The 128,473-nt window shown below is 43.2% G+C and overlaps 2 protein-coding genes and 1 pseudogene across 2 annotated transcripts; 2 read left to right on the top strand and 1 right to left on the bottom strand.

Moving 5' to 3' along the window:
* Window positions 1–8,212: 8,212 nt before the first annotated feature.
* On the bottom strand, window positions 8,213–8,334 carry LOC129693343 (U2 spliceosomal RNA; annotated as a pseudogene).
* A 28,162-nt stretch (window positions 8,335–36,496) lies between these two features.
* Window positions 36,497–81,073, top strand: LOC129710808 (sodium-dependent neutral amino acid transporter B(0)AT1-like). The gene is made up of 12 exons (XM_055658062.1): window positions 36,497–36,783; window positions 61,093–61,233; window positions 62,723–62,860; window positions 63,073–63,254; window positions 65,324–65,434; window positions 66,930–67,042; window positions 67,136–67,264; window positions 68,853–69,009; window positions 71,509–71,713; window positions 72,859–73,018; window positions 78,121–78,283; window positions 79,957–81,073. The coding sequence occupies exons 1-12, from the start codon at window positions 36,567–36,569 to the stop codon at window positions 80,164–80,166; spliced, it is 1,926 nt and encodes a 641-aa protein (XP_055514037.1). The 5' UTR covers window positions 36,497–36,566; the 3' UTR covers window positions 80,167–81,073.
* A 5,795-nt stretch (window positions 81,074–86,868) lies between these two features.
* On the top strand, window positions 86,869–125,813 carry LOC129710791 (sodium-dependent neutral amino acid transporter B(0)AT3-like). Its single transcript, XM_055658042.1, has 12 exons — window positions 86,869–89,282; window positions 92,031–92,171; window positions 93,548–93,685; window positions 98,079–98,263; window positions 99,916–100,026; window positions 104,061–104,173; window positions 107,486–107,614; window positions 108,852–109,008; window positions 112,611–112,815; window positions 115,585–115,744; window positions 121,584–121,746; window positions 124,632–125,813. The coding sequence occupies exons 1-12, from the start codon at window positions 89,111–89,113 to the stop codon at window positions 124,809–124,811; spliced, it is 1,854 nt and encodes a 617-aa protein (XP_055514017.1). The 5' UTR covers window positions 86,869–89,110; the 3' UTR covers window positions 124,812–125,813.
* The last annotated feature ends 2,660 nt before the right edge of the window (window positions 125,814–128,473 follow it).

Genomic DNA, 128,473 nt, shown 5'->3' with positions numbered 1-128,473 from the left:
TAGGGAAAGATTGAGCAGGCTAGGACTGTATTCCGAGGAGCGCAGAAGGGCGAGGGGTGATCTTATAGAGGCGTATACAATCTTGAGAGAAATAGGTCGGGTAGACCCACAGAGTCTCTTGCCCAGAGTAGGGGATTCAAGAACTATAGGTTTAAGGTGAGGGGGGGGGAAAGATTCAATAGGAATCTGAGAGATCACTTTTTCACACAAAGGGTGGTAGGTGTATGGAACAAGCTGCGGGAGGAGGTAGTTGAGGCAGGTACTATCGTATTGTTTAAGAAACATTTAGACAGGTACATGTTTAGAGGGATATGGCTGGTGTCGCTGGGTCATGTTGGCCGGTGTGGGCAAGTTAGGCCTAAAGGCTTGTTTCCATGCTGTAAGACTCTATGATTCCATAATTCCCATGTATATGCCAATTTGTCTTGTGATCCTTACATTTCATCCTTACTAAAATAATGCACAAACAAAATATCAAGAAATGAGAAGAGAATAGCTATCATTAGTTCTTCTAGTCCTGTTAATCATTTTATTGGTACGGTTAAATTGCCCTCTGGACCCTTATTACTCACTCAAACTCTTCATGTTGTTTTACTGCCTAGGTTATATTGCCTTCTAAAATATTTTCAACCATTTTTTGTACTTCCCCTACTTTGAGTAGAAGCATTAATCTCAAATGTCCTGACACAACAGATGGCTTACAATAGCACTCTCATCTGAAAATTATTTTAACACATTGTAAGCTGATTACACTGGACACCAATGCATTAGGTTAGTTGGGCTGCAGTTTGGGTTGTGCTCCATAATGCACTTGGAAAGTGTAAACCACTGAGAAAGAAGAAAGGTTAAGATATTTCTTGTTCAGGATGTTGTGTGAGGATCTTACAGTTCATGCTGTCCCCATGCTCCTACTACCCTTGTTCTTCAAGGTAGAATAAGTTGAATAAGTTAGGTCTTTATTCTCTGGAGCGCAGAAGGTTAAGGGGGGACCTGATAGAAGTCTTTAAAATGATGAGAGGGATAGACAGAGTTGATGTGGACAAGCTTTTCCCTTTGAGAATAGGGAAGATTTAAACAAGAGGACATGACTTCAGAATTAAGGGACAGACGTTTAGGGGTAATATGAGGGGGAACTTCTTTACTCAGAGAGTGGTAGCGGTGTGGAATGAGCTTCCAGTGGAAGTGGTGGAGGCAGGTTCATTGGTATCATTTAAAAATAAATTGGATAGGCATATGGATGAGAAGGGAATGGAGGGTTATGGTGTGAGTGCAGGCAGGTGGGACTAAGGGGAAAAAAAATTCGGCACGGACTTGTAGGGCCGAGATGGCCTGTTTCCGTGCTGTAATTGTTATATGGTTATATGGTTATATGGTTAGAAGAGTCCTAGATTGCAGGATTTTGTCTTAGAATTCAGTGCCTGTTGTACATGCGTTTTGTTGGTGATGCATCCTGTGGTCACAAGGTAGATTCTGGGAAACCTTTGGGAATTGTTTCCTTTACTTCAGTTCCCCATAATCCTTTGAACATAGTTCAAAGTTTGGGCAAAGCTTATCCCATTAAACACGTGACTCATGGCATCTGTAAGTATCAAATCAACCTTTATTGTCATCTTGCAAAGCAACAGTTGTACAGTGCAAAATGAGAAGACGTTTCCCAGGGAATACCGGAGCATCGCACATGAAACTTAAAACATTTCACACATAATAACAATAAAAAAACAATCCAGTCCCTGATGAAACAGTATAAACATAGAAACATAGAAATTAGGTGCAGGAGTAGGCCATTCGGCCCTTCGAGCCTGCACCATTTGCCATTCAATATGATTATGGCTGATCATCCACTCAGTATCCCGTACCTGCCTTCTCTCCATACCCCCTGATCCCCTTAGCCACAAGGGCCACATCTAACTCCCTCTTTAAATATAGCCAAATGAACTGGCCTCAACTACCCACTGCGGCAGAGAGTTCCAGAGATTCACCACTCTCTGTGTGAAAAAAGTTCTTCTCATCTCGGTTTTAAAGGATTTCCCCCTTATACTTAAGCTGTGACCCCTTGTCCTGGACTTCCCTAACATCGGGAACAATCTTCCTGCATCTAGCCTGTCCAACCCCTTAAGAATTTTGTAAGTTTCTATAAGAAATAGTTAAAAAGCAGGTAAAACAGCAACATTAAAATACAGTAAACCAATCATTAAAATGTCCAGGGCAGCTGATTTGAGTGGCCAGTGCCAGAGTTATTAAAATGTCAGTGCAAAGCCGCAGAATCAGGTGACTGTGAGTACAGAGTGACTGTTTAGCAGCCTTACAGCCTGTGGCTGTTTAGCAGTCTGGTAGACCGGGCTTTGATGCTATGGTATCTCTTGCCTGATGGCAGGAGATCCAGGTGTGTGTGGAGGGGGTGCAGTTTGTCTTTAGCTATTCTCAGAGGTTTTTTCCCGACAGCGGCTCTGGAACAGTTCTTGTACCACTAATCCTGTGCATTAGTGCAGAAAAGGAATATAATCTGTGCTACATGTCTCCCAAAGCAAGTATTGAACAGACCACAGGCACCATGAAACAAGCTGTATTGGATCATTGGAAATGTTATGCATTATTTGCAGCACGGTGGTGCAGTAGTAGAGTTGCTGCTTTACAGTGTTAGAGACTCGAGTTCAATCCTGACCATGGGTGCTGTCTGTATGGAGTTTGTACATTCTCCCCGTGACCTGCATGGGTTTTCTCTGATGTTCAGGTTTCCCCCCACACTCCAAACAACGTACAGGTTTGTAGGCTACTTGGCTTAGTAAAATTGTAAATTGTCCCCAGTGTGTGTCGGATAGTGTTAGTGTGTGGGGATCGATGGTCGGCGTGGACTTGGTGGGCCAAAGGGCCTGTTTCCACTAAACTAAACTAAACAAAATATCCCCATGTTTTTACAGATGGTCTGCAATCTGATTATAGTACCAAAAATGTCCCCTTCAATGGGGCCACTCCCTGCAACTATCTATGAATGAAGACATCGTGGGGCAGTGTGGGGGTATATGCAGGTACAACAGCTAGAAACTGAATAGAAGACATGATGCATTTTGGTCAAGTTACGATGGCACAGTAGTAGAGTTGTTGCCTTACCGAGCAAGAGTACCGGGTTCGATCCTGACTACGGGTGCTGCCTATGTGGGATTTGTACATTCCTACCACACTCCAAAAACATACAGCTTTGTAGGTCAGTTGGCTTCGGTAAAATTGTAAATTGTCCCAAGTGTGTGCGTAATCTAGTGTTAGTGTGTGGGGATCGCTGGTCGGTACAATCTCGGTGGGCAGAAGGGCCTGATTCCACGCTGCAGCTCTAATATAAACTAAAACAATAGACAATAGGCGCAGGAGTAGGCCATTCGGCCCTTCGAGCCAGCACCGCCATTCAATGTGATCATGGCTGATCATCCCCAATCAGTACCCCGTTCCTGCCTTCTCCCCATATCCCCTGACTCCGCTATTTTTAAGAGCCCTATCTAGCTCTCTCTTGAAAGCATCCAGAGAACCCACCCCCACTGCCATCTGAGGCAGAAAATTCCACAGACTCACCACTCTCTGTGAGAAAAATTGTTTCCTCGTCTCCGTTCTAAATAGCTTACTCCTTATTCTTAAACTGTGGCCCCTGGTTCTGGACTCCCCCAACATTGGGAACATGTTTCCTACCTCTAGCATGTCCAAGCCCTTAACAATCTTATATGTTTCACTGAGATTCCCTCTCATCCTTCTAAATTCCAGAGTGTACAAGCCCAGCTGCTCCATTCTCTCAGCATATGACAGTCCCGCCATCCCGGGAATTAACCTTGTAAACCTACGCTGCACTCCCTCAATAGCAAGAATGTCCTTCCTCAAATTAGGGGACCAAAACTGCACACAATACTCCAGGTGTGGTTTCACTATGGCTCTGTACAACTGCAGAAGGACCTCTTTGCAGAAGGACCTCTATATTCGATTCCTCTTGTTATAAAGACCAACATGCCATTCGCTTTCTTCACTGCCTGCTGTACCTGCATGCTTACTTTCATAGACTGATGTACAATGACCCCCAGATCCCGTTGTACTTCCCCTTTTCCCAACTTGACGGCATTTAGATAGTAATCTGCCTTCCTGTTTTTGCTACCAAAGTGGATAACCTCACATTTATCCGCATTAAACTTAATCTGCCATGCATCTGCCCACTCCCCCAACCTGTCCAAGTCACCCTGCATTCTCATAGCATCCTCTACACAGTTCACACTGCCACCCAGCTTTGTGTCATCTGCAAATTTGCTAATGTTACTTTGAATCCCATCATCCAAATCATTGATGTATATTGTAAATAGCTGCGGTCCCAGCACCGAGCCTTGCGGTACCCCACTAGTCACTGCCTGCCATTCTGAAAGGGACCCGTTAATCCCTACTCTTTGTTTCCTGTCTGCCAACCACTTCTCAATCCATGTCAGCACTCTACCCCCAATACCATGTGCCCAAATGTTGCCCACTAATCTCCTATGTGGGACCTCATCAAATGCTTTCTGAAAGTCCAGGTACACTACACCCACTGGCTCTCCCTTGTCCATTTTCCTAGTTACATCTTCAAAACATTCCAGAATATTAGTCAAGCATGATTTCCACTTCGTAAATCCATGCTGACTCGGACTGATCCTGTTACTGCTATCCAAATGTGCGGCTACCTCATCTTTTATAATTGACTCCTGCATCTTCCCCACGACCGATGTCAGGCTAACTGGTCTATAATAGTAAGATTAAACGAGAACTTACCAGTTTGAAGTTTGATCTGTATTTTATGAGGAGTTACGATGAGGGATTTCGTGAAGAACCCCGCTTCCACGCATGCGTGTCATTCTTCAAAGCAGCGGTGTGAGGTCACAGGAACCTATAATGATCTAACATAGTAAGATTATCAAAGAGATACCAGTTTTTGATATGATCATAAGAGGGTGGGAGCGGAGGGCACGAAATCCCTCATCGTAACTCCTCATAAAATACAGATCAAACTTCAAACTGGTAAGTTCTCGTTTAATCTTACTATTTTACTTCGGAGTCACGTGAGTGACTTCGTGAAGATTTCAAAGCTCTGTGACCTCATGCCGTGGAACGAGTCCATGCTTCACAACTGCCTTGGGTATTGGGAGAGAGCATCATTAGTAATTTTAAAACACAATTATACAAAGAGTTGTGTGGTATAATGAAAAAATTATATAACATTTTTTAAAATTTGAGAATCATAGCCCTGTAACCTTTCGGGCAATTATTTTGTTGGACATAAAATGTCTTCTTAATACAAATGATGGCTCCAAAATTTAACTGGTTTATTATAAAAACCTGTGGAAAAACCCTTTTTGAATGACCATCCTGCCATTCTGAGGATTTGGTCTGTGGGTACCTGTACAAATGTTTGCTGCGGATGTTGCTGCAGCCCTGGTGGAATGAGAGTTAAAACATTAGTGTCATTTTTAGGACCTATTTGAGCCACCTAATATAGTTTGAGTCGTGACCCTTTCATGCGGTTTCTTTTAAGAGATAAACAACTCCATTTTCTGACCTCGAATGTTCTTAGTATATTCCATATATTGTTAGATGTGTCTTGCTATACACCGTCGTTTGCCATATGGGTGTACCATAAATTCAAACACTTGACCTGAGGAAACCCGATCTGTTTTCTTTTATTAAATCCTGTATGACAACACCAGTTTCTCGGTGAGATGATCAGGGAGTCCAGGCTCAGTTTGCTTAATGGCTGGACTTGTTGTGCGGTAAATAACACCATGAGCATAACCATCTTCCTGGTCTGTTACTGAAGTGACAACGCTGTTATGAGCTACAAGCTCCTCAGCATGTTGAGAAACGACACCCACCTCGTCCCAGATTTCGGGTTTTAGTACCTGGTTTTCTTACCAGGGGGTGCGTTCCCACCGCGTGCCGCTCCGTTCCTTGTGATAGGTAATTGGAGAGTGCACTTGTGGCACTATTGATGGCACTGTAGCTCCATCGATTATCATAATGGAGGCTTGTAAAAATTCCAATACGGCCAGAATGTTCTTGGCCTTTTGGTCGAGGTTGTTGTCCAAGCAGTATATGCCCCATTTCTTGATGTCCAAAGGTACTGCTTCCGTGTTGACCGTCTTAATGCAGATGAGATGAGATTCATCGTCCTGTCTGACAGCCCAATGCCGTGCAGTGGGTCTTTAGCCTCTATAAATCCATAGTCTTATGGCATGGATGACAGCCTCCAGTCACTGGAAAGTTGTTGTTTTTTTTTTTTTTTTTTTTTTTTTTTTTTTTGCTATGTTCAATAGGGAACATGGTTCTAAACCATCCCCTGTATGACCGAATACCATGATTTAGAAGGTCAGTCGGAACTCTGAGAATTCCAGATGCCGAGTGTAGTTGAATTATCCCTAGTACCCCATTGATGGGGCCAAACGGGGGAAAAACATCACCCTATGGCTTTGTTACATAACAATGCCAAGCTGGTTTTAGAATTTTAGTAAATAATATTGGAGCTAATGATTGCCCCTATTGTAAGCTCTATTGCCAAAGTTCCTCTTTTGAGTCAATGCCTGCCATATAGAAAACCCGCAGCTGACACCAAGTCTTATCAAGAAAAAAGAGTATCCATCTTAAAATGAATATCTAGAACAAATGTGTTTAGGGTTAAAATCAATGATAATCCTGCAACCCTACTCTATTTATTTTTAATAAATATGTTTGATACAATTCTAATGTTCCATGAAAAGTATGCTCAATCACATCTTTTGTGTACAATTTTTTGTAGACCATGTGGGTTTTAGATTGTTTGGTTTATGTAAGGACAAAATGCCCTTCTGGTGTATGTTGTACTGTGGTTATTGGAATGAGTAAATCTTATCAGATAACCCTGAATACTGCTGAGATTATATGAATCTGTAGTGATTATATACCATACATAACTGTAGTGTTGTAACCTCCCCTACCATCATAGGTCCCTATTATAAACAGAAGAAAACCCCACCCACCTACCTCCATGGTTACCGGTGGTTGTGTTATTTCCTTGGTTTTTTGACAAAGGAGGTTCTGGTTTGATATCTCTTGTTCGGGGTTGTGTGGGAGGTTGAGGTTCCCGCATCTTCCAGGGTGGCCGCCCTGGCCATACCCTAAAAAAGGATCCTGCGGGTTATTGATTTCTAGCACTGCCACTGGTATGAGCCACATTATTTATGGCGTTGCCTGTGGCCGGTATCATGCTCCAAAAATAGGCCCTTGCGCTGGCCTTGATGAGCCCCAGTGTCTTGGCTTTGTCCACTCACGGTTCTTTGTTTGCAAATGGTAGCATTTTTTGGGGTCCCAGTGCTGGCTGAATGGCCGCCTTTAGATGTGTAGTTCAGATCATATTGCATATTACTAAACAGAGCTAGTGCGTCTAGATGGTCTTTGGTTACCTACATTTATCCAGGGTGCGAGTGTATTCTATGATGCCTTCCGTCAATCCCTTTAAGGTTCTCTGGATCTTGAGGTCCTGGTCCTGATGTTCGTCCCCATATGCCACCAAATGCATTGGTTTACACTGGGCACCCGTAATGCCTCACCGTGTGCCAGGTGGCAGATGTCTGGCCAGTGTCTGTAAACTTTTTCCCTGTTGGCGTTTGTGGCCAGACATATAGTAATACTATTGCCATCCTGGATCCACCACCTGCAACCTTCTACCCATGTTTGACTTGGTTAAAGTAATCAGCCACCATGTCCAGCAGAGTCCCTGCTGTGTTAGGATCATGGGACGCTGTATTACCAGGCTCTGGCCCATCAGGGTCCTGCCTACTCTTTTTTATAGAGTTAGAGATCTCTAGGGTCCCGCACGGGGTACCCATGTGGGGCTTAACTGCTGCCCACTTGTCTTTTGTTCTGCGGACCCCTCTTGCAAGTCAACCCAGAACTGACCCACAGTGCTCCCCTCTGATGGGGTAGAAACATTGTGCAGCCCTCAAAGAGGTACTGCTGTGGGTTATCACGTTGGAGCAAGGCTCCATACACCGCTTCTTCCCGCTCCAGCCCTCTCGGGCGCTGGTTGCCGGCGGTTTTATGCAAAGTCGGACCCGTCTCAGTCCCACTGACGGTACTGGTCCCTTGCGGTCGTTGCAGCCGGTCAACCCCACTCTAATGCCCTCAATTCTGGGCACTCCTACTTATATGGTCCTTAGCTAAGGAACATACAAGACATTAAAACTGATGATAACAGCTATTATAGATTTTATTTAATATATGGTCCCTAGATAAGGGACGTATCAGATATTAAACTGATAAGAACAGATACTACACTTGGTCTTAGCCAAAAGGCCTAGAAGCGATCATTGTAACTAAAACCCTGGTACTCACATACTGGTCCCTTGTAGTAGATTGCATCCAGACAACTGCCAAGTCCTTTGCTGCTGAAAAAATGAATTTTCTCACCGTGCTGGAGCGAAGTTGGGCACAGGTGTTTTCCTCCTCCTCCGTGAATCGATGTGCCCATGCTCGCTCCTGCCGTTGCCAGCTCCTGCCGTTGCCAGCTCCTGCCGCAACCTGCGCTCCTGCAGCTGTCAATGCTCCTGCAGCTGCCGGCTGCCACTGCTGCTGCCCGTACTCCCCAGCATCTGCCCGTACTCCCCGCATTCTAGCGAGTACAAGCCGACTCCCGCCAGCTGCTGCTGCCGCTGCCGAATCTGCCGCTGCCGCTGCTGCTGCTGCTGCTGCTGCTGCCGCTGTACGCTCCTCCGCGTGTTCTCCCAAGCCGGCCTTCTGCAGCTTACATGGACCCGGTCCATGTCTGCAAATAGAAGGTAAGTTGAAGGAAACGCAGGGCTCTCTTACTGCCTGCTGTTCCCGACTTTCCTTCTCCCGCTGGTGACCCATCGTTCCCCCGTTGCGGGTTGGAGCCGCTCGGACCAAACCCCACCATTCACGGGCCTGGTCCTTCTTTCGCAGTTTTTGCAGCCGGTAAAACCCGGCTGTTCCTATCCCGGTGCCTACCTTTTGAAGAAGGTTTTCGTCCCCAACGTCCCGTTCCGACTCCATAAGTGCCGCTGCACTCGCTGAGCCCCAGTTTCGTGTCATCCCGGTACCGCTGGTCCGTGCTGTCTGTCCCGCAGCCTCTGCGCTGGCTGCTAAATACTGGGGTCCCAAGCCAGTCTCGCTTGAGACTGGCATACGGGACCCTCTTTACTTTGCTTCCCCCCCCGCCAGCCAGAGAGGTGAATTTTGCCGGTGCGGGAGCAAAGTCGGGCACAGGTTTGTTCCCCTCCAGGGAACCTCGTGCTGTTTCTGCTGCCGGCTGCTCGCCCTCCACGGGTCTCCCCGCCAGCTTTCCGCAGCCACCTAAAAGTAAGTAGTAAAAGAGGGAAAACGCAGAGTCTCTTACCTGCTGTTCCCGACTTTCAAATTCTCCCGCTTGGGGAACGCCGTTCCCCCTGTGTGACTCGTTGCAATGCGTGTAGCGATATGACACGCATGCGTGGAAGCGGGGTTCTTCACGAAGTCACTCACGTGACTCCGAAGTAAAATTCCCTGTTGTCTCTCTCCTGCGTTTCTTAAAAAGTGGGATAATATTAGCTACCCTCCAATCCACAGGAACTGATCCTGAGTCTAAAGAACATTGGAAAATTATTACCAATGCATCCACAATTTCTAGAGCCACTTCCTTAAGTACCCTGGGATGCAGTCCATCAGGCCCTAGGGATTTATCAACCTTCAGTCCCATCAGTCTATCCAACACCGTTTCTTGCCTAATGTGGATTTCCTTCAGTTCTTATGTCACCCCAGATCCTCTGGCCACTACTATATCAGGAAGATTGTTTGTGTCCTCCTTAGTGAAGACGGATCCAAAGTACCTGTTCAACTCATCTGCCATTTCCTTGTTCCCCATAATCAATTCACCTTTTTCGGTCTTCAAGGGTCCAACTTTGGTCTTAACTATTTTTTTCCTCTTCACATACCTCAAGAAGCTTTTACTATCGTGCTTTATATTCTTGGCTAGCTTACCTTCGTACCTCATCTTTTCTCCCCGTATTGTCTTTTTGGTTATCTTCTGTTGTTCTTTAAACATTACCCAATCCTCTTGCTTCCCGCTCATCTTTGCTACGTTGTACTTCTTCGCTTTAATTTTTATACTGTCCCTGATGTCCCGTGTCAGCCATGGTCGTCCCTTTCTCCCCTTGGAATCTTTCTTCATCCTAGGAATGAACTGATCCTGCACCTTCTGTATTATTCTTAGAAATACCTGCCATTTTTGTTCCACTGTCATCCCTGCTAGTGTATCTTTCCAGTCAACTTTGGCCAGCTCCTCCCTCATGGCCCCATAGTCCCCTTTATTCAACTGTAACACTGACACCTCCGATCTACTCTTCTCCCTCTCCAATTGTAGATTAAACCTGACCATGTTATGGTCACTGCCTCCTAATGGCTCATTAACCTCGAGGTCCTTTATCAAATCCGGTTCATTACATAACACTAAATCCAGAATTGCCTTCTCCCTGGTAGGCTCCAATGCAAGCTGTTGAAAGAATCCATCATGAAGACACTGTACAAAGTCCCTTTCTTGGGGTCCAGTACCAACCTGATTTTCCCAGTCTACCTGCATGTTGAAATCTCCCATAACAACCACAGCATTACTTTTGGTACATGCCAATTTTAACTCCTGATTCAACTTGCGCCCTATGTCCAGGCTACTGTTTGGGGGCCTGTAGATTAGTCCCATTAGGGTCTTTTTACTGTTGACTATTGACTATTTACTGTTGACTATTTAACAATAGGTGCAGGAGTAGGCCATTTGGCCCTTCGAGCCAGCACCGCCATTCAATGTGATCATGGCTGATCATCCCCAATCAGTACCCCGTTCCTGCCTTCTCCCCATATCACCTGACCGCTATTTTTAAGAGCCCTTAAAACAAAATATGGCTCATGTTCTATGGGAGGTCAAACATTGGAAAATGAAATGACAAGCACTCTCTTTATCGGTTGCCAGATTGGTTCCCTATATTTACACAAAACATCTTATCTGGGAAGTCTTGGCAAAGCACAGTCATTTGCAACATTAATGACGTGGTTGCAATCTGCTGACTCATTTATTTTATACGACTCCTACATTATGTGGTAAATGATTGTCATCACTGTCTAAATTTAGCCATCGTTCTTGATCAGGATTGATTTTGCTTCATTAAAATACATTGGGAAAATACAAATACAGATTTTATTGTAGTAATTTGGTCGTATGCATTCAGAACTGGCTTAATTGAAGACCGGGTTCTGGTGGAGAAATGTTATTCCGGCTGGAGGTGTGTGACCAGTGCCAGTACTATCGCAACATTTCAGCATCATTTAGACAGATACATGGATGAGGCAGGTTTAGAGGGAAATGGGCCAAACACAAGTATATGGAACCAGTGTGGATGTGAAATGGTGGTTGGTGTGCGCAGGTTGGGCCGAAGAGCCTGTTTCCTCTCGGTGTGACTCTATAACAGTGGAGTTCCACAGGATCTGTGCTGGGACCTCTGTATGTGATGTATTGAAATGTCTTGGACTTAATTATAGGTGGGTTGGTTAATACGTTTGCAGACAACACCAAGGTTGCTGGAGTTGCGGACAGAGAGAAAGGCTGTCAAAGTACACCGTGGGATAAAGATCAACTACAGTCAAACCAATGCAGGACGTTCTCAGTAAATGCTGAGGCCCTGGGGTGTGGTGTAGATTAGAAGGATTTAGGAAGAGTGGTACACAGGTCCCTGAAAGTGGCTTTGCAGGTAGATAGGGTGGTGAAGAAGGCAAATTAGCCTTCAACAGTCAAGGTATTGAGTATAAAAACTGGGATATTATGTTTCAGTTGTATAACACATTGGTGAGGCTGCATGTGTTCAGTTTTGGGTCAGCCTGCCAAGGAAAGGATGTCATTAAGCTGAAACAAAATTTACGAGGATGTTGGCAGGACTCGACGTCCTGAGTTATAGGGAGCGGTTGGACGGGCTAGGACTTTATACTTTTATTCCTTGGAGCACAAGAGGCTGAGAGGTGATCTTTTAGAGTTGTATCACATCATATGAGGATTAGCGCTGCTTCTCTGCACTGGCTGTGGGCCTGGGGGTACAGCTCCTGTCTGACTCCCGACCTCTCTGGCCACCTGTTGGGGGGAGGGGCATTCAGGTGGGGGATCGGAGACCCGGCTGGGATTGATCCTGGCTGCGGATGAGGGTGTTCTCTGTGGTCTGTGGTCTGCAGGTCTGTGCCGAGAGTGTTTTGGCACGTCTCCCTCCTCCAATGATCGCGATGAATCATCATGTCCCACCCCCATTGCCTGCTGACCCACGTCTCTCGTACAATCGGCGCCCTCAATCATCAGTCCCACCCCCACTGTCCCGTAGAAAGTGGAGATTTCACCAGGTTTTAAAATCCGGATTACAAAAACTTGGGGGGGGAAGTCCCCCACCTCTCAAAACAGAGGGGGGACGTGGCCCCCCTGGCACCCCCGGGTTTCCGCCCCTGCACAGAGTCTTTTATCTATAGAAGAACCAGAGGACATAGTTTTAAGGTGAAAGGACCCACTTCCAAATGATCATCAACATTCTTTCAAATTATTGTTGTCAAAAGCTAGGTGGGGACAGGCCTACTCTTACTCTACTCATTCCACCCCACCATAACATTTAACAACTCTCCAATTCTCTGACATGAATCTTACTTCTAAGGAGAGTTGAGGCCAGGGACACACCTTTACCAACTCAGCATGATGTGATCCATCTCATCCACACAAGCTGCTTCACTTTGTGGATTGTCTGCCAGTTATGCGTCCCTTCTGACTTCATCCTATCCACTACTTTCTTTCCTATGGCATTGACAGTAACTCTTTTGTGAAATTGGATGCAAATAACACATTTAATAATTCAAAATCTACAACAATGTTTCATTTTATATCCAAATCAGTTCCACTTCTTTTTGGACAATTCTTTCGTTCTTTGTCTATTTATAAAAGGCATTAGTATTTATTGTTATGTCCCACATTTCTTTTCTCTCACACACTTACTCCTCTGTCTCCCTTTTCCTTTCTCCTCTGTACTTATTATATTTAATTTCCATGATGAAACATGCATCTAACAATTGTCCCAAGCTTCCTTCTTCAATTTATCCTTCCTCTTTAGACTTTTCGACATCTGGGAAGATCTGGCTTTTTATCTCTCTTCAATAATGGGACTAGTATGAAAAACCATCTCCTCCCTGACAGTCTCGTATTATTTATTTATTGTTTGCCTACTCATTTTTAATTCCAAAAGCCTTGGTAAAATTCCCTTCAATACTAACACTAGCTCCTTCTTAGCTAATACGTTTATTTCTGCTTGTTCCTGAACCTTTACAAACCTCCTCTCAGCCTACTCCTATCAAACCACCTTGTTGCATTAATACAAATGTTCTCTCAGTAGCTCAGGATGACATTGAAAGATGGGATGAAGACAAGCTGATATCAAGGAATAAACAACTTCCCTTATTATGATCTTTATCACAGTCCATTTCTGCTAAGCATGCAGTTCAAGCCATGTATTTTGGATGTTTTTTCACATTGATGCCCATTATCTACCTAGAGCTCTAAAATAGAAAAGGAGCAATTACTCTAATGGGGTTCTTTTATAGGCCACCCAATAGCCAGCAGCAACTAGAGGATAAGATATGTAGATAGATTAAGGAAGGATGCAAGAACCACAGGCTTGTCGTGGATGAATTTAATTTCCCCAATATTGACTGGGACGCAAGGTCTCAAGGTCAGTTTATTGTCAAATGGACCAATTAACATAGTGAAATTAGAATTACTCTGGGGACGAGGATTAGATGGGGCAGAATTTGTTAGGTCCGTCCAAGAGGTTTGTTAAACATAGAAACATAGAAACATAGAAACATAGAAACATAGAAATTAGGTGCAGGAGTAGGCCATTCGGCCATTTGAGCCTGCACCACCATTCAATATGATCATGGCTGATCATCCAACTCAGTATCCCGTACCTGCCTTCTCTCCATACCCCCTGATCCCCTTAGCCACAAGGGCCACTAACTCCCTCTTAAATATAGCCAATGAACTGGCCTCAACTACCCTCTGTGGCAAAGAGTTCCAGAGATTCACCACTCTCTGTGTGAAAAAAGTTCTTCTCATCTCGGTTTTAAAGGATTTCCCCCTTATCCTTAAGCTGTGACCCCTTGTCCTGGACTTCCACAACATCGGGAACAATCTTCCCGCATCTAGCCTGTCCAACCCCTTAAGAATTTTGTAAGTTTCTATAAGATCCCCTCTCAATCTCCTAAATTCCAGAGAGTATAAACCAAGTCTATCCAGTCTTTCTTCATAAGACAGTCCTGACATCCCAGGAATCAGTCTGGTGAACCTTCTCTGCACTCCCTCTATGGCAATAATGTCCTTCCTCAGATTTGGAGACCAAAACTGTACGCAATACTCCAGGTGTGGTCTCACCAAGACCCTGTACAACTGCAGTAGAACCTCCCTGCTCACTAATCTCCTGTGTGGGACTTTATCAAATGCTTTCTGAAAGTCCAGGTATACTACATCCACTGGCTCCCCCTTGTCCATTTTCCTAGTTACATCTTCAAAAAATTCCAGAAGATTAGTCAAGCATGATATCCCCTTCGTAAATCAATGCTGACTCGGACCGATCCTGTTACTGCGATCTAAATTTTTTCTTTTGTCTGTTTTAGTTAAAGTTCGTTACATTTAGTTTATTAAGTTTGTATGTGTGGAGTGGTGGGAGAAACAGGGTTTTAGTCTCTTCCTTCGGGGGGAGGCGACTTTTTCTTGTTGTGTCCCCCGTCTCCGTCTCCGTCTGCGCTGAGGCTTAATGGCGGAGCTGGCGGCCTCGGGGCTGTGACAGCGTTCTGGCGTTCCGTCGTTCCGGTGGTGGCCTGACTTGGAGCTGTGGCGGCGTTGCGGCGGTGGCGACCTGACTTCGGAGGCTGGACCGCGGGCCCAGTGGACTACTTCGTCAGGAGCTCGCAGGTCACAGGTTGGTGACCTGTTTTTCCGGAGCTCCCGCAACAACAGCTTCGTCCGCTGGACTGGAGGGCGGCAGCTTCGGCTGCTTCGACCACCCCGGGCCGCGGAGTTTGAACCGGCCCATTCGCGGAACACGGTTGAGCCACGGGACTTACTTACCATCACCCGGTGGGGTCACAACATCGGAGGCCTGGATCGCCTCAGCGCAGAGGGAGAACAAGAAGGGGAGAGACAAAGATTTTAAGACTTTTGCCTTCCATCACATTGAGGAGGTGCCTGGTGAACTCAAAGGTTCAAAGGTTATTTTATTGGTCACATACACCTAGGTGTAGTGAAATGCTTCTTCCCATGCAGCACATAATGAAAGAATACAGACATAACAATAATAAAGAAATGTAAACATAAAAACATCCCCCCACAATGGTTCCCATTATGAGGGAAGGCACAGTGTCCAGTCCCCATCCCATGTCCACCCATAGTCGGGCCTATTGAGGCGTCCACAGTTGCCTTTAAGGAGGCCCGATGTTCCAGGCCGTTCTCATTGGGTGATGGTGCTCCGGCGTCGGGAGAATCCTCTCAGCGGCATGGGAACCCTGGAACGGTCGCTTCCGCACTGGAGACCGCGGCTTCCGAAGCCAATAAGGCCGCGCTGGTTGGAGCTCCACCACTGGCAATCACATCGAGAGATCCCAGGCTCCCGATGTTTCAGCGCCGCCGCCCGCAGCTGGCCGCTCCACAGACCCGCAACTCCGCGATGTTTATCTCGGCGGTCTCAGCATTCCGGAGTTCCAGCGCGGCGACCCGGGCAAGGCATCGCCCGCTCCGCAATAGTGCTCCAGCACTGTGCCACCGCCGAAGCCGAGGTACTGGGCGGTCCCCTCAGGAAATGCCGCTCTTGGCCCGCTGGTAGGCCGCGAGGATGGGTCGAAAGTGCACCCCGGAGAAAAGCTGCCTCTCCGACCAGGTAGGGACCCTGAAAAGTAGTTTCCCCCTCCCCCCCCCACCCCCCACATAAAAAGACTAGAACTCCAAAAACAAAACACTAAAACTCACTAAAAATTAAAGAAAGAGTGAAAAACGAACAGCTGCAGGCTGGGCAGCCATACCACAGGACGGCGCCCCCTATCACTATCACTATCACCAACTCACTGTGGTGGACGGTAAATTTGTGTTTATTGGGTGTTTTTGTTATTTTTATTATATGTATGACTGCAAGGCAACAAAATTTCTTTAAGCCCGAAAGGTTTGAATTACAATAAAGGATACTTTGACTTTGACTTTGACTTAAATGTGCTGTTATTTCATCTTTTATGATTGACTCCAGCATCTTCCTCACCACCGATGTCAGGCTAACTGTTCTATAATTCCCTATTTTCTCTCCCTCGTCTTTCTTATGACATTATAACCATAAGGTGAGAGGGGGAAAGTTAAATGGAGATATGCAGGGCAAGTTTTTTGTACAGAGATGTGGGGTACTGGAGCACATTGCCAAGGGTGGTGATGTAGGCTGATATGATAGTGGCATTTAAGTGGCTTTACGATAGACACATAGAAGTGCATTGTAAAGAGAGATACAGATCATGTACCAGCAGATGAGATCAGTTTCACTTGGCATCATGTTTGGCACAAACATTGTGGGCCGAAGGGCCTGTTCTTGTGCTGGGCTGTTCTATGTTCTCTGCTCCATGTTCTATGTTTTTAATAATTCATCTGAAATTAGTCTGGCTTATTTATAGCCAATTAATTAATTAACAAACTTAACTGAATATCTTTTGAATTAATAATTAATTTTTATCCTGGCAACTAGAAAATAGGCTGAACACCTTTGTTCAGTCCACCTGGACGTACCAGATCTCCTGGTTGCTAAACCCTTAAGGGCCTGTCCCACAGGTGATTTTTCAGCAGATTGCCGGCAAGTGTCAAGCTTGCGGCACTCGCTGAAACATCGGGAAGTGGAACGGCGATTGTCAAGAGTGGAACACACACACACACACACACACACACACACACACACACACACACACACACACACACACACACACACACACACACACACACACACACACACACACACACACACACACACACACACACACACGCACACACACACACACACACACACACACACACACACACACACACACACACACACACACACACACACACACACACACACACACACACACACACACACACACACACACACACACACACACACACACACACACACACACACACACACACACACAACACATCGCAAAGGCAGGGGCCAGGGAGCGCTGTCTGAAATTCACACGGTTCAAAGCCAAGGTGATACAGACACACACCGCGATGAACAGGAAGGTTAAGACAGCTAGCACAGTGTACGGCAAGTCCTTTAAAAGAGCGGGGAGGAGGGAAGGGGGGAGGAGAGAAGGGGGGCGAAAGGGGGAGGAGAAGGTGGGAGAATGAGTGGAGACACTTTTAATAAGCCAGACAACTTTTAATAAGCCAGAGATACACAGCTGTGAAGTTTAGCGGGCATTTAACATTACCGGTCGGTTTTCCTTGGTTCTGAAAACCCTGCTTACGTGTTTTTTCCCCCAATGAGCCAATGAAAATGCCCGGTCAGCAAAGGAGATTAACTAAAACTACCTACGACTACCTCGACTATCCATAACTACATGGTGACCCCACTACACCTGCACCTACGACTACAGGATTATCGATTTTCTCCATGGCGACCAATTTTTGGTCACAGAAAATGTTTCAACATGTTGAAAAATTTGCTGCGACCATACTGAGGCCGTGACTAGTTCCCAGAATGCGGGAACTCCTTTCGACCATGAAGGAGACTCACCAGAGACCTCCAACGAACATGTGGCGACCATGTGGTGATCATGAGGCGAGCGCAGAGTCTCCTGCACTCGCCTAAAAAGTTGCCTAAGTGGGACAGGCCCTTTAATTCTCCTTTCCATTCCCACATTGACCTTTCTGTCCTGGGCCTCCTCCATTGTCAGAGTGAGGTGAAACCCAAATTGGAGGAACAGCATCTAATATTTCACTTGGGCAGCTTACAACTCAACGGTATGAATATTGATTTCTCTAACTTCAAGTAACCCTGGCATTCCCTTTCTCCATCCCTCCCCCACCCAAGTCGCACCAGCTTCTCATTCTCACCCAACAAACAGCTAACAATGAATGGCCTGTTTCCTTTCTCATCATTACTTTTTGCATGATCTTTCATTCATTTTTCTATATCTCTCAACATCAGCGTCTATATCTCTTGTTTCCCTTTCCCGTGACTTTCAGTCTGAAGAAGGGTCACGACCCGAAAAATCACCCATTCCTTCTCTCCAGAGATGCTGCCTGTCCTGCTAAATTACTCCAGGTTTTTGTGTCTATCTTCGGTTTAAACCAGCATCTGCTGTTCCTCCTACATGATTAGAAAATGATGTTGAGTTTAAGCAAAGTGAACGGTGATTGTGTGATATTTTTAAGCACTGGCATGCTATATAATGTTAAGGGTGTTAATTGAAAGGAATTCCATTATCCAATCTCTGAAAACATACGTGATTGGGAAACACAGCAGTAAATGGCAGTCGCTGAATTCTGTGGAATAAAACGGTACTGAGAAACCAGGACATCGTTAATCATATATCTGATTGAAAACCAACCACATTTTATCATGTGTATACAATGTGTTGTCCACATTTAGTGATGTAGCATATAATATACTAGAGATTTATTTATACTTATTTATTCCTATTGTTAATCCTAAAAGAATGTTTATTTGAACATTTCAGAGGTTTTTATCTAGATCATTTTCTTCTTCCGACAAAGCCAAAGGATTCAATGCAGTACAGACTCCATGCAGCATATCAGATTTAATGAGTTCAAAGTTCTAGATTTTTAGTTTTTTAGTTATCTCTATCAAGGAAGTATCACTCTTTTATGTTGAGTTTTATTATCTTGAGCGTGTTGTGAACTGTACCAATGGGATCATTAAATGTGAAAAAGAAAGTAAATTATTAATTCAAAAATATATATATCTAAATACTAGACCAAGTGGGACCCTTTGGGTCTAGTATTTAGACCAGAGAGTCCCCTCAACATGCGGTTGCCCCACACACACTAACCACCCGCCACACACACACGCGCACACACACTAAACAATACCCCACACACACACACTAACCACCCCCCACACACACATGCGCACACACACTAAACAATACCCCACCAACACACACACACTAACCCCCCCCCACAAACACACATGCGCACACACACTAAACAATACCCCACACACACACACACTAACCACCCCCCTTGACATTGTATTAATATTATTCATGGGCTCCTTTTATCCCATCCCTGCCCTATCCACTGGTGCATAACCCCCAACTCGCAGGCACGTCTAGAGAGGGAGGGAGGGGGGTAGAGAGAGAGGGGGCAGAGACAGAGATGGAGGGGCAGAGAGAGAGGGGGAGAAAGAGAGAGGCAGAGAGAGAGAGGGGGGAAGGGGGGGAGAGAGAGGGGGGGAGAGAGAGGGGTAGAGGGAGCAGGAGAGGGGGGAGAGAGAGGGGGGGGAGAGGGGGGAAAGAGAGAGGGGAGGGGAGGGGGAAGAGAGGGAGGGGGGGGAGGGGGGGAGGGGAGGGGGGAGGGGGAGGGGGGGAGGAGGGGGAGAGAGTGAGGGGGAGGGGAGATAGTGGGGAGGGGGAGGGGGAGGAGGGAGGAGAGGAGGAGGGGAGGGAGAGGAGTGGGGAGGGGGGGAAAGGAGGAGGGGAGCGGGGCGAGCAGCCAGGCAGTCAGCGAGCAGCTGGGCAACCAGCGAGCGGCCGGGCAGCACGAATGGCCGGGTGACGTCACTCGCAACGTGTGAACACAGCGCGCAGACCCATTGTCACGTCATTGCGTCATCAGCCAAAGCCAGCCGGTTTTATTTTCAAAGTTCTTTCAGATTTGTGAACATTTTAATGAATAACTCGAAAAATAATACATTAATTTTTTCAGATAAAACGATTTTAGACTCGACGGGATAAATCTCTATCGGAATATGTAAAAAATTACTGTTACCGTGTCCTATTTTCGAGATGTGATACACACAAACACATACACACAGACACACAGATCCAAGATCAGAGTTTTATAGTTATATAAGGATGAGTACTCACTTTCCAAGAGCATGCTCAGGGGAGGGCACTAGATGCTAATTTTCCATTTAGTTATAGGAACAGGAGATCAGGACTATTCTTGGACGCACACAACAATAAATGAAAATTTAGAACTTGTAAATTGCAAAATTGTAATTACTCTCCCAATGATGAAACATCTACCCTGTCAAACCAACCTATGATCTTATATGTTTGAATAAGCTCATCTCCCTTTCTTTTAAACTCCTTGCAATACATGCTTATAATTTCTAACCTCCCACGATAAGACAACCCTATTAGCCTGGTGAATCTCCTTTAGACTGCCCCTAATACCTTTACGTATAGTGGCCTCACCAACCATAACAAAATCTCCCTATTATTAATCTCCAACCTCTTTGCAACCAAAGAGCAAGGACCAAAATGCAATTTGCCTTCGTAAGAGAACTATATTTGTGATTCATACACTAAAAGATCTAGATACTTGCGATCTTCACATATGCAGTCGCTCACAAAATAGATAATAATCCACCTTTTGATTCCTCTGATTGAGGTATATGCCCTCAATTGTGCCCACATTAAACTCTATTTGCCAGGTGTTCACCACAATCTCTCTATCGCAAGAAGGAACCACAATGTATTTAGTCCGAAGAAGGGTCTTGACCCGAAACGTCACCCATTCCTTCTCTCCATAGATGCTGCCTGTCCCGCTGAGTTACTCCAGCATTTTGTGTCGACCTTCGTACTCAACACCACATTCCCTTCCACCTAGTTTCAAATCATCAGCTAATCTGGAAACCTTGTAATTTGTTTCCTCCTTTGAGGAAGTTTTATATATATATTATGCTAATAGTAACCAACTGAGGCTCAAGGATCGATCCCTGGAATACTCCACAAGATTCATCCCGTAGCCTGAAGAAGACCCATTTATTACAACTCTCTGTTTTCTGTGTGACAGTTAGTTTTCAGTCATTTTCTCAAGGGTCGTAACTTCACCAGAAAATGAACACAAAAATAATGCAAAATATTTTTCATGGATTGTTTATGCATAAAAAAATATGCACAATTACATCTACTTTAGTAGCACTCAGTTCTGATTTTAAAATCCATATTCTTTTATCATATTTATAACTGTTGTAGTTCATTTTATCAGGAATGACCATTGTAATGTTGTTAATACCATTTAAATTCTGTCAGTGCTGTGAGCACAATAATGCTATTACTTCACTTACAATTTGCATTGACAGTGTAGAGAGTCTGAATGTTTTTCTTCCCTGGATGGAATTATCAAATACTAGAGGAAATAGTTTTAAGATGAGAGGGGCAAAGTTTAAAGGAGATGTTTAATGGGGCAAGTTTTGTTCTCAGGGAGTGGTGGGTGCCTGAAACACACTATCAGGGATTGTGGTGGAGGCAGATAGTAGCATTGAAGAGATCTTAAACCTATAGTATGTCCTCTGGTTCTCGATTCCCCTATCCTGGGTAAAATACTTTCTGCATTTACCCTATCTAATCCCCTTGTGATCTTATACACATCTATAGGATCACCCCTCATCCCCCTGTGCTGAAAGGAATAAAGTCCTAGCCCGCTCAACCTCTCCCTGTAGCTCAGGCTCTCGGATCCTGGCAACATCATCGTAAATCTTTTTAGCACCCTTTCCAGCTTAACAACATCTTTCCAGTAATAAGGTGACCAAAACCGAACAAAATACTCAAAATGTGGTGTCACTTCCTTCTCTAACTTCTTTTCTAAGGGGCTTTCTTTTCTCAACACTCTCCTGCACCTTCACGACTCTTGCGCACTTTCTTTACTTTCTTTACTTCTATCTTTTTCTTAAAGCTCAAAAAATGAAGCGGTACAAAAAATGTATTAAAACATATGTTTTTGTGTAGTATTGTAACTTAACGTACTTCTAATAAAAAATTAAAAAGAAAAAAAAATGTGGTGTCACCAATGTATTGTAACGTAACTTCCCACCTTCTATACTCAAACTGTTGAAGGTCAATGTGCCAAAAGCCTTCTTGACCACCCTGTCTACCCGTGACGCCACTTTCAAGGAACTATGTACCTGCACTCCTAGATCCCTCTGCTCTACAACACTCTACAGAGCACATCCATTCACTGTGTAGGTCCTGCCCTGGTTAGACTTCCCAAAATGCAACACCTCGCACCTATCTGTATGAAACTCCATTCACCATTCCTCAGCCCACCTGGCCAATCGATCAAGATCCTGCTGCAATTGTGGATAATCATCTTCACTATTTACAATACCACCAACTTTAGTGTCATCTGTAAACTTACTAACCATGCCTTTTACGTTCCCATCCATATCATTGACATTGATGACAAACCGCAATGGGCCCAGCACCGAACCTTGAGGCACACCATTAGTCACAGGCCTCCAGTCCAAAAAACAACTTTCCACTATCACCCTCTGCTACATTACATGAGAACAATTTTCTATCCAGACAGCTATCTCTCCTTGGATCCCATGCAATTTAACTTTACAGAGCAACCTACCATTCTGAACATTGTCAAATACTTTCCAAAATCCATATATATACGGTAATGGCTACAGATCTGCCCTTATCAACGTTTTTGGTTACATCTTCAAAGACCTCAATTAGATTCGTGAGGCACCATCTCCCAAGTGCACCACTGGACTGACTATCATTAATCAGCCCATATCTACCTAAATGCATGTACAAGATACAAGATACAAGATACAAGATAGATTTATTCATCACATGTGCCAGGTGGCACAGTGAAATGGAATTCCCATACAGCCATACAATAAAAAAAGGGACACAACACACTATAGGGTTTGACATAAAACATCCCCACACAGCAGAATCAAAGTTTCCCACTGTGTGGGAAGGCACCAAAGTCAAAGTACGTATATCTTATCCCTCAGAATACTCTCTTGTAACTTACCAACCACAGGTATTAGACACACTGGCTTGTAGTTCCCAGGTTTTTCCTTACAGCTCTTCTTATAAAGGCAGAACATTTGCCACCCTCCAGTCTTTCAGCACCTCATCCGTATTTAATGATGTCTCAGACAGGGCACCTTTGTTCTCTAGTTTCCCAGGGCCCTCGGATATATCTGATCAGGCCCAGGAGATTGGTCTATCTCCATATGCATTAGAACCTTCAGCACCTCCGCGACTGTAACACTAATTGCCCTGAAGACACTTCCATTGACTGTCCCAAGTTATCCACGATATAAACAGAGGAGAAATACTCATTGAGGACCTTGTCCATCTGTTGAGGCACCACACAAATTCCTGATGGGCCCTATTGTCCATTTGGTTACCTTTTTTCCCTTATATTATCTGCCAGTGCTATCTCCTGCCCCCTTTTTACCCTTCTGATTTCCTTATTTAGCATGATTCTCAAGTCCTGAACGTCCTCCAAGGACACACTTGATACCAGCTGCCTTATACATCCCATGTCTCCTTATTCTTGACCAGAGCACAATTTCTCTCGTCTTCCAAGCTTCCTTACACCTACCTGCTTTACTCTTCGTTATACCAGGCACATGCATACCCTCATCTCTTATCAGCATATTTTTTTAAACATCACATTTTCTGGCATTGCTTTTCCTGCAAACAACCTGCTCCAATCAATGTGAGCGAGCTCCTGTCTAATACCTTCAAATTTGGTCTTGCTCCAATTTTTAATTTTTAATTTGAACTGTATTTATTAATAACTCTCATGGCACCTTATCAACTTGGTGTTGCTTATGTTTACAGAACTACGCAATGTGACCTTTATACCAGATGCACTGGCCAACTTATATAACAAATAATAGAAGCAATGAGATCTGAATCAAAATGCAAGAACAAGCAGTTTAACCAACCCGGACATAATGTACCAGTAAGATATGGCACTTGATTACTTCTTAGTGCAATAAACTTAATTATAATCATAATCTGCATCTTCTAAATCAGTTGAGACTTTCGACACTTTAGGGATGGTTTGGATGTGATTTGCTGACAAGGTTTAGTTGCAATTGTAAGAGGCACACCTAATCTAGCTATGGAGCAAAAAGATGAATTGCTTTCACAACTGAACACAGTTTCAGTGTGCAATTCCTGCTTGCGCAAATTTGGATTCTAAATAAATTGCATAATTACACACCAGTTGCGACACAGGTGTATCGAAGGTCATCAGATAAATGCAATTCTGGTCAGAGGGTTGAAGTTTAGAATTTGGTGAGCATTGTTACAATGATGTAGAGTGTTGGTCAGGCAACACCTAGAGTTCAAGGGTCATAAATAAGTACAGCCAAGAGCGGAACTCACTATCAAAACATGGAGGGGACGGGGGACACAATTTTTTGGCGGACGCGCGCGCATGCGCACACTCACACACATGCACGCAAGACTTCAGAGGCTCAATCCAGCGCTAAACGCAGCTCAACTATGCCTGTCTCACCGGGTTAACCTACAGCCCTGTCAGGACTGACGGGATACCAGCGCTGCTTCTCTGCGCTAGCCATATTTCCCGCAAGCCCAGTTAGGTTAACCTGGCGGGGATGTCCCCCACCTCTCAAAACATGGGGGGGACGTGTCCCCTCTGGCCCCCCCGGATTTTCCGCCCCTGAGTACAGCAAGACATTTGGCCATGCTTCTCTAAGGCTTCTTTGCCCGTCTGCACTTGCCTGTGCACACTTATGGTCCCCTTATTTAAGAAAAGAGATAATGGGATTTCAGGAAGTTCTAAAGAGGTTTATGTGACAAATTACTGAGATGAGTGAATTGTCCTGCTATGAGCAGCGGAAGCAATTATATTTCTACTTTGAAGAAATTCTCCTCCTCTCTTTGACGGGAGTTTTTTCATCACCCTCTCTCACTGATCACCCTTTGTGTTTCGTCCATATATCCCTTTGTTACATAGATACATTGACGATAGGTGCAGGAGTAGGCCATTTGGCCCTTAGAGCCAGCACCGCCAATCAATGTGATCATGGCTGATCACATATCCCCATATCCCTTGACTCCACAATCTTTAAGAGTATCTAACTCTCTCTTGAAAGCATCCAGAGAATTGGCCTCCACTACCTTCTGAGGCAGAGAATTCCACAGATTCACAACTCTCAGGGTGAAAAGATTTTTCCTCATCTCTGTTCTAAATGGCCTACCCCTTATTCTTAAACTGTGGCCTCTGGCCCTGGACTCCCCCAACATCGGGAACATGTTTTCTGCATCTAGCGTGTCCAATCCCTTAATAATTTTATATGTTCGTTATCGCCCCTTCCACGGCCAACAATGGGCCGTTGTGGACTCCACCTCTCCTTGGTCATTGGTGCCAGCTCTAATTTATTCTGAACCTTTTCATACCTCTAGTTTCCCTCCTCCCTGACTCTCAGTCCGAAGAAGGGTTTCGACCCAAAACGTCACCTCTTTACCCTTTTTTAGACAATAGACAATAGACAATAGATGCAGGAGTAGGCCATTCGGGCCTTCGAGCCAGCACCACCATTCAATGTGCTCATGGCTGATCATCCACAATTAGTACCCCGTTCCTGCCTTCTCCCCATATCCCCTGACTCCGCTATTTTTAAGAGCCCTATCTAGCTCTCTCTTGAAAGCATCCAGAGAACCTGCCTCCACCGCCCTCTGAGGCAGAGAATTCCACAGACTCACCACTCTCTATGAGAAAATGTGTTTTCTCGTCTCCGTTCTAAATGGCTTACTCCTTATTCTTAAATAAGGTCCACCCAATCCGGGCCAATGAGCCGCGCCTTCAACGCCAACTTCAAATGTCTGTGGAAGCGCTCGCCCAACCCGTTGGCCTGAGGGTGATGCGCGGTGGTATGATGCAGCTGCGCACCATACAGCTGGGCCATGGCCAACCACAAGGCAGAGGTGAACTAGGCACCACAATCAGAAGAAATGTCAGCAGGCACGCCGAAACGCGCCACCCAGTGGGCCGCGAGAGCCCGGGAACAATTTGCAGCGGAGGTGTTGGACAGCGGAACAGCTTCAGGCCACCGTGTGAAATGATCGACAACCGTGAACAGTTGAGTGGCACGATCAGACGATGGCAAAGGAGCCACCAGGTCGACATGGACGTGGCAAACCGGTGAGAAGGAACCACGAAACCCTGAAGCACCGCAAGAACATGCCGCTGGACCGAAGACGTCTGGCAAGGAATGCAAGCCCTGGATCACACCGCAACCTGCTTCCCAAGGCCACGCCACACGACCTTGGCCGCACGAACCAATGCAGAGGTCGCCCGGATGGAAGGATGAGCCAGACCATGAATAGAGTTGAAAACTCTCCGCTACCAAGAACCGGAATGACAGGTCACGGCCTGCCGGTAGAAGTATCGCACGGTACCCAGATGTGGCGCCGACGGACGAGAAGCCGAAGCAAAGAAGTCGAAGCCAACGAACCGAATGAAAATGAAGCCAAATTGAAATCTCACATCTTTGCGAGGGAGGGAGGGATGGAATGGATGGAATCACCGGCTAAAACAAAGGGCGTTAGGACAGGGAAATAACGCCAATTAATTAACTATGTTCCCAAATGTAGGAACGATTTATACATGTAACATTTTTGTTTTTGAATTTATGTAGCTCTGTTTTGATTTTTAATGCCGACTTAAAACCCCGTCCTGTGGGAAGGGCTTGCGGCCACTGGTTTCACAGTGCCGTCATTGTTGGTAGGTGCTGTATTTTCACACGGACCACTGCCAGTTTTTGGTTAATTAACTGGTGGCATTATTTCCCTGTCCTAACGGCCTTTGCTTTAGCTGGTGATTACATCATTCCATCCCTCCCTCGCAAAGATGTGTGATTTCAATTTGAGCGCACCTGGTTGACGTCGGGGGGGGAGAGAATCACTCTGGTGTGGGGGATGGGGTCCGATGGTGGTGCATCGCGGTCAGTGATTGTGGGACGCTCCTGCCGGTGGTGATGGAGGAGAAAGAAAAGAGGGAGAGAAAGAGAGAAGGGGGAGAGAAGAGAGAGAGGGGGGGGCGAGGGGGGCGGGAGTGGAGAAGGGGGAGAGGGAGAAGGGAGGGAGAGATAAGGGAGATAGGCAGAGAGAGAAGGGAGAGAGAGAGGAGGGAGAGAGAAAGGAGAGAGAGTGGAGAGAGAGAGAGAAGAGAAATGAAATGAAATGAAATGATTCAATTTATTGTCATTGTCAGTGTACAGTACAGAGACAACGAAATGCATTTTTAGCATCTCCCTTGAAAGGGAGACACAGGGCGTCGCGGTGTGCCCGCGCCTGCCGCCGTAATTACATTCCATTACAGGCAAAGGTGGGTGAAGTGTCTTGCCCAAGGACACAACGACAGTATGCACTCCAAGCGGGATTTGAACCGGCTACCTTCCGGTCGCCAGCCGAACTCTTAGCCCATTGTGCTATCTGTCGCCTTCAGAGGGGAGAGGGGAGAGAGAGGAGGAGAGAGAGAAGAGGGGAGGGAGAGGAGGAGAGAGAGAAGAGGGGAGGGAGAGATGGAGAGAGGGAAAGGGGAGAGAGAGAAGGGAGTGAGAGGGTGGACAGAGAGAAGGGGAGAGAGAAGGGGGAAACGGGAGCATGGGGTCCTTTTTCCCACACAAGCCATAGGTGACTGGGAAATCTGAACCCAAGCACCAAGTTGAAAGCGGGCGAAGGTGTGCATCCCTCGGGACAGCCCCCACTTTCCCACGGCCACCCTTCGTGGGCTGCGGGTCCGGTGGAGCGGAGGTGTGGGACAATGTTCATCCCTTCACAGTGATGTGATGGATGCAGGGGTCTGGACCAATAGCTGACAAGTCCCGCCCCCGGCAACGTCATGTACGTTATTGGTCTTTTCTGTTGAGCGGCAGTCGGTCCTTTGGCTTGTAGGCGACGCCACCTTTCGGGTAGGTGGCGTTTCGACAGAGCGGCCATTCAGTAAGTTTGCTTTTAGGCGATGCAGCATTTCCGTTGATTGGCTTTTAGGCGTCCCACCCTTTCGGTTAGTTTGCATTTAGGCGTCCCATATTTTCGGTTAGTAGGCGTTTCGTCTTTGTACTCTTTCGGTTTATTAGTGTTTCGGCCTAGTTTCCATTCGGTTCTTTGGCTTCGACTCCTTTGCTTCTGCTTCTCGTCTGTCAGCACCACGTCCGCACACGGTATCGCACAGGACCGTCATCCCTGCAGGACCGAACGGCACATCGGCCAACACCAAACCCGATGCAGCAGTACGATATCCTTGCATCTCATCACCATTGTGCTGAGCAGCAGCGAGCACAGTATAGTCCAACCCCGGGCCGACGGACAGCACAGCATGGACAGCAGGATGAGACAAAGCATCGGCCACTTGATTCAGCTTGCCGGCCACGCGCCAAACATCGGTCGTAAACTCAGAAACGAAAGCCAGGTGCCGCTGCTGCCCAGCAGACCAGAGATCAAACACCTTCACAAAGGCAAACATGAGAGGTTTTGCGCTCCGTAAGGGGGTGGGGGGGGTGAAGGAACGAGGCGCTGGCCCCGGACATTCACCATGAGGGAAAAAGCCCACAAAAAATCGGCCGGTTGGGAGACGTCGGCAACGGTGAAGGGCCACGAATAACGGTGAGAATCAAGGACAAATGAAACAGTCCGGGTCCCGTAGGAGCGAATGGGGCTGCCATTAACGGCGGTCAGGGCAGGGCCACGCTTCCTAGCACGGATATCGGGGCTGGTCGCAGGTATGATGCTGATCTCAGCCCCACAAGGAAACAAAGCCCGGAATGGCGATCCCTGACATGGAGGCGATGTTTCTGGCCAACCGCGATAACATCTACTGGTGAACAGCCAAGGCATTTCCCGAATACGAGCAGGGGGTGTGGCATTGGTGGGCCTCCGCACCCCAGCGTTGGTGGCAATAACACCACTGGCGCTTACTGCGAACCACGGCGGTGGACTGTGAGCCAGCGAAGTCATCCCGAGGAGGAACAGCCCGGCGAGGCCGCTGTGACAATGGCGCGGACACCCGGCTGATGTAACCACCATAGCAAAAGGATTTGAGTATAGGAGCAGGGAGGTTCTACTGCAGTTGTACAGGGTCTTGGCGAGACCACACCTGGAGTATTGCGTACAGTTTTGGTCTCCTAATCTGAGGAAATACATTCTTGCCATAGAGGGAGTACAGAGAAGGTTCACCAGACTGATTCCTGGGATGTCAGGACTTTCATATGAAGAAAAACTGGATAGACTCGGTTTGTACTCGCTAGAATTTAGTAGATTGAGGGGGGATCTTATAGAAACTTACAAAATTCTTAAGGGGTTGGACAGGCTAGATGCAGGAAGATTATTCCCGATGTTGGGGAAGTCCAGAACAAGGGGTCATAGTTTAAGGATAAGGGGGAAATCTTTTAGGACCGAGATGAGGAAAACTTTTTTCACACAGAGAGTGGTGAATCTCTGGAATTCCTTGCCGCAGACGGTAGTTGAGGCCAGTTCATTGGCTATATTTAAGAGGGAGTTAGATGTGGCCCTTGTGGCTAAAGGGATCAGGGGGTATGGAGAGAAGGCAGGAACAGGATACTGAGTTGGATGATCAGCCATGATCATATTGAATGGCGGTGCAGGCTCGAAGGGCTGAATGGCCTACTCCTGCACCTATTTTCTATGTTTCTATGTTTCTATCCTGCTGCTTGGAATGCCATAGCTCATCCACCCGTTCAGCGAGCTGCAGGCGGGTATTATCGGGCATCTGCTCCAAAAACGCCTGCTGAAACAGCAGGCAAGGCTGGTGCTCACCCACGAGCACTCACATCTCACTCATGAGAACCAACGGCTGCCGATCACCCTGACCGTCCACATGTAGCAGCCGAGCGCGTGTATTTGCAGTACTGAGAGGGTCTTCTGAAAGATTCTCCCACTGTGTGCTGAATAAAGATATTTTGACTCAATGGAATGAGTGGGTTAACATATGATGAGCGTTTGACGGCACTGGGCTGGAGTTTAGAAGGATGAGGGGGAGACCTCATTGAAACTTACCGAATAGTGACAGATTTGGATAGAGTGGATGTGGAGAGGGTGTTTCCACTAGTGGGAGAGTCTTGGATCAGAGGTCATAGCTTCAGAATAAAAGAACATTCCTTTAAGAAGGAGATGAGGATGAATGTCTTTAGTCAGAGGGTGGTGAATCTGTGGAATTCGTTGCCACAGTATGCTGTCGAAGCAAAGTCAAAGGATATTTTTAAGGCAGAGATAGATAGATTCTTGGTTAGTACGGGTGCCAGGGGTTAGGGGGAGAAGGGAGAATGGGATTAAGAGGGGAAGATACTGTAGATCAGCCATGATTGAATGGCGGAGTAGACTTGATGGGCCAAATGGCCTAATTCTGCTTCTATCACTTATGACCTTATAAACGTGTACAGTTTGTACATTGTAAATTGTCCCGTGTATGTGTAGGATAGTGTTAATGCATGGGGATCGTTGGTCAGCGGGGACTCGGTGAGCCGAAGGGCCTGTTTCCGTGCTGCATCTCTAAACTAAACTAAATTAAACTAAAATTCATATTTCTCTATCCTTTTCCTGGTCTTTGTCCAACAATCTGCCTATCAAAACTCACCCTCCCCTGTGTTTACCTAGTAATGGAGGGGCAGCACCTCATATTTCGTTTGGGCAGTTTACACCCCAGTGGTAAGAACATTGACTACTCCAATTTCAGGTCGTCCTTGCTTTCTCCCTCCTTCCCCCTCCCCTTCCCAGCTCTCCCACAGCCCACTGTCTCCGCCTCTTCCTTTCTTCTTCCCGCCCCCCCCCCCCCCCACCACTTCCTCATCAGTCTGAAGAAGGGTCTCGACCCGAAACGTCACCTTTTCCTTTGCTCCATAGATGCTGCCTCACCCGCTGAGTTTCTCCAGAAATGTTGTCTACCTTCGATTTTTCCAGTATCTGCAGTTCTTTCTTAAACATACTCTGTCCCACCCATCTTCTTTTCCAGTTTAATTCCCATCTCCCTGCAATCAGTCTGAAGGTACACAAAATAGCTGGAGAAACTCAGCGGGTGCAGCAGCATCTATGGAGCGAAGGAAATAGGCAACGTTTCGGGCCGAAATCCTTCTTCAGACCCTTTTTCCTTCGCTCCATAGATGCTGCTGCGCCCGCTGAGTTTCTCCAGCTTTTTTGTGTACCTTCGATTCTCCAGCATCTGCAGATCCTTCTTAAACAATCAGTCTGAAGATGGGTTATGACCCAAAATGGCACCTATCCATGTTCTCCAGGGATGCTGCCTGATTTGTTGAGTTACTCCAGCACGTTGTGTCTTTCCATGGTTAGATGGGCACTTACCACAAGCTCAGGCAATGTAAGAAATGGCAATGATATTTGGAGCTGATGTTCTGATGATGCTACTGCATGATTTGCTGACAGCCACTCTCGCACCAGCTATTTCATGTTTCGATCATTTCAAAGCATCCTTTAAATTGATCATTCAAATATCTGAAGCATGACTGGTTGTTTTCAGGTATAAGGAATTATTGTCTTGTTATTCAGAAGTGAAGATAACTCATTCCTGTCAATGGTTTACAAAACAACGTCATTAGCACAGTTTAACAAGCATGCAGCATGTAAAAAAAGACTTAAATTAACTTATGCGCCAAACTTTAGAAGCACAATGTCAAGTAACTGCAGAGACATTGGAAAGATTGCTGATATGATCAGGTTTGTAATTTGCCAAAATCAATTTTGAGTATACTTTAAAATTCTGAATAAACCTTTATGCAAATATGAAACTACAGTAAGTGAAATTGTACAACTAAGCAGTCAGGCAGATGGTAATAGATGACCTATAGGATTCCATGGCAGTGTCACACAGAAGCCATTTGAAGATCCAGTCTCGTTTTAATACAATTGATGCCACAAAGAAAGACATAAGTAAAGTCTCTGGGATTGAAGGTCCAGGAGCAATGTGGATGTAAAATTTGTCAAGTAACAGGGAGCATAGCTTGGTGGAGAATGGGTCTTTTTCAGAATAGATACAAGATACATTAGTTCAACCCCCTCTGAATAAAGTGCAGAACTACACTCAGTCGTCCTCTCTATATGGAGATATTAAACAGTTTGGTGTGCAATCCACAACGAACATAGCCAAGGTGGTACAGTGGTGCAGTGGTAGAGTTGCTGCCTCACAGCACTACAGACCCTGATTCGATCCTGACTATGTATAGTCAGTTTGTATGCTTATACGTACGTCCTCCATGTGACTGTGTGGGGGTTTTCTGGGTTCTCCAGTTTCCTTCCACATTCCAAAGATTTCAGGATTTGTAGGTTAATTGTTTTATGTAAATTGCCCTGAGCGGGGGGGGGGGGGGGGGGGGGGGGGGGGGGGGGGGGGGGATAGATCTAGTCTAGTCTGGGCGATCGTTGACGGGCATGGAGTAGGTGGGCCATAGGGCCTGTTCCCACGCATATATCTAAACTAAAATAAAATAAACTAAACTAAACTAAACTAAGCATCTGGATCAAGGAAGGGCCATTCATGAAGCAGATGAAAGTGGATTGATTTAGGATAACAACTTCAAGGAAATCAATCAATGGCCTACTACTCAGATGAAAGGAGTATATAGCCAGAACCTTCTTCCCAAGTTCTTAAATTGATTGCAGACAAAGGAGAATGTAGTCAATGGATATCCTGTAATCTATGCATGTATAAACATACTCTGGGGAGAGACTCATGTGGTGTGAAAAGCATTTCTTGTTTCTCACTCCACTGCCGCTGCCTAACTTGCTGAAAGTTTCCAGCAGTTTCTGCTTTTATATCAGCTTCCCCACATCTGCATGTTTTGATTTTCTTTGACTGGAGCAGTGTCTTCACCCCAGTGCGACCCGAAACATCACCTATCCATGTTCTCCAGAGATGCTACCTGTCCCGTTGAGTTACTCCAGCTTTTTGTGTCTATCTTTAGCTATAAGGAGTGGGCCCCAGTGAGACCACACCTGGAGTATTGTTTGCAGTTTTGGTCTCCAAATTTGATGAAAGACTTTCTTGCTATTGAGGGAGTGCAATGTAAGTTCACGAGGTTGATTCCTGGGATGGCGGGACTGTCATCTGTTGATAGAATGGAGTGACTAGGCTTGTATACACTGGAATTGAGAAGGATGAGAGGGTATCTCATTGAAACATGTAAGATAATATTTTAAATATATACAGGTATGTGACTTTATGAAGAAATATACACATAGATTTCAAACTATATTTTTAGATCCTTTAGAAGAAGCAATGAATATTAAGGCTGATTCACAAAGATTAATATCATACTTTTATAATAATATATTAAATAGAGAATCACCCTCAACAGAAGCATTAAGGGAAGATTGGGAACATGAGCTAATGATAAAGATCTCGAAGGATAGATGGGAAAAGTATTTGATGAATACACATAACTGTTCTATTAATGCAAGACATAATTTAATTCAATTCAAATTATTACATAGACTATATTATTCAAAAACGAGGTTGAATAAATTTTATCCAAACGTCTCTCCCAGATGCGATAAATGTTTGTTTCAAAACGCTAATATAACACATTCATTTGTAGGATGTACAAAGTTGAATAAATTTTGGAGTGATATATTTGATATATTTACAAAGCTTTTCAAGTCAAGAATAGAACCCAAAACGGAATGGATTATATTTGGAATAATAGGAGAAGATACCAATTTAAATAAAGATCAAAATGTTTTTTTTAATTATGGGTTAATAATTGGAAAGAAATTGATACTTAAATTTCGGAAAAATACAACCACACCAACTGTTAAAATGTGGATTAGGAATATGATGGACATAGCACGCCTTGAAGAAATGAGACTCCGACTAATAGATAAATATGACCAATTCTTAAGGAGTTGGTCTCCTTTCATCGACTTTTTGGAATCATGTGATACAGCGGTACAGTAAAGATTGCTGATTTCAGTTCATGACGCGGATAGAGCTACATCTCCGAATACAGATTTGAAAAATTCTCTTTTAAGGGGCCTTCTCTTCTATTTCTACTTTCCACTTTCTCTCTTCCTTTTTTTTATTTTTTATATACACACTTCACGTTTTTCTACTCTCTACCATCTATTTTTCTACTTTTTCCTCTTTCTATTGTTTTCTTTTTCTTGTCCTGCTTACTTCCTTCTTATAACATAAAACTAGAGGTTGTACATAGAATGGATTATGGTATTACATAGTTGGCACCTAAAGTTAGGTTCCACTGTACTGTTTTGTGCTGTATTAACTTCTAATAAAATAAACAAAAAAAAAAAAAAAAAAAAAAAAAAAAGAGACATGTAAGATTATTAAGGGATTTGGCACGCTAGAGGCAGGAAACATGTTCCTGATGTTGGGGGAGTCCAGAACTATGGGGCCACAGTTTGAGAAAAAGGGGTAGGCCATTTAGAACTGAGATGAGGAAAAACTTTTTCACCCAGAGTGTTGTGAATCTGTGGAATTATCTGCCTCAGAAGGCAGTGGAGGCCAATTCTCTGGATGTTTTCAAGAATGAGTTAGGTAGACCTCTTAAAGCTAGCGGAGTCAAGGGATAGCGGGAGAAGGCAGGGACGGGGTACAGATTGTAGAGGGTCAGCCATGATCACATTGAATGGCGGTGCTGGCTCGAAGGGCCGAATGGCCTACTCCTGCACCTATTGTTTATTGTCCATTGTCTATTGTTTATTGTCTATTGTCTTGAACTCAAGATGTGTATAGGTATAGTGTCCAACTGAAGTCAATGCAAGGTAAGAATCTAATGTTTTTCTTCCAAATTATTAAATTACATTGATAACTATTTCACTGTCAAGTTTTAGTTAAGTTGTGGCACTAAAATGTGTGGAGTTCTCTGCCACAGAAGGCAGTAGAGGCAAATTCACTGAATTAATTTAAAAGAGAGTTAAATAGAGCTCTAGGTGCTAGCGGAATCAAGGGATATGGGGAGAAGGCAGGCACAGGTTACTGATTGTGGATGATCAGCCATGATCAATACAAATGGCTGTGTAGGCTTGAAGGGTCAAATAGCCTCCTCCTGCACCTATTTTCTATGTTTCTATGTTAAAAAATGATGATCTATAAAGGTTTATTGCAACTACTAGTACAGAATCTTAATTGTCAAAGAAATCCACGTTTACAAGCTGCAATGTCAAAAGAAAATGATTTATTGTTGAACTATCCAATACGTTAATTTTTAGTGATGTTATATTCAATATATTGAATCAAATTAAATGGTAAAAGTAATGGGAATGATGGGATGGTTCTGCAGGGAACTGGTGAATTTGATGAAGACACACTTGGAGTATTGTGCTCAGATTTGGTCATCCTGGTGTAGTCATTAAGCTGGAAAGAGTATAGAGAACATTTGCAAGGATGTTGCCAGGACATAAGGCCTGAGCTATAGGGAGCAGTTGGACAGGCAGGGAATTTATTCCTTAAAGCACAGGAGCCTGAGGGTATAAGGTAGGGTCTATCCTATATAGGCGAGAACTGGAGGGCATAGATGAGAAGAAAGAATGAACATGAAACTGAGGGGCAATGTTTTCCGTTATTTATTTATAATAACAACATTTAAAAGGTATTTGCACTGGCACATGGATAGGAAAGGTTTAGAAGGATATTGGCCAAGCCGAGGCAAGTAGGACTTGATTGGCATGGACAAGTTGGGCCGAAGGGCCTGTTACATGGTGCATGTCCATGTTTCCATCCATCTGGCTGTGGGTCTGAAGGAACATTTGGATCAGACATGTGAGACAGGCAGATTTGATTCCTTAAAAATATATCAATAAACTAGAATGTGTTACTATGACAACTTGTTGGTGTTGTGGTCAATGTTGAAGTGACTTGCTTTCTATTTTAACATGTTTAGGTGAACAAGTATGACTTTCACAGCTCCTGCAATTGAATTTGAAGTCATATCTCCAAATTATTAGTCCAGACCTCTGGAATACTCATCAAATAACATAATCTACTCTCTCTCTCTATTAAGCTATGATGTTCTACTGTTCAAAAACCCACTGAGGTATAAGCTTACTAAAATAATCAGTTCTTTACAATGATTCCTACTTCCTATTTACTTATTGTGTTTTGTGAAATGTCTGATCTGCTGATACAACTTAAATAAGAATGTGCTGATTATTATACTGCTTGCTGTAAAAGAAGTGGGTGATAAAAATTAAATCAAGGAGGCAATCAAGATGATTTCCAACAGAATCAAATAAATTTAAATTGAGAAGTCTTCTGATACAAAACCTGCAATTGTATCTCAAAACTGTAATCTTCCAGGTGATAAAATGCATTAATAATTATCAGATTATACTGGGATGGTTGAAGATTCTGCTAACACATCAATTCGCAGCAAATAGACCTACAGATGATGGTGCTAAAGGTTCAGTATAAAAGCACATAGTTCGCAAGAGCACCTTCCAATTTGTTCAGACCCCTTCTGCTTTCCTGCTGCCAGTGAGAGACAGCTTGTCTCAAAACCATAATGCCAAGGCTCAAATTCCCAAAACTCGTTCTGCCGAATCCCGGCTTGGATGATAGAATTCCTTCCTATGAAGAGCTTGAGAGGAGAGAAATTGAAGAGGTGGATGATCGACCCAAATGGGACAACAAAGCTCAGTACTTGCTGACTTGTGTTGGTTTTTGTGTGGGATTAGGAAACGTGTGGCGTTTCCCCTATCTCTGTCAAAGCCATGGAGGAGGTATGTAGTTCAATAGCAATCAGATAATAATTATATAAAGAAATATGATTTACTATTATTTATTCTGCAATAGTTTCTGTAAATGTGTATTTCTTCGATGGTAATTAGAGTACAGTGTGATATTTATCTCAATGAACAGAAAGAATATGATAACAAATGTAAACTAGAGCAAATGTTGTAAGAAATATGAAGAACAATAACTTGTCTGAGAAAAAACATGCTTCTTAATTGGAGTTTATTAATAATAGCATTAAAACCTGGTAGCCTGTGGAATTTTAAAATATATTTAGAATTCAATGGAAATTCAATTAGGTAGAAGGAAAATATCCTTTTGGATTACAATGGATACAATGGTTGAAATAATTTTAAGGAGTTCCACATAATCTGATTATTTCAAATTGAAAATGTCACTTACTCTACTTCAGTGTTTAAATATTGCCACAGCCAGCCTGATACATTGTAAAGGGCAATGTGTTTACACATAGAGAATTTATCTGTTAGCAGTTTTGCATTCTGCTTTCTGATTCTTAAAGATATTTAACTTTCAAAATTAAAAAATACTATAGTAAATATGTGTGGAGAAGGCAGGAGAATGGGGTTGAGAGGGAAAGATCTGTCATGATTGAATGGTGGAGGCAACTTGACGGGCCGAATGGCCTAAATATGCTCCTATAACTTGTGAACTTATGATAAAACAATTGGATCTGGTTCTTCAGCAAACCAATGGTTTTTGTCCGAAATGAAACCTGGATGGTTCTATATATTGATTTAAGGAACAGACAATTATCAGGATACTGTTCTAAATATTTGATTTTCTAATCCTGCAAATTTTTGAAAAATTCTGATAATATGAAGCTTCAATATTTACACTCTAATTCTTCAACATGTAGCCAATCAGAACATTTTAAATTTTGATTCCTAAACATGAAATAGAAGTTAATTTTCTTTTGCATCCACTGTATGTATCAAGTATTTTTTCGTTGAACTCTGTGGGATTTGGTTTCTTTATGTAACAATGAATTTCAAAAGTGAAGTTCAAAGTGTATGCATTTGGATGGGATCACTGTAGGTTTTACACTGCAGTTTCACGGGGAGTAGCTAAATAACTAGTGTATCTCTGTCATCACAGCAGGTGAAAACCTACGTATCTTTGGACTCACAACGGGTTTTAATGATAGTCCCATAATTTAATTGAGTGGGGTTGAAATCGCTTAGGAAAGACACAACATGCTGGAGTAACTCAGCCGGTCAGGCAACATATCTCGATTACATGGATAGGTAACGTTTCAGGTCGGCACCTTTCCTTGAGACGGGGTATTTGGCTACTCAGCTTTTTCCCAGCCATACATTGCACATCTAATGTAGACCCTTTATTTTGAACAGGGTCACTGAACCTCATAACAAAACATAATGCTGCTTTTCCTATTAATTAATGTTTTAACTATTTTACACGAGGTAAAGTTATTTTAAGTACATTTATTTACTTTATTTTCAGTTTTTGGAATTATTCAGATGTATTTCTACTGGGCAGATTTATTGCACTGCATGTTGTGTTGCTGCCTCAATCTGCAGGGACATGGGTATGATTCTGACCTCCTGCACTGACTGGATGGAGTTTATATTTTCTCTCTGTGACTGTAACTGTAACAATTTGACTCAATGCTCCATTTGCATATTGCATACCCATATCAGCAAATATTCATAATTCATCGCATTTACTGTGTATATGGATTGTCAATTGAATGGAGCAAATCACCTCTTTTGAATACAATTTGCTATTATTTCACAATGCAGTTTTAGTGCTCTATTAGAAGAATTCAGATCTTATAAAAATAAAATGAATTGTTCAATAACGCTGTGCTTCACATAATTCGTTATTTTTTCTTAACAACTCATTTCAATGCAGAGATTTACTCTCTCCTCTCCCTCTTTTAAAGGCATGGTTTCATGCTGGGACATGGATCCAGATTTACCAGCCATCATCTTTGCCACAATGATCTCTGCATTAGAGTGCAGTAGCTGCAAGGAGAGGTTGGGCAGACTTGGATTGTTTTTTCTGGAATGCCAGAGGTTGAGGGGGCACTAGGTCGAAGTATATACAATGATGAGAGACATAGATAGGGTCTCACCTGGATTCCAAGGCCAGTTCTGGACTGTGTCTGAAGAAGGGTCTCGACCCAAAACATCACATATCCATGTTCTCCAGTGATGCTGCCTGACCTGCTGAGTTACTCCTTTGTGGCCTTTTGTGTATTAACCAGCAACTGCAGCTGTTTGTTCCTACTATTTATACAATGATAATACCTTACCCGGTTATAGCAGACAATCGGCAATAATGGACACAATTATGGTCCGTTATAACGAGAGTTTACTGTAGGGAGAAATGAACAACAATGTTTCAGGCAATGGTTCAGAGAGTATAGATTGTTGACAGCTTCAAGTTCCCAGGAGTAAATATCATCAGCAATTTGTGCTGGACCAGCCATATGAATCAATGGCCAAGAAAACACACCAATGCTTTTACTGCCTTAGAAAGCTTAAGAAATTCAGCATGTCAATAGACAATAGACAATAGGTGCAGGAGTAGGCCATTTGGCACTTCGAGCCAGCACTGCCATTCACTGTGATCATGGCGGATCATCCACAATCAGTACCCCGTTCCTGCCTTCTCCCCATATCCCTTGACTCCGCTATTTTTAAGAGCTCTATCTAACTCTCTCTTGAAAGCATCCAGAGAATTGACCTCTGCTGCCTTCTGAGGCAGAGAATTCTACAGATTCACAACTCTCTGGGTGGGAACATTTTTCCTCATCTCTGTTCTAAATGGCCTACCCCTAATTCTTAATGTGGCCTCTGGTCTGGACTCTCCCAACATCAGGAACATGTTTCCTGCCTCTAGCATGTCCAATACCTTAATAATAATAATAATAATAACTTTATTTGTTAAGCACCTTAAAAAACAACCAAAGCTGACCAAAGTGCTGTACAGAAAAAAGAAAACAAGCAAGACATCATAAAACAGGCAGAACAACAGAACATACAACTAACACGAGGCGCATAAATTACATACAAAAATCCAAACAATAAATTAAAATACATAAAACACGAGTACGAACAACGCAGAAAAACCAAGCAAATAAAGTTAATAAACAATTCAACACCTCACTGGTCTACAAAGGCCATGGAGAATAGATATGTCTTCAGGAGTGACTTAAAAACAGCTAGAGAAGGGGCCTGTTTAACGTGCAGAGGCAATTCATTCCACAATCTCGGAGCCGACACAGCAAAGGCACGGTCCCCTCTGAGCTTCCGCTTAGTCTTTGGCTCAATCAGGAGCAGCTGATCATCTGACCTGAGAGAGCGGGAGGGCGAATAAGGGTGAAGAAGCTCAGATAGGTAGGACGGGGCAAGACCACTTAGGGATTTAAAAGTAAATAAAAGAGTTTTAAAACAAATCCTATACTGAATAGGCAGCCAGTAGAGAGAGGCCAAAAGGTGAGAAACATGATCATGCTTTCGTGTGCCAGTCAAGAGACGAACAGCTGCATTCTGTACCATCTGGAGACGGGCGATGGAGGACCGACTAACCCCCAGATACAGTGCATTGCAGTAATCCAGCCGGGTGGTAACAAAGGCATGGATTACCGTCTCAAAGTGCTGCCTTGACAAAATCGGCTTTATTTTTGCCAGCTGCCTCAGATGGAAAAAAACAGATTTAACAACAGCCCTTACCTGACAGTCAAATCTAAGCTCAGGGTCCACTTTAATCCCCAGGTTCGTGATGTTAGGTTTGAGATATGCAGACAAAGAGCCTAGATCAACAGGGGGGGGGCCCAGAGGTGCCACCAAAGATCATTACCTCCGTCTTGTCATCATTAAATTTTAAAAAGTTCAGTGACATCCAGGCCTTTATGTCACTAAGACACTCAAGCAAGAGCCCGACAGAGTGTACACCCCCCTTTCCCAGAGGCACATAAAGCTGACTGTCATCAGCATAAAAGTGGAATGAAATCCCGTGCTTCCTAAGGATGGAACCGAGTGGGAGCAAATAGAGTGAAAAGAGGAGAGGGCCAAGAACTGAGCCCTGTGGGACCCCACACGAGAGAGGAGCAGAGGAGGATACAGAGTCCCCAAGGCTGACACAAAAAGTTCGATTAGCCAAGTACGACCTGAACCACTCCAGTGCTATGCCCCTGATACTCACCCACTGCTCCAAACGGGAGATCAAAATTTCATGATCCACTGTGTCAAAGGCAGCTGACAAATCTAAAAGCACGAGGACAACACAGTCACCTTGATCAGTAGCCAAAAAAATATCATTAAAAACCCTCAAAAGGGCCGATTCTGTGCTGTTCCGGGACTTAAAACCGGACTGGAAAATCTCCAAAACGTCATGTTCCTCCAAAAAGGCCATCAATTGCCTGTGCACGATCCTCTCTAGGACTTTTGATAAAAAAAGGCAGTTTGGAGATAGGCCTGAAATTCCCAAGAACTGTAGGGTCAAGAGCAGGTTTCTTAATCAGGGGTTGTACTACTGCATGTTTAAAAAGCACAGGAACAACACCCGAGGACAAACTGCTATTAACGACAGCGATAACAGATTGTCCTACAGTGGGCAACACCTCCTTAAACAGCCGAGGAGGAACAGCATCATTCGGAGAACCTGAGGGCTTTGAACGACCAACAATCTCATGCAAAAAGGAGAGAGACACGGGCTTAAAATGATCAAATACAGCCGTGCATGGAACAGATACCGAGGGGTCATAAGCAGATGGTGGGATTAGAGCTCTAATCATAGCGACCTTATCAACAAAAAAGCGGAGGAAGTTCTCACGTACAGCAGGGGACGCCTCCATACAGACTGCCTGCGGGGCATTAAGAACTGTGTTAATGGTGTTAAACAAAACACGAGGGCTGCGGCAGTCAGAGAGGATAATACCTGAGAAATGTTTCCTCTTAGCAGCTTTCACAACTTTCTGATAATGACACCAACTCTCCCTCAACATTTGAAAAGACACCTGCTTATATAATAATCTTATATGTTTCAATAAGAACCCCTCTGATCCTTCTAAATTCCAGAGTATACCTCCAGTCGCTCCATTCTCTCAGCTTATGACAGTCCCGCCAATCCCGGAATTAACCTCGTGAACCTACGCTGCACTCCCTCAATAGCAAGAAAGTCCTTCCTCAAATTTGGAGACCAAAACTGCACACAATACTGCAGGTGTGGTCTCACTAGGGCCCTGTACAACTGCAGCAGGACCTATTTGCTCAACTCATCTTGTTATGAAGGCCAACATGCCATTCACTTTCTTCATTGCCTGCTGTACCTTCTGAACCACCTGAACCTTCTGAATGTTATAGTCAGCAGGGCAGTACTCTGCATATCGCCAACTTGGACATTTTTTACATTTTACAAGCCAATTAACCAATCCAATTAACCTTCAAACCTGTATGTCTTTGGAGTGTGGGAGGAAACTGAGGATCTCGGAGAAAGCCCACGCAGGTCACGGGGAGAACGTACAAACTCCATACAGACAGCACCTGTAGTCAGGATCGAATCCGGATCTCTGGCGCTGCATTTTGCTGTAAGGCAGCAACCCTACCGCCGTGCCACCGTGACTGCCACCACCGTCAGTGACTGATGAACAAGGTCACCTAGATCTTGTTGCACTTCCTGTTTTCCTAACTTGACAGCCTTCAGATTATAATCCGCCTTCCTGTTCTTGTCACCAAAGTGGATAATCTCACATTTATCCACATCCTTAACAACTCTCACCAACCTCTATAGATGAAAGTAGAAAATATTTTATTGGAATGCATCACAGCTTGGTTTGGGAACCGCTCCATCCAGCACAACAAGAAATTACAGAGAATTGTGGATGCAGCCCAGACCATCATGAAAACCAACCCCCCTTCCATTGACTCCATCTACACTTCATACAGCCTCGGCAAGCCCAGCAGCATAATCAAGGATGAGTTTCACCCCGGTCACTCCCTTCTCTCATCAGGCTAGAGGTACAGAAATGTGAAAATGCATACCTCCAAATTCTGGGACAGATTTTTTCCCAGCTATTATCAGACATCAAATCAGAATCAAATCATATTCTATGTCGCTCTTCCAGGGAGATGCTAACTGCATTCCGTTGTCTCTGCACTGTACACTGACAATGACAATTAAAGTTGAATCTGACAACTGAACCATCCTATCATCAACAAGAGAGCGGTCCTGACCTACTATCAACCTCAGAGGAGAACCTCAGTTTATCTTTGATTGGACTTTACTGGACTTTATCTGCACTAAACATAGAAACATAGAAAATAGGTGCAGGAGTAGGCCATTCGGCCCTTCGAGCCTGCAATATCATTCAGTATGATCATGGCTGATTTATTATTTCCTTTAACATTATTTCCTTTATCCTGTGTCTGTGCACTGTGGATGGCTGGATTGTAATCATGTATAATCTTTCCACTCACTGGATAGCACGCAACAAAAAGCTTTTCATTGTACCTTGGTATACGCGACAATAAAATAAACTAAATTAAACTTAGCTAAACTAAGCTAAACAACTAAACTAAACTAAACTAAACTAAACTAAATTAATCTAAACTATGCTACACTATACTGTAGTATACTATATTATACTATACTATACTATACCATACCAAACCAAAACAAACTACAGAGGTTTGTCAGACTGATTCCTGGTAATGTGGGATATACAACATGTTGAGAGATTAGACAACTAATCCTATATTAATTTCATCGAATTCTAATAGAGATTAACAATCTGGATACAACAGAATGTTTCCTCTGGATGTGTAGAACTATGTCACAATCTCCCAGAGAAGGCTGTTGGTCCAAGTCATTGAATATATTTAAGTTTGAGACAAATGCGTATCTAGAAAGGAATAAAGAGATATGAAGAGAGTTTAGGAATATGAAGATAAAGGCTCTGGCCTGATTACATTGAATAACTGATGAAGAGATGGACTGGATGGCTTATTTGTGTCCTTATTTTGCTGTGATTCCCTGCTAACAAATATGGGTATACGCACATTGGATAGGGGAAAGCTAAGAACTGATTAGAAATTTCACTAATCAACTTAAGAACATGGAGAATAGTGTGATCAGGGAGAGGAATGGTAATACTCTGTGGCACATTGATATCACAAAGGAGGAGGTGTCAGGTCATTTGAAAAGCATTAAGGTTGATATATCACTGGGGACTGATGGAATCTATCCCAAGTAAAGGGCCTGTCTCATGAGCATGCAACTACATGCGGCAAGCGCGATCAAACTGGAAGCAGGGGGCCACGCGGAGGTCGAGTGATCCCCATACAGGGCCTGAGCCACCAGCATGCGACTGCATGCAGCGAGCTCGACCAAACCGGAAGCGGGGGCCGCGCGGAGATCGAGTGATCCCATACGAGTTGACATGAAGTTCGAGCGAAGTCCGCGGGAAGTTCGCGCTAGGCGTACGCTGTCAAGACACTGCGTACGGCGTGGAGACGGTGCGTACGGCATCGAGATGGTGCGTACACCTGTCGAGGCGGTGCGTATGGCCTCAATGCGGCTGCGGGCTGGCAGGCCGTTGCCGCGCAGAATTTTTGAACAGTCGCGCTTGCTGCATGACTGCATTGCTCATGGGACAGGCCCTTTAATGATGGAGGCAAGAGAGGAGATTGCTGGGGCCTTAATAGCTGGTGTCTTTGTATGCTTTATGGTAATGGTCGAAGCCCCAAAATAATGAAGAATTGCTCCTGATGTTTTTGTTTAAATGGACAATAGGAATAATCGAGCAAATTATGCCAGAAATGATTGGAGAAGATTCCTGCAGAGAGATTTTACTTACATTAGAAAATGCATGGACTTATTAAGAAAAGTCAGAACAACTTCTGTGTGGGAGGTCATGTCTTCTGAACGAGGAGGTGACAAAGGTGATTGGTGATGGAAGGGCAGTGGATGCTGCCTGCATGGACTTCAGTAGAGTATTCAGTGACTTGGTAGATTGGATTCAAAATTCTAAGCCAGAGAAGCCAGAGGATAGTATTGGAGGGATGGTGATGTGACTGGAGGTCTGGGCCAATGGTCTAAATCAAGGAGCAGTGCTGGCATGCGTGACAAAACATATGATTGTCTCCATGTTCAGAGTTGCAGAAGATGGCTAATGAATATTTCTACCCTATATTTACCATGGATAAAAACATGAAGACAAGGGATCTTGGCAAAGTTAATGGCAATGTCTTGAGGATTATGTATTAGCATCAAGGAGGTGCTGAATGTCCTAGGATGTATGAAGGCAGATACATCGCCAGGCCTGGTCAGATATATATGCAATGACATCGTGGGAAGCTGGAGAAAAGCAGGAGCCTAGCTGAGAAAAATGAATCATCATTAGAAACAGGTGATGGACCTAAGGACTGGAGGGTGGCTAATTTTGTGCCTCCATTTAAGATAGTCTGCAAACACATTTCTGGGAGGGGGAGCTCTCCTAAAGTCTACAATCCCACTGTTTTAAGAACATTGAGCTCCAGGCTGTTGCGATGGCACCAGGATGCCAGCTGTGTCACTTCCTGTCTGTAGGCAGATTCCTCTACAGGGTTGTCCTCTACAGGTCCAATCAGGGTTGTGTCGTCCTCAAACTTGAGAAGCTTGACAGAGGAGTCTGTGGAGGTGCAGTCGTTGGTGTAGAGTGAGTAAAGGAAAGGAGAGGGGAGAGTACGCAGCCTTCCAGTGCTCCTATGCTGAGGGTCAGCAGGTCCGAAATGTGCTTTCCCAGCCTCACATGCTGCTTCCTGTCTGTCAGGTAGTTGGTGATCCACCGACAGAAGGGTTCAGGCACAGCCAACTGGGAGAGTTTGGAGTGTAGTAACTCTGGCACAATGGTGTTGAATGCAGAGCTAAAATCCACAAACAAAATCCTTGCATAGGTCCCCTGATAGTCTAGGGCTTTAAGCCTTGGAGCGCAGGAGACTGAGGGGTGATCTAATAGCCATAGAATCATAGAACTATGCAGCACAGAAAGAGGCCCTTCAGCCCATCTTGTCCATGCAAACCAAGTTGGCATACTGGTCAAGTCCTGTTTGTCTCTATTTGACCCATAGGCATCACACCCTTTCCTTTCCATATGTCTATTCAAATGTCATCCGTTGTTGCAACAGTATCCGCTTCTATTGCTTCTTCTGGCAGCTCATTCCAGATAAAAACTATGCTCTGTAAGAGAAAGTTGCTTCTTATATCCCTCTTAATTCTCTTCCCTTTCACCTAAATCCTAAGCCCTCCAGCTTTAAATGCTCAACTGTGAGAATTACAATTAGCATTCACTTTCTCCATGCTCCTCGTGATCTTGTACACCACAATAACGTCACCCCGCAATCTCCTATACTCCTATGCTTCACAGTATATCCAACCTGTCCCTATAACTCAAGCCTGTAAACTCCAGAGTTATCCTGGTGAATACCTTCTGCAGCCTTTCCAACATAGCTGGGCAACCAGAGCTGAACATAATACTCCAAGTGTGGTCTTATTACTACTTGTACAACTGCATCACGATGTCCCAACATTTGTACTCAAATTCCGTTCCAATGAAGGCAGCATGCCAAAGGCCTTGTTTACTACATCTGACTTGTCTCTTTCCAGGAACCATGCACCTTTACTCACAGATCTCTCGGTTTGCAACTCTCTCTAGGATTCGACCATTTCTGTTTAAGTCTTGCTCTGGCTTGCCGATGGCTTTCGGCACATTGGACTTCATCAGTCAGAGTATTGAGTAAAGAAGTTTGAAGGTTATGTTACAGTTATTGGACAGTGGTGAGGCCACATACTGTATAGAGTATTGTGTTCAGTTTTGGTCACCATGCTACAGGAAAGATGTTGTCAAGCTTGACAGTGTTTAGAGAAGATTTACCATAATGTTGCCAGGACTCAAGGGACTGAGTAATATGGGGAGGTTGAGCAGGCTAAGGGTTTATTCCTTGGAGTGCAGGCGGATGCCGGATGATCTTTTAGAGGGATGATCTTATAGCGATATACAAGATCATGAGAGGAATAGATAGGGTAAATGCACACTTTTGCCCTGAGTAGGGGAATTGAGAACTGGAGGACATAGGCCTAGGGTAACTTTTTTACACAAAGGGTAGTAACTGTGCGACTGTATGACTCTATGACTCTAAAAGAACATAAATATAATGGTGCACAATGGTGCAGCAATAGAGTTGCTACCTTACAGCGCAAGAGACTTGGGTTTAATACTGGCTACAGGTGCTTGTCTGCACGGATTTTTTTACGGTCTACCTGTGACCTGCATGGGTATTCTCCGAGATATCCGATTTCCTCCCACACTCCAAAGACATACAGGTTTGTAGGCTAATTGGCTTGGTATATTGTCCCTAGTGTGTGCAGGATAGTGTTAATGTGCGGGGATCGCTGGCCGGTGCGGACTTGGTGGGCCGAAAAGGTCTGTTTCAGTACTGTATCTCTAAACTAGACTAAGCTAAACTAAAGGGAACAGGGGAAATAATAAGCACTTTCAACAAAATTTGTCTTTGAATGAACAGCACATTTTAATTTAATACGTGTTCAGGTAAGAGGTGTTTAAACTGAACACCTATGGGCAACCTCTCTGAGATAAAGATTCTCAGAGCACCCAACGATTGCTTTGTTCCTGTTTTTACATTGGTACAAATAATAACATTGTACTGAAAGCATTTTTAGTGTGGGCTCATAATTTACTCTTGAGGTTAAAAACAAACAGATATGTTTCAAAGAATTAAAATGTAAGTCATCTCTGTGAAGAGGAGATAGCAAATTGGGCAGATTGTAAAATGCTACTCAAATCTGAATGTGCTGAACATGAAGCGAAATCTATGCAGCATTTTAGACATGCATGATGTTTGTTTATGCATGTGTGTGCCTGAGCGTATATGTTTGTGTGTTGAAAAGCAAGATGCTTTTTTAATATTTTTGGGGAAATGTGAGTTCTGTTAACTTAGGATTAGTTGCTGATGTTCAAGATACATAAAGCATTAAGCAAACAAACATTGCTTAGGTTCCTGAAAGCAGAATCCAGTAGTTACATGGGTTAAGCTTAATAGTTCTTTTATTTGTTTTTCCAGACATTTTAATGATTGATTTAAAAACAAAATTACCTTAAAGAGAGCTCATTTTATGAATAACTAGTCGGTATCATATCCTTTCTAGTTTTTCCCTTTTCCTCCAGATATGCCACACTCAGATTAGATTTTTAAACCATAACTGATATTTTGGAGAGGTGTTTGTTTTATGGAGTATTTGGCAGTAAATTATTAACTCACCTAATCATAAAACTGTTCCAAGCAACATTATATAATGTACAGCTGCTCTGCAAACAGCTCCCATCTGTCTAATTATTGCCATAAGTGCAATTTTAAGTAATTTCAGGAAAGTAGCATTTTAGATAATGTGCTTGTTACATACACTGCAATAGGTGATAAACTTAGGAACCAATAATTCTCACAAATTGTAACAAAACATACAGAGTCCCCCTTGTCCTCACCTTTCATCTCATCAGCTGTTTTCTCCATTGTTGCCACCTCCAACGGGATCCCACCACTAGTCACATCTCCACTCCTTTCTGCTTTCTGCAGAGATCCTTCCTTCTGCTACTCCCTGGTTAACTCGTCCCTTCCCACCCAAACTACCCCTTCCCCAGGTACCTTCCCGTGCAACAGCAGAAGATGCAAAACCTGTCCCTATACCTCCTCCCTCAACTCCATCTACAGACCCTGACTGTCTTATCAGATGAGGCAGTGGTTCACTTACACCATGTCCAACATCATTTACTGTTTCCGCTGTTCCAGGTGTGGGCTCCTATATATCGGTGATTCTTTCGCTGAACACCTCCATTCAGTCTGCCTAAACCCACCTGATCTCCCGGTTGCTAAACAGTTTAACTCCCCCTCCCATTCCCACATTGACCTTTCTGTCCTGTCACTCCACTGTCAGTGAGCCCCAGAGCAAATTCGAGGAACAGCACCTCACATTTTGCTTGGGCAGCTTCCACCCCAGTGCTATGAATGTTAACCTCTAACTTCAAGTTTCTCTAACTTCAACCCCTACCTTTCTCTCTCTCTCTTCATCATCCCTCTTCCTAGTTCTCCTCCCAGTCAGACTGTCCTGATTAAATGTTATCTCTGTATGCTTCATTACAACCTTCTCCAAGATACAATGATTTTATCTGTATTTCCTTGAACTGCATCCCCTTTGATGTCTCATTTTCACACCTTACTCTTCCTTATCTCTTGTTTAAGAAGTAACTTAAGAAGACGATGCTGGGAAATCGAAGGTAGACTAAAATGCTGGAGAAACTCAGAGGGTGAGGCAGCATCTATGGAGCGAAGGAAATAAGCCCGGGTTAAGACCCTTCTTGAGACTGATGTAAGGGGTGGGGGAGCGGCCTTCGGCATCACACACCCACACACTAACCACCCCCCCCCCCCACACACACACACACTACTACCCCCCCCCCCCCCACCCATTATATTACACATTATTAATTTGCTCCTTTAACCCACCCCCCCCCCCACACTCACCCATAGCTCCACCCCCCACACACACACACAGGCACGGCCACCCCCCCCAGGGGGGGACACAGAGGGAGAGGGACAGACACACACACACAGTGGGAGACTAGAGGGGGGTGTACAGAGAGGGAGAGGGAGGGGGTGGCACACTAACCACCCACACACACAGGGCTGGTTCCCACACACACACATACACACACACTAACCCCCCTTTGATATTATATGAATATTATTCATTCGCTCCTTTTACCCCATCCCCCGCCCTATCCACTCACGCATAGCTCCCAACTGCGCAGGCACGGCTAGAGAGGGGGGGGGTCAGGGAGAGGGGGGCGTAGAGAGGGAGAGAGAGGGTGTAGAGAGGGAGGGGAGGGGGGGCGCACGGCGGACAGGGGAGGCTGGTTCCCGAACGCAAAACTCCACCTCTCAGAGATAGGTCTCACAGAATATTAAGGTGGGGAGAGAGGAGGGGGGGGCAGAGAGAGAGAGGGGGCAGGGCAGAGGGGGGGGGGGGGGGGGGGGAGGGGAGGGGGAAAGGGAGGGTCAGAGGTTAGAGGGAGGGTGGGCAGAGAGGGGGACAGAGAGGGACCCGAGCAAGGCCAAAACGAGGGGCGGAGACAGAGGGGGAGAGAAGTGAGATGAGGCATGAGTGTTCATCGACCAAAGGACTCGGCAATTGTTGGGAAACCTGAGCCGAGGCACGAGCGTTCATCGACAGATGCTGTCGGGAGTTCGACAGGGCGACTTTTGAACAATGGGGGAAGGAGGGAGGGGTGGGAGTTGATGTCAGTCGCAGTGCGATCAAACGTCATCAGACAGATCCATTGTGACATCATCAAGGAATAAGAAGTTATTTTTTCCAAGTTTCTTAAGATTTGTGAACATTTTGATTAATAACTCGAGAAATAATGCATTAATTTTTCAGATAAGATTTATTGCTTTCACGGGATAAATCTCTACCGGAATATGTAAAAAATTTGCTGCCAGGCGCCGTTTCTTCGAGTAGATGTAATCGCACACATACAAATAAACACACACACACACACACACACACACACACACACACACACACACACACACACACACACACACACACACACACACACACCAAGTGTTATAGTTATGAAGATAAGATTGTGCCTTGTTGTTAGAAAGAATTTCGGAACATTTTTAACCCAGGATGTGAGATGGGTCTTAAAACAATTTTCTGTGTTGTTGGCTGGGCTCTAAGAAAGAATGAACACAAAGGCTGTTTAATCTTCCACCTGAAGATAGACCCAAAATGCTGGAGTAACTCAGCAGGACAGGCAGCATCTCTGGAGAGAAGGAATGGGTGACGTTTTTGGGTTGAGACCTTTCTTCAGATTCTTTTTCTCCAGAGATGCTGCCCAACCCACTGATTTATTCCATCATTTTGTGTCTACCTTCGGTGTAAACCAGCATCTGCAGTTCTTTCCTGCACTAATCTTCCGTGTGATGTAAGTACTGCCTGGGACATTAACCAAGAGGTTTCTATCAGTTCCTTATCCAAGCGACTTGCATTGAGTAACTTGCATAGCTCATTAAAGCAGTGATGACTTGTTCAGGTCAATGTGAACCTTGACACTACCATTTTATTGGTATTTTTAGAGGCATTTATGATGTAAAGGAGCAATAGAACAAGGTCAAGGCAAGTGCTGATGTAATCTTCACTGTGAACTAACTTTTGAGTACCCAAAAATGCTGGAGTTAGAACTCAGCAGTATAGGCAGTAAGGCATAAGGTTCTCATGGAGAGGTTGGTTAAGAAGGGTTCAATGGTTGGGTATTAATGGTGGAGTAGCAAGATGGATTCAACAGTGGCTTGGGAGATCCAGATAATGGTGGATTTTTTCCAGGTTGAGGCCAGTGACTACCACAGGGATTTGTTCCGTCCACTGTTGTTTGTCTACATCAATGATCGGATGATGGTAAACCATTAGTATATGCAGTGATACTAAGATAGGTGGGGTTGCGGGTAATGAAGTAGAGTTTCAAAGTCTACAGAGAGATTTATGCCAGTTGGAAGAGTGGGCTGAAAGATGGCAGATGGAGTTTAATGCTGATAAGTGTGAGGTGCTACATCTTGGCAGGACAAATCAAAATAGGACGTACATGGTAAATGGTAGGGAATTGAAGAATGTAGGTGAACAGAGGGATCTGGGAATAACACAGTTCCTTATCTCAAGCAAAAGAAAACTTTTGGTGTGCATTCAGAGCATTGAGTACTTGGGATAATGCTTAAATTGTACAAGCATTGGTGAGGCCAATTCTGGGGTATGGTGTACAGTTTTGGTCGCCTAATTATAGGAAGGATGTCAACAAAATAGAGAGAGTACAGAGGAGATTTACTAGAATGTTGCCTGGGTTTCAGCAACTACGTTACAGAGAAAGGTTGAACAAGTTAGGGCTTTATTCTTTGGAGCAGAAGGTTAAGGGGGGACTTGATAGAGGTTTTTAAAATGATGAGAGGGATAGACAGAGTTGACGTGGAAAAGCTTTTCCCACTGAGAGTAGGGAAGATTCAAACAAGGGGACATGACATGGGAATTAAGGGACTGAAGTTTAGGGGTAACATGAGGGGGAACTTCTTTACTCAGAGAGTGGTAGCTGTGTGGAATGAGCTTCCAGTGAAGGTGGTGGAGGCAGGTTTGTTTTTATCATTTAAAAGAGAGGGCAGTTAATGGGAGGGGAATGGAGAGGTCTGAGTGGGTATATACTAGGGGAGATTATGTGTAACTAGAAGGGTCGAGATGGCATCGTGCCCTTGAATTTTGACAAGACAAGCCTAATCAAGTCCTGAGTTGGGTGTCACAATCAATCCTGGGATGATCTGTGGCTGTGATCAGATTTAGCTTAAGCCAGGTCATGGGTGAGCAGGGGTTATGATCAGCTTGGAGATGAGTTGAGGCTGAGATGAACTAAGCGATGAGGTCAGAGATGAGCCTGAACTCAGGTCAAACAGGTTGAGCTGGAGCAGCGACTAGACTGGTGATGAACTGAGCCTGTGATGGACATTTTGTATCAAATAAAGCCTACAGGTAACAGTGATCACTTACTATAACAACAATGGCATTCCAGTGATGTCCCTTTAAATTACACATGATTACACCTATTCCTTCGCTCCATAGATGCTGCCTCACCCGCTGAGTTTCTCCAGACTTTTTGTCTACCTTTGATTTTTCCAGCATCTACAGTTCTTTCTTAAACTGTACTAAGTGATAGTCTATTCCACAAATTAGATGTTATTTTGTGCAAAGCAGATACACAAGCCCTTCGGAAAATATTGTTAGCTGTCATTTTCTTTCATTCCAATCATACCCTTATTGTTTGTGCACTCATATACAGATATAATGTTCACATATGAATACAAAGTAGTTCTTTCAAGATAGCTAAATAATATTTTGAATGTGAAGCCATATCAAAAGGAAATAAGAGTTGTATAAATCTGTTCATTGAGCGACAGCGCAGAGTAATCTAGTAACAGGCCATCGACACAGGCCCTTCTGCCCAAATTGCCCATGCCAACCAAGATGCCCCATCTAAGTTAGTCCCACTTGCCCATGTCCATATCTATCTATGTTTAAGAAAAAACACTCATTATTTAAATCAAATGTTTAATTTAACTGGATAATAGCAAACTAAGAAGGGGCTCCATGGAGCACTTCAGTGTATTGGTAACCTTTGAGCTGTGAACGGAGTGTGTGCTTATTACCCATCTTAATGCATGTGCTTTGGATGTTTTAGAAAGGTTTAAAAGAAGACAAGACTTTGCCTTCCACCACAGTGAGGAGGAGATTCACTGTGATGGATGTTTGTGTAAATTGTGTTGGTGTGTGTCTAGGTTCTTTTCTTGTTGTATGACTGCAGAAACCAAATTTCGTTTGAACTTTGACAATAAATAAATTGTATAATTGTATAACTTAATGTTTAAAAAAATGACAATGAGCAACTTGGGTGGTGTTTGAGGCCAGATTGTAGAATCATAAAGTCATAAAGTATGGAAATAGGCCCCAGAGATGCTGCCTGACCTGTTGTGTTACTCCACCACTTTGTCTACTTTTGTAATATAGCATCTGCAGTTCCTTGTTTCTACTGATGTGCAGAGAACATGTGTATTGTTTGCCCAGGATCTGTTTGTCTCTGATCAAACTATAATATATGTAGCAAAATGTGAGGTGTTGCATTTTGGGAAGTCCAACATGAGCAGGACCTACACAGTGAATGGTAGGGCTCTGCGGAGTGTTGTAGAACAGATGGATCTAGGAGTGTAGAGCATTGTTCCTTGAAGGTCAAGTCACAGGTAGATAATATGGTCAAAAAGGTTATTGGCACATTGGCCTTCATCAGTCAGAGTATTGAGTACAGAAGTTTGGAGATCATGTTGCAGTTGTATAAGATGTTGGTGAGTCCGCATTTAGAGTATTGTGTTCAGTTCTGGGCACCGTGTTAAAGGGAAGTTGTTGTCAAGCTGGAAAGGGTACAGAAAAGATTCATGAGGATGCTGCCAGGACTAGAGGTTCTGAACAATATGGAGAGATTGAATAGCCTGGGACAATTCCTTGGAGCGCAGGAGGATGAGGGGTGATCTTATAGAGGTGTATAAAATCATTAGAGGAATAGATTGGGTAGATGCCCAGAGTCTTTTGCCCAGAGTAGGTGAAGCGAGGGCCAGAGGTCATAGGTTTAAGGTGACGGGGAAAAGATTTAATAGGAATTGAGGGGTAACTTTTTCACACAAAAGGTGATGGGTGTATGGAACAATACAATACAGTACAATACAATACAATACAATACAATACAATACAATTACAATTTATTTGTGTCATTTGAACCTCATTGAGGTTCAAACGAAATTTGGTTTCTGCAGTCATACAAACAAGAAAAAGAACCAAGACACAACACAATTTACACAGACATCCATCACAGTGAATCTCCTCCTCACTGTGATGGAAGGCAAAGTCTTATCTCTCCCCTGCACTCCTCATTCTCCTCCCAATGTCAGAGTCAAAGCCCCCGGCGGGCGATGGTAAGTGTCCCGCGAACATTAAAGCCGCGCTGGGTGATGCAAGGCCGCGCCCCGGGTCTTGGTGTTGGAGCCCTCGGCGGGCATTTAATTTAAAGCCGCGCCGGGCGATGATGTAAGGCCCCGCTCCAGGTAATTTTCAACCCCGCAACTCGGGCGGGAGAAGTCGCTGATTGCGGAAGCCCCGAAAAGCGGTCTCCCAGCAGGGACCCGCGGGCTCCCGGTGTCACCGTTCACCAGACCTGCGGTTGGATCTCCGAATCTCCACGGTCGGGTCGCAGCAGCGCGCCACCACAGCTCCTCCTGCTCCGAACTCGGCCAGCTCCGAATGGTGGGTAAGTCCGCAGCTCCGCGACTGGAGCCCCAGGTCATTCCAATTGGAGGCCGCTCCACAGTGCTAGGCCCCAACGACAACGGAGACCCGACATGGAAAAGGTCGGGTTCTCCGTGCAGAGGAAATTTTTTAAAGTTTCCCTCACCCCCGCCCCCCACACACATACCCAGTTTAAAAAAAAAGCACTTTAAACTACATTCAAACATTCAAACCCGACAACAAATAAAAAAATGACAGACGGACTGCAGAGGCCGCTGCGACGTGAGTCGCGCCGCCCACCCACACAAGTCGCCAGAGGACGTAGTTGAGGCTGGGACCATCCCAACGTTTATGAAACAGTTATCTAGGTACATGGATAGAACGCGTTTGGAGGGATATTGGCCAAATGTGGGCAGGTGGGACTAGTATAGCTGGGACATGTTGGCTGGTGTGGGCAAGTTGAGACAAAGGGCCTGTTTCCACATTGTGACTATAAATGTCAGAATTCCTTTAAATTCCAAGCATACCACATGGTACATTGAAGAAATTAGGGCAACGATCTAGTATTAGGAAAGGACAGAATGGGGTTCCTACTTAAAACATTGAAAGAAGTGGTGAGTATGGCTGAAGCATCAAAGATACCAGCAGACTCAACTATTGGCCTTGGCTGTGGAATAAGTGTAAATGGTCCCAAGGGTAACTAATGGGAAATGGTCCTGAGGGCGGCACGATAGTAGAATTGCTGCCTCATGGCACCAGAGACCCCAGTTCGATCCTGACAACGAGTGCTGTCTGTACAGAGTTTGTACGTTCTCCCCGTGACCTGCACGGGTTTTCTCCAGGAGCTCCAGTTTCCTCCCACACTCCAAAGACGTACAGGTTTGTAGGTTTATTGGCATGGTGAAATTGTAAATTGTCCCTAGTGTGTGTAGGATAGTATAAGCATGTGGATCGCTGGTCGGTGCAGACTCGGTGGGCCAAATACCTATTTCCACGCTGTATCTCTCTAAGCTAAAAAAATATGGTTCAGATTCTATAGGAGGTCATACATTTGAAAATGAGATGATGTGCTAAAAATGAAAGGTGATATTGTTGCTGCCAGCAATGAGACATTGGTGAGTCTGCTGGTGCCTCGAATCATCAGTTGTGAGGATATGGTGGTACCTTTGAAGAGATATTATAATCTGATGGCATCAAATATTCTTGAGAACTCAGTTTGGGATCAGTACCATGGACCAGAGAATGGCTGGCATTACGTGGTCAGATTAAACATACTGGCATAAAGGTGCAATTTCCAAATATTTTAGATCACACTTGACGGGATTACTTAGTATGCAGTTGGTAGATGGGAGAACTGAAGAAAAGGCAGTCGATAAAGTGGGCAAGTTCAGACGAGCATGTGGAATGTTTGAAAAGAAGGACATAATAGAAACATAGAACATAGGTGCAGGAGGATCCATTTGTCCCTTAGAGCCAGCTCCACCATTTAATATGGTCATAGCTGATCATCCAAAATCAGTACCCCGTTCCTGTTTTGTCCCCTTGATTCCATTAGACCTAAGAGCTATATCTAACTCTCTCTTGAAAACATCCAGTGAATTGGCCTCCACTGCTGTCTGTGGCAGAGAATCCCACAGACTCACAACTCTGAGGGTGAAAATGTTTTTCCTCATCTCAGTCCTAAATGGCCTACCCCTTATTCTTAAATTGTGACCCCTGGTTCTGCACTCCCCCAACATCAGGAACATTTTCCTGCGTCTAGCCTGTCCAATCCCTTAAGAATTATACATGTAAAATTCTTAATGTTTAAAATGTTTAAAAAACTGGTCAATTTTGTTCAAAACTCAAATCTATGTTAATAGTAGCGTCGTCTTCATGGTTCAGCCATGCAGATGTTACAGTTTTATGAGTTCAATGGAAAGCCAGTTGGTCACATGGGTGCAATAAAACAAGGAGATGGCACGTCATGCAGTGTAAGTGGTGGGAGGCCATGCATGGATGTTATTGGAGTCAGTCAAAGTAGCCCCCTGTTGTATTGCCACGGTACAGAGCACGCTTCATGGAGTGCAAGTGCCTCAATGCAACAGTCCAGAAAGAATGGTTGAGCAACTTTGCATGCAGTAGAATTGAATTATGAGTAGCTGGAAACTGGAATGTTTAATGTTGTTTGTTACATAGAAACATAGAAACATAGAAACTAAGTGCAGGAGTAGGCCATTCGGCCCTTCGAGCCTGCACCGCCATTCAATATGATCATGGCTGATCATCCAACTCAGTATCCCGTACCTGTCTTCTCTCCATACCCTCTGATCCCCTTAGCCACAAGGGCCACATCTAACTCCCTCTTAAATATAGCCAATGAACTGGCCTCAACTACCCTCTGTGGCAGAGAGTTCCAGAGATTCACCACTCTCTGTGTGAAAAAAGTTATTCTCATCTCGGTTTTAAAGGATTTCCCCCTTATCCTTAAGCTGTGACCCCTTGTCGTGGACTTCCCCAACATCGGGAACAATCTTCCTGCATCTAGCCTGTCCAACCCCTTAAGAATTTTGTACGTTTCTATAAGATCCCCTCTCAATCTCCTAAATTCTAGAGAGTATAAACCAAGTCTATCCAGTCTTTCTTCATAAGCCAGTCCTGACATCCCAGGAATCAGTCTAGTGAACCTTCTCTGCACTCCCTCTATGGCAATAATGTCCTTCCTCAGATTTGGAGATTTACATATCAGAGTATGTAAGGATTTAAGAACTAGGAACGCGAGTAGACCATATACTCCAAGTCTGTTCCACCACTGATCAAGAACATGGCTGATCATCTATTTCAGTTCTATTTCCATGAGTTTTCCCCCAAATCAGTTGATTCCCTTAACGTCCAGATATCTATTGATCACTGCATTGAGTGCACTGTTGTGACATCCTCCGGCATTTTTGCCACCTCCAAAGGGATCCTACCACTAGCCACATCTACCCATCTCCTCCCCTCTCTGCCTTCCACAGAGACTGTTCCCTCCAAAACTCCCTGGTCAATTCGTCCCTTCCCACCCAAACCACCCCCCCCGGGTAATTTCCCTTGCAACCGCAGGAAATGCTGCACTTGTCGCTTTACCTCCCCCCTCGACTATATCCAAGGACCCAAGCAGCCTTTCCAGGTGAGTGAGAGGTTCACCTGCACCTCCTCGAACCTTATCTACTGCATCCGCTGTTCCAGGTGTCAACTTCTCCACATCGGCGAGACCAAGCGCAGGCTCGACGATCGCTTCGCCCAACATCTCCGCTCAGCTCGCACTAACCAACCTGATCTCCCGGTGGCTCAGCACTTCAACTCCCCCTCCCATTCCGAATCTGACCTTTCTGTCCTGGGCCTCCTCCATTGCCAGAGTGATGCCCAGTGCAAATTGGGGGAACAGCACCTCATATTTTGCTTGTGTAGTTTACACCCCAGCAGTATGAACATTGACTTCTCCAATTTCATATAGTCCTTAGTTTCTCCCTCCTTCCCCTCCCCTTCCCAGCTCTCCCACAGCCCATTGTATCCGCCTCTTCCTTTCTTTTTCTCTCCCTCCCCCGCCGACATCAGTCTAAAGAAGCGTTTCGACCCGAAACATCGCCTACTGCTTCTCTCCATAGATGCTGCCTCACCCGCTGAGTTTCTCCAGCATTTTTGTCTACCCTTGGTTTAACGCTTCTCAGTTAGAGAGGCGTTATCACCACAACCTGCCTTCAAAGCCCTGCAGAAATCTGCACATTTCAGCATGATCTCCTCTCATTCTTCTCAGCTCTGGGGAATATTGGCTCAGTAAACTGAGGAAGGAAACAAAAATCTTTACATTGATACTGTGACAGGTTATACTGTCCTAGGCCAGAATGTGCACCGGAAATGCCTTCACCACTTCCCACTGAGAGAAAACAAAATAATGGTTGACACAATTGTATGAAGCACCCACCAAGTTTTACAGGAAACATAGAAACATAGAAAATAGGTGCAGGAGTAGACCATTTGGCCCTTCGAGCCTGCACCGCCATTCAATATGATCATGGCTGATCATCCAACTCAGTATCCTGTACCTGCCTTCTCTCCATACCCCCTGATCCCTTTAGCCACATCTAACTCCCTCTTAAATATAGCCAATGAACTGTGGCCTCAACTACCTTCTGTGGCAGAGAATTCCAGAGATTCACCACTTTCTGTGTGAAAAATGTTTTTCTCATCTCGGTCCTAAAAGGTTTTCCCCATATCCTTAAACTGTGACCCCTTGTTCTGGACTTCCCCAACATTGTGACCAATCTTCCTGCATCTAGCCTGTCCAACCCCTTAAGATTTTGTAAGTGTAAGAAGGAAGTGTGCTGCCAGCAGATACTGCTGTGCCTGGTTGCCTGTTACAAGTGTGGGCTGTGTGTACGGGGCTGTGATGGCGTTGTGGCCGCGGCTGAATCCGTGCTCCGCGATCGGGCCGGTTCGAACTCTGCGGCCCGGGGCAGTCGAAGCTGCCGAAGCTGCCACCCACCAGTCCAGCGGACGAAGCTGTTATTGCGGGAGTTCCGGAAAAACAGGTCACCAACCTGGGACCTGCGAGCTATTTGGCCATTCGAGCCCTGATGTTGGCAGTGCTTCTACCCTGAACACTGCCGAAACACATTGCAATTTCTGTGCATCTTTGACGGCTTCATTTGTGCTCTGTAATGTAGAAGCCAGTTCCATCCCCCTCCTTCATCTCTTTCGTCTGCTCATCACCAACTATTTTTACTCTGGGTTCCCTATTTTTCTCCCCCCACATCCGTCTCCTTCCACCCACCATTCTTCCCACTGGTTCCATAATTTACTCCCTATCTTACTTCCCTAACAGATCCCACTATTTGCATCTTTTTGCTTTCTCCATTTGCCACCTCCACCCCCACCTGGTACATCTGCCAGTCAACTCTGCCTTCTCTGAAAACATCTATCATTTGCCAGGTCCTGTCCCACACCTTCCCTTCACTTTCTGCCAGCTATTTTCTCCCTACTCCATCAATCTGATGAAGGGTCCTGACACAACATGCTGTCTGTCCATTTCCCTCTACAGATGATAAACACAAAATGCTGGAGTAACTCAGCGGGACAGGCAGCATCTCTGGAGAGAAGGAATGGGCGACTTTTCGAGAACCTTTCATCAGATTTAGATCTGGGTCTCTGCGCATCCCTCTGCAATTGGATCCTCGACTTCCTCATCTACAGACCACAGTCTGGCCATATTGGTGGAAATGTGTCATCCTCGATAACAATCAGCATGGGAGCACCTCAAGGTTGCGTGCTCAGCCCTCTGCTGTACTCACTCTATACTCATGACTGCATAGCCGGACATAGTGCAAGCTCCATCATCAAGTTCACCGACGACAACACTGTTGTGGGACGAATCACTGATGGAGATGAGTCAGAGTATAGAAGTGAGATCGACCGATTTACCAAATGGTGCCAGCACATTGACTTGGCTCTCAACACCAGCAAAACCGAGGAACTGGTTGTGGAATTTGGAAGGGGCAGGATAGGGACCCACAATCCTGTTTATATCAACGGGACAATGGTGGAAAAGGTCAAGAACTTCAAATTCCTGGGCGTGCACATTTCCGAAGATCTTTCCTGGTCCCAGCAATTATAAAGAAAGCACATCAATGCCTCTACTTCCTGAGAAGATTACAGAGAGTCGGTATGTCAAAGAGGATTCTCTCGAACCTCTACAGGTGCACAGTAGAGAGCATGCTGACTGGTTACATCGTGGTTTGGTTCACCAACTTGAGCGTCCAGGAGCGGAAAAGAATGCAGAAAGTTGTGACCACTGCCCAGTCCATCATCGGCTCTGACCTCCCCACCATCGATGGGATCCATCGCAGTCGCTGCCTCAAAAAGGCTGCCAGCATCATCAAGGACCCACACCATCCTGGCCATGCACTCATCTCTCTGCTACCATCGGGTAGAAGGTACAGGAGCCTGAAATCTACATCCAGGTTCAGGAACAGCTGCTTCCCCACAGCCATCAGGCTATTAAACTCGCCATCAAACAGTCTGAACTGTAACAACCTTTTGCACTTTATCTGTTTATTTATGTGTATATGTGTGGTCTATGCTATACAGACACACTGAACTGTTCTGTATTTATGCTTATGATATTCCGTTGTGCTTCAGCAAGCAAGAATTTCAATGTCCTATCTGGGACACATGACAATAAACTCTCTTGACTTGAAGTCTTGACTTGGGTCTCCTATTCCTTCTCTCCAGAGATGCTGCCAGTCCCGCTGAGATACTCCATCATTTTGTGTTTCTCTTTTGTGTCTGACCCGCTGAGTTCCTCCAGCACTTTGTTTTATGGATGTGCACATATGTTTGTGATGCATCAATAAATGTTTCTTCTTTGCCAGGTGCATTCATGATTCCATTCCTCATCCTCTTGGTGCTGGAGGGCATCCCACTGTTGCATCTGGAGTTTGCCATTGGACAACGCATGCGGAGAGGCAGCGTGGGTGTCTGGAGTTCTATCCATCCTTACTTGAAAGGAGTGGGTAAGTGACGAGCATTCCTATTGCCAATGCAGTAATATGATTGAAAATATCAACCTCTTTAAAGCACATTTTCCACAGGATACGACTGTCATTCGAGGGCTTCTGCAGATACATGTAAAAGCAACGCTATTATAGAAAAATAAATGATTTGCAAGTACAGGTAATTTAAAAAATACTCTGCAGATTGGCAAGAGGGAGATAAAGTTAACACGAGTGGTCCTCAGCTGACAAAAGGTAAAAATGAAACAAACCAAAAGTTGCAGAAACAGTGAGGAAGGGGCAGAGGAACCTAAAGAAAGGGCCAAAGATTGGGTGGAGACGAGGAGGGGTGGAACGACACAAGTGAGAGTCATGCCCAGCTGAATGGTGAAAGCTGATGTGGGCCTCATAGAGATGTACCTGTAAATGGAGAAGATCAATGGAATGTGAAACAACAGAAAGGCGAAGAAAAATAAGAATGGGAGAATATGAATCCAAGTTTCCTACTGTGAGGGAAGGCACCAAAGTCAGTCCTCTTCCTCTGTTGTTCTTAATGTTCACACGTGGTCGGGGCCTCCGGGGCCCTCCACAGTCGCCGCTAGGGGTGCCCCGATATTCAGGCCCGCTCGCCAGGATGGAACTCCGACGTCGAAACGGGGGAACAACCTCCGCGGCTTGGACCTCCGAATCAGCCATTTCCTACCAGAGTCCATGGCTCCCGGAGTCCACAGGTCGCGCTGGGCGGCGATTCACGCTGGCGGCCCTCGGCAAAGGGTCCCAGAGACTCCGTGATGTTGAGGTCAGGGCCGCCCGCATTGGGAGCTCTTCAAACCTCAGTTCCACGATGTTGGAACAGCGGGCCCAGCACTCCGGAGCTTCAAACGGCGATCCAGGTAGGCATCGCTCCGCTCCGCGGTGAATCCACGGTGAATCCAGCGCTGCGACTCCGTTGCTGAAGCTTTGGTCCGGTCCTGGGCATGAAAGGCCACTCCGATCCAGCTGGTAGGCCGCGAGGAGGGGGGCGAGGACACTACTTGGAGAATAGTCGCGTCCTCGCCAGGAAGCGAATGGAAAGCGGTTTCCCCCTTACCCTACCCCCCTCCCCCACATAGAAAAAGTAAAGAAACTCCAAAACACACTTTTAAGACAAACTAAAATTTAAAAAAGATAGGAAAAAAACGGACAGACTGGAGGCAAAGGCTGCCTTCAATGCGGCGCCCCAGTTAGCAGGAATCATTAGAACATATATACTTCCTGAAATTAAAATTCAAAATTCCAAACACAATATCAAACAATCTTGTTCACATTCAAAGGATCACCTTTCTACATAAAATGTAGCCAATAGTTTTTAAAATGCCAGCATACAATTCTCATCAATGATCTGAATAAATTGCAGTGTAATTATACCCTCCATTTTTAAAATAGTTTTTATACTGATTTAGAAATAGATTTTTCTCACCTGTTGGCTTTGCTGCATTCATATAATTTAGATTGACTCTTGTTTTCTCAGGTATCGCGTCAATGCTGGTTTCATTCCTGGTGGGTTTATATTACAACAGCATAATAGCATTGGTTATGTGGTACATCTTTAATTCATTCCAAGAGCCATTACCTTGGAAAAACTGCCCACTTGCACCCAACGGTACAGGTAAAGATGGATTTTACAAAATGCCTTATATTCCCACTAGCAAGACATTTTCTGTACTCTACCCACAACTAACAATGATTATAGTTTGACATAAATTGCACCAAGGAGACAATCTGCATGCTTGGTTTATAGGACTGACAAGAATATTATTTGCAGGACTATAATTTCAGGATTAGTATTGATGAGTACTATTTTCTATTATGTTTTGATAGGATATGTGGATGAATGTGTCAGGAGCTCTCCAGTAGATTATTATTGGTACAGAGAAACATTAAATATTTCCACCAGTATCAATGATTCAGGTACCATCCAGTGGTGGCTGCTACTCAGTCTTATTTGTGCATGGGCGGTGCTGTATGTGTGCACAATTAGAGGCATTGAAACAACTGGCAAGGTACTGTACACATTTATTTTACCCGTATTGTACACATTTCACTGTGTAATTAAACAGTCCTGAGGAGAACATGTCAATTTCATCACACTCATGCTCTTTGGAATATTTAATAAAGGGGGACCATGTACGACAACTTTTTCAGTGCCATTACATTCTATAGTTTTCAATGACACGTGTATTATAAAATCAATACACAATAGACAATAGGTGCAGGAGTAGGCCATTTGGCCCTTCGACAGCACCGCCACTCTTTCCCCACACACTCCCCCCCACACTCCATTCCCCCACACATCCTTTTCACACACTCCCCCCACACTCTCCCCCCCACACTCACTCTCCCCCCACACACTCTCTCCCACACTCATCCCACCCCACACACTCCCCCCCGCATCACCCCCTCACACTCACCCCCCACACTCAATCCCCATACACCCCACCACACACTCCCCTCCACACACTCCCCCCCCACATACTCCCCCCAGCACTCACCCCCACCACACTCACCCCCCATCAATGTGATCATGGCTGATCATCACCAATCAGTACCCCGTTCCTGCTTTCTCCCCATATCCCCTGACTCCACTATTTTTAAGAGCCCTATCTAGCTCTCTCTTGAAAGCATCCAGAGAACCAGCCTCCACCACCCTCTGAGGCAGAGAATTCCACAGACTCACCACTCTCTGTGAGAAAAAGTGTTTCCTCGTATCCGTTCTAAATGGCTTACTCCTGATTCTTAAACTGTGGCCCCTGGTTCTGGACTCCCCCAACATTGGGAACATGTTTCCTGCCTCTAGTGTGTCCAAGCCCTTAACAATCTTATATGTTTCACTGAGATTCCCTCTCATCCTTCTGAACTCCAGAGTGTACAAGCCCAGCTGCTCCATTCTCTCAGCATATGACAGTCCCGCCATCCCGGGAATTAACCTTGTAAACCTATGCTGCACTCCCTCAATAGCAAGAATGGCCTTCCTCAAATTAGGGGACCAAAACTGCACACAATACTCCAGATGTGGTCTCACTAGGGCTCTGTACAACTGCAGAAGGACGTCTTTGCTCCTATATTCGATTCCTTTTGTTATAAAGGTCAACATGCCATTCGCTTTCCTCACTGCCTGCTGTACCTGCATGCTTACATTCATAAACTGATGTACAAGGATCCCCAGATCCCATTGTACTTCCCCTTTTCCCAACTTGATGCCATTTAGATAGTAACTTGACGCCATTTAGATAGAAAATCAAATAGCTCTATGAGGTTGGGAGGGATGGCAATGTTTTAAATATCTCAAAGCTGACCCCAACCAAGATAACGGTTAAGAGGGAGGTATGGCACTGGAGTCATGTATAGCCAAATGTTAAGTTTCCTTTCTGATAAGCATCTGACTCAATTAGGTACATGCTTCTGCAAAATCTATCTCCCAGGCTCTTTGATTGCTGGAAACTCACAGTGTTATGGCATTATTGATGAGAATGCATTTGTTTTATATCTGGTAAACAAAAATGCTGGAGAAACTCAGCGGGCGAGGCAGCATCTATGGAGCGAAGGAAATAGGCAACGTTTCAGGTCGGGACCCTTCTTCAGACTGATGTGAGGGTGGGGGGCCTGGACGAAGAAAGGAAGAGGTGGAGCTAGTGGGCTGAGGGAGAGCTGAGAAGCGGAGGAGAAAGTAGGGACTACCTGACATTAGAGAAGTCAATGTTCATACCGCTGGGGTGCAAACTGCACAGCGGTATGCCCAGTCTGAAGAAGGGTCTCGACCCGAAACGTTGCCTATTTCCTTCGCTCCATAGATGCTGCCTCAGCCGCTGAGTTTCTCCAGCATTTTTGTCTACCTTCGATTTTCCAGCCTCTGCAGTTCCTTTTTAAACATTTATTTTTATCTCTGATATTTTGATGGAAATATTAATGCATTGCTCATTCCGCACTTATAAGCCACAGCTATTATATAACTGCAGCTTAAAATTTGGTGTGAACAATATGTGATTTTAATGCGTGCATTTATTAATAGGAATTGCAAGAGTGTGTAAATTAACTTGTTTGTTCTAATTTGATCTTCTCTTGTTTCCTGCAGGCCGTATACATTACTTCTACCATGCCTTATCTGATACTTACAATCTTTTTGATACGAGGCCTGACATTAAAAGGATCTGTAGATGGCATCATATTTCTCTTTACACCAAACGTAAATATTCATTGTTTCTCATTTCTTGTGTGATTTTGATAAGTCAGTGATTTCTATTACATTATTTATTACCAACAATAAATATGGGAGTGTGGTAGTAATTTTAATTCTCAAAATGTATAGTTTGATGTTGGAAGAGATGACCATGTTTAAAACATCTCAAAGCTGATCTCAACCAAGATAGTAGTTAAAGGCAGATGTGGCACGGGAATCACATATAAAACAAAATAATACGTTTCCTTTCTGAGAGATATTCCTGACCAACTACTATTTTTGGAACAATCCAATTGATTTGTTTTTAGCTGATGTTTTTCTTTATATTTCCATGTTTAATTGAATTTGAGTTTATATTCTCAAATTTAAACTTTGATCATTATTAGTTCAGTAACATAACATTTATATGACGTAACCTGGATTTAGGTTATTATTAGTCGAATAATATATAACTTTACATTAAACAGACCTAAATTTCAATTAGAATTTGCCCAGCTTTATGAACTTTCTTCCATTCACTTCCTGGACTCCTAGTTGCAGCAAGGGTCTCATTGCTACACTCTCTTCAAAACATTTCATTTGGTTATATGGTCTTTTTGTGCATCTTGGAGTATAAACAACACAACACAGGAACAGGTCATTCTGCTCCCAATATCTGCACCAAACATAATGCCAAAATAAGCACATCTCCTCTGTTTTCACATGATCCATTTCCCTATATTCCCTGTATATCCGCATGCCTATCTAAATGCCTCTTCAATGGTACATTCGTATCAGCCTCCAGCACCACAGGTACCAACCCATCGTTCTTTGATTTCCTTCCTCCTTTGAATGCCTTCCATCTTTACATCCTGCTAAACTATTTGCATTTTTTTCTGTCACACTTATTGCTCAAAAGGCTCCGATGTAAATGACGTTAATACATTTCCAAAAGGTGACCCCATCCCATCCCAATGTCAACAAAGACAAAAGTATGTAGAAAGGAACTGCAGATGCTGGTTGACACTGAAGATAGACAGTGAAGTAACTCAACAGGGCAGGCAGTATCTCTGGAGAGAAGAAATGGGTGATGTTTCCGGTCGAAACCCTTCTACAGACTGAGAGTCAGGGGGGAGGGAGACCAGAGATATGGAAAGGTACAAAGAGAATGTGAAGTGCGAAAAGGACAGATCAAAGCAGACGATGATCAAGGAAATGTAGAAACGTTCATTGTTGGCTGAGGAAAAGGTGACAACAAGGCATACAAACGGTAAAATTAATTGGGAGGACAGTGAAACGAGTCGGAGAACTAGCTTGGGGAGGGACAGAGAGAGAGGGAAAGCAAAGGTTACTTGGAGTTACAGGAATCAATATTCATACAGCGGAGTTGTAAGCTGCCCAAAATAAAATTCTGGTGTCTGTTTCTTCACATGGCCAATTTGCCCTTTACAAAGCCAAAAGTTATCGATGTCAAATCCATATTTGGTGAAAATAATTATATATCTCTTTCTTTGACTTACAGATGACAGAACTGGCAAATCCAACCACCTGGTTGGATGCTGGAGCCCAAGTATTCTATTCCTTCTCCTTAGCTTTTGGTGGACTGATATCGTTTTCCAGCTATAATTCTGTTCAGTGAGTAGTTTTGCATGTGACTACTAAAGTATAAGTGAATGACAATCCATTGGATTGATGAATATGTAATGGCTGTCTAATTCTTTTCCACAGCAACAATTGTGAGCAAGATGCAGTACTAATCTCCATCATTAATGGTTTCACATCGGTATATGCAGCCACAGTAATATATTCCATTATTGGCTTTCGAGCAACAGCACAATTTGATGCCTGTTTTGACAAGTAAGTTATTTGGGAATACCTGTAGCACAAATATTTTTGCAAGAAAAAGAATTTTGCAGTGTTTCATCACATTCCAAAACCCCTGCCCACCTTCCCATTCCCACGCTGATCTTTCTGACCCGGGGCCTCCTTCTTTGCCAGAGTGAGTCCGCACACAAACTGGTGGAACAGCATCTCATATTCCGCCTGGCTAGCTTACACCCAAAAGATATGAACATTGAATTCTGCAATTTTAGGTGATTCTACCTATTTAACTCTTCTAACATTTTCAACTCTTTCTTACCCCCCCCCCCCCCACCTTACTTCCTCTGTCTGGCTTCACAATCCACAACTCTTCAAACCTGACTCACACCTTCTCTTCTCATCTCTGGCCTTTGTTCCAACCATCTGGCTCCCTTGCCTATGTCGACCTATTACCTGCCATGCTTTGGCCTCTCACCTTTTCTAGCTTTCTTCTCTCCCCAACAATGAGTCTGAAGAAGGGTCTTGACCAGAATCGTCACCTATCCATGTTGTTCGGAGATGCTGCCTGACCCATTGACTTACTCCAGCACTTCGTCCTTTTGTGTATTAAACAGCATCCGTTTTGGCTATTATGGAGTAATTAACTTGCTTGGCTTCTTGAGTTTGTGACCAATAGTAATCTTTGAAGATAGACACAAAATGCTGGAGTAACTCAGCAGGACAGGCAGCATCTCTGGAAAGAATGAATGGGTAACATTTCAGGTCGAGTCAGGGGAGAGGGAGACTAGAGATATGGAAGGGTAAGATGAGAAAACAACAGATCAAAGCAGACGATGATCAATGAAATGCAGAATGATACATTGTTAGCGATGGGGAAGATGCCAATGAGGCATAAAATCTATAAAATTAATCAGAAGGACAGTGAAACTAGTTGGAGAACTAGGGTGGGGAAGGGACAGAGAGAGAGGGAAAGCAAGGGTTACTTGGAGTTAGAGAAGTTAATATTCATACCACTTGGTTGTAAGTTGCCCAATCTTCGAATGCAGATTGTGGGAGATCCAGCAGTAGAAATAGTTAAAGTGGTTAGAAATTGTCCCACTGTGTCATAGCTTTTAGGTTCCAATTTCAACTTTCCCTATTTTCTACCCTCTTCCCTTACTTCCACTCATCTCCCCTTTACTCCCTTCTCTCTTGATATGAGGAGGGAATCCTAACAGCACTGACTTGATTGCCAGAGGGTAGAGTATGAATGGTGAGGCATCCGCAACTTAGTAAACAGCTACCATTTACAAAGTTGCAGATCACTTTCTACTGCTTAAATAAGAAAAGAAGGAGGTCCCAATAATTTTTCATTTAATAATCGATGCATTAGGGCAAAACATGTCGCCATTATGATGCACCATTTTTATTCACGTTATTTGCCTTTATCATGTATCTGTACACTGTAGACGGCTCAATTTAACCATGTTATTATCTTTCCGTTGACTGGTTAGCACACAACAAAAGCTTTTAACTGTATTTCCGTACACTAAACTCCTCAATGCATCAAGATGAGTGAAATCTGATTTCCGGATACTGTCTGTTGTAAAAGAATTGTGTGTCTCATTTTCTTGTCTTTTTGCAGAAATATCATGAGTTTGACCAATGCTTTCGAAATACCAGACAAATATTTGACCCAAGAGAACTATGCAGACGTATTTCAGCATTTAAACAGTACCTACCCAATAAGAGTAGATGAGCTGAATTTGAAACATTGTGACCTGCAGGAAGTGCTGCGTCAGGTACACCTCCTCCATTGCATTCTACTCATTTAAACTATCTTTTAAACTGTACAAGCTTGAGCCCATACACTGCCAGATTCAAGAACAGCTTCTTCCTTGCAGAGAAAAAAATTAGGTAAGACCCTTGAAGACAGAAAAGGGTGAATTTATTATGGGGAACAAGGAAATGGCAGATGAGTTGAACAAGTACTTTGGATCCATCTTCACTAAGGAAGACACAAACAATCTTCCTGATATAGTAGTGACCAGAGGATCTGGGGTGACGGAGGAACTGAAGGAAATCCACAATAGGCAGGGAATGGTGTTGTGTAGACTGATGGGACTAAAGGCTGATAAATCCCCAGGGCCTGATGGTCTGCATCCCAGGGTACTTAAGGAAGTGGCTCTAGAAATTGTGGATGCATTGGTGATAATTTTCCAATGTTCCATAGACTCAGGATCAGTTCCTGTGGATTGGAGGGTAGCTAATTTTATCCCACTTTTTAAGAAAGACGGGAGAGAGAAAACAGGGAATTATAGACCAGTTAGCCTGACATCGGTGGTGGGGGGAAGATGTTGGAGTCGATTATATAGCCGCACATTTGGATAGCAGTAACAGGATCGGTCCGAGTCCAGCATGGATTTACGAAGGGGAAATCATGCTTGACTAATCTTCTGGAATTTTTTGAAGATGTAACGGGTGCCTTTCAGAATGGCAGGCAGTGACTAGTGGGGTACCGCAAGGCTCGGTGCTGGGACCACAGCTATTTACAATATACATCAATGATTTGGATGAAGGGATTTAAGCGAATGGCATGTTGGCTTTTATAACAAGAGGAGTCGAGTATAGGAACAAAGAGGTCCTTCTGCAGTTGTAGATGGCCCTAGTGAGACCTAGTGAGAAGGATATTCTTAGTATTGAGGGAGTGCAGCATAGGTTTACAACATTAATTCCCGGGATGGCGGGACTGTCATATGCTCAGAGAATGGAGCAGCCGGGCTTGTACACTCTGGAGTTTAGAAGGATGAGAGGATATCTTATTGAAACATGTAAGATTGTTAAGGGTTTGGACACGCTAGAGGCAGGAAACATGTTCCCGAAGTTGGGGGAGTCCAGAACCAGGGTCCACAGTTTAAGAATAAGGGGTAAGCCATTTAGAATGGAGATGAGGAAACACTTTTTCTCACAGAGTTGTGAGTCTGTGGAATTCTCTGCCTCAGATGGGCGGTGGAGGCAGGTTCTCTGGATGCTTTCAAGAGAGAGCTAGATAGGGCTTTTAAAGATAGCGGAGTCAGGGGATATGGGGAGAAGGCAGGAACGGGGTATTGATTGGGGATGATCAGCCATGATCACATTGAATGGCTGTGCTGGCTCGAAGGGCCGAATGGCCTACTCCTGCACCTATTGTCTAGTGTCTGTTGTCTATTGCTGTTTTCTTGAATGAATCTCCCATATGCATCCCAGTATCCCTGATCTTCCAACTTACCTCACACTATTTAACCTAAACTTTCTCTGCAACTGTAACACTGCCTTCTGCACTCTGTTTATTTTCTCTTTTTTTGCTACCAGTGGTACTCATGTATAGTATGATCGTCCCAGAGAACATGTGGGGAAAAAAGTCTACATAGGTTAATATCTTCATGTAGTTCTACATGTACATGAACTATTAGTCAGCCATTATTAATTGGAGAGCATTATTAATGTAACAGATTCAGATCTAACATAGAACAGATGCGGCACAGTGGCGCAATGCTCGCATTGCTGTCTCGTACCACCGGAGACCTGGATTCAATCCTGACCTCGGTGTGCAGTCTGTCTGAAGTTTGAACATTCTCCCTAAAACCGCGTGGGTTTTCTCTGGGTGCTCCACTTTCCTCCCACATTCCAAAGATGTGCAGGTTTGTAGGTTAATTGGCTCTTTGTAAAATTGTCCCTAGTGTGTAGAATAGAACTAGCGTATGGGTGATCGTTGGTCGGTGTGGACTCGGTGGGCCGAAGGGCCTGTTTTCCCACTGTATTTATAAACTAAACTAAAAAGAGAAGATAAAGGCACAGAAACAGGCCATTTGGTCCTCTCTAATCCATGCCGAACCTGAAGCCAACCCAAACTAGTCTCCTCTGCCTGACTGCACAATCCATATCCCTCCATGCCTTGCATTTCTTGTGCCAAACTAAAAGCCTCCTAAGCTAACAGTATTATTGGGAATTAATGTAATCCACTCAACAATTTTCCAAATCAAAACAATTTAGTATATTTCAAAATGAAGCAGAGATTATTTATTTCTGTGCAACATGGCACTACTTGTTGTTACCAATTGATCTACATTAATCCTGTAATCTGTGCAAGAAGCAATATTTTGCCCATGTGCACACACATACCACAATGGAGATGCAACTGCTCAATATTTGGTTGTGGGGCTTTGAGCTGAAACTGTTCAATATGTGTAACCATATTAATGAGTTAAGTTCTAGTGTTTGCTCCAAAACCTATTGATCATTTCAAATCTCCTTTCCTGCAGGGGGTCGAAGGCACGGGACTGGCCTTTATCGTTTTTACTGAAGCTATTACAAAAATGCCTGCCTCTTTCATTTGGTCCATCGCGTTCTTTCTTATGTTATTTTGTCTTGGCCTTTCGTCAATGTTTGGGAACATAGAAGGTGTGTTGGTTCCATTGTATGATTTACGCATCTTGCCAAAGAAGTGGCCCAAGGAACTTGTAACTGGTAAGCACTTACTCACTTACTCACTGACTAACTGTTACTGTTAGCACATGGGTAGAAAAACAATTATCTCTTTTTAGATGTACTGTATTTACCAAATAATCTTAGTACTTAGAATCATGAGTCATAGAGCCACACAGCTTGGAAATGGGCCATTCGGCCCAACGCCCATGCCAAATATGATGACCCATCCATGTTAGTCCCATCTGCCTGTGTTTGGCCCATATCCCTCTAACCCTTTCCTTTCCATGTGCCCATCCAAATGCATTTGAAACAGTGTTATAGTACCTATCGTATCTACCTCCTCTGGCAGTTCATTTCATGCACCCACCACCTTTGTGGTGTGGAAAAAGTTACCCCTCAGGTTCAGCAAGAGAACTGTGTGAAATAGAATTCTATCAATCCCATTCTAGAAAAGCATATCGCTGTAGCACAATACTTTCTTCCATTGACAATCTCACTCAAAAAGGCATGAGGATTGTTTGTGCAGAAAACACTCCACCAATTTCCAAGCGGATGCCCCCACCGATGATGCATGCCGTGGGAGCAGAGTGGATGGAGCCTTGCAGACAGCACCCATAGAGAGGATCGAAACCAGGTCTCTGTGTGGTAAGGCAGCACCACTACCAAGTCAAGTCAAGTCAAGTCAAGTTTATTTGTCACATACACATACGAGATGTGCAGTGAAATGAAAGTGGCAATGCTCGCGGACTTTTGTGCAAAAAGACAAACAACCAAACAAACTATGAACACAATCATAACACACATATACCTTTACATAATAAATAATGGAGGGAAAAACGGTCAGTAGAGTTAGTCCCTGGTGAGATAGGCGTTTACAGTCCGAATGGCCTCTGGGAAGAAACTCCTTCTCAACCTCTCCGTTCTCACCGCATGGTAACGGAGGCGTTTGCCTGACTGTAGCAGCTGGAATAGTCCGTTGCAGGGGTGGAAGGGGTCTCTCATGACATTGTTGGCTCTGGAGTTGTACCTCCTGATGTATAGTTCCTGCAGGGGGGCAAGTGAAGTTCCCATAGTGCGTTCGGCTGAACGCACTCCTCTCTGCAGAGCCGTCTTGTCCTTGGTTAATTAGTGTCCTTCTGTTCCACTAATTTGAGTAAAACAAATGCGTCTGGTTTCTTTTACAGGCCTGGTTTGTCTGGTGAGCTTCTTAATTGCATTCATATTTATCTTAAATTCTGGCAACTATTGGCTGGCTATGTTTGATGCCTATGCGGGTTCCATCCCTCTACTGATTATCGCTTTCTGTGAGATGGTGGGTGTTGTCTACGTTTATGGCATCGACAGGTAACAATTTTCACTATTTGAATTCGATTTTAGAGTGAAACTGTAATTCTGTGTTGAATGGAGATGCCATCCAGATTACTTCTGATAGAAACTTGGTTCAGTTCATATGTCACAGGGCCTTTCGGCCCATCAAATCTATCCCAACATTCAATCATGGCTGATCTATCTTTCCCTATCAACCCCATTCTCCTGCCTTCTCCCCTTGACCTTTGATGCCCTTACTAAAAAAACCTGTCAATCTCTGCTATAAAACTACCCAATGACTTGGCCTCCACAGCCATCTGAGGCAATAAATTCCACAGATTCACCACCCTCTGACTAACTAAATTCCTCCTCATCTCCTTTCTGAAGGTATGTCCCTTTATTCAGTATTTATACTTTTCCCTTTCCTTGTCCACCAGTTAATGAAGAGGAATGGACTGGTCTCGACCCGAAACGTCACCCATTCCTTCTCTCCAGAGATGCTGCCTGTCCCGCTGAGTTACTCCAGCATTTTGTGTCTCTCTTCGGTTTAAACCAGCATCTGCAGTTCCTTCTTACACAAGGACTGAAAGCACTCTGTCATAGAGGCAGAGAGAGTCATAGAGCTGTACAGCACAGATTCGGCCCACCGTGTCCATGCAGTCCATTGTCGCTACCTACAGTAATTCTATTAACTCACATTAGATTAGTAACATTCCTTGCCCTGGCGATTAAACAAGTTGACCAGATGCATCTTCATCAGAATATCTGACTCCACTTCCCCTTCATGCAGTACACTCCAGGCTTCTGCCACCCTGTGTGAAAACATTCCCCCTCAATTCCCCTCTAAACTCCCTACCTCTATCATTAAATCCATGCCCTCATGTCTGAAACATCGACACTATGAGGAAAAATAGTTTTACTATCTACCTGTTTATTGCCTTCAATTTTTTACATAGCGCCCTCAGCTTCCTTGGCTCCAGGGTAAACAAACCCAGCCTGTCCAGTCTCTCCTTGCTACTGAAATGCTCCTTTCCAGGCAACATTCTGGTGAATTTCTTCTGCATCTTCTCCAGCAAAATGCCATCCTTTCTGCAGAGATTTGCACTCCCCAATATAGCAATGTTTTATGAAGTTAGAATGTGACATCACACTTCTTATGTTCTATGCCAGGGCCAATGAAGAGAAGCAGGCGGTATGCCTTCTGCCCTGTTGTCCTTCTCTGTTACTATTTTCAAGAAGCTATGGACTTGTACTCCAAGGTCACTCTGTTCATCAACACTCCCTCGGGCCCCACCATTTATTATGTGGTTGTACTCTTATTTGCCCTCCCAAAATACATCATCTCGAAATTGTCAGGATTGAATACCATTTGCCATTGTTCTGCCCAACTTTCCAATCACCAATCTATATGTGTCCCCCAATCTATATGAGGGCACTGTGGGAAACGAGAGAGGAAATGTCAGGTGCCCTGGCTGAGACTTATGAGTCATTAAATATGGGGGAGGTGCTGGAAGACTGGTGAGTGGCAAATGTCGTGCCTCTATTTAAAAAGGACTGCATGAAAAAACATGGGAATTGCAGGCCAGTGAGTCAAACATCTGTGGTTGGAAAGGTATCAGAGAGCATTCTAAGGGATAAGATATACATGCATTTGGATAGACAAGGGGTGATTTAGTTTAGTTTAGTTTAGTTTAGAGATACAGTAAGGAAACAGGCCCTTTGGCCCACACACACCATCCTACACACACTAGAAACAATTTACAATTGTTCCCAAGCCAATTAACCTACAAACCAGTACGCCTTTGGAGTATGGGAGGAAACCTAAGATTCTGGAGAAAATCCACACAGTTCACGGGGAGAATGTACAAACGGCGTATATGATCACCCTAGGTCAGGATCGAACCTGGGTCTCCGGCATTGTAAGACAGCAACTCTACCATTGCTCCACCGGGATAGTTAGCATGGTTTTGTATGTGGGAGATCATGTTTCAGAAATCTGAGTTTTCGGAAGATGTGACCAAATGGGTTGACGAGGGCAGAAACTGTTGGTGTTGTATATATGGATTTCAGCAAGGCTTTTGCATGATAGGCTGCTCTGGAGGGTTAGATTGCTTGGGTTCCAAGGAGAGCTAGCTAACTGGATTGAAAATTGGCTGTATGGAAAGAAACAGAGGGTAATGTAGGAAGGTTGTTTTTCGGACTGGAGGTCTGTGACTAGTGGTACGCCTAAAGGGCCTGTCCCACGAGCATGCGATTGCATGCGGCAAGCGCGACCTAACGTGGTTGCTCGAGACGTACGGCCTCGCGGGGCCTGTCCCACTTCGATCGCCGGAGCCGAATGGAGTTGTGCGGAGTTGGTCCCAACATCGCGCGGGGCTCCCGAAAAACTGACCGTGTTCAAAAATTCTGCGCGGCAACGGTTTGCCGGCCTGCAGCCGGCTCAACGCAGTACGTCACGTGCGAACTACCCGCAGACCTCGCTCGAACTTCGTGTCACTCACTCGACCTCCGCGCGGCCCCCACTTCTGGTTTGGTCACGCTTGCCGCATGCAGGCGCATGCTGATGAAAACGGCCCTTTAGGTCGCGCTTGCCGCATGGAGTCGCATGCTCGTGGGACAGGCCCTTTAGGGTTTGGTACTGGGACCATTGCTGTTTGTCATCTATATCAATGTTATAGTTGTACAAGACATTGGTGAGGTCACATTTAAAGTATTTTGTTCAGTTTTGCTCACCCAGTTGCAGGAAAGATGTTTGTAAGCTGGAATGGGTGCTGAGGAGATTAATGAGGATGTTGCCAGGATTGAGCTATAGGGAGAGCAGGCTAGAACTCTATTCTTTGGTGCGTAGGAGGATGAGGGATGATCTTATAGAAGTCTACAAAATCATAAAGGAATGGATAGGGTAAATACACAAAGTTTTTTACCCAAAGTAGGAGAATCAAGAACCAGATGACATAGATAAAAAAACTCAATCTAGTTTGCACATCATCTGCTAGGGGAAAGCCATGCTGACTGTCTGCAATTAGCCCATTCTTTTCCAAATATGAGTATATCTTATCCTGAAGATTCCTCTCCAATATTATATTCACAGGAATTTAGAAGAATGAGAGGGGATCTTATAGAAACATATAACATTCTTAAAGGATGACAGGTTAGGTGCAAGTGCAGTCTTTGCAGGAAGCAGGGTGTAAAGAAATGTAGTCTGGATAGCTTTGGTAGTCAGTAGGTTTATAATAGATGTCAGTCGATAGTCTATCCCCTGTGATGGAGACGGTAAAATCAAGAAACAGAAGGGAGCAACATGTATAGAGTCCCCCTAATTACGCAACAGAGACAGTCAACCTAGTCCTCACCTTTCACCCCATCAGCCATCGCCTACAGCACTGAATTCTCCGACATTTACGCCACCTCCAACAGGATCCCACTACTAGCCATATCTTCCCATTCCCACCTCTTTTCGCTTTCCACAGAGACCGTTCCCTCCGCAACTCCCTGGTTAACTCGTCCCTTCCTGCACCACAGGAAATGCAACACCTGGCCCTATACCTCCCCCCCTCGATTAGCTGCCTGGCCCGTTGAGTTATTCCAGTATTTTGTGTCTATCTTCAGTGTAAACCAGCATCTGCAGTTCCTTCCTACCATGATAAATCTATTTATTGCCTGAGTCGCGTTCTTAGAATCCATATATTGGTCATTTTTCCCATCATGCTTCCTCAGTATGCAAGTTCTTGGGTTAAATACATTGCAAACTACTGATCTTCCTGGCACAGAAATAGGCCCTTCGGCCCAACTTGCCCATGCTAACAGAAATGCTCCATCGACACTAGTACCATCAGCCCATGATTGCCCCATATCACACTAAACCTTTCCTATCCATTGACCTGTCCAAATGTCTTGGAAGTGCTGTTATAGTACTAATTATTGATGCATAAACGGATTCATGATATTTCTATGTGGTTAACATTGGGAAAATAATTTGGTATACAGTAGATCAGATTTATTTAGAGATTTATAATTTCTCTGACTTCTATTTTGAGGGGCAATATTCAAGTGCATTAGAGCGGGAACGAGGTTCATAATCATAATCATAATCATAATGGTAATTTATTAGCCAAGTATGTTTTGCAACTTACGAGGAATGTGGTTTGCCATACAGCCATACCAAAAAAGCAACAAGACACACAAGTACATAAAAATTTGGCATAAGAATCCACCACAGCGGTTCCTCCCCATTCCCCACTGTGATGGAAGGCAATAAAGTCTTATCTTCTTTGCACCTTTTCTCCCGCGGCCGGGGGAGTCGAACCATCCGCAGTCGGGGCAATTGAAGCTCCCGCAGGCAGCGATCGAAGCTCCCGCGTCAAGGCGATCGTAACTCCCGCGTCGGGGCGGTTGAAGTTCCCGCGGCTTGGAGTTCCTGAAGTCGGTCGCTAACCAGGGACCGCGAGCTCCATGTTGTTAAAGTCCGCAGCAACCTTTGGAATGTATCTATTTCTTTCCAACAAATAAATCTATTGAAGTTCCTCGGTTCATGTACGTAAAGATATGCTACTCTCAAAGATCACCTTACATGTGCAAATGAGTGTGCATTTTAGTCTACTTTAACTCCTGCTTTGTGGGAAAGGTGCTTTAGAAAGGTTAAAATTGAATGAGTAGCCGGATATCAGCTGAGTTTCGGCTGAACCATTTTATCTTTGTTGTCTTCCTGCTGAGGTACCAGTATCTCTCATGATGTAAATTAAATATAATTCAACAAATGTTTGGCTTGACAGTTAGTCATAGAGTCATACACCGTGGAAACAGACCCTTCAGCCCAACTTGCCCTCACCGACCGACATGTCCCATCAACATAGTCCCACCTGCCTGCATTTGGCCCAAATACCTCCAAACCTATCCTATCCTATGTTTCTTAAAAGTTGCTTAGTACCTGCAGTTAAACTGCAGATAATCTATGATGCCTTACAACAAAAATATCCAATCATTTAACCACATGGAGAAGAACATAGTGATCATGAAATGTACTAGCTATGACCCTCGTACTAGATATTGTTAAATGTACTTATTACAATATTAATATTAATACTCTTATTCTATACGTGCAACTGTGTACCTACATAATTGTACCCACTACTTGACAGATTCAACAACGATATTGAATGGATGATTGGGCATAAGCCAAATATCTTCTGGCAAGCTACTTGGAGATATATCAGCCCCCTCATCATGCTGGTTATATTCTGTTTTTATTTTGTAATAAAAGTGACTGAGAATCTAACATACATCACTTGGGATCCATCTTATGTAAGTAAACTATTAAGAAAATATTGAGTAATGTTTCTTAATATCATGTCCTGCTCCTTGTTCTATTGCACAAATAGAAGGGGTGGAATAGCCTCAGATACTTGATGTCATATATACTGAGTTATAATATACCTACAACATGTCAGGTCTCTCCATGCTTCTTCCTAGAGGTTGTAGTGCTGTTAAGTTTCTTCAGCATAGAACACAAAGTGCAATGGTGGGAGAGAGAAAGGGGCTCTTGAAACACACAAAGTGTTGCCTATCCATGTCCTCCAGAGAAGCTGCCTGACTTGCTGAGCTGCTCCAGAATTTGTGTTCTAAGCAAGAATCCAGTTCCTTGTGTCTGAGTTCCACCAGCAGTTTGTTTGTGTTAGCTCTCTCTTTGGTATGTCACACATAAAATTTGCCATACCTCAAATAGCGATTTAAACTGACGTTATGTGAGAGGCCTTTGTCTTTCGAGAACCCCCTTCGTCTTCCTCCCACTATTGCAATCTCTCACAGGTGCCCTTTGAGGCCATCACGGAGAAATAGGCAAAAAGAGCATTGAAGGTTACCAATGAGAAACATGATTGGGAGAGGCACTAGAGAGGTACCCGAGGTCAGAGAGAGTCAGAATTTCTTGCTCAGTGTATTGATAGGTGAGAAATGAAAAGTGCATGTGTCTAATTTGTGTCACTGACATGATTTTAAAGGAAAATATATGCAGCATACACAAGTCCTAAAGTATGAGGTACATTGTAGGAATAGGACCTTACTGTCCTTCCTGTCCTAAACTAATATAAACGATACACTTACCACTCTCACAAAATATCTGCACAATTTCCATATCACTTAGACTGTACCTCTCACAGATCTCTAACTTGGCCAATTGTTATTGTGCACAAACTCTCATCTGATAGTTAGCCTGGGACAAATGCACTTTCTTAAATCAACGGACTAGATTATTCCTCTTCCAGCTGCAGTGCTGGGGCTCATAGATGTGAGAGGCCTTTGTCTTTCGAGAACCCCCTTCGTCTCCCTCCCACTATTGCAATCATATCTGGCTCACAGGTGCCCTTTGATGCCATCATAGCTCCTGCTCTTCATCCTCATTGTCCACTGATACAAGCCCAGGTGTTTGGCTGCTGTGAAGATAGAACATAGAACAGTACAGCACAAGAACATGCCCTTCGTCCCACCGTGTCTGTGCCAAACACGATGCCATGTAATCCATGTAATCCATATCCCTCCATACTCTACATATTCACGTGCCTATCTAAAAGCTCCTCAAATCCCACCATTATATCTTCCTCCACTATGCATTCCAGGCACAGTGTTTCATCTTTTATCACAAACAACGATTTGACTTTGATAAATTAGTGGGCCGAGCTTTATGAGTCTAAACTGTCCTTCATCATTCATCATTCTTAGCAGAATATTACACATCTAATACTCTTACTGGGTAATTTTATACAACTGTCTGAGAGTTTTTATTTTTCTCTTTTAACTTTTGTTTCTAGGAGAACAATTGCTCAGAGAATTCACGGATGACTTTGTTAATCATATTAGATCATATTTACTAATGATCGTGATCAGAATTTTAGTAGCATGTTTCTGAAAATACGGTCACTGTAAGATTATATGCTTTTCCTTTATAACTAATAGATGTATCTTTCTTTATTCCTCACCAGGAAAACTTCCCACAGCTTTCTGTGGTGGATTATCCTGGTTGGGTGAGTGCGATCATACTACTTCTGGCTGGAGTGCCCAGTTTATGCATACCCGGTGTCGCAATCTACATGTTCATCAAAAACAAATGCAGGAAGAAAGATGATAAGAAGGGCCTCGTCCAGTCTACATCTGTTGTCTCAGTGAATGGAATAATGAATAATGATGCATAACAGAACCCTGAAGAGATGCAATGACAAGTTGCACTGCTCACCTCTGGCAAACAAAGCATAGGACAATGTTGGAGTACCTAAATTTGGTCCGATGTTTATTTTGATAAACAGTAATTTCAGGGCTTTATGTGGCAAAGGAATGGTGAAAATGCAGTGGATTAATTACTGCCGACTGGTAATTCAGAAACAATCCCAAATTCTGAGTTCAAATCCCACAAATTCAGATGTGGAATTTAAATCCAGTGTAAAATTTGGAATTATAAATCATTAATAGTGATCATTGCAAACCTGTTGGATGTCATAAAAGCTTACCCGGTTCACAATTATCCTTCAGGGAAGAAAGCATCCACGTCGTACCTGGTCTAGTCTGTTTTAATGTGCAAGTCCAGACCAAACAACGTGTGACTGACTCTTTAAACAATATGGACGGTAAGCCATTCAAATGAAATGTAATTTGCAAATGGTAGCCTGAAAAAAAAAAGTACATTGTCAATACAAAGTTAAAAACATTGTTCATTGTCTATGTGTGTCCTAAATGGGGCATTTCAGAAACAGAGGCTCATTGTGCCTTCAGTAAAATGGATACCTTTATTGCCATTTAAAGTTGGTTTAAACAGTCACTTCATGCTTACGTTAATGATTTAACACCAACATTTATACTTGTTTGGGTTTCAACATCTACTGGCACAACATCAGTGAGCAAGTAAAGTATGTAGTGTTAATATATAAACATTATTGAAAACTTTTGTTGCTTCAAAGGTCACCAACGAGATCACTCCTGTCCTTCACTGATAATTAACAGAGGTGAAGGAGTTATTCATTTTTGTGACTCTCAAGATCAATGGCTTTTAAGGGCCTGTCCCACTTATACAACTTTTTCGGCGACTGCTGGCATCTGTCATAGGTCGCCGAAAATCTTCAACATGTTGAAAATACAGTGGCGACCAGAAAAATGCTACGACTCTTTGGGTGACTAGGAGACTACTCACGACCATACAGGCGACACCCTGGCGACATGTCGCGGGTGTGGTGGGGTGTCATCAGGGGGCATGTCGACAGGGGGTTACATGCAAAGTCGTGAGAGGTCGCCAGGGAGTCGCCTGTATGACCGTGAAAGGTCTCCTAGTCACCCAAAGAGTCGTAGCGTCTTTCTGGTCGCTGCTGAATTTTCAACATGTTGAAAATCTTCGGTGACTGATGACGGGTGCCGGCAGTCGGCGAAAGAGTCAAGTGGGACAGGTCCTTCAGGAGAAATAGTCTTTAACAATATTAAAAATAATTCCATTCACAGTTTAAGTTCTTGGTCCATCATTCCATTAGGTTCATAGGCAGAAATGAGAATTGGTAAACAGTTAATTTATACAAATGTCAGGTGAACAGTTGCCAATGTAGATTATTCATGATTGGAAGAAGGGATTTTATCACCACAAAAGCAAAATGCTGTAGGTACTGGAGTATTGTGTTTAGTTTGGGTAACCTGCTGTGGGTAGTATGTTATTAAGTTGGAAAGAAGGCAGAGGAGATTTAGGAGGATGTTGCCAGGACATGAGGGCTGAGCTATAGGGAGAGTTGGACAGGCTAGGACTTTATCTTGGAACGCAGTAGGCTGAGGTGTGATCTTAGAGAAGTGTATAAGATCAGGAGAGGATTAGGTAGGGTAAATGCACAGAGTTCTTTACCCAGAGTAGGGCAATCAAGAACCAGAGGACTCGGTTTAAGTTGAGAGGGAAAAGATTTATTAGGAACCTGAGGGGCAACTTTTTCACACAGAGGGTGGTAAGGCTATGGAGTGAGCTGTGAGTCAAGTACTACCGCAAACATTTAAAAGACATTTGGACAGGTACGCGGTGAGGAAAGGTTTAAAGGGATACGGGCCAAATGCAGGCTGGTGGGACCAGTGCAGATGTGGCATCTGATCAGCATGGGCAAGTTGGGCTCAAGGGCCTATTGCCATGCTCTACGGTCTTATGGGAAATTGAAAAGAAACAGAAAATCTGTACAGGTTTGTACAGGTAGTCTCGGTTCCAGAGCCTTTCTGAATTATCCTTCTTTCTGGACCAATAGAGGTCACGTGATAATGAAACGGCAATGCACAACCTGGCCCACCAATGACAATCCCTCCCGTGTCTCTAAAGCACGATGCAGTGCCAGAAATTTAAATAAAAGAAACATAAAAATGTAAACTGAATGTGAATGAAATGACCTGCCGACCCATCACCGGCTCACTTGGAGCACTGCTTCCGACGCCCCTCGCAAGGTGCACTAGCGAGCACCTTCTTCATTCACTCTGGTGAGTGACGCTCTGGGACACAGTTGTTGTTGCTGATCACATTTTAGCCCCTGGCAACAGCACTTTCTTCACGTTGCAGCCCCTTCCTCCGGATTACAGGGGTGACTGGACCATCAGTTGCCGGAACATCGCAACTCAACCTGTAATGCTCATTAGGCTGTGGGGAGAGAAGCAGAGTTAAATGTTTCAAGCCAACTATCTTTCACCTGATAATTTTGTCATTTTATGTCAGCTACCATCATCATTTGCCATAAATTTATTTAGACAATGTTAAGTATGAATATGGTGTCTTATCTTAATATTAATCACATACCATAATCTGCATCAATTGAAGATCAATTTAATTCTGAAAATACTGTGCTCTTCACACATTTCAGTGATCTTTTATTATTAGGCACTTCTGTTTTCTTAGAACATAACCTAGAATCTAGAAAGCATGCTACACCTTTACTTCCACAGAAGATTAAGGAAGTTCAGTGTAAGTTCATGTCATTAGAGCAGAATTAGGCCATTTGGCCCATCAATTCTACCCTACCCCTCAACTATGGCTGATTTATCTTTCCCTCTCAACCCCATTTTCCTACCTTCTCTCCATAACCTTTGATACCCTTACTAATCACGAATCTGTCAATCTCTACTTTAAAAATACCCAATGATTTGGCCTCCTCAGCTTTCTGTTGCAATGAATTCCACAGATTCACTACCCACTAATGAAAGAAATTCCTCCTCATCTCCTTTCTAAAGGTGCGTCTATTTATTCTGAATCTCACCACCTTCCACAGATGCAATGTAGAAAGCATCCTGTTGAGATGCATCACTGATTAGTTTGGCATCAGCTTTGCCCAAGACCACAGACAATTGCAGCGTTGGCGATGAAACCCAGTCCATCACACGTATCAGCCTTTCTCACTCCATGCTACCTTGGGAAAGCAGCCTACAAAATAGAGGGCAACTTGGTCACTCTTTCTTCTCCCCTCTCCCATCAGGCAGATGTACCACCAAGTTATCAATTGTTTCTACTCTATTGTTTTGTGACTGCTGAAAACTCCTCTCATGAGCTAAGTGTGTAGTCCCGATCTTCCAACTGACCTCAATGTAACCCTTGCAGTTTTTTTAATCTGCACTTTCTCTGTAATTTCAACGTCATAATGCTATTAAAGGTGCACAAAAATGCTGGAGAAACTCAGCGGGTGCAGCAGCATCTATAGAGCGAAGGAGATAGGCAATGTTTCGGGCTGCAACCCTTCTTCAGACTGATAGGGGGTCATAATGCTATGAAACTATTCTCTACACTGGTATCTTTCTCTTTGCACTACCTGTTGCACTTATGTATGGTTGCACATGTATAGATTTGTTTCACTGGATGGTACAGAAACAAATGTTTTTCTCTGTACCTTGGTTCATGTGACAATAATAATAAAACATAATAATAATAAAACCAAACCAAATAAAGTTGAATTAATTTGTTCAAATCCCGGGAGCTGAACATCCAAGGTTACACATACTATGGAACAGACAAGCAGGTGGGCAGAGGAGGTGGGGTGGCTGTGCTGGTTAAGCCAATCCTTAGCAATGGATGACATAATGTAGGATCAGAATCCATGTGGGTAGAGTTAAGAAACTGCAACGGAAAAAGACCCGGATTAGAGTTATACAGGGACCTTTGAATCGTAGTCAGGATGCAGTCCACACATTACAGCAGGAAATAGAAAGGGCACATAAGAAAAACAATGTTACAGGGTCGTGGGGGATTTCCAATATACTAATAGATTAAAACCTTAGCACTCGGTTGCAAGAGGAGGATTTTCTAGAAAAGCAATGAAACGGTTTCTTATAGCAACTTGTTGACGAGCCTACTAGAGAAAAGGCTATTCTGGATTTGGTGTAGTGCAATGGACCAGACTTGATTAGGGAGCATAAGGTGAAGGATCCCCTAGCAGGCAGTGATTATAGTATGATGGAATTCAACCTGCAGTTTGAGAGGGAGAAGCTGGAATTGGATGCATCGGTATTACTGTTGGGTAAAGGTGACTGTAGAAGCATAAATTCATGGTTGGATGACAAATCCAACTCAATTTACAAATTTGCAGACGACACCACCATTGTGGGCCGGATATCAAATGATGAGGCAGAGTACAGGAAGGGGATTGAGAACCTCATGTCCTGGTGCTGAGACAACATCCTTTCTCTAAATGTCAGCAAGACAAAGGAGATAGTGATCGACTTCAGGAAGCAAAGCGGTACACATACCCCAGTTTGCATTGGCGGTGCAGAAGTAGAGATATTTGAAAAATTCAAATTCCTAGGAGTCAATATCACCAACAACTTCTCCTGGACCACCCTCATTGAAGCAACAACCAAGAAAGCATACCAAGGCCTCAACTTCCTTAGAAGGCTTAGGAAGTTTGTCATGTTCCATACAACTATCACCAACCTTTACAGATGCACCGTAGAGAGCATTTTACCAGGATGCATCACAGCTTGGTTTGGGAACAGCTCCATCCAAGACCACAAGAAATGACAGCACATTGTGGACGCAGCCCAGACCATCACACAAACAAACCTCCCTTCTATTAGCTCCATTTATACCTCAAGCTGCCTCGGCAAGGCCAGCAGCATAATCAAGGATGATTCACACCCTGGTCATTTCCTCTTTTCCTCTCTCCCATCAGGCAAAAGGTGCAGGAGTGTCAAAACCACAACCAGAGAGCAGTGCTGAATTACTATCTACCACTTTGGTGACCCTCGGCCTATCCTTGATCGGACTTTGCAGACTTTACCTTGCACTGCACATTATTCCCTTATCATGTATCTGTACACTGTAAATGGCTCGATTGTAATCATGTATTGTCTTTCTGCTGACTGGTTAGCATGCAACTAAACCTTTTCACTGTACCTCGCTACACGTGACCATAAATTAAATTGAACTGAACTGAACAACTCTCACCAACTTCTACAGATGCGCCACAGAAAGTATTTTATTGGGATATATCACAGCATAGTTTGAGAACAGCTCCATCCAAGGCTGCAAGAAATTGCAGAGAATTGTGGGCGCAGCCCAGACTATCACGCAAACCAGCCTGCCTTCCATTGACTCCATCTACACTTCACATTGCCTCGGCAAGGTCACCAGCATAATCATGGATGAGGCTCACCCGTCACTCCCTCTTCTCCCCTCTCCCAATCAGACAAGAGGTACAGAAGTGTGAAAACACATCCCTCCAGGTTCAGAGAAGGATTCTTCCCAGCTGTTATCAAACAACTGAGCCATCCTATCACCAAGTAGAGAGTGATCCTGACCTCCCATCTACCTCATTGGAGACCTTTGAAATATCATTCATCAGACTTTAGTGGATTTTATCTTGTATTAAACGTTATTCCCTTTATCCTACATCTGTACACTGTGGGCGGCTTGATTATAATCATGTATAGAACTCGGAAGATGCAGGATCTTTTCAGAGTACAGAGGAAGAAACATACCCTGGGGAGCATGGGTCCACTGTGGCTGACAAACAAAGTCAGAGACAGCATAACAGCGAATGAGAAATCATATAACATTGCAAAGATAAGTGGGAAGTTGGAGGATTGGGAAGCTGTGAAAAACCAACAGTAGGCAACTGAAAAAGCAATAAGGGGTAAATAGATGAAATATGAAGGAAAGCTAGCCACTAATATAAAAGTTTTACAGATATATAAAGGGTAAAAGAGAGGCATTGCGGTGGCTTGGTGGCAGTGGCAACGCCTCAGCACTCGTGAGTAAGGCAAGGCAGCGCCTTTACCACCTCAGGCAATTGAGGAAATTCAGAGTGTCTCCGAGGATCCTCCAGTGCTTCTACGCAGCGGCGGTGGAAAGCATCTTGTCCGGGAACATTACCATCTGGTTTGGGAATTGCTCTGCCAAGGACAAGAAGGCTCTGCAGAGAGTAGTGCGTTCGGCCGAACGCACTATGGGAACTTCACTCGCCCCCCTGCAGGAACTATACAACAGGAGGTGCAACTCCAGAGCAAATAAAATCATGGGAGACCCCTTCCACCCCTGCAACGGACTGTTCCAGCTGCTACGGTCAGGCAAACGCCTCCGTTGCCATGCGGTGAGAACGGAGAGGTTGAGAAGGAGTTTCTTCCCAGAGGCAATTCGGACTGTAAACGCCTATCTCACCAGGGACTAACTCTACTGAACGTTTTTCCTTCCATTATTTATTATGTAAAAGAATATGTGTGTTATGATTGTGTTTATAGTTTGTTTGGTTGTTTTGTTGTTTGTCTTTTGCACAAAAGTCCGTGAGCATTGCCACTTTCATTTCACTGCACATCTCGTATGTGTATGTGACAAATAAACTTGACTTGACTTGACTTGACTTGACTTGACTTGACTTGGTCGCTGGAGAAGTAGTAATGGGGAATAAAGAAATGAGAGATGAACTGAATAATGACAGATGAACTGAATACTGAAGTCACAGTGGAAGACATCAGCAATGTGTCAGAAATTCAAGAGAGTCGGGGGGCAGAAGTGAGTGCAGTTGCTTTCACAGAGAAAAGGGTGCTTGGGAAGCCAAAAAATCTCAAGGTGGAAATGTCACTTAGACCTATTTGGCTACACCCCAGGTTTCTGAAAGAGGTAGCTTTAGAAATTATGGAGGCATTAGTAGTGATCATTCAAGAATCACTAGAATCACGAATGGTTCCAGAGCACTGGAAAATTGCAAATGTTACTCCACTGTTCAAGAAGGTCGCAAGGCAAAAGAAAGGGAATTATAGGCCAGTTAGTCTGACCTGTGGTGGGTACATTTTTAGAGTCCATTATTAAGAATGAGGTATCGGAAGCACATGATAAAATAGGCCAATGTCAGCATGGTTTTGTAAAGGGTTTTATCTTGCCTGACAAATCTGTTGGTGTTTTCTGAGGAGTTAACAAGCAGGCTAGACAAAGGAGAGTCGTGGATGTTTACCTGGTGAGGCTGCTAAACAATATAGGAGCCCCTGGTATTAGAGGCAAGGTACTAGCATGGATAAATGATTCGCTTCCTGGCACAAGGCAAATAATGCCTTTCAATGAGACACCCCTTCTTCCTTCTAAACTACAGCGAGTACAAGTCCAGACCCTTCAAACACTCCATATGGATTAGCTTAATCATCCCCAAGATTATTCTCCTTAACCTCTTCTAGATCCTCTCCAAAATCAGCACATCCTTCCTCAGATATGGGACCCAAAAGTGCTCACAATATTCTTAGCAGTGCCTGAAAAAGCCTCAGCATTACATCTTTGCTTTTATATTCTCGTCCCCTCAAAATAAATGCTAACTGATTTTCTTGAAGAATTGCTAGCAGAGTTTAACTTACATAACTTACATAAATGTGCGGTGATACATTTTGAAAATTCAAATCAGGGCAGGACCTTAATGGTGAACAGTAGGGGCCCTGGAAAGTGCTGTAGAGCAGAGGAATCGTAGAGTACATCTACATAGCTCCCTGGAAATGGCAGGTAGATAAGGCAATGGGGTAGCTTTGGCACTCTGCCCTTCATCAGTCAGAAAATTGTGTATCGAAGTTGGAATGTTCTGTTACAGTTTATGAGGCTGCACAAGGAATAGTAACTTCAGTTTTAGTCAGCTTGCTATAGCAAAGATGCCATTAAACTGGAAAGTGTGCAGAGATGATTTATGAGGATGTTGTCAGATCTCTAGGGCCTCAGCTATACGGGGAGGTTGGGCACACCTGGACTTCATTCCTTGGAGCACAGAAGGCTGAGGGGCAACCTTAGAGATGTACACTATCACCTCTTGTACTACCATAGATTTGTTTTCTGATTGCATATTTTTGCACCATCTTGTTATCTGCAGTCTTTCTTTTCACTCTTACGTAATTTATATATCATAGATTTGTGTTTTGCGTGCACGTGCATATGCAAATAAACTCAATTCAACTTAAGAGCAAGATATTATCTTGTCTCTGAACTGCATTCTCTTTCATGTCAAGCGATCTACCAATTTCAATCTTGAATGAACTCTTAGTATTTACAGTCCTTTGGGGTACATAATTTTAAAAGCTGACGAACCTTGAGTACAGAAATCTATCTTCATCTGCTTAATCCCACGCTCATCCTGTTTCATCAAATGACCAGTTGGAATGCTGGGGTAGGCTGACCTATCAGGATATCAAAGAAAAAGTTGGAAAATGTGATAAAAATCCACTGTAAAAACATAAATGAATTGTTTGATGTTTTTTTTAAAAGACACAGTGACTTTTTAAGTGTTTATTTTTGAAGGAATCATGCAAGCTGAGTAACTTTCCATGTTCATTAAATATTGTCCACGATATTTAGATTTCACTTTCTGTTGGTTTAAATTCCTGTCATCTTGTTGTCAATTGCCAAACGAATTGAAAGAGTAAGACACACCTATTCTAACAGACTATATTTTTACATCATATTCCACTTACGTGCACTGGATATCAAATCAAATTGCAATTGTCCTCCAATCCCTGGCACAGTCCAGTTTCCCTCTAGTGGACTTCGACTTGTGGTTTCCCATGGGACCAGGTTATCCATTACTTTAAGCTGAGAAAATGTATAACACATTAATTGAAAGCTCAGGAAGTGTCAGGAAAGCTCAGAAACGAAACATTTCCCTCTATCTAAAATCATAGCTAAATGTCATGGCAGAAGATAAAGTGAGTAATTGTGTTGAAGGTGATGACAATGAAAGTCAGAAGGAGGAGAGGGCAAAGTGGGACAATAAATTGCAATATGTGCTGAGCTGCACTGGATTTGCAGTGGGTCTGGGAAATGTGTGGAGATTCCCATACCTGTGCCAGACCTACGGAGGTGGTAAGTACACTTCACAGATATAACTTGTACATATGCCTGTGCTTTACCTTCATGAAGTTCTCTGCAGACTGCAATTTCCTCCTGTTTGAAAATCACTGAGCAACAGTACCAACAATGGGCTTTAATTATATGAAACGATATACACATCTCCATTGTTTTAGCAGAAATATGGAATTATTTGAAATTAGTAATTTAATGCCTGCATGGAACTAGCTCATCAAAAGTTTTGGTTAGTTTAGTTTCGAGATACAGCGCGGAAACAAGGCCTTCAGTTCGCCGTGTCCGTGCTGACCAACGATTCCCGCACACTAACACTATCCCACACACACTAGAGACAATTTACAATTTCACCAAACTAATTAGCCTACAAACCTGTACATCTTTGGAGTGAGGAAGGAAATCAGAGCTCCAGGAGAAAACCCACGCAGGTCATGGCAAGAACGTATAAATTCCATACAGACTGTACCCGTAGTCAGGATCGAACCTGGGTCTCTGGCGCATAAGGGAGCAAATCTATTGCTACACCACAGTGCTACCTAAAAGTTGTCATTCCTTTTCAGTCAACATCACTTGCCAGTGATTCATAAGTATAAGGGATTTTATTAATTTGTTGATTTTGGAACTGTGAATTGATCAAAAACTATTCATAATCCCACTTGGTTCTGTCTAAAGGAACACCTACTATTATTGTATTAAAACATGATTCAATGATATTCAATTTCCTCACTTCATTTCCAATTTGGTCAGAAACTGATACTGCGGATTTGTGGTGTTGTGTACTGAGAGATCAGTTGATACATAATTGCTAACTTTTCAAAAAGTTGCAGGATTTGCATAATAACTAGAGATAGAATGATAGGTCATATAGCAACATTGATGTATGTCCCAATATGTGAAGCAGCTGAGCAAACAGGGTTTGAATGTACAATGTAAGAAAGAACTGCAGATGCTGGTTTAAAATGAAGCTAGACGCAAAATGCTGGAGTAACTCAGCGGGCGAGGCTACAGTATGGGTATGTATGAATATACAGGATGGGTGATATTTCCTCACTGGGTGTACACAATAATTAATCCTAAATGTTTTTACTGAAAAGGTTTGGCCAGACTATCCTCCTAAGTTCTAAGAACCTTTTTTATTCATTTTGTGAGATACGGACTTGGCAGAAAATGACAAATTTAAAATTTGAAGAAATTCTCATATTTGTAAAATTTGTTTCTCAGGTCTAAAGAGGGTTTCAGCAGGAGTATTGGCTGGTTTAAAAATAAAAATCAATGCATCATATTGGGCATTGCTAAACATTTCCAGTGGTTTTAATGCAACAATACTACTTAAAATGAATGAGTTCACATAAATTAATTGATTCAGTAAAACGGGCAATAGTGCCTCATAAGGTCATAAAGCCATGCAGCCCATCAAGTTTGCTCCGCCATCCAATCATGGCTGACCTATCGCTGCCTCCTACCCCCATTCTCCTGCCTTCTCCCCATAAGCCTCGCCCGCTGAGTTATTCCAGCATTTTGCGTCTACCTTCATTTTAAACCAGACACCTGTACTAATCAAGAAATAATTGTACAAGGACAGCAACTGAGCTTGTTACCAATTGTAGTGGCCATTTGGCTTATTTTGTGTGTCATTAACTATGGCATGTGTCTTTAAATTTTAGACTGCCCTTGATATTGTGGGTGGGATTTATGACGTATTTTAGGGCGTGTTTCTAGCTAAGTTTCTTCCATAGAAACATAGTTTTCAGTTTAGTTTTGGACCAGCATGGGGAAGGTTCATCCTTTGACCATGCGAAGTGTAACGGAGACACGAGGAGTTTTCTATTGTTTAATGCGATAAGCTGGAGTTCAATGAAGATTATAGTGTACGAGTCAGAAGAAGTTTGGATGTACCTTATTGCTTTTCATCAACAATAAAAAATCTATTAATCAAAGGACTGTGTTTTAAAGATTTATCTGTGAAGAAGCTCTGAAGATCCCCGATGGAGAGCTTGCATGCATACAAAGACATTCCCCTTAACCATGCAGTCCATTTAGCAGCTAGAGGGAGTAATCTCTTGAACGATGTAAAAATCTGCCGCTACACCAGTCTCCAAGAGAAACAATGCAAACGCTGATAGTCTCACCTCTGGTGCATAAAACAAAAGCTGAAAATTGTGAAATACACATCGGGTCAGGCTGCATCTCTTCGAAGAGAAAAAAAGTTAATGTTTCAGGTCTAGGATTTATGCATGTCAGCATTTAATTATGAAGTCTGTCTCCCAAGATATACACCAGAAAGAGAGGCAAGAATGGAGAATGGTATGCTTTTTTTTAAAGGTAGAGATATCTCAAGGCTGTGATGTTCCAGTCTGTTCTTTGCCTAAGAATTAAATTTCATGCTCACCCCATCCCTTCACTACATCACACACCAAACTCCAAGTTTTTTCAATACTTAGGAAATCCTCCAGATAAAGTGATTTAGAAGCATACCTCGTCTCATAACCCATCCTGGTTTAACATTTTATGCAATCTCTTTTCTGCTTGGTAACAGTGCAACTCACATCAATATATTGGACCAGAATCCATAGTTTTAAGTACACTCCCATTAATCTCACTGCTTTATATCATTTTCAATGCTATCCATCAGGAATTCAATTTCAAGACATAGAGAAACATTATGATGAATTGCAGAGGTGAAAGAAAGGCGCTGTACAGCAAGTTTCACTGAAGCTCTTTCTTTGTTGTTTTAATTTATGATCACAGGAACCTTTTTAATTCCTTATATTATTGCGATAATCCTTGAGGGAATTCCATTGCTTCACCTTGAGTTAGCAATTGGTCAGCGGCTCCAGAGGAGTAGTATTGGTGTCTGGATGTCCATTTCCCCCTATCTGGGAGGCGTGGGTAAGTTGTTACTTTGGAGATTAAAGAAATATCTTGTGTTTCGATTTAGCAAATGGGCATCATTACTGTCCTAGAATAAAATGTATTTGTAATTCGCGGACCCTACGATCCTAAGGTTTATGAGAGGTCGTGTTTTAAGGGAAACTGACCTTTGAAGTTTACTGCTGATATTCACAAAGCCTTTCAATTAAGAGGAGAATTCATTATTATAGCACTATTAACAAGGTGCCAAACATGCAAACTAAAATTAAAGGCTAAAATTGATTCACATTTTAATCATAAGAAATAAAGGCAATCACCATGTAAAGATGTCTAACATGGTTTCCCTGGCTAGACAGAAGTGATGGAATGACTCAGTGGGTCATGCAGTACCTGTGGAGAGAAAAGTTAGGTGACGTTTCAGATCAGGACTCTTCCTCAGACTCTGAAGAAAAGTCCTGATCTGAAACATCACCTATCTTTTTTCTCTAGAGATGCTGCCTGACCTGCTGAGTTGTTACTGATACACTGCAGCTCCTTGGGAAAACGATGGTCTAGGAACAAAAAGGAGCTGGTCATTTACAGCATTCCACTTTCTCCTCCTGCTCCAAGTTGCTGGGTTTCAGCACATTCTTTGCTTGCAGCAGCTGTCTGATTTCAATTATTTCTTGCCTGTAATTTTAAAGCATTAAAATGAACATTGAAAGGCATGAGGTTGGCAGAAAGTGGTTTATTTCCTGTGACAATGATGCAGATAAACCTAGGTAGATCTCTTTCAATTGATAGCATTCACAATCTGTTCTGCTGTTCAAAATGACACTCACCACAACAATCATACATGCTCCTGACCTCTGTCTATCATATGCTGGACTACCTCAAAAAGAGGTGCCATAGCACCCATACAATCTACCTCTCCTTCCCCCAACTCCAGTGGACTATAAACATCAATATAACCTCATGCAATTCTTCTAAAATGTACTACTTTCACTAATATTTGCGTTTATAACCAGATTCCAATGATACCAGCTTCAGAGCAAAGTTGGTAAATTATTTTTCTGAATGAATAGATTTCAGTTTCAACTCTGGTACCCTGCGAACCCAATTCAAAGAATACATATCACTGGTGCATAATTGTGTGTCTGGCCCGATTACAATAATAATGAGATAGATAAATAGATATTCAATGCTACAATCGTTATCAGACGATTGTAGCATTGACGTTATAGATAACCAATGTTTCATATCTGGGCTAATAAAGAGCAATTACTATCGCTTATATTTGTAGATTTGATTGTCAATTCCAGGTTAAAGTATTTTGTAACTCAATTATGTTATGGCAAAAATCATTCAATAAAGTCTTGAAATTCTGATTAAAATCCTCTTTGTTTTTGTCACAGGCATTGCTGCCATGCTCACATCCTTCTTGGAAGGTCTGTACTATAACACACTCCTTGCGTGGACACTCTGGTACTTTTTTAATTCATTTGAGGAACCACTACCCTGGAAATATTGTCCTTTAAACAACAATCAAACAGGTTACATATAAAGAAGAGTTTACTTGCCTTCTGATTGAATGTTATTGACATATATTGCTAATTATATTTCTTCATCACCAGATATAACCTGACCTGCTTATAATTTCCAATTTTCAGCATTCACTGCATTTCATGTTTGCTCTCGACTGCCTTGATTTATTTGTTTAATGAAGAATGGTTATAGGAAAGATTTGTGGCATCTGGGCACATGTAACCACATGATCAAAATTGCCTCTTCACCCCTGTGCCTTTGTTATCTTCCAGAATAACAGTTACACAGGAACTCCCCTCTCAATTGCAATATCAATTGACACAATGGTTATGGGAAAATGTGAATCCTATCAACAACAGCAAGTATTGGAGGTTTGCTACTTATTCCTTGGGTGCGTATTCAGAATCATTGGGAATCTCGAGCGTACCTCAAGGGTAGTCTGACCTGGCTATCGTATCTATGATTGATATTTTCCACTGCAAGTTCTCCATCTCAAATAATATCAACCCTCCACTTCCAAAAATGGAACCTTGTAGTTATATAAATCATTACTTTCACTAAGTCATGAAACTCTCACTGCTAACTGGAAAGAAAAGCTGAAAAAAGTTAAAAATGGCCTAATGTACTCCCCTTGAATAATTCTGATAACCTTGTCAACCTCTCCTGTACCTATAATGTGGTACCTTAAAGGCCTTGCTGAATACCATGTAGACAACATCTACAGTCTTGCCTTCATAAACCCCCTTGGTTACTTCTTCAGAAAACACAGATTCATAAGACACAATCTTCCATGTTTAGTTATTTTAGTTTAGTTTAAAGATATAGTGCGGAAACAGGCCCGTCGGCCCACCGGGTCCACGCCCGACCAGCGATTCCCGCACTTTAACAATATCCTACACACACTAGGGACAATTTTACACATACACCAAGCCAATTGACCTACAAACCTGTACGTTTTTGGAGTGTGGGAGGAAACCGAAGATCTCGGAGAAATCCCACGTGGTCACGGGGAGAAAGTACAAACTCCATCCAGACAGCAGCCAAAGTCAGGTTCGAACCCGGGTCTCCGGCGCTGCAAACGCTGTAAGGCAGCAACGCTACCGCTGCGCCACCGTGCTGCCCTGTTAACTATGTTGACTATCCCTAATCAGCCTTTGTCTATCCAAATGTATATATATCTTGTCCTCAGAATCCTCTCTAGTAACATACCTACCACAGATGTTAGGCTCACTGGCCTATAGTTCCCAGGCTTTTCCTTGCACACCTTCTTAAATAGAGAGACAACATTAGCCATCCTCCAGTCATCTGGTAATTTACCACTGTCCAGTGATGATTTATATATCTCCGTCACAGCTCCTGCACTTTTTTGCTCGAGCTTTAATGGGTCACACATTTCCCAGTCATCATGTCTTTCTCCATAGTAAAAGCAGCAGAAATATTCAAGAGTCAAGAGAGTATCATTTGTACCGAAACAATGAAATTCTTACTTGCAGCAGCAGCACGACTGGTTTGCAAACGCACAGTGCTCAACAGATAAAATAATTTAAAAACAAAAATAAAAGTTTAATAATTTAAAAAATCTATATAGTGCAAAAAAACCCAAAACTGTTATAGGAGAGATGTTGTTAAGCTGGAAAGAGTGCAGAGAAGATTTATGTGGATGCTGCCAGGACTTGAGGGCCTGAGCAATAGGGAGAGGTTGAGCAGTCTAGGATTGTATTCTGTGGAGTGCAGGAGAATGAGAGGTAAACTTCTAGAGATGTTCAAAATCATGAAGGGAATAGACGGTCTTTTTCCATCAGTAGGGGAATCAATATAGGTTTTAGTGAGAGGGCAAAGATTTGATAGGAGCCTGAGGGCCGTGCTCTCCCTGGATCACATGCAATCAAATGTTCTGCAACTGCCTTCACCTTCCCAACTAAAACTCCTCAACTTGATAACCGTGGGGCCTGTGTAACTCTTTATGAAAAGTGAATATTTAACAGAAGTTCCAGTCATCGCTCTGTTGGTATTTTGTTTGTAATGTGCAATGTTAATATGCATAATTGCCAGCATACTCCTTGAAGCTTAAACTGTTCCACAGTTATCACCACAAAATTATTGCAGTATTTTATGAAATTGGCATATTTTAGCAAAAAACTACAGGGAATATGATCACGGCTGCTTACACTGAACATTTATGGTTTACAACTTTCTGTGGATTTTGCAAAATGCAGCTATAATTCGCTATGCTTGATAACAACAGAAACAGAGTACAGAAGGTAGCAAGAGCCTGACTTATATTGAAGTTGTCCACAGAAATTAAGTCTCTCCAGGCTTTCTCCCACTCTTGCTGGGGCTCCTACTCTGGATTTAGCCACAGAGGTTCTGCTGCAGATACTCCTGGGATCTAGCAGTACAGGCGCGCCATTCCCTTGAAGTGGTGCCAAAAGTTGGTCAGGAAGGCTTTTGGTATATTGACCCTTTATGAGAAGTGAATATTTAACAGAAGTTCCAGTCATTGCTCCGTTGGTATTTTATATGTGATGTGGAATGCTAACATAGATATTGACCAGCATTCTCCTTAAAACTTAAGCAATTCCATAGTTATCACCACACAATTATTGCAGTCATTTTTCACATTGGTGAAACACATTTGGAGTATTGCGAGCTGTTCTGGTCTCCCCATTCCATGAAGGACATGGAAGCTTCGGAGAGGTTGCATCGGACGTTTACCAGAATGCTGCCTGGATTAGTGGGATAGATACAAGGAGAGGTTGGACAAAGTTGTATCATTTTCCCTGGAAAGTTGAGGGCAGAGGAGACCTCAAGTAGATTAAATTATGAGAGGCATAGATATGGTAAACAGACAGAACCTTTTTCCAAGGGTGGAAATTTCAAAGACTAAAGGCCATAAGTGAGAGAAGTGAGCTTAAAGGAGCTGTGCAGGGCAAACATTTTACACAGTGGGTGGTGGGTACCTGAAACAACCATCCTGGGATGGTGGTTGAGGCAAATATAATAGTAGTGTTTAAAAGGCTTTTAGATAGGCACATGGATATGCAGAAAGTGGATGGATATTGATCTTGTGCAGGACGATGAGACTAGTTTATCATGGAATCATGGTTTGGCATGGATTTTGTGGGCCAAATGCTATGCTGTTGTTCTATGTCCTATCTCCTATATTAGCAATCCATTATTTTAAAGGAAAAAATAAATACTGTCCATCAAAATCTTTATTCTACCATTCATTTCATGCGCTCAAGTCATTTCAAAGAAATGTACATCCAATTAAACCCCCCTACATTCTCAGTGCCCTCCCCCCCAGGGTCCCCCCTATTGTACTCAGCGGCCCCACCCCTCATCCCCCACTGGGTCCCCCCTTCATTCTTGACAGCACCCCGTCGACGCTGGTGGTTCGGGGCCATGTTCGGAGGCAGCAGTGGACAGGGCAGGTCCTCCGTCCTCAGCGAGCGAGTCATCGGTCTGCAGTGAGTGAGCATGGCCTGCTGGAGGGCTTGTCCCCGGCTCACCGGGATATTCCTGCCGTGTGACTTAAGGTGTCTCCCACATCTTGATTGCAAAGTCCAATTTCCGCTGGAGAATCTCCTGAATTCCCACCAAATTAGATTCCCATTCATCAACCAACAGCAACTTGCCCAAATTGTAGGAGGTTAATTGAGTCATAGAGTCATACTATGGACCAGAGGGCACAGCCACCGAATAAAAGGATGTATGTTTCAAAAGGAGATGAGGAGCAATAAATTTCACTTACACTTCTTGAGATTATTCACACGTTGAAATTCAGAAAATCTATATTCTCAAATTGCTGGTACATCTTCACTTCGATTGACTGTGCAAGTTAAAGTAGACTTTGTTCCACATCTAACACTAAGTCACCCCATCATCCAGTTCCTTTCCCCTCCTTCACCTCTTCCATCAGTTATCCCTCCTTACTCTGGGTCCCACATTTTTCTTCCAACCCCTTGTTCCATTTGAACCACCACCTTGGTTATACATTTCACTCCATATCTTCCTTTCTTATCAAATTCTACCATCTGCATCCCTTTGTCTTCTCCATTATTCACATCCAGCTTTGGTTATTCCCTCCACCCTTCTCACCCCTACCCAACACATCAGCCAATCAATCTCTGCTTCCATCTATCGCTTGCCTACTCTTGCCCTTCCCCTCCTCTTTCTATCAGCTTTCTCCCCTCGTTTCCATCAGCCTGAAGCAAGGTCCTGAGCTAAAATGTCGTTAGCTCATCAGGTGCTGCCTGAGCTAGAGAGTTCCTCCAGCAGTTTGTGTTATTGTTCAATATTCCGACCTCTAAGGTCACATGCATGTTCATTCATTAAGTAAAGTTTTTGAAACCTTTCCTCTGGAAATTTCTACTCACTGTGTTTTGTATTTTTTTGTAGGGCTTATTAAAGAGTGTGAAGAGAGTACTTCTGTAGATTACTTCTGGTACAGAGAGACCTTGAATATCAGTCCTGGTATTAACACGAATGGAGGTGGCCTGCAATGGTGGATGGTTTTGTGTCTTATTGGCGCTTGGTTAGTTGTGTACATTTGCATTATAAGAGGGATTGAAAGCTTTGGAAAAGTAAGTTTTAAATATACTACTGTTTGGCATTTTTAATCTAATAATAAGTTAAGGCTCTTTGGTGACAGTATTTATTAGCAAAATTACAACCTCTACATCCTTGTCTGCAAATGAATCTCACCCCTAAACAAATGAATTGCCGGACAGTTTAACCTGCTGTCATGTTGAGTTTTCGCTTTAGAGGATCCTTCCGGGGGAACTCTGATGCATAATCCACATGGTTTGACGTGGTAAATTGACAGTGGTCAGGATCCTATTCACAGCCAGGGTCTCTTAGTCATTTATATGTTACAGAACGAGGCTCAATTACTGACATTCACACCTCCAATGACAAAAGTTTATTGGCTCAAATCCCATGCTGAGATTTAAATGTGTAATCTGTGATGGGGCATCTGTGCAGATTTGGGAGAGTGCTGCCATTTAGATGGGATGTACATCTGAGAATAAACACAAAATGCTGGAGTAACTCAGCGCGAAATGTCGCCTATTCCTTTTCGCCAGAGACGCTGCCTGACCCGCTGAGTTACTCCACCATTTTGTGTCCATCTTCAGTATAAACCGGCATCTGCAGTTCTTTCCTACACATGTTAATCGGAGAAGCTGTCTTCCCTCTCTGGTGGGTATAAAAGTGAGAAGCTCTCTTCCAAATCCCAAATTAATACTTAACTATCCAGTCAATTGAACTGAAACGGATTGTCAAGATTTTAAAGAATGTGAAGCATGGATGTATACAAATCGGTTGCTGTGTTACTCACAACATATGGTGCTTTGCACTTTCAGAAAGCTGCTACGTTAATATTTTATTTTTTCCTGGATTTCCTTAATTGGACCAGCAGTTACTTCCAGGATTATTATCTTCCATTGGAAGGTTTTAAATCCTCTTTGAAGAATAAGCAGCTGAATAGGTCCTCAACCAGTCGCTCAGTTCCAGTTCCACACCAGGCCTTTTGAGTTAAAAGTCAAAGCTCTGTGAGAAGCTTTCTACAGCATTAAAACTCATTGGTTAGTTATTAATGGCAATTGGAAAACTCCTAATTATAAACCTGGATTTCACTTTTTCTCTTTCTTGCTTTTTCTCCTTTATTTGTTTCTAACTAAAGCTAAAAGTTAAAATTGAAGCTGTACAATAACTGTATTATTTCATAAGAGGGAGTTAGATGTGGCCCTTGTGGCTAGAGGGATCAGGGGGTATGGAGAGAAGGCAGGTGCGGGATACTGAGTTGGATGATCAGCCATGATCATATTGAATGGCGGTGCAGGCTCGAAGGGCTGAATAGCCTACTCCTGCACCTATTTTCTATGTTTCTATATGCCGTTGGTTATATTTTTGTACATTTGCTAATAAATAAATAGTTTTTAAAAACCTGGATTTCGTCAACGACGGATTTAAGTTCAACTAGAGGACCAGCTTCAGTTGACCAGCTCCAGATCTCAAGCAGGAGACTGATATAACCCTTGCTGACCCTTCCCTCCATGTTATAGAGCCGAGAACCTTGCATATTCTCCAATTCAGGCAACATCCGGGTAAATCTAATCTGGGTGCTCTTCAGTGCAATAGTCTTGTCACAGTCATTCATGGTCAATAATTAAATAACTTCGGAACATTGAAATTGGGGAGAATATTTAAAATCCTGCTCATTTTGCATTTGCAGGCTGTTTACTTCACTGCAACTTTCCCTTACCTTGTACTAGTCATTCTCATGATACGTGGATTAACACTGCCTGGGGCCATCGATGGTTTGATCTACCTAATTATTCCAGATGTAAGTAAGCACACATGTCTGTATGTGAAAAATGAACATGGTTTTATTTTTATTTGTTCATGTGGTCCAGATGTCGCTGCGAAGGCTTGCTTCAATTGCTCAGCCCTTATAGATCAATGTCCTGACACTATTTGTGAAGTCAATTCAGAGTCAACTAACTTGGTGAGTCTTTTGTCAGGCTAGGCCAGTCCAACTTGGGATGGTGCTTTGTGCAGAAAGGAATTGAAGATGCTGGTATTTACCAAATATAGAAATAAAGTGCTGGAGTAACTCAGTGGGTCAGGCAGCATCTGTGGAGAAAAAGGATTGGTGATGTTTCAGGTCTGAAGAAGGGTTCTGACCCGAAACGTCACTGACTGACTTGCTGAGTTACTCCAGCATAGTTCAGCACAGGAACCTGACTAGCACTCGGGCTAAAGATTGGATGAAATGCTACACTCTGAAATGTACGAACATATCTCGAACGATGTTTTTTAGTTTTAAGAAATTTTTCCATTCTTCTTTAACTATCTCTTTCCCCCTTTTTTTTTCTTTTTCTTTTATGTTTTTGTTTTTCTTTCCTTTCTTTTCTTCCTCTATTTCATCTATCTCTTTAGCTCTATCTAGTTAAAAAAAAATGAAGAAAAAGGTAAAAAGTATTGGAGACAATGTAATAATAACTGACAATATTATCAATTTAAAAATGTAAGACAGTAATGATGTAATAGATTATGTACCTATCTCCAATAAAAAATATTTTCAAAAAAAAAAAAAAAAAAAAAAGAAAGGAATTGAAGATGCTGGTATTTACCAAATATAGAAATAAAGTGCTGGAGTAACTCAGTGGGTCAGGCAGCATCTGTGGAGAAAAAGGATTGGTGATGTTTCAGGTCTGAAGAAGGGTTCTGACCCGAAACGTCACTGACTGACTTGCTGAGTTACTCCAGCACTTTGTGTCTATCTTTAGGATGGCACTTTTTTTGTCCTGGAGGACATTTGGGAACAGAAAAGGATTTTACAGTAATTACTAGTTTGTAACACTTACTATTACCAATGGCAACTTTGTATACCAGATTAGATTCAAACATCAAAAGAACCAATGGGTTTGACCTTTTATGCAGGTCCAATAACTAATGTAACCCCCTGGATAAAACCATGATACATAGCATTCCATATTAATGTGCAGTCAGTTTTGGGCTGAGGATGATTTGTTTCCACTCCTCTGTAGTACACTCACCATGAAAGGAGGTACAGTGATGCATAACCCCTTCAAATGGGCAAAAGGAAGACATTTCAGTGAACAAACCCTATGATGTATTAATACACCATTTAATTTTATTTTCCTATATTGCTTATCTAGGTTAATCTCAACAGATTAATTGGCCAATTGCACTCGGTTGTTATTGAATTATTTTCTACAGTCCAGCTGGCTCCTTGAGATATGTTTCACATAGTTTGTGGTGAAACTAATGAAAGCCATTTTAAAACTTTATCAGAGGCCCATACTGAGAGAAAATGGGCAGTGGAGTCCCACAGTATCAATGCTGGGTCTAATATTGCTCACCATTTGCAAAAATAATGGACTCAGAAATTGTGGATGTGCTGTCAAAATATGTTAATATAAGGGCATGCTACTGTTAATTTGCAAGATTGCATCAACATACAGCATTCTCGACAGACATAAAAAGGTTTGAAAAGAGGTAAATCAATTCTTATAATAACATGGATGTGGTTAACTTGGATAAGTAGCAAAGGAAGATAAGGAATTTATCCCAAACAACGTACAATGAGCTGCTGTCTACTCTGCCTGGGCAGTATTGACCGGGAAGAATTTTTAACTTCATAGTTTTGAATTTGTTAATCGTTTGCGACAAGTTAATAAATCATATGAATAGTGCTTCTTTTCTAGTGGGAACAAATTCGGTAGAAATTTATATTTATTTAAAAAGTCAGAAAACAGATAACATTCTTCTTCTTCTTGTGTATGGCGTGCACAGACTAAAGTTGTAGGACAACTTGTTCTATTTGATCTTATTAGATTGTGCACGTCGGGTTGATTGCATTTGTCGAAACAGGGTGGACCACGTGAAGGTTGCAATCTTCCACCCCACACATAACAGTGATACGCTGAAGAGGAAGCTTGATACCTACACCAGGGAAAGGAATAGAGATGCAGGGGATGGATGTAAGAATTAATTCAGCAACCAAATAAGCATCAGCTCTACCCTGTTAGCCAAACAATTTGCTTCTGAGTCATCAATTCAATAGAAGCATAAGAGTTGATTATTCATATAACGCTGACAATTGCATTGCTTCTGGAGCCGAGGTCATCCATTATTATTGATTAAACCTAGTGCACTTTCTTTAATCAGACTTTCTATGAAAGGAAATGTTGGTGGTCATTCATCAAGTAGAAGGGCCAATCAAACTCTGACCAATTCAGTAAGGATGGCGGAGGAGTGGAGTAGTGGAACAAGGCATTGAATGAAGAGGGAAGAATGAAAAGTTCTAAAAGAGCTGTAAAATCAATCGGGTAATCTTGAACAGTGACTGTGACACTGATTTAGTTTGATTTAGATTGATTACATTTTGGGTTTAGGATGGCACAGTAGCGCAGCTGGTGGAGCTGCTGCCTCGTTTATATGACTTGGACGCAAGTCTTTTTGATAACAAAATTTAAGCTTGATACGTATCTTTACAGTCCAAATATATAAAATACCAATGTGACAAAATAAGAGGAAGCTTCTTAGAATTGAAATGACACCAATAGGAAACCCAGAGGTGCAGTCAAATGTTAATTGAATTGTGCTGATAGACTGAGCAACATTTGCTGCTCAAAATTCAGTGATCTCAGGAATGAAAAAACTTAAAACCTAGGAGCAGGAGCTGGCTATTCCGTTCATTCACCTCCGCTGCCATGTCTGATCTGATCTTTTGACGCAGTTCCACTTTACCGACCCTTGCCTGAACCCTGTACCAACCACTGCCTTGAATATACTTAATGTCACAGCTTCCACCGATGTCTGGGGTGAAATATTCCACAGATTTATGACTTCCAAGAGAAAAAAAATTCCAACTCATCTCGAGGCCACGGTCATATATACACTCAACTGGATTCCTTCCCCCACTTCATGTTTCAATTCTTCTCTCATTCTTCTAAACTTCAGAGAGTATCAGAAATCCTGTGCAATCTTCAAACATCCTGGGAATCAATCCAGGGAATCTTCACTGTACTGCATCTAGACTATATCCTTCCTTAGATAAGTAGACCAGAAAGCTATACGCTGTCTTAACATATGGTGTCTCCAAAGATGTCATGTAGGGTGTCTCCAGTTTTGTAGGGTGGAGATTACAGATCATGTCTCTGGCAACCTGTGACTCAGCTCTCTAAATTTAGAAAAAGGATCAAATTTTTATAGTGAAAAAAATATACATTTCATATTTCATATCAAAGGTTGAACAAGTTAGGGCTTTATTCTTTGGAGCGCAGAAGGTTAAGGGGGGACTTGATAGAAGTCTTTAAAATGATGAGAGGGATAGACAGAGTTGATGTGGATAAGCTTTTCCCACTGAGAGTAGGGAAGATTCAAACAAGGGGACATGACTTGAGAATTAAGGGACAGAAGTTTAGGGGTAACATGAGGTGGAACTTCTTTACTCAGAGAGTGGTAGCTGTGTGGAATGAGCTTCCAGTGAAGGTGGGGGAGGCAGGTTCGTTTTTATCATTTAAAAATAAATTGGATAGTTATATGGACGGGAAAGGAATGGAGGGTTATGGTCTGAACGCAGGTCTATGGGACTATGGGAGAATACGTGTTCGGCACGGACTAGAAGGGTTGAGATGGCCTGTTTCCGTGCTGTAATTGTTATATGGTTATATGGTTATATCGGGCATATTGGACATTTCTTGGCACCTTGGTTGGATGACTTTCATGTATGGTGATGAGTTTCTACAGCCACGCAGCTATTAGCAAAGACAATCACAGTTAAAATTGAAGCTAGTAAAACAAGTCATTGTTTTTAATAAATGCATTTGTTCTCTCATTTTATTTCAGTTGACTGTGTTGAGCCAACCGAGAGTGTGGTTAGATGCTGCGACCCAGATCTTTTTCTCATTGTCTTTGGGTAATGGAGGACTAATTGCATTTTCCAGCTATAACTCACTGAAGTAAGAATGTTAGTTTCTGTAATCGCGTTCACAAGTCCAGAACAATCAGAAACATATCCATATGTCTAACCAAAGGTCTCTTAAATGCCACTATCGTATCTGCCTCAACCATCAGCACCGGCAGTACTTTCCAGGCAATCACCATTCTTTGTGTAAAAAAAAAACATGCCTCCCACATCTACATTAAACTTTGTCCCTTTCACAAAGTTTCTACTCTATCTACGTCTTTCATAATTGTATATAGTTCTCATGTCTTCCCTAAACTTCCTATGTTCCAGAGAAAACAATCCAAGTACATTCAACTGCTCCTTGTGGCTGAAGCCCTCTAATCCTGGCAGTATTCTGGTAAATCTCCTCTACACCCTCTCCAAAGCCTTCACATCTTTCCTACAAAGGGGTGACCAAAACTGCACGCAATACTCCAAATGTTGCCTTATGCAAAGTTCTAAAAATTCTCCAGTCCTCCAGGACCTCCCCTGTGGCTAGATAAGACAAAAAGATCTTTGTCAATTATATGGTTATAAGGCGGCTGTTAGTTTCTTGCTTCTTTCAAGAACCAGAACAGACTGGCTAAAGATGGAGAAGGAGGACTGCTTACTTTTTGAAATAGGCTCAATTCTTCTAGCTCCAATTAATTTGAATAAAAAAACATACGGAGGAAATCTGATTATACATAGTGCGATACGTATGTGGAAACAATTAAAACTCACTCTAAAATTGGGTAATTTATCGGTTTTTCTCCCGATGGCAAATAAACCTTCTTTTAAACCGTCTGTTTTAGATAGAGGATTTGTCAAATGGAAAACCCATGGAATTAAAATGGTGGGAGACCTTTATCAATAAGCCATTTTTCTCTAATTTCAGGAACTACAGCAGAAATACGAGTTACATGCTAATAATGTTTTTAGATATCTGCAACTTAGAGACTATGTAAAACTACACATGGTTATATGGTTACATGCAAGACTATAGATTTAGGGGCCAGAAACCCTTGATGAATGTTTGAATAGACATCCCAACACAAATAAGTTAATATCTTATATTTAGAAACATAGAAACATAGAAATTAGGTGCAGGAGTAGGCCATTCGGCCCTTCGAGCCTGCACCGCCATTCAATATGATCATGGCTGATCATCCAACTCAGTATCCCGTACCTGCCTTCTCTCCATACCCTCTGATCCCCTTAGCCACAAGGGCCACATCTAACTCCCTCTTAAATATAGCCAATGAACTGGCCTCAAATACCCTCTGTGGCAGAGAGTTCCAGAGATTCACCACTCTCTGTGTGAAAAAAGTTCTTCTCATCTCGGTTTTAAAGGATTTCCCCCTTATCCTTAAGCTGTGACCCCTTGTCCTGGACTTCCCTAACATCGGGAACAATCTTCCTGCATCTAGCCTGTCCAACCCCTTAAGAATTTTGTAAGTTTCTATAAGATCCCCTCTCAATATTTATAATATCCTTTTAGATACTGAGGTTCCGTCTTCAGAATCATACAGACGAGCATGGGAAGACGAGTAGGCTCGACCCATAATAAAAGACACATGGGATGAAAGCTTACAATATATAAATCACTGTTTGTTAAATGCTAGACACTCCTTGATACAATTTAAAATACTATATAGATTACATTATTCGAAGGCAAAATTAAATAGGATTTTTCCAAATATTCCCCCTCTCTGTGATAGATGTCAATTTCAAGAAGCCAACATAACGCATACCTTTGTAATGTTCAAAAATTCAAATTTTCTGGGTGGACATTTTAAAAATTATTTCTGAAGTTATCAATATCCAACTGGACCCAGAGCCAAAATTAGTAATATTAGGATTATCAGAACATAGCACAAACTTTACGACAAGTCAGAGACAATTTCTTTATTATAGTCTAATAACAGCAAAAAAATTAATACTAAAATTTTGGGAAAACCAGCAGCCCCCAGAATTAAAATGTGGATTATGGAAATGACTGAGACCTTGTACTTGGAAAAAAGACTTGTCTTAATTGACAAACCAGAATTTTTTGTTAGAATATGGTCTCCATTTATTGAATATTTGAAAAGGTAAATTGGTTTAGCACAGATCAGGGTTCAAACCTGAGTTTGGGATTGGATGAATAGTTACAATCAACATTCCCCGGATCTATCTCCATAATCTTGTCATTGGTAGCTTCTTTCTGCACCTCCATTTTTCTCCCTTCTTCTTCTCTCTCTATTACTTTCTCTCATCTTTTTCTCCCTTTATCTTTATACTTAAAAAAAAAAACTGAAGCCATGTAAGAGATCTGTAATTAAATTGGCGCTTTCTATTATTTGTATACATGCTTCTAATAAAAATATATATTTTTAAAAGAACCAGAATAAATCCCATCTAGTCTTGGGGCTTATTCACCATAATGCTCTTTGAGAGCCCCAACATCTCTTGCTTCATAATCTCAAACTGCCCTTGAATATTGGTATTTTCCACACCAATCTCACTATCCTCCGCCACCTTGTCCTTAAAGAAAATAAATACAAAGTACTCATTTGGTGCCTCATCTACACCCCAGACTCCAAGCACAATTTTCTTCTTTCATTCGTGAGCAGTCCTACCTTCTCCTTGGATACCCTTTTGTTTTCATAGAGGTATAAAATGGTTTGGGATTTTCTTTAATCCAACTCCACCTTCATGTAGGCCAGGCCCTTGAGTCCTGGCAACATCCTCGTAAATCTCTGCACATTTTCCAGCTTAATTAAGTCTTCTGTATAGCAGTGTGACCAAAGCTGAATACCTAATAAGATTAGAGTATGGCTGATGCTGGTTGGTGTGGAACTCGATGGGCTGAAGGACCTGTGTCCATGCTGTACATCTAAACTAAACTCTGCTCTACAACACTCCCCAGAGACCTGCCATGTTCTCCAGAGATGCTGCCTAACACATTGAGTTACTCCAGCACTTTGTGTTCTTTTGTGTATTAACCAGCAACTGTAGTTCTAGCAATGAGTGTTCCTACTAATGATACAATGATAATCCCTTACTTGGTTATAGTGGACAATTGGCAAGAACGGACACCATATCCCACTCCATGGTCCAATATAATGAGATTTACTGAATTGAATGTTAGTTAAATAAACTTGATACATACCAGCTTATCTTTCTAATTTTTTTTTCTTTTTTTTCCTTGTACGTATGACTGCAGAAACAACATTTCACTTGAGCCTCTATGAAGTTCAAGTGACAAATAAATTGTATTGTATTGTAATAGTTTTAGTTATCCCTGGCTGGTATAAATTATTTGCCTGATACCCATTTAACAAAACATTCTTCTGTTCCTAAGGAATGATTGTGAGGTGGATGCTGTGTCAGTGGCTGTTATTAACAGCTTTACTTCTATCTTTGCCTCCATCCCCATCTTCGCCATACTTGGATTTAAAGCAACTATGGGGTATAGAGATTGCTTAAACCAGTAAGTGACGTTCTCCATGCTACTCTCCATTTTAATCAACGGCAATATAATCAAAAATATACTACATCAAAACCTTGGATGTGCACCATTAAATAATTTAATACATGCTAATAAATGTTGCTGTGCACCTCTAAGGAGCCACATAATTTCCACAGCCAATCGTGTGATATTTTAGGTTCCACTAGTTTAGAGTTTTTTTTAAGAGGCTCTTATTCCGATTCAAATTATTTTATTGTCATGTACAATAAGGTGCAACAAATTTCCTTGTTCACACAAAGTTCACAGAATAAACAGTAGACATATCGTAGTGATAAATACACTGTATAACAATAAATACAAAGTGAAGTGAAAAACAGCACAATGGTGGAGGATTCGACTGCAAAAAGTCAAAGTACTATAACGGACTAACCGAGTGAGGAAGAGCAAAGAATAAAAATACGTGGCAGGCAGCAACTTTGGAATATGTGTGAAAGAAGTGATGTGTGCAGGAGTCAGATATATTTAACTACATATGTGGTGAAAGATTGATTTGGAAGAATTGATCATGAATGAGGTTGGCCACAATGCTACGACGGCAATGGAGATGCGAAAGAAGCTGGAAGTGCTGTTCGTTACAACAAGAAGGATTGGTTCTGCACAGCAAAGGAGTGATACTTGAGAGGATCCAATGTAATCTGGCAAAAGAGTCACTGGCAACTAGTGAGGAAACGTAAGGGGCCCAAAACCAAATTGTCACCTATCCATATTCTCCGGAGATGCTGACCGACCCGTTGAGTTACTTGAGCACTTTGTCTTTTTTTTTTTAGAGGGATTCAAAGATGAATGAGCAGGAAAGGGTTGATCTCATGCCGGGCATTAATGATAAAGAGGAGATCAGAAGTCCAAGAGATGGACCCCATGCAAGACCTGAGGTTGACAGTAGCATAGGCATTGTGGCATAGACAGAGGCAGGGGAATTATGAGGGTAAGTCGACAGGGAACCAAGATACAGTACATCTTAACAGCTCAGAGGCAATGAAATATACACAAATTCTAGATATTTCTCTCCTATTCTAGCCACAATGAGCCCTTCTGCTCACTGCTGTATGTAATCGGATAATATCCGATAAGATGTATTTTATTTCATGGCATTGCATGCTTGTAAACAAATGTAAGAAAAGGATTGTGGACTCTTTTTTTCCAAAGTCTGAAAGTATCATTTGTATGGTTTGTATTTACATTAAACTTCTCTCAACAGCAATATATTACTTATATCAAATGAATTTGATATACAAGATGGAAATATTACAAGAGAAAATTATATTAATTGGTTACATGATCTGAATGCTACCCATGATGAACAAATCCTGTCTCTCAGTTTGAAGAATTGTGACCTACAGAACTTTCTGAATCAGGTATTTCGATTTAAACAGACTTCAGAATCATTATGAGAATCGTTCACAATCTGTTAAACAACAACCTCAGTCCAATTAACAGAGCAGTAAATGGCCAGTGAGTGTCTTGAAAACCACGACGATGGGTCATGTGACATGCAAATAGCATACCATTGCAGAACTTGAGAATGGGGCTATATATTTATATATTTAGGTTCATTTGTTAATTAGATCGTAGGTTAATTGGCCTCTGTAAACAAAAATGGCACTTGTGTATAGGGAATGGATGAGGAAATGTGATCACACAGAACCAGTGTGAATAAGTGATCAATGGTTACAGCTCAGCATTCAACACCATTAAACCGTCTAGACCGATCACCAAACTCGGTAACCTGGGCATCGACCCCTCCCTCTGCAACTGGATACTGGACTTTCTAACCAACAGACCCCAGTCTGTTAGGTTAGACAAGCACACCTCTTCAACCCTCACCCTGAATACTGGCATTCCACAGGGCTGTGTGCTGAGCCCCCTCCTCTGCTCCTGCTTCACCTATGACTGCACACCTGTACATGGTACTAACACCATCATCAAGTATGCAGATGATACAACAGTGATTGGCCTCATCTGCAACAATGATGAGTCTGCCTATAGGGAGAAGCTCCAGCACCTAGCAGCATGGTGCGCTGACAACATATAACCATATAACCATATAACAATTACAGCACGGAAACAGGCCATCTCGGCCCTACAAGTCCGTGCCGAACAATTTTTTTTTTTTGCCTGGCCCTTAACTCCAAGAAGACCAAGGAGCTCATTGTAGACTTCAGGAAGTCTAGGGGCGGCACGCACACCCCCATCCACATCAACGGGACGGAGGTGGAACGTGTTTCCAGCTTCAGGTTCCTGGGGGTCAACATCTCTGATGACCTCTCTTGGACCCACAATACCTCAACTCTGGTCAAGAAGGCTCACCAGCGTCTCTTCTTCCTGAAGAGATGAAGAAGGTTCATCTGCCTCCTCAGATTCTGGTGAACTTCTACCGCTGCACTATTGAGAGCATCCTTACCAACTGTATCACAGTATGGTATGGCAACTGCTCTGTCTCCAACCGGAAAGCACTGCAGAGGGTGGTGAAAACTGCCCAACGCATCACCGGTTCCACGCTCCCCTCCATTGAGTCTGTCCAAAGCAAGCGCTGTCTGCGGAGGGCGCTCAGCATCACCAAGGACTGCTCTCACCCCAACCATGGACTGTTTACCCTCCTACCATCCGGGAGGCGCTACAGGTCTCTCCGTTGCCGAACCAGCAGGTCCAGGAACAGCTTCTTCCCTGCGGCTGTCACACTACTCAACAATTTACCTCGTTGACTGCCAATCACCCCAACCCCGGACACTCCTCCCACAGGAAAAACACTATGACTGTATGCATGTAAATAGATTTATTTATTGAAATCATATTCTATGTCGCTCCTCCAGGAGATGCTAACTACATTTTGTTGACTCTGTACTGTATACTGACAATGACAATTAAAGTTGAATCTGAATCTGAATCTGAATTGGTTGGTGTGGACTCAGTGGGCTAAAGGGTATATGTCCATGCTATATCTCCAAAACTATATATAGTGCGAAGTGCAAGAGATTTCCACCCACAGAACAATTGAGAATGTGCTCTATTTCTTCCTGTTACTAGGGCAATTGCCAATTCATATGTTATCATGACTGACCAATTGATTTCCAACATTATTATTATTTATATCTCGAGGACCTTGGCTGTGCATATGGTTTCACAGTAAAATAAAAAGTGCTGTTTGTTAGAAATGCTCCTGACTCATACGAAGAAAGTGTATGATATCAGTCATTTAAAATAGAAGTAAAACAACTAGTGGACTGGTGCGGCAAAAATAATCTAGAATTAAATGTCGGCAAAACGAAGGAGATGGTTGTCGACTTCAGGAGGGCGCAGCCAAAGCATACACCCCTCAACATCAGTGGCACTGCAGTGGAGAGAGTGCAGAGCATAAACTTCCTCAGCCTCACCTGGTCCAGGAACACCACTGGGACCGTCAAACGGGCCCATCAGCGACTGCACTTCCTGAGGAAACTAAAACAGGCCTCACTCCCCACCAACATCCTCAGGACTTTCTACAGGGGCACGGTGGAGTCTGTACTCGCGTACTGCATAAATACGTGGTACTCCACCTGCAACTGTTCGGACATGAAGGATCTGCAGAGGGTAGTGAGGGGAGCAGAGAGGATCATTGGCGTCTCCCTACACTCGGTACAAGAACTGTTCCAGAGCCGCTGTCTGAAAAAAGCTCAGAGAATTGCTAAGGACAAACTGCACCCCCTCCACATACACCTGGATTTCCTTCCATCAGGCAAGAGATATCGAAGCATCAAAGCCCAGACTACAGGACTGCTAAACAGCTTCCTACCACAGGCTGTGAGGCTGCTAAACAGTCACTCTGCACTCACAGTCACCTGATTCTGCGGCTGGCACGGACACTTTAATAACTGGCACTGATCACTCAAATCAGCTGCCCCGGACATTTTTATGATTGGTTTATTGTATTTTAACATTGTGTTTTACCTGCTTCTAACTATTTATACTGTTCCATCAGGGACTGGATTGTTTTTAGTGTTATTATGTGTAAAATGTTTTAAATTTCATGTGCGATGCTCCGGTATTCCCTGGGAAACGTCTTTTCATTTTGCACTGTACAACTGTTGCTTGCAAGATGACAATAACGATTGATTGATTGATTGATTGATTGATTGATTGATTGATTGATTGATTGATTGATTGATTGATTGATTGATTGATTGATTGATTGACTGATTGATTGATTGATTGAACAAGTTGCCCACATCTATTTTGTGCTAAAGACCAAAGATCAATTTCTCCCCTGGGATAAAAGTGGTGATGATTCAATTTGAATCTTATTAATGTCTCAGTTGGAATTTTGTCCACTTCTGTGAGCTCAGTAATATAATAACATTACGGTGTAGGTTGTATAGTACTCTCTTTGTCTCATTGACCGGGTTATAGTGTAATTCATTTTTGTGTACAGTTCAGTACAAGTACCACCATGGGCCGCAGAACCGCGGGGGGGGGTAAGATCGCCCCACTTTTTGAGTTGTGGATGGCCTGTATTATCGCCCAGTTTTTGGAGGTCGATCAACAACAGAAAATATTAATTGTGCCACCCCCCCCCCCTCCGCTCGGTCACTCCGCTCCCTCACCAGGTACCCTCGAGGTCGGTGATCAGTGATCGCTCAGCCCCCCCATTGGCAAAAACATCCCGCGGCCCCTGATCACTATACATATATGCACATTTTAAATAAGTATCTCAGATACAGTACGTGCATAACATAAAGGAAATATTTTTTAGAGGTTAAAGTGTCAATTCAAAAGAATAATACTATCTAATAAGAAGTAATATAAATGCAGGGAAATAATTCATTTTCCATTCATTTAGAAAAGATATGGTTGATTAGGCATTCCTTTTAAACTTCATTTCACACATGTTGGGGTTCAGGTAATAAGTTTTGGTTATGTCAACATTTTTCTTTGAAAAGGGCAAATGTTTAATAGCATTTCTATTTCATTCTCTCTTGCTCAGGGTGCCTCAGGTACTGGACTGGCATTCCTTGCTTTCACTGAAGCCATTATCAGAATGCCTGCCCCTCAGCTATGGGCTGTCCTGTTCTTCATCATGCTCTTCACTCTGGGCCTGTCATCAATGTTTGGCATCATGGAGGGCATTCTTGCTCCCTTGTTGGATCTGAAGGTGTTTCCAAAGTATGTTCCTAAAGAGATGATTACAGGTATGTGGCCACTGGCCTTGAGCAATCCTTTGACTGTTGCAGCATTGCAAGAAGGGAGGCTGGCTTTGTACTGAATAAGATGTTAACTGTTGAAGATTAGCACTCTTTGCTGCACCTTCACTGGAATCAACAGACACAGAGTACTACACAGATACAGCATTACATCAAATGACAAATCTAATTTCCTGATAGTGTCAGGATCATTACCACCATAACATGGTGAGATTGGAAGGATTTGCAATTAGAGCACTAATATTGAAAGTCATGAGGTAATATTTAAAGGGTTTAGGGAAGAAAAGGTAAATTAAACTCTTACAAGAGCGTTAGCAGTGGTGCCAATAAGAGCTGATTCTGTTCTAACCTTGGTCTCAGTCACAATACGATAGAACTTTATTTATTCCAGGAGGGAAATTGATCACAAACACTAGTGCATTATGGGGCTGAGGTTTCAGCACAGTACCGAGAAAAGGTGATATCATATAACCATATAACAATTACAGCACGGAAACAGGCCCTCGGCCCTACAAGTCCGTGCCGAACAACTTTTTTTCCCCTTAGTCCCATATCATAAGGCTAAATGTTAAATTATTATGGCAAATGTAAATAATCCCATTACAGTGCTCAAATGAGAGCTTGAAATTTCCTCTGTATTCACTCCTCAGCTATTGCTTGTACCTATAATCATACAGGAGGGGGCCATTTAGCCCTTTGGGCTCATGTTGGCAATCACATTGGTCCCACCGCTCCTTTTGCAAGGAGAGTGAAAAGCCAAAATAAATGATGCATGGTCAGCTTAGATAGTATTCAAACATTTGTGGATTTTGAGATCTTCATCAGCATCCATTAACTATTTATTGGATGTTAAGTATTTTGTAATGTACTGTTTATGTGAAGATAAACAAACTAAATTTGAATCCAATCTACAATAACTTTCCATGACCCAATATCAATGTTAATGATATTCTGACCCCTTGCAAAGTAGAGAATGGTGTTATAATATATAAATTCAGCTTTTCCAGAGGCCTTGCACCTATCCTGCAAGCTGCTTTGGTTTCCTTCGCTGCACACAGATTTCACTTCAGATTCAGATTCATTTTTAATTGTCATTGTCAGTGTACAGTACAGAGACAACGAAATGCATTTAGCATCTCCCTTGAAGAGCGACATAGCAAACGATTTAAATAAATAATAATAAGTGTCCGGGGGGGGGTGTGGTGATTGGCAGTCACCGAGGTACGTTGTTGAGTAGAGTGACAGCCGCCGGAAAGAAGCTGTTCCTCGACCTGCTGGTTCGGCAACGGAGAGACCTGTAGCGCCTCCCGGATGGTAGGAGGGTAAACAGTCCATGGTTGGGGTGAGAGCAGTCCTTGGCGATGCTGAGCGCCCTCCGCAGACAGCGCTTGCTTTGGACAAACTAAATGGAGGGGAGCGAGGAACCACTTCCATTAAAATATGTTGCTTGCAACAATGTACCGCTTGTTAGTGGCAAACCTTTGTATTCTATAAGAGAGCGTGAGAGGGGGAAGCAATGTCTGGAAATGCCTTCATCAAACAATAGTCAAAATCAATGGTTTGCCACCCTCTAATTGAAAGAATTTCACTTCACTTTAGTCCTACCTTGTTATCTGAGAAAATGACTCCTGGTTCTAGATTTCTCAGACAGGGAAATATCATCTGTACATCCAGTCTGCAACACATTGCAGAATTATACAGTATGTTCCAATAGGATCGCGACCATTGTTTTGAGCTCTGGAGAACTGCGGCCCAGTGGCCTCCATCTCTCCCGGTATGGAAAACAAGGAACCTGTCGGGATCATCCTTCCTCTACACCAATTACTTATCTAATCACTCACAAACCCTACATGTTGACGTTTTGTGACTTCTATCGGTCCATTGGAACATCAATATTTCCCATTCTTTCACCACTTAAATAAATAGTTTTGTGTACAAACTTCATATATCTTTCACCTTCTACTGAACACCCATCCCTCCCCTGCCCAAATCATACCAGTTTCAAAGATGTCTGGTTGAGTCTCATTGTCTTTACTTGTTTTCACCAAGCATACAGCTAACAATGGCCTTTCCTTTATCATCGTTACTTTATTGCATATCTTTCAATCATTTGTCCTATATCTCACTACATCGACTATAGCTCTCGTTTCCCTTTCCCCTGACTCTCAGTCTGAAGAAAGGTCTCGACCCGAAACATCACCTATTCCTTTTCTCCAGAGATGTTGTCTCAACTGCTTTTATGTCTATTTTCGGTTTAAACCAGCATCTGCATGCAGTTCCTAATGTTCTATTCCCAGCAATTCAGAAATATGGCATTTGGTTCCCTCAGCTCCAAAGATCACACAATAGATTGTGGATAGGCAGGGACCAAGTACAACTCCTTGCATTTGTTCAATATTCCAGTTAATACCAACATTACTTTTGCCCAGCACCTGCTAGGCTAATATTCCCATTTCACCTGGAGTTGAAGATACCAAGGGATCGTCCAATGTAATAGTTCTTTAGAGGTAATTATCTGCAGGAGTTTTCCTAATCAGTCACGGAACACAGTTTTCCTGTTTTTCTGGGTTCTTCTCGAGGTTACAGCAATTGACAGAACACTCATTGAAATTAATCGCTTTAATGCTTTAGATTTTTTTCAACTGCTCCACAGATAATTTCCTCTGTATTCACTCCTCAGCTATTGCTTGTACCTATAATTGATGAGTAAAATATATTGCCATAATGTACTGATTTTTTAATGTATGTTTCCTTCAGCCATAGTGTGCCTGGTGTCCTTTTTGATTGCACTTATTTTTACCACTGCATCTGGGAATTACTGGCTGGCGATTTTTGACAAATATGGATCCGCTATACCTCTTTTGATCATTGCCTTCTTTGAGCTCGTCGGAGTTATTTATGTATATGGTATGCACAAGTAAGTAGACAGAATTAACTATTTGCTATTTCGATTAAATTGGTGGAGTCCAAGGTCAAGAACAACACTTTTATTCTTATATTATGAACTATTTCTACTATTCTTTTTAAAATCAGCACAATGGCGCAGCTGTTAGAACTGCTGCCTCACAGCTAGTGACCTGGGCTAAATTCTCACAGCTGTCTGTGTGGAGTCTGCACGTTCTCTGTGTGACTGTGTGACTGCATGCTCCAGTTTCCTCCCACATCCCAGAGATGTATGGGTTTATAGGTTAATTGGCCTCTGTAAATTACCCCATGTTTAGGGAGTGAATGCAAGAGAGAGATAACCTATAACTAGTGCAAACAGGTGATTAATTATTGGCATAAATTTGATAGCCTGAAGGGCCCATTTCCATAATGTAACTCTACAGTAAACTAAATTCTTGCCAGGAATATATTTCTTCCGGGAGAAATATCAGAATAATATTGATCCAATGTTTAGCGTTAATAATGCAGTGATGTCTCAGAGTCCTTCAACCCAGCACATCCATGCCGACCATGGTGCCCCAACTACACTGGTCGCACCTGTCCACAATTGGGCCATATCCCTCTAAACCTTTCCTATCCACGTACCTGTCCAAATGTCCTTTAAATGTTGTTATAGTTTCTGCCTCAAACACCTCCTCTGGCAGCTCATTCCATATACCCACCACTCTCTGTGTGAAAAAGTTGCCCCTCAGGTTCCTATTACATCATTCCCCTCTCACCTTAAACCTATGTAGTCTGATTCTTGATGTTCCTACTCTAGAAGATGAAAGTATCTATGAATCTACCCTATCTATTCCCCTCATGATCTCATACACCTCTAAAAGATCACCACTAATCCTCCTACGTTGGATTAGCATATATGTCCTAGCCTGCCCAACCTCTCCCTATAGCTCAGGTGCTCAAATCCTGGCATCGCCCTCATGAATCTCCCTGCACTTTTTCCAGCTTAACAACATCTTTCCCAGAGCAGTGTGATCAATACTGAACAAAGTTCTCCAGATTTGGCCTCACCATTACCTTGTACAGCTGTAACATAACATCCCAAGTTCTATACTCTAAACCCTGACTGATTAAGGTCAAACTGCCGAAAGACTAATTGACCACCTTATCTACCTGTGACGCCACTATCAATGAACTATGTACCTGCACGCCTTGGACCCTTTGCTTCATAGCACTCTCCAGAGTCATAGTCATAGAGTGATACAGCATAGAAACAGGCCTTTCAGCACAACTTACCGACAATGGCCAACTAGCCCCACCTGCCCACATTTGGTCCATATCCCTCCAAACCTGTCCTATCCATTAAACTTTGGGATAGTCCGTGCTTCAACTACTCCCTCTGGCAGCCTGTTCCATACACCCACCACCATTTGTGTGAAAAAGCTACCCCTCAGATTCCTATTAAATCTTTTCCCCTTCACCTTAAACCTATGTCCTCTGGTCCTCGATTCACCGACTCTGGGCACGAGACTCGGTGCATCTACCCAATCTATTCCTATCATGATTTTATATACCTCTATAAGATCACCGCTCTTGCTCCTGTGCTCCAGGGAATAGAATCCCAGCCTACTCAACCTCTCCCTACAGCTCACACCCTCTAGTCCTGGCAACATCCTCGTAAATCTTCTCTGTACCCTTTCCAGCTTGACAACATCTTTCCTATGACACGGTGCCCAGAACTGAAGACAATACTCTAAATGCGGCCTCACCAACATCTTATACAACTGCAAAATGGCCTCTAAAATTCTACACTCAATACTCTGACTGATGACAGTAGTGCAATATTACATTACTGAATGATCATCCAATGAGACTTTGAGTGCAGATAAGAAATAAATCGATTTTATGGTAATATACCATAGGCCCCAAAATAGTCAACAGGAATTGAAGGAAAGAAATGAGCCAGGATATTGCAAACAGCTGCAAGAGTACAGGGTTGTTTTAGTAAGGTATTTAACTTTCCCTAACATAGACTGGGACTGTAGTGCCAAAGGCTAAGATGGGCAGAATTTGTCAAATATATTCAGGAAAAAAATCCTCAGGTAATATGTAGAGGGCCTACCAAGGAGACAGGATAAAGCCTCACCTACTCTCAGGGAATTGGTAGGGTAAGTGACTAGCGGTCACAATTGAGTTTAGTGTAGAGATGCAGCGTGGAAAGAGGCTCTTCAGCCCACCGAGTCCACACCGATGTTAATCAATATCTGTTATTGGGCTGTAAAGAGACCACCCCCATGTGGTTCGGCCCCTCAAGGTTCGGGTATCTATAAACCACCCCCACGAGGTCCTGTGTCGATCTTCTGGTAGAATGCTTGGGACTGCGTGACCTTCTGGATTGTTTCTGCTTGCATGAGGCTAAAGAGGGCTTGTCCTGGCAGACATGAGGATCGAACCCGCGGTGGTTAGGTATAGTAGTGGAAACTGTAATTGTGTTTTGTCAAAATAAAGATTAGTTGCGCAAATGCTTGACAATGATTTTTGACTGAAACTAGACTGGGGAGAAGCTTAGAATGAGCTATTTACAGTAGCATCACAGTAGATGGGTAGTGAATAAGGCTTTTGGCACACTGGCTTTCATTAAACAGGGATGTGAGTATAGAAAAGTTGGTGCACCATGTTACAGTTGCACAAGACATTGGTGAGGCCATACTTGGAGTATTGTGTCCACTTTTGGAAACTTGCCATTAAGGTGGAATGAGTGCGGAGAAGATATACGAGATCTAGGTGACCGTTTTGCTGATCACTTGTGCTCTATCTGCCAAGGCCTGGTGATGCTCCCCCATTGATAACCCTTCTCATCCCACACTGGGCTTTCCATCCTTGGCCTCTCATTGCTTGAGTGAGGCCACACACAAACTGGAAGGGCAGCACCTCATTTTCAGCTTGGGTAGTTTAAAACCTAACGCTATGAATATTCAACTCTCCAATTTAGAGTAATATGTCTGCCTCTCTTTCTTCTGACCACACTCCCATACACACACACACACACACACATTCTCCCACCACCTCAAATTCAAATTCACATTTAATGTCACATGCACCAAATTAAGGTACAGTGATATTTGAGTTACCATGCAGCCATATAATTAAAAGAACGCAACACAATTAAAAGTACAATAGAACTTAACATAAACATCCACCACAGCGATCACTGTGATGGAAGGCAATAAAGTTAATTCAGTCTTCCTCCTTCTCCCATGTCATCCTACTCTTTTCACCCCTCAATGTGCTAATTTCCCAATCACCAGTTCCATATATCCCTCTTATCTCTGCTCTTTTCCCCTCCCCCTGTCCTCTTCCACCCATGTCTTTCCCTCGGGTTTTAAAATTTACTCCTCCTCTTCTTTCCTCCTGTAACTTGTTTTTCTCCTTTTCACCTGTGTCTTTGTCACTTACTCCACTCATCTGCCAAATATCCCCTCTCACCTCAATCCACTTATCAGTGTCCAGGTTTTGCAACTGTTTCACCACTCTTTTCCAGCTTTCTCCCCCTACTCCATCAGCCTGAAGAAGGGTCCATACCTGAAACGCATCTATCCATCCCTTCCATAAATGTTGCTTGACTCGTTGAGTTAACTGAGCAGCCTTTCGGGTTTTTTTTGCTGATGAAGATGTTGCCAGGACTTGAGGACTTGAGCTTAAGAGGTTAGGTAGGCGAGGACTTCATTCCTTGGAGCACAGGAGATTGAGAGTGATCTTATCGAGGTATATAAGACCATGAGTAGAATAGATAGGGTGAATGCAGAGTATTTTCTCCAGGATAGGAGAATGAGAACCAGTGGACATAGATTTAAGATGAGAATTAAAAGATTGACCAGGAACCTGATTGGTATCTTTTTGACTGAGACATATGGAACAAGCTGCCAGAGGTAATAGTCGAGGCAGATACAATAACAACATTTAAAAGACAGTTGGACACATATATGGATAGGAAAGGTTTACAGGGATAGGTCTTTATTCGTTGGAGCGCAGAAGGTTAAGGGGAGACTTGATAGAGGTCTTTTAAATGATGAGAGGGATAGACAGAGTTGACATGGATAAAGCTTTTTCAATTGAGAATAGCGAAGATTCAAACAAGAGGACATGATTTGAGAATAAAGGGACAGAAGTTTAGGGGTAACATGAGGAGGAACTTCTTTACTCAGAGAGTGGTAGCTGTGTGGAATGAGCTTCCAGTGAAGGTGGTGGAGGCAGGTTTGATTTTTATCATTTAAAAATAAATTGGATAGGTATATGGATGGGAAAGGAATGGAGGGTTATGGTCTGAGTGCAGGTAGATGGGACTAGGGGAGAATACATATTTGGCACGGACTAGAAGGGCCGAGATGGCCTGTTTCTGTGCTGTAATTGTTATATGGTTATATAAATGTGGCATCTTGATCTGTATAGACTATAACTACTCGCAGCAAAGAGCCTGTTTCCGTGCTGTATGATATTAATATTCTGACAAAGCAAACGCAATGCTTTGATTGCGAGAGGATTTGAGTTTAGGAGCAAGGAGGTCCCACTGCAGTTGTACAGGGCTCTGGTGAGACCCCACCTGGAGTATTGGGTGCAGTTTTGGTCTCCTAATTTGAGGAAGTACATTATTGCATTTGAGGGAGTGCAGCGTAGGTTCACCAGGTTAATTCCCGGGATGGCGGGACTGACATATGATGAAAGAATGGGTCGACTGGGCTTGCATCCACTGGAATTTAGAAGGATGAGAGGGCATCTTATAGAAACATATAAAATTCTTAAAGGATTGGACAGGCTGGATGCAGGGAAAGAGTTCCCGATGTTGGGGGAATGCAGAACCAGGAGTTGCAGTTAAGAATAAGCAGCAGGCCACTTAGGACTGAGATGAAGAAAAACCTCTTCACCCAGAGAGTTATGAATCTGTGGAATTCTCTGTCACAGAAGGCAGTGGGGGCCAGTTCACTTGATGTTTTCAAGAGAGTTAGATTTAGCTCTTAGGGCTAAAGGAATCAAGAGATATGAGGAAAAGACAGGAACGGGGTATTGATTTTAGATGATCAGCCGTGATCATGTTGAATGGTGGTGCTGACTCGAAGGGCCGAATGACCTACTCCTGCACCAATTTTTTTTCTATGTTTCTATAAACCTTTGATTACTCTTGATTTTCCAGGAATAGGAACTGAGAAACACTTCAATGTGAATTAAGCTCCATGCAAATAAAACGGTTAGCATGTCATTAAATATAATCACTAGATTCTATATCTAACGTGAAATGGCGGTGATTTGAAATGGATTTGAAAGAAAAATGGAAATGCCTTACAGTTTACAACAATTCCTCAGGAGAACACTGATTTAAAACTGAAGTATGAACTCACCACCAAAACCACTAAAGTGATTCACCCACTGCATCTTTGGAAGGAATGGATTGGCAACATTTCCAGTTGGAACCCTTCTTCAGACTCATCTATCCCCATCATAGATGCTACCTGACATACTGAGTTACTCCAGCACTATCTGTGTTTCTCCATGATTCCAGCATCTGCAATTCCTTGTGTCTCTACTTGTTTAAAGTCCAGGGCAACAAAAAGCCCATATTGCACGATCTCTGTTTTATTTTACATTGAACTAATGATCTTAAAAAAACAGTAACTTCACTTCCTTCTTGATCATGTTGGTAACTTGCACTTTTTCAGGTCATGCGAGGCTCTCTGTAAACAAGTAACTCGTCTCCATATCGGGTTGTGCTATGCCATTCCATTTGCAATATGCTTACTGTATTCATTTTTAATATTAACTTGCATTAAAGCCACTTCTTGAAAATCTGACAGGAAATTGTATTTTCATTTTCTCAGATTCTGCGAGGATTTGGAATTAATGACTGGTCGAAGACCCAATTGGTACTGGCATATAACCTGGAGGTTTATTAGCCCTGTCCTGTTGTTCTCCGTCTTTGTGGCATACCTTGTTGTTGAAGTGCAGCATCAATTATCCTATGAGGCATGGAATCCTGACTACGTATGTATCTTTTACCCAGCAATATCCAGTTCCTTTGACAGCAGCTGCAACACCTTATTTTAGTCCATGAAATAATCATTTAACCTGCTCAAACCTGGGTCATTGTTATTCCTTGAGATTTACCTCCTGCGAAAAAGCACTGATACTCAAACATCTGGTTTTGGAAAACATGTCCAATGGGATTTTGTTTAAGAAGGAACTGCAGATGCTGGAAAATCGAAGGTACACAAAAAAATGGAGAAAACTCAGCGGTTGCAGCAGCATCTATGGAGCGAAGGTGTTAGGCAACGTTTCGGGCAGAAACCCTTCTTCAGACTGAAGAAGGGTTTCGGACCGAAACGTTGCCTATCTCCTTCACTCCATAGATGCTGCTGCACCCGCTGAGTTTCTCCAGCATTTTTGACTACCTCCAATGGGATTTTGTTGGGAATCCAATAGAATAACACTCCTTGCTGCACCCCCCCCTCCCACCCCCCACAGTTACCCATGATCCATTGCACATTCCAGCAGCCCAGATTCATAATAATTGTGTGGAAAAAACATTATTTTCTTTAGTTTAAATATTTTCCTGCCCTACAACACCCCCTAGAGCCCTGGTATTCACCGTGAAGGTCCAAGCTTGGTTTGACTTCACAAAATACAATATCTTACACTTACCTGCATTAAATTCCATTAACCATTCTTCAGCTCCTAAAAAATACCCTCTTTAGTGTCATCTGCAAACTTACTAATCATGCCTTGTACATTCTCATCCAAATCGTGATATAAACCACAAACAGTAATAGGTTGAACACATACCCCTGAGGCACATCACTAGGCACAGGCCTCCAGTCCAGAAGACAACCTTCCAGCATCACTCTCTGCTTCCTTCCATGAGGCAGTGCAGCGTAGGTTCACGAGATTAATCCCTGGGATGGCGGGACTGTCATATGAGGAAAGACTAGGCTTGTTTTCACTGGAGTTTAGAAGGATGAGGGGGTATCTTATAGAAATATATAAAATTATAAAAGGAAGCTAGATGCAGGAAAAATGTTCCCAATGTTGGGCGAGTCCAGAACCAGGGGCCATAGTCTTAGAATAAATGGGAGGTCATTTAAGACTGAGGTGAGAAAAAACCTTTTCACCCAGAGTTGCGAATTTATGGAATTCCCTGCCACGGAGGGCAGTGGAGGCCAAGTCATTGGATGGAGAGTTAGATAGAGCTCTAGGGCCTAGTGGTGTCAAGGGATATGGGGAGAAGGCAGGTATGGGTTATTGATAGGGGACGATCAGCCATGATCACAATGAATGGCGATGCTGGCTCGAAGGGCCGAATGGCCTCCTCCGGCACCTATTTTCTATGTTTCTATGAAGCTAATTTTCTAACCAGTCAGCTGGCTCTCCCTGGATCCCGTGCAATCTAACCTTTCAGAGCAGCCAACCAGGCGGAAGGAACCTGTTGTCGAGGGGAACGGACCCAGGGCATTCCTGCACTTTCTGCCTCTTCCCTTTCCTGGTGATCACCCAACTACTTGCTGCCTGTACCTTAGGTGTGACCACCTCACTATAACCCTCATCCATGACACTCTCACACCCCCAGATAATCCCAATGTCACCCAGCTGCAGCTCCAGTTCCTTAACGCGGTCCTTCATGAGCTGTAGCTGAACGTACCCACTGCAGGCACCGGAAATGGCTGACTTCCAACATCCTGCAGGAGGAATATTCCACGACACCACCTACCATCACCACCACACCAAACACCCAGGAGGAATTATCCAGGAGAACAGACCATACCTTAACCTGCAGGTGGGAAGTGAGGGGGGTGGGGGGAATGCAGGCATTACTTGAAATTAGAGCTATCAACATTCATACCGCTGAGTTGTAAGCTGCCCAAAGCAAATGATGAGGTGTCGTTTCTCCAATTTGCATGTGGCCTCATTCTGATAGTGGAGGAGGCCCAGGGCAGAAAGGTCAGTATGGGAAAGGTCAGTGAAGGGAGTTAAAATGTTTGGAAAAGCGGTAGATCGCGTAGGCCAAGGCGGAGTGAGCATAAGTATTCAGCGCAACGATTGCCTAGTCTATGCTTGGTCTCACCGATAGATAGGAGTCTCCAACAGGGGCACCAGATACAGAAGATGAGTTTGTCCCCCTCCCTAGTGATTCTACCAGTTTGGTTATTTGCACCATTATATCCCTGTCGTTAGCACCTTTTCCCCAGCCAACAACGGGCCATTATGGACTCTACCCTTCCTGGGGTCATCTGTTGCTGGCCGATTTTGTTCTGACCTTATCTATCTTTCAGTCAGAAGAAGGGTTCTAACCTGAAATGCCACCTATTCCTTTTCTCCATAGATGCTGCCCGACACGCTGAGTTACTCCAGCATTCACGTCTGTCTCCCATACTGATCTTTCCATCTTGGGCCTCCTCCATTGCCAGAGTGAGACCATATGTGAACTAGAAGCACAGCACCTCATATTCCACGGGCAGCTTACAATCCAATCATATCAACATTTAATTCTACAACTTTAGGTAACTAACCTACAAAACCCAATTCCCCCCTCACTATCTCCCTTCTTCCTTGTGCCCAACCTGGACACACACTCATTTCTCCCTTTCCCCCAATACGTCTTCCTCGGGCTTCACAATTCTAATTTATTCTATCCTTATCTCATGCCTTTTGTCCTTTCATCTCTGCCCTTTGTCCAGCTATCTGACCCTGACCTCCTATCCAGCTTTCTTCCCCCGCCCAGACCAGTCACAATCGCTCTGAGGTAAGATCCCAACCAGAATTGTCACCGATCCATGTTCTCCAGGGATGCTGCCTGACCCACTGAGTTACTCCAGCACTTTGTGGGTTTTTTTTTTAACACAAACCATCCCTTACCATTTTCTTTAAACCAACAGGCGGAGTTCCCTAAGAAAGAAGAGAAGAAATATGCAGGCTGGGTAATCTTCACGTGTGTTTTCCTGAGCATATTGCCAACAATGTTTATCCCACTTACAGCTCTGTATCAGTTGATCAGATCTAAATGTGGAGTCTGCCAAAGAGGAAATCCGACGGACAATGCAGCTTTAGAGCTGTAAAGAATTCCATCCGCTGTAGAAGCTGCAATTTTCACTTATACTTACTGCTACACTGAAGTTACCCTTTAGCCAAGTAATAGGTGTCACAGTGCCCTCCATTATGTTTGGGACAAAGAACCATCATTTATTTATTTGCCTCTGTACTCCACAATTTGAGATTTGCAATAGAAAAAAATCACATGTGGTTAAAGTGCACATTGTCAGATATAATTAAAGGCCATTTTGATACATTTTGGTTTCACTATGTAGAAATTACAGCTGTGTTTATACATATCTCCCCCCCCTCCCCATTTCAGGGCACCATAATGTTTGGGACACATGGCTTCACAGGCGTTTGCTCAGGTAATTGCTCGGGTTTAAATGCCTCCTTAATGCAGGTATAAGAGAGCTCTCAGCACCTAGTCTTTCATCCAGTGTTTCCATCACCTTTGGAAACTTTTATTTCTGTCTGTCAACACCAAAGGACCGAAGTTGTGCCAATGAAAGTCAAAGAAGCCATTATGAGACAGAGAAACAAGAATAAACAGTTAGAGACATCAGCCAAACATAAGGGTTACCAAAATTAGCTCTTTGGAACATCATTAAGAAGAGAGAGCACTGGTGAGCTTACTAATTACAAAGGGACTGGCAGGCCAAGGAAGACCTCCGCAGCTGATGACAGAAGAGTTATCTATAATCAAGAGAATCCCCCAAACACCTGTCCGACAGATCAGAAATATTCTTCAGGAGTCAGGTGTGGATTTGTCAATGACCACTGTCCGCTGAAGACTTCATGAACAGAAATACAGAGGCTACACTGCAAGATGCAAACCACTGGTTAGCTGCAAAAATAGGATGGCCGGGTTACAGTTTGCCAAGAAGTACTTAAAAGAGCAGCCACATTTCTGGAAAAAGGTCTTGTGGACAGATGAGACGAAGGTTAACATATCAGCGTGATGGCAAGAGCAAAGTCTGGAGGAGAGAAGGAACTGCCCAAGATCCAAAGCACACCACCTCAACTGTGAAACACAGTGGTGGGGGTGTTATGGCCTGGGCATGTATGGCTGTTGTAGGTACTGGCTCACATCTTCATTGATGATACAACTGCTGATGGTGTGAGCATAATGAATTCTGATGTGTATAGACACATCCTATCTGCTCAAGTTCAAACAAATGCCTCAAAACTCATTGGCCGGTGGTTCATTCTACAAGACAATGATCCCAAAAATACAGCTAAAGCAACAAGAGTTTTCAAAGCTAAAAAAATAATCAATTCTTGAGTGGCCATGTCAATCACCCGATCTGAACCCAATTGAGCATGCCTTTTATATGCTGAGGAGAAAACTGAAGGGGACTAGCCCCCAAAACAAGCATAAGCTAAAGATGGCTGCAATACAGGCCTGGCAGAGCATCACCAGAGAAGACACCCAGCAACTGGTGATGTCCATGAATCGCAGACTTCAAGCAGTCATTGCATGCAAAGGATATGCAACAAAATACTAAACACATGACTACTTTCATTTACATGACATTGTTGTGTCCCGAACATTATGGTGCCCTAGAATAGAGGGGAGGGACTATGTTTAAACACTGCTGTAATTTCTACATAGTGAAAACACATGTATAAAAATGTCCTTTATGTAAATGTGACAATGTGCACTCTAACCACGTGATTTTTTTTCTATTACAAATCTCAAATTATGGAGCACATAGGCAAATAAATAAATGATGGGTCTTTGTCCCAAACATTAAGGAGGGCACTGTATTTGATTAATTTGTAGTGGCTTGTTTTGCATCAAACAGGTTAGATTAATATATGACAAATCTCTCACTATATGCAATCACCTGTTAGATTTTCAAACTAATCATCTTTAAGGGGACAAGAGCATGCTGGTGGCTGTTTGAAAAGGTTCAATGTTTTCTTTAGACAATGCTTTCACCGCAGTAAGTATTACAATCATGGTTTATGTAAACCAAATTGATTTACAATGATTCAAGCTTTTAAAAATTCATTTCACCATTGTATGGCATTTTTTCTTCACCCTAGTCTATAGCAAAGATCACAAGCAATGTTTATGAAAATGTCCAAGTTCTGAAATGTAACCACTGTTTGCGCAAGACACTCACTGATAATACATGCACACTGAATTATTTCTGAGATATGGTTCCATTGATTTTTTTGCAGAAGTAGAACTTATTGCACATAAAAGAACATAAAACAGTACAGAAGGGTGATGTCACAGGAGAAGTAGGCTATTTGGCTTGTCTATGCTATCATTCAATCTGACTAAGCTATCTTACCTATCAACACCATTCTCTTGCTTTCTCTCCATAATCCATGATACCCTTACTAATCAAGAACCAGTCAATCTCTGCCAATGACTTGGCCTCCACCACCTGTGGCAATTATTTCCACAGATTCACCACCCTCTGATGAAAGAAATTTGATCTCATCTCCTTTTGTAAAAGAATGTCCTTTTATTCTGAGCTATGCCCTCGGGTCTAGACTTCTCCCAAGAATTGAAACATCCTCTCCACATCCACTCTATCCAGGCCTTTCATTATTCAGTAAGATTCAAGAAAGTCTCCCCTCATCCTTCTAAACTCCAGCAAGTACCGGTCCAGTGCCGTCAAACAGTCATCGTATATTAATCCAGTTGTCCCCACGATCATTCTTGTAAACCTCCTCTGGAGCCTCTCCAATGTCAGCATATCCTTCCTCAGACATGGGACCCAATACTGCTCACAGTACTCCAACTGAAGTCTGACAAGAGCCTAGTAAAGCCTCAGCATTACATCCCTGTTTTTATGTTCTAGTCCTCTCAAAATAAATGCTAGCATTGCATTTGCCTTCCTTACTACCGGTTCAACTTGCAAATTAACCTTTTGGGAATCCTGCACCAGCACTCCCAAGTCCATTATCACCTCCGTAAAGCATGACTGCACACTTTGCACCACTGTATTCCATCTGTCACTTTTTTGCCCACTCTCCCAAACTGTCCAAATCTTTCTGCAGAGTCCCACTTTGTCTACCTATCTCCAACTATCTTAATATCATCCACAAACTTGGCCACAAAGCCTTCAATTTCCTCATCCAAATCATTGACATAGGTGAACACCGGCAGCCCCCTTTATTCCCACTCTTTGCTGACTGCCATTCAGCCAGCATTCTATCATCTCTCCTAGCATCTGATGAGAGGTGTGTTCAGTTGGCTGATAACAGCTGGGAAGAAACTGTCCATGAATCTGGAGGTCTGCGTTTCAAATTTCCGTACCTCTTGCCTGGGGAGAGGGGAGAAGAGGGAGTGACCATGGTGAGACTGACCTTGATTATGCTGGTGGCCTTGCAAAAGCAGGGAAGTGTGATTCCTTCATTGCTCGGAACATTTGAGTAGAAGCGTCAGGAAGTCATGATGCAACTCTTTAAAACTTGGTTCGGCTGCATTTGGAATATTGTGTGCCGTTCTGTTCGCCCAATTCCAGGAAGGATGTGGGGGCTTTGAAAAAGAAGCAGAGGAGGTTTGCCATAATGCTGCCTGGATATAGGCAGCTTCATCTACTAGGACAGCTTGGATAAACTCAATTGTTTTTTCTGGAACATCGAATGTTCAGGGGAGACTTGATAGAAGTATATAAAATAATGGGAGGCATCGATAGGGTCGGCAGCCAGAACTTTTTATCAG

The sequence above is a fragment of the Leucoraja erinacea genome, chromosome 2 (genome assembly GCF_028641065.1).
Source record: "Leucoraja erinacea ecotype New England chromosome 2, Leri_hhj_1, whole genome shotgun sequence".
Taxonomy (NCBI): Eukaryota; Metazoa; Chordata; class Chondrichthyes; order Rajiformes; family Rajidae; genus Leucoraja; species Leucoraja erinaceus.
This window is presented reverse-complemented; position numbering and strand designations above follow the sequence as displayed.

Coding starts and splice junctions, on each gene's coding strand:
- LOC129710808 (XM_055658062.1), top strand. CDS start 36,567: ATGCCAAGGCTCAAATTCCCAAAACTCGTTCTGCCGAATCCCGGCTTG. Junction 69,010..71,508: donor TGCAGGAAGTGCTGCGTCAG/GTACACCTCCTC, acceptor CCTTTCCTGCAG/GGGGTCGAAGGCACGGGACT. Junction 78,284..79,956: donor TCACTTGGGATCCATCTTAT/GTAAGTAAACTA, acceptor ATTCCTCACCAG/GAAAACTTCCCACAGCTTTC.
- LOC129710791 (XM_055658042.1), top strand. CDS start 89,111: ATGGCAGAAGATAAAGTGAGTAATTGTGTTGAAGGTGATGACAATGAA. Junction 93,686..98,078: donor TTTAAACAACAATCAAACAG/GTTACATATAAA, acceptor ATTTTTTTGTAG/GGCTTATTAAAGAGTGTGAA. Junction 98,264..99,915: donor GGATTGAAAGCTTTGGAAAA/GTAAGTTTTAAA, acceptor TTGCATTTGCAG/GCTGTTTACTTCACTGCAAC.